The 119,886-nt window shown below is 32.9% G+C and overlaps 1 protein-coding gene across 1 annotated transcript; it reads right to left on the bottom strand.

Annotated features, from left to right (window-relative positions):
* Positions 1–15,449: 15,449 nt before the first annotated feature.
* LOC126748989 (zinc finger protein 521) lies at positions 15,450–96,087 on the bottom strand. The gene is made up of 2 exons (XM_050458562.1): positions 96,018–96,087; positions 15,450–19,256 (listed from the first exon to the last, which is right to left on the bottom strand). The coding sequence occupies exons 1-2, from the start codon at positions 96,025–96,027 to the stop codon at positions 15,964–15,966; spliced, it is 3,303 nt and encodes a 1,100-aa protein (XP_050314519.1). The 5' UTR covers positions 96,028–96,087; the 3' UTR covers positions 15,450–15,963.
* Between the last annotated feature and the right edge of the window lie 23,799 nt (positions 96,088–119,886).

Below are 119,886 nucleotides of genomic sequence, written 5' to 3'. Positions count from 1 at the left end.
GATTTTATTCCTAGAAAATGAACAACACGGAAGGAAGATACACCAACTGAGATAGTGGATGTGAGAAGACCAATAGAATATTAAAAATTTTCCAATCTGTAGGAATAACCTTTATGGAACCATTGGGCTTGCTGGAGGCATTACATCATATTCCAGGCTAAGAAAATTTTGTGAAGAAATGAGACAGAAAATTGAGAAAAGAAGAAAAAGAAAATGTAATATGTATCAAGTAGCATGCAAATGCTTCCTGGGACAAATTTTAGTTCCGCCAACAGTTGGAATACTTTCTATTAGTTTTTCAAGTTTAAAAGTATTAAGAAAACGCCTGTGTACTGTCTACCAGAAGGCACCTTCGGCCAATCAAGGAAAATTTTAATCTTTTGACTCGAATTTGCTCTAATGATTCCACCAAGAAATTTCTTAATATTATCCAAGGCGTGAGTGTTCTAGTCCTAAAGGCATATTGCTGTGAATTTCTTCTATGGGATTAGAAGCATTTGTGACAGCTCTAAAAATATTTATTTTCAAAAAACCAATATCCTTAGGTTGGCTTCTCCGTTGACTAAAAAAAATAAATAAATGTATACCGAATACGTATTCCTCATATAAAATGGTACTGGACTAATTTCCTTAGGCGTTCTAATCAAATTCACTTTTGGTATATTCAATTACAACCATGTGTACTTAAAAAATCCTAAAATTTTATAGAAGTAATTTTCATTTTCAATAATTGTTAAAGGACGCCTTTAATACTAGTTATTTAATAATAATATTAGTTATTCTTCATGACTGCTGTTATCCCTTACTATGTAAAAATAAAGCATTGCGTTAAGTAACACTCTGTGGGACTTATAAGGAACACAATTTTGCTACATAATTTTCACACCCTTCAAAGTAAATTATTATGTAAATAACTTTTTCCAAAAATTCACATATACTCTGACATATTCACATACGTAATTTATTTGCATGTATTGTTACAGAAACTCCAATTGTACAATACCGTGTGCATATTAATTTTTTTGTTGCACTCGCCCCTCGAAAAATCCACGGGATATGGTTCAAAATTGATTTTATCCCAGAATTCGCTCTTTTTCGTTATATTCAGGGGTGACTTTCTATGGGGAGTGAAAAATTTGCATAATATGCTAAGCAATAATGATTATCGATCTAGAATACTTTAATTTTATTTGATTTTCGAGACGTATAATCTCGATGAAAAAAAAGCCTTTAAAGAAAAAAATTGTTTTTAACATTAGTAGGCATATGGTATTTAAAAAACTTAATATGGTACTTAAAAATAAAAAAAAATATGAGGGAATCTTGGAACCATTCAGCTGCCATAAATAAATCTTCCAGAATATTTAAATTTAGCTCCAATCTCAAACTGTCAAACTCAATCATAGAAGAAATTTATACAGAGGCTTTCATGATCAATACGGTGGATTTTATGAGTTTTATGATTTTTATGAGTTTTTGGATCTTGGACTCATTGACGTCACTCCAATATCCAGATTTTATTTGTAATAAGTACTTGAAAACCTAAAACTGCTTGCTTAACAGATGTGTTACATTCAGCCTACTATTTCTTGACTATAGATGCCGAAGCAACTAAGAAAATGCTAAATATTTTAGATTGTTCTTGTCTGACTGGCATAAAGACAGCTAAGATAAAATATAATCTTAGGATAAAATTGGCTTAATTCGTTTATATCTAAGTAAAGATTATCCACTTTTAGTGTGTTTTTAAAACTTATAATAAAAAAGCTAAATACTGTTGTTTAGGGGTCAGTCAAGTGTCGTAATTGAAACTGAGAAAATTATGATCTAAGCAAAGGATAGGTTTTTCAGTAAAACTCTTATGGTAAGATTAAGAGCACCTATCCATAACAAAATAACTCTTGCATCTTTCATGACCTCCCTACTACCTAGCCAGACTTTATTCTAGAAAATATGTATTTCCACGGAATCTCTATTGATATTTCAAAAATCAGGATGTGTACTATAGGGAGGATAAAGTGAAGGAAACGAACTGTGACCTTAACTGTTTCCAGAATTTTCTTGACCCCTTAGAAAATGTTATCTAGTTTGTCATATAATCTTTGAGTATCTTCTGTTTTGCGTATTGGATAAACCGAAGCCTGTTGGACTAACTAACGGATCAAACCTATTAAAAAAGCTATTTTCCAAGCAAAAATAATCAATTATCCCGATAGAACCAAGACAACACACTAAAATAAATGGCTTGCTGACTGATTCAGGAAAAGCAAAGACTTTTTCGACATTTGGCTTGGTTTGCCTAAAATGCTGGCTAGCAAGCTTTAAGCAGGCAAAATATTTCAAATCCTATTTTCTAGATACAAATCATATTTACCATGTGATTTAAATATCTTAGGACCAGACCACAGGAAGTTCTAGTTGCATTTGGCATAAACATCTCAGGGTGTTACTGTTTGTTTCTCATATACTTCCCTTAAGACTCTCTTTAGATATGTTGAGAGAACTGAAACGTTATGCTACTCCTCTTATTGTCTTACAGCTAACATATTTGTTCAACTAGAGATAAAAAGAAATAATCGGTTGTTTTTGTCCATCTCTTAAGTAGTACAATTGTCATTTCTTTTGCTGTATATATGTCAAGAGTTATAGGTAATTTAACCAAATTCTATAAAAAAGGAAAAAGCCAAAATACTAAATGATGTCATCAAACCAATATTGGGACAAGGAAGAATAATTTAAAAAAAGGTGAACTGTTTATAAAGATATAAGAAGAATGATTAGACTAAAAATAATTCTCAATATGCTTTTATAAAAATGACGATCTCTACTATTAGTGCTATGCTAAAATAATATTTCGGGATACAATGGACGAAATGCACAATACAGGAGAAAAGGCTGTAGTCCAGGACAAATAATCATAGTTAAGTCTTAATAAAAAACTCAAAACATCAAAGGTATAACATACAAATTACTCTGAGTAGTATTGATAAGCTCGACGATAAAAAAATTTGGTATATAGACAAAAAGCCAAGTGAGATCCTCCATTAAGTATACATATTTAGTATGGACTGAGTATTCCTCATATGACTGTAAATATTCTCGATTCTATGGCAGCAAAATAAGTGTAGACTAGTAGTAATTATGACAACAATAAATACCAGCCATAAAATATTATTGTATAGATTTTTTTTTAATATAATAAAAATAGACCCAAATTGAACAAATTAAACTGCCTTTGTGGAGCCGAATCAATAATTCAACTGGAAAAATCGGATATAGACAAGCTATTATTTATTCCTTGTGCATTTTTGTAAAGTAACTAATTCAACGTAGAGAAAATGATGTTATCTCGCCACCAGGAAGATATCCCTATAGTGCACAGAAAAAAAATGTGTTTTGAAATAATAAGTGTGAGGTTATAGTCCAGTGTACTAAAAACTAAAATAAATTAGGGTCATTCAGCGATTCATAGTAATCTTATAGTGATTATGAATGCATTTAGGAAAAAAAATATTTTTAATTGTACTGGATAATCGACATTCCATATTTCCTCTATTGGAAAAGTCGGTTCATTAGCAGATTAGTACTAAATAACAGTGAAAATATTTAATTTTAGAAGAAATGTTATTGTTCTCTCAGAGGGTACATCAAGTGTAGCCATTGTAAGTTCAAAAGAATTCTTGTAAAAAAACTCTTTCATTCCTCTTAACTTCTTATTTTACAGTTGTGACTATAAAAGTTAAATATTATTTTTATTAAAAATGCAGCTGCAATCCAATAATTTTTGTTATATTATTTTATTAAATTATATAGAGGGCATTAAAACCTTAATATGCCGATTTCTACTTGTACTATTAGTAAGTTTATCAAGAATTAATTAATATTTTTGTGAAATTAACAATTTATTTAAAAAAATTCTTTTCATGAAATATAGATAAATGCAATGCCAACTTTAATTAAAAGTAAATTTAAAAAAACCTTGTGCATACTATTAAAAATAAGAAACGAACAGATGGAATCAGAGATCACTTTTTTTTGGGGCCTTTATGCAGAACGTGCCGATTTGGACAATGGGCATACGAAATGTGCATTTTTAACGAGGGTACATTCGACAGCTGTTTACAGAATTTAGGAAATAAAGGGCATTTAATGTAAGGGTACAAGAGAAGTGAAAAGAAACGGTTTTCATATTTTTGTATGCTTGATGCACAGTATAATACAAATGTCGGATCGGCGTGTGCTTTATTATGCATGCATATTTTTATCGTGAACTAGATGCGAACCAGTCATGTTTTTTTCGTTGACTTTTTTTTAAGTTTCAGGCATAGTCGTCAGTTGATGCGAAGTTGTAGGTTGTTTGGTGGCTACTCTTTAATGCGTGTTTTCATATAAGTTGTTGGGTCTTTCATGATTTTAAATGAAAGAAAATTGTCAGTTACGTATAGTACAATAAGTAGTGCAATTTTATAAATTTCCATTTGGCATTACCAATGATTAAGATACATTTAATCCAGCAATTTTTTTTGTTAAATTCAGATCTTACAAAACAACTGAAGCACATAAGACGCGTAATTTGATGTTAAGAAATGTGTTTTTCGACATTATTTCGTCCTTGTATTTACCATATAGCAAAATAAATTACTAAAAAAATTTTTTTAATGGCAACATTTGGGATTTGAAACTGATAATAAATTTCATTTTTTAGCGTCGATTATCAACATTTTTTATGGGCTATTATACCAAATTTAGATAGTCCCTTTATTGCACAAATTGCCTACCGAACACTCTCTTTCTCGTCTTATAAAAAATACCAGAAATTATTATTCAATATCGCTACAAGCTTCACACAAAACTTATATTTTTAAAACATAATGTATGATTGTACTGACTTAGGAAACTCATCAACTTCCATAGAAAAGTAATATGTGAGCTGATGAGTTTTTTCTAAACAAACATCCAACTATTTATTATTTCGGGTACTTTTCGTAACAACTTCATAAGAAATAGAAATATACATACAAAATGCTTTTAATATGCAACTGAAACTTTAATTAAAGAATCTATTTAAATCTAGACTAATTCGAAAGCCGTCCATAAGAAAAAAAGTTCAAGTTCAGATCACCATTAAAAAAATGACTACGAAAAAATCATTACTGGTTTAAATAATGTACAAAAAAATAAAAAAGTTTTCGTTTCGGTTTTCTTCGAGAATATAATTTTAAAACAACCACTTAGCCATCATTTAACCGACTATGAATCTTTACGATTTCCGAAATCCCAATAGTCATCATTGCATTTGGGGTATCCTGTACATCTGAAGTATCCGACTTGCCTAAAGTTTGATATTATAAATATTTAACTTGGCGTAAAACTGACAACGTCTACGTTACTTCAATGGAACACTTTATATTTTTTTTTGCAAGTTTTACGTGTCGGACGTAAAATAGAACATAAAAATGAAACACCAGTTCAGTATTTGAAATTGTGTACCACCTTCGGATATACACTTCTTTGACTTATACATCCGGGGTTTTAATAATCTTTTTAGTGATATTTAATGCTTTCTGTATACCTTTTTTCATATTGACTTTTATACAATAGTAAAAAAAAAAGTAAAAAATTAAGTAAAGTTCAATTTGTGGAAAAATGAAAATATATAATTAAACGGTGTTTCATATGTAATAACGAAGGCGTTGCCATTTGAATGCCGAATGACAGCACAACATTATTGAAAACATTTGACGATAATATTTTTTGTTATTCTACGAGATGGTTAAATTTGATGTTGCGTGTGTCATTCATGTCCAAACTTTAACGGGTACTTCTTTTAATGATTCTTAGACGAAAACCATACATAAATATATTCCTTCTTTCACAAGAGAATAAAAAGTGTTAAATTTTTTTCTAAGAATTACTAATATTCGTTAATCGGATTTTGTCTTCTGTATCATAGAAATTGGAAAAAACTTATATGCTTTTTATTAAATTTTAAATTAGATCGCCTTAAATAAATTACCCTATATTTATATAACGCTTGTGGTTTAGAATATCTTACTCACCACTTGGCCACGTAGTTAAATAACACCCTATATAGGAGGCGGTACAAGCACCGATTAAGAAAAAATACAACATAGAAGTAATGGCGGAGAATGGCGAAACTGAAATAAATAATTCGTTATGCGTATACAGCTCCTTGAAACAAAACAAAAAAGTTTCAGAGGGTGCTCAACTCATTTCAGACCAAAAAGTATCTCCGGTGTATTTTAGATAATTTGGAAATCTGGAAAAATCACGTGTTTTTTTCTTTGTAGGATCTGAGAATAAACTAATTTGTATTAATAGAAAATAAATAAATGCCGGAGCTTAAAATTATATTCCTGCAATAATTACTTTGCAAAAACTAGTTGTTTTAAATATACAAAGTATTCTAAATGAATTCGCACTCCTGCTAACTGTTTCTGTTTCTGCTGTCAATATGCTCCGAAGTTGGTTAAAACAATCGTTTAAAAAGATCATTTGATGAGTCTGGAAATCAAGATGCCTAAAAAGCGTAAATTCTATATTTCCATGAAAATGCAGTTCTTTTGAGAATAAATCCTGATCATGGAAACATTCTTTCAGTTTCTAAAACGTTTGTAGTCTAAATCCGTTCATAAATAATTTTAAGATAAGATCAATAAAGTACTGGCTGTGAGATAGAACAGCTGATAATTAAAACTTGACAATAGACAATCGATACAGAGGAAACATGGACTTAAAATTTTCATTTGTTATTGCTTTTTGAATTTCTGAAAAAGCAAATTTCAAGTTTTTTTTAGTAGTTACGAGTTCCTGTTTTAATAGAACTGTTTTTTTAGATTCTTAATTGGGATAATATCCCTATCATGAAAAAAAATTGATTTAATTTGCTTGGAAACATAAAAACTTACTACATTTACGTGAGAATTGAGTAAGTTCTAAAAATGGATTCGAATAATTGAATAAACTTAATTTTATCTTCTTGGTGACCGCGAGTTCATGTTGCTGCTGTATTTTTAGTTCTACTCATGGATACTACAACCGCTTATTTTTAGTTACCTTTCTTTGAAGTTTTTAACGCCAAATTTACTTTACCTCTGTTTTGATTAGCCGTTTATCAGAAATGGCAAATCGCTAAACTAGTTTTAAATTGATTTAAAAATTCATTGAAAACCAATCATGAGAACAGATGAAAATGAAATATTAATAATCGATTTCCTTCACCTGGAAACATAGATACATCCTACGATTATTACCGAGGATTAAGTCAATCTAGTTTTGACAATAGGTCCAAATAATGGAAACGTTTCAATTCGACTCTAATTTTTAGGGTTAGATCGATTTTATTTACGGAGATCTAATCATCTAAATCACGTTAGAACAGCTGAAAATCTGACGATCTGACTTTTCGAAGAAACCGATTTAAACACGCTTGTATTTAGTGGTTCTTGCTAAATATTTTTTTAAATTAATGGAACGAAATAAAAATCTTTAATAAGAAGAGCAAATATTGCAAATGGAAAAAAGCACACGCTTGCAATAGCATGAACGCTAATTTCATTTTGAATGAGCTATATTTTGTTCTATGCCCTGTAAAATTTTATTCCTAAGGTTGAAAATACTTATACTGAAACTTTTTACTCCATTCTAAGCAGTACTGGATCTAAGGTATTCATTTTAATAAAGCAACGTCATTTTTTTCGAATGCAGTTTACTTAATTATCAATTTATGGCTTCACTATGGTTATTTATACTGATGAAGTACCAGTTTTAAAAAATATTATGTTAACGACAGAATTATTTATATCTCTAACTACTATTATTCAGGAACTCGAGAAAAGGATTTATGGTCTGGTTAGGCGTTCAATTAGCCTTTTAGACCAATGTGACTGATTGTACTCGTTTCAGCTAACCCTGAGTTTGTAGTCCTAATTCTATAACTACGTTTATATCGAAAACCCGAAGCGCGCTTAAACTATAATACCACGTGCTTCAATGCGAAGTTTGAAAGCCTTTTTTTTCAGTTTTCTGAAATTGCATTGCACATACAAAAATTAGAGACATGATTTTTTGAGAAAACGCTCGGACCCGTCGATTTTTATTTTAAGTTGCGCATTATTTCATATAAATTTTTGTATACAGGGTGGAACAAAAAATATATCACGTAATCGGTCATTTTTTTAAATGGAATGCTATATTTTTTATTGCATTTATGAAATATAGGCGAAATTCCAAGCAAGTTTCGTAAAACACACCTTATCTCAAAACTCAACTGTTTCCGAAATATTTACATTTAAGTACGTCTATTTATAAATTAAGGTAAAATCGAGGATAAAAATAATGTTATAAACATTGCCAATTGTTTCTATTTCCATGGTTGCACTTGTAAAGAATCTCCATTTTCAAATGTCACTGTCAGTTCGAAAATAAATAGTTTTTATCAGAATAAATTATGGCTAATTTAACGGAAACCCAACGAATTGAAATTTTGATGATGCTAAGGTACGGAGATCGAGTACGCCCGCAAAAAGAAGTAAGTGAACTGTTTAATGCCAAATACCCAAAATATCCTATTTCTCAGTCAACAGTAGAATAGAGCACAATTTCAGTTAATAATATAGCCAGAACGTCAGTAAGAGGCATCTTAAAAGCAAATGAATACCACACGAATATATACATATAATACACGAATTAAATGAGGACGATCCTGATGGAAGAAACCAATTTTGCGAGCAAATTATGAACATTTGCAATAATAACCGTCAGTTTGTGTTACGAGTTTTGTTTTCGGATGAAGCAACTTTTTGTTTAAACGGTATCGTAAATCGGCAAAATTGTCGGTACTGGTCAGTGTCAAATCCACACTGGGCAACTGAGGCTGATACATAGTACCGTAAATCTATTAATGTTTGTAAGAAAATAAAGTAATAGGGCCATACTTTTTCGAAGAAAACTTAACAGGACAACGCTATTTGAATTTTCTTCAAGAAGATCTTATCCCTATTTCGGCTGCCCTATACCCAGACGAACAACACCCTCCTGTCCCGACAGATAATTTGTGGTTTCAGCAAGTCTACTTGGATACAGTTTTCCCAGGAAGATGGATAGGACGAAGAGGGCCAATAGAGTGGCCGGCCAGGTCACCAGACCTAAATCCCTGCGACTATTTTCTATGGGGGTATCTGAAAAGTAAAGTTTATATTGAGAAGCCAAACAACATAGAAGATTTGAAAAATAGAATTAGATATGAAATCACCCGAAATTATTGATAGTGTTTTACATGAGCTTGTAAACCGTCTTGCGTTCTGCCAAGAAGTAAATGGGGATCAGTTTGAACGAACACTTGATACATTAATAAGAGTTATCACAGTTTATAACATTTTATCTTAATTTATAAATAGACGTACTTACTTGCTTTCTTGTTGGTTAAATGTAAATATTTCTGAAACAGTTGAGTTTTGAGAAAAGGTGTGTTCTACGAAACTTGTTTGGAATTTCGCCTATATTTCACAAATGCAATAAAAAATATAGCATTCCATTTAAAAAAATGACCGATGACATCATATATTTTTTTTGTTCCACCCTGTATACAAAAATTTATGTGAAATAGTGCGCAACTTAAAATAAAAATCGACGGGTCCGAGCGTTTTCTCAAAAAATCATGTCTCTAATTTTTATCGAATTTATGCGGAATTTTAGGCGGTCACTGTATATGAGAAACCTCTATACTTGCCTATTTTCGACTGAATATGTCTCTTTGCAAAAAAAATATAAATGACCACTTCAACTCAACTTAGCGGCTTAGCCAAGTCAGGTCCAAATGGCCTGGGTTGAATCGCTCTTCAGGCCATCGATATAGACGTCGTCTATAAGTTATGTTTGGTTTAAAAATATATAACCAATATTGAAACATTTTAACAGTGTAGATATAAAATTTTTAATGTAAGTTTATTGTATGTGTTGTCCTAATTAGAATATTTCATTTGTATTTTTCATTCTCGACTAGAATCGAGAATACTGCTATAGCTATAATAAATGTGACATTTTTCTTAGCGATTATTTTAACTAGTAAGCAAATATTATATACAGGTTGAACAGATACTTTACGGATTAATTTTAAGGAGTCAATTAAAAGAAAAAAAATAAATAAAAGAAAAATAAAGCCCTTACCAACAATTTTTTATGCAGCTGGGAACATTCGGAGATCCGAAAAAATCCAAATATTACCTGTTATAATTTATCATGACCTCTTGTCATGTCTTATTTATATGTTGGAATGCTCAATTATTCATTTAATAAATTAAAATTATTAGGCAAGATAAAGATGTGCCTCTATTTTGAACTGTTCTGTAAATTTTTTTTTAAATTGTTGATAAATATTTTTTTATGTAGAAATCTATCCTTTACGTTTGGCCTGTATAGTTTCTGAACGCCCTGTATACCGGTCCACATTATCTATATATATTTATATTAATATTTTTTTTTATAAAAATAAAAGCGGATGAAGCTTTTATAATCCATTAAAATATTTTGCACTTCGTTTTAAACAAATTTTATATTATAAAAGTGTCATTTGCCATTGAACACAAAATTTTAATTAATAAGTTATTGAAATAAGTAAATCAAGAGTGTCACTACTTCTTGTATCATATGGCAAGAGCGCAATCAGCAACGAGTAGTAGGGAGTGCTTCTGACATCTTATCTGCATTGTCCGTATGTTAATCCTTGAAAATACGCTTGCTACAAGCGATGTTGCCATATGTTGAACGAGAAATGTGCATCCTAACTGTTGAATAATTCTCTTACTTTTATTACTAATTAGCAGTACTTTGCAATAAATACTCTTGTGTTTTTAATGCGCATTTTTATACTCTTTTAGAAAATAATTTTAAATATCAGATGCAATCCTCAAACCCAAACGTCGTACTAGAAAAATAATGGGGCATAAAGTCTATTCACAACCAAGAGGCTAGGTATAAAGAAATCTGCATCGATCAACGGTTAGTAAAATTCTTGTAGCTTAGAAAGCGTATACAGTTAGTTGAGAATGGATTATAAGGTACTTATTTAGTACCCTTCAACGCGCAAAAATTGGGAGGTCGAGTCGCAAGTCTAGTAATGAGACTTACTATGAACTATACGCAATATATTTCTTAAAATTCAAAAATGGTTCAGAAAAATTCAAAATTAATCAATTTTCTAAAATTTAATTGATAATATAATGCTTAAAACGAAACGTCATACAAAAATAACGATACGTTGAATACAACTTGACAGCCGTAAAGATAGCTAGTCAAAGCCCTCTTCAAATATGCATTTTATGATTGGACAGGCCGAGTCGCAAGCAAAGTCTGCTAATGTGACTTCTTCTATGAACTATACGCAATATATTTTTTTTAAAAATGGTTTAGAGACATTTGTCAACTAAACAATATTTGACAATTTTCAAAAATCCTAAAAACGAATCGTCATGCAAAAATAATTTTACATTGGGTACAACTGCCTCGTCGTGTCGCCATGTTCGCCTCATCTTCCTTTATTATTATTATTATTATTATTATTATTATTATTATTATTATTATTATTATTATTATTATTATTATTATTAAAATAAAAAATAGTATGTAGGTAGTTTGCACACAAACTATTTTAGCTTAGGCCGATTTCTCTTCTCTGTTCTTTTTTTTACTGGGAATTGTTAAAAATTAACTTTTTTTTTGTATGTTTACCTAAATTCCTATGTAAAAACAATTTTCTGTTACTTAATTTTTGAAACAAATTTGAATTTGAATTGAACGACGGTAAAAATAACTTGTGAAGCGCAACTGAAAATTGGACAGGCTGAGTTCAGAAATGCGGGCTTCTTCTGTAATGGATGCACAATATTTTTTTTTAAATTCCGAAAATTGCTTTAATTTATTTAAAAGAAACTCGTTAATTAAATGATATTTGTCTAGAGAGTCTTTGCAAGCTGCACATTATCAAACGATCGTCAGATTACTCGTCAAGGCTGGGCAAGCAGAGTCCTAAAACGAGTCCAGTAAACAGTCTCTAATTATATAAATAATTAACTCGTTAACTAAACCAAACTTTTCAATTTTTTAAAATTGAATTGATGGTGTAATCCTAAAAATGAAATGTCGTACTAAAACAACAATGGTACATTGGTTACTTGATAGAAAATAAACGACCATCAAAAATAACTCAATAACTCATCAAGGTCAACTCAAGACTTTGCTGGCGGAGGCCGTGTTTGTAATTTCTTCACTGACATTATTATTCTGAAAATGTTTCTATATAATAAAAAAAAATCTTAACATTCCTGGTCGATATTTTGTAAAATTAATTTTCTAAAAGAGTATAAACAGAAATTCACAAAACGATTTACAAAAAAACAATTTTAACAAATTTTACTGTATATGAGCCATTCGTTAGAAGCGGCTAAAAGCAATGTTGCTACATTAATTTCACTATGTAGGCAACCCACAATAAAGCCATCGTCATTGGGCCAACTTAACGCACAACCAACTCTCATTTTTCCAATGCTCTTTGAGAAAAAAGCGTAATACTAAAAAAAAATTTGCTCGATAGGTATTGAGGTCGAGTCCCTCAATGCGCTGAATATCAAATACGTGTGTCTTTTTTTAAATAATGATATTAATAAATAAATGTTCCACAGATAATTATGGAAACGGTGTGATATTAAAACCCGTGTTGACACGTATGTAAGCACGTGACCGGAACAAACAAATAAGAGTGCTGAATAATCATCATACAATTCCTTAAAGATCACCACGGAAAGATCCGATTAAACCACGTGACTACTACCAACCAGTAAGAAGCTGAATGGTCAGTTATCTCGCCCATCCATTTAAGTTTGGTTTATTTCAAATTCTCTTTTATTAGCTATTGATACTTTTATTTTTTTGTTGTTTTTCTTCGAACCAATAATTGTTTTACACTTTTAAATAGTTTTTTGGATGATTGCATTCAAATGGATGCATGCCAGGATATTCAACAAGGGCCCTGGAAATCAAAGTTAAAAGGAATATCTTTAGGACATGTTGAGAACATTTTGTGAACCTACTCATGTGATGGAATACTTTTAAACTAAAGATGAAAAAAAGTTACTAATAGGACAACTTATACAAGGATTGTGTAGTGTTTCTAAAATATCGACAACAATTTTAAAGATTTCTTGAAAATTTTACGCCAAGATTTTTATAAAGTGTTATGTGGGTTATATTCATACTTATATTGTGGGTTGCCTAATCAGTGTGATTGAACAATGCTGTTACATTTGCGCATGATTCAAATTTCATTATTTTCTATATTTCATGATTTACTATAATTGAAAAAAAAAAGTTCGAAGTTGTAGGCGATTATTTCTAAAGTATTTTTTTGAGTATAAACTGAATTCGGTCAGAATTGTTCGATGACGATACGATTTCGGGATATTTAACGTTAAAAACTCAAAAATTGAGTTTAACTATTTCTCAGTTGGTGAGGTTATGTCGATGATAAGTTTGAACATTCATTTGAACAACATTTGAATTTACACTCAGACGATAGGGGATTAAAAATGAATGAATCCGGCATCTTAAAAATGAAGATCAAAGTAAATGCAAATTTTCACGAAAAATTATCCAACACAAAAAGAACTTGAATTTTGATAATGGTCGTAAATTTGCAAGAAAAATCGATGATGACCATTTTAAAGGGAAAACAAGGTTGAATAATTTTGTTAAGTTATGGGTTAAATAACTTAAATAGTGGCTAAAAACGCAATTTTTGAAGTAGATAACATCAATTATCTAAAAAACTAATATTATGGACCATTTCTGAGTTCTCGGTTTAGATTCTACGTATAAAATAATTAGAGAAATGACATCTCGCTTTCCACAAACTAAACTTCGTTATTACTGCGGTAACAAAATTTGGTAAATAATACTTCTTACTCTAACGTAGCTTTTTTACATGTGTTCAAAGCAAAACCGCCGTTGCTCTTAAAAGAGATGTAAGTCTGCACATACATTTTAAATTAACTTCCCCGAATATCAAAACTCTCATTGTCATTAAGGAAATCGTATGGCTTATCATTCTTTTTTGCGTTTTACAGAAAAGCGTCAATGGAGAATGCATAATCTATGTACTTTTTGATATGTTAATAGTGACATTTATGTGTGGAAGGTATCAATTTTGTAATACTTCTTTCAGTTAATTATTTTTAAGGGGACTCAGGAATACTGGAAACAGGAGAACTAATTAAAGTCATTCATGTTGTTTCTAGATTTCTTGAGCGCATGTCATCATATAGTAATGTATTTTTATCATTAAATACTATTGGCCTAAATATTAATCTGATCGTTAGCTACGTCAGTCATTAGAATAAAAGTGTCCACTATTTAACTGACATTTGAGCAAGCTACAACTATAAACTTACATATACATAAGATATATGTATTTTTGAACTAATATATTAATCTTTTATCGAGATATAAAATAGGAACTTCATTAAACATCACCTAAAGCTTTCTATCGTACAAAACTGTTTTATCTCGATACACCTCGGTGAAAATTAACAGATCATACATATATAAAATTTCACTCAGTCTTTCTGTATTTGCATAAAAATAAGTACTTATAGGTTCCCCTTGTAAGAGGCATGACTTTGAAAATATAGGAATACGTTTAATGTAATATATTATATTATTATTATATTAGTATTTTAAATTACGTAAAAAATAATAAAAATCACAGGTGTTGTGGAATCGTCATCCATTAAGGTATGATATTAAAATTTCTCATCAAGTAAGATCTTTTACTAAAATAAAAAGGAAACCCTATCTATACAGGATGTCCAGGTAGTGTAATAACATTCCTTACCGTTATTCGTGACTTGCTCCTATTGATCTAATATTTTAAATTGTATTTTACTTAATGGATTTCTTGCGAGCTATAATGTATCGTCACAAGTAAATCCTTAGAAACAAAAGCATAAACCAACATGTGCAATATTCTCTTCGATGAACTCAGCGAGATAAAGATAAACAGAAGGCCCAAGAGAAAACAAAAAAGAGATGGGCTCTCCGGAGGCCTGGTAGTGTTCTTTGTGAGAAATTAGGCTAGTACCAATGATTTTTCTCATTAACTATCCTAGGTTTTCTACAGGTGATATTCAAAACTAAGCTTAATTGTAACTGGAACACCCTATACAAGTTTGACAAACTTACAAGTTAATGCGCGCCTATTTTACTGCAAAAAGAAATTGACCCATTGTGTATAATGTGCATTGAAAATATTGAGAGGCATATTAGGCATAGAGGTATTTCTAACATATATTCAATAAATTATCACAGATAGTAAAAATGTTATTACACCACAGAAAATGGCAATATGTTCTAGAAAAAATTAAGAAAGATCTATTACTTTAACTGAAATCGTTTTTAAAAACTGTCAGTATAATCACCGGTCATCCTGTAAGATAATTTGGTTTGATAATAAGCCATATTCCAGTTGTCAGCTCTAATGAGTTGTTGTAAATATCTGATTTGAAAGTTAATTTGTTTGTGCTTATATGAATACGCAACTAAAAGACGCGCCTATTTTAATACATATTTGGGTGCTTTAATAATACTAGGTTTGAATCATAAATATTTAAAAAAGCTAAAAAAATATGGTTTTCTTTGTTTTTTTGGTTTAACCTAACTGACCTCTGGATTATTCTTGCCATTTTAAATATAATTTAGGTCCTAAAACTAAATATTTATTTAGACAGTGTTTGTTCAGGTACTTTATAGTATGATTATTTTAAATGGTAGGTACTTTAGACTATTAGATTATAAAAATTCAATTTATTTACTGGGCTATTAAATAAAGTAGTAAATAAATCTTAAGAAAAAATCTTATTTGATTAGAAAAACAACAAAAAGAATGGATTTTGTTTAGGCAGGGGTTAATGTAAAAGTAACTGTTAAAGGAGCAGGTTGTTTTTGAAGTACAGGTAAAAAAACAACAGATGGCACTATTGTACGATCTGAAGCAGAATCTTCTAATAAAAAAGGTTGCATAACATACCCCGGAGAATCAGAAGTACTTTCGTCTTGTGGTAAATCGTTGACTTTGTGAGGTAGCGCGTACAGTGCCGGCAGCTGGACCTTTTTCGCTAAATCCTTAAGAGACTGGCTGATTTCCATTGGTAGATTGGCGACACTGATCCTGGGGGGTGACTTGCTAGATGATTCTTCGAATGCTTTATTGTGTTCATTACTCATTTCTATTTTAACATCCTGAGAAGAGTTAGCCTCTTCTTCTAAACTCTCTTGAGGTTGCGTTTTTTTATTTATATCTGTCTGCTCTTCAAAGACGGGAGGTGAAGGAAAAAATGGATGATGACTATAAATGTGACGTTGAAACAATTCTCTTTCTAAGAACGACTGTGGACAAACTGGACACTTAAGAGGAACATTTTCATTGATGGTATGTATCCTTTCGTGAATAAATAATAAAGGTAGTAGCGGTGAAGTAAATGGACAATAGGAACACTGATAAGATTTAACAGCTGCATCTTCAGGACCAAACACTGAGGATAACACATTGTTAATGGCAAAATTTCTGGACGATGAATCTTGATTTCCATTTGGTATTTTTAAACCTGGACTAGCCCTTTCTGTTTTTATTGGTTTAGACTTTGAATGTTGCTGAAGAGTCTGTTGGAGTTGCTGATCTAACTCGGCCCACTTTTCTACTCCAGCTTGACCATGATCGCTTACTAAATGGGCTTTTAACCATTTCGTGCTTCTAAACCTTCGGCTGCAAATTGGACATACTTCAGTGAAATGTGTAAAATACCTATGGCTTAAATCAGCCAAGTCGCTCGGCTTTAAGGCAGATTCAGATTCGGGAGTCAATACTGAAGGCTGTGAACTTGGTTCGCTTTCAGATTTTCTGCTTGATTGCAGAAGACTAGCACCATACTCTACAATTCCATGCGTATTATGTTTATGCACTCTTAAAAAATATTTACTGCATAATTCCTTGTTGCAAATGTCACAAACCACTCCACCTATTTGAGCTCCATTTTCAATCTCAATTCCGTGCATCCTCTGCATATGTGTTTTCATAAAATATTTATTACAAAGTTCTTTGTTGCATATTTCACAATAGCTACTTGTTGGAGTGACATTAACTGATAGTCGTCTTTCTGGTGCGTTACCTCCTGACATAAAAATTCTATTTGACGACATTTTATCTGATGTCGTATTTTCGTTACTATATTCGTCCTTACTACTTTCTATAGCACTACTATGAATATTGGAATGTGTTTCAATGATGTGTTTTTTCATATCTTCTGCATTTGGTAAGTCCTTACCACATATATCGCATAATGTGTTATTATTGCTATTTTCTGACTCGCCATTTTTTTCTATATCACTGTTCTCCTCCATTAGCATGCCGTGATCTGTTACCATATGTGCATGTAAGTAGAAGCGATTTTCAAATTCCCTATTACAATAATTACAAATATTCGAAGATTTTGTCATGTCAAGATCATTTAGTTGAAGAATCATGGTCTGAAGCTTCTGCAGATCTTCACTTATGTTTTCCGTACTATTTGATTTTTCGTTATTCGATATTTTCGAGATCTGGTGACCTTGTTTCGAGTCTTCGCCTGCTGGTTCAAAATTAATTTCGGAATTATCATCATCTTTAGTAATTTTACCATGAACAGTATAATTATGAAGTTGAGCCAAATTTGTATTCTGAAACTTAATCCCACATAACTCGCAGCTGATATCATTAGGTGATGTAGTTTTACGATCAAATACAGTCGAAGAACTTTCAGTAACAATAAGATTTAAAGGACTAGTTTGTACTGTTGAAGGCCACGGACTATTAATCGATCCATCTATTTTAGGGTCTCTATCATCAGGAATATAAATACCATGACGTTTCATTTTATGCGTACGTAAAAAATACTTATTACAATATTCTTTATTACAAATTTCACAGAAAGCTTTAGGATTCATTACACCTATTCTTCTTAATCGATTAGAAAGATCAAGTTCCCGACTAGACTGACTTGGAGACATTTTTATAGACTCGTCAAAAGTTGCATTTCTGTCAGATTCATTTTTAGCTGAGGTAGATTCGGTTGGTAAGTTTGTAGAAGTAGAACATTCATCAACTTGGTCTTCTGATATATATTTATCACTTTCATTAGAAGATGGACCATTACAGGTACGTAGCGATACCGAGCACTGAATATTATTTAGCTCGTTATTTTGTAAAACAGGTCGAGTAACTTTAGATAGTTTGTTCGAAAATGAACTTGAAAATGGAATGTTATATGGATTAATTACATTTGTTGGTGTTTTGGTATCATTTCTTATTAAATTATCGACGCTTGGCACTGAAGTTGGTAACTTTAAATTTAAGCTTGTACCATAGGATGAGACATTAGTTCCACTCGGCAACTGCGGTTCACTAGACGTCGTATCCGTGTAGATGCCATGTTTGTTGGCCTTGTGAGTTTTTAAAAAGTATTTATTACAGAACTCTTTATTACACATCTCACAATAAGCATCCGGATTAAATATTCTAGCTGGTTTCATTTGAATATTATCAGGTTGATTAAACTGAGACATAGCCATAAATACTGGATTTGATGAATTGTATACATTCGGTATGTTAGTATTTGCCCAGTCTTTATTCGGCAATTCAGTACCCCATTGCATCTCCGGTCGGCCAATTGTGAGACAAAGTGGAGCATCCACAAATACCGCAGATGGTGGATTAGCTGCAGTTTCATCATCGGGATCCTTTTTTATTTCGAGCTGCTGATGTTCGCAGGCAACGTGACTTTGTAACTGGCTGTCAGATCCCAGCTTAAGTTGGCACACATTACATTTATGTTTTTCATCATCGTAACATTCTGTTACTTTTACGTTTGTACTCGCTAGTGCGGAACTGACTCCGTCATCTTTAATTTCTGGTTCTGAATTATAAATCCTAATGGGAGTGGATTGTTTTCTACGCTTTTTACAGGAGTCTGATGGAGTTTGTGGCAAGCAAAGGGATCGTTTTGAGTTTCTGGATGATTCAAACTCAGGTTCGCTACTTGATAGTTCTTCCAGTACCGAAGGGTAACCGCCATGTAATGGACCAGTGCTTGTAGGTATTGTGACGGATGTCATAGTATGTCTTTGTAGGCGACATGCAATATCCGTATGGGTCCCTGAAAATAAAAAATAAGATGTAAAAAATAAATTAATATACTTTATATGTTTGTTTAATTATATAAAAATTAATAAAATTACATTAATAGATAATGTTGACAGCTGTCATAAGATCTCTGGTAGGATTTGGGATGATTTGGGACATGTGCTGGGAAAAGCAGCTGCCGAACGCATAATTGTTAAATATCGTTTTTATTGAATTTTTATTAAAACACAGCAATTTTAACATGCAAAGCTAAAAAGAAAACCAAATTAATAGCCAATCTACAATACTTAAACTTGTTACTTAAAAATTACTTTGCGGAATGCAAAATTCTATAAAAAGTCTGTAAAAAATATACAATTGATAATGTGAGTTATATATTTTTAAATAAATTAAATCAATCAAAACTAAGTAACGAATACAATAGCAAAGAGCATATGCACATAAATAAATTGAAACATAAGTGTCTATGACAACGTAGGCGGAATAATCATAATTATTATACCTAATATGATATGAAATCGTGTGTTAAGATATGGGATGCCCTGGTACCTAATTGTAGTGTGGATGCGACAGAGAATAGAAATATATATCGGGTCTAAGCTTGTGTATCTGAGTAATTTGTGGTTAAATATGAACTGCATACAATAACAAGTACAATCATTATCCTGCGAAAGTTTATCTAATTAATGTTTCCTCATAAATTATAGAAGTGATATTATAATTCAATGATGAAGAATACAAAAATATTAAATGGAACGTGTTGGTTAAGTTAGCTTGATTGGTTATAGAGTAGAACTCGCGTTGGCATGATCAAAGGCATGGCCTGAGTTCACGTCTTGTTCCCATCTGATGCCGTCCGATATGGATAAGTGCGCAGTCTGTCAATTTTATTTATTTATTTAGTTATTAATGGAGTGAATGCCCAATTGGAAAGTTCAAATAAAATATAACAGTTTTAACCTCTGCTATTAAAAAAATTTGTTCGATCAGTTATGGTAACATAATTCTGATATAATAGCCTACATAATTTATTTTGGTCACCTATCAAAGGACTGACTGCCAATGTGAATAGCAGGTGGCAACGTAGTTGTGACAGGTATGAAGCAGTAGTTTTGAGAGGCGTCTAACATTAGTTATATGTCTGGTGGCGAATAGAGCAGTCCGCCTCCAAATGTTTCTATTGTATTATGGTATATTGTATTTAAAATTTTATTTAAACCAAACTGGAAACTTTCTCGCTAAACACTTCAAGGGAATAAAAATATCAATTATAAGATATACTTATGTAAAATAGGATCTGATTTGTTTGTCTTTGGCTCATATCTTATTGATCCTTGACTATACTCACTGTTCAAGACATATCATTACGAAAGAGAATTCATTTTTGAGTTTATATGAAAGTAGTATATTTTTTGAGAAGTGTGGAATAAACAAATTCTACTCGAGTAGTGAGGTTTGTCTTTATTGCTTTAAGAATGCAGAATTTTGAAATTCATACATGTTATAACCTATAATTTTTGTATGACTAATATTATAGTTTTTTAAAACAATATTTGCTTAAATACTTTACATTTTCGGCTTCAGATACCTTAATTTGTATTTTAAAGCATGACCATTCGACAGCGTCACGGTATAAAAGTGAAAACCGACATAATATTTATTTGAACAGTTTACCTTCTCAGATGTAATGACATTTAGACGGCGCCGCTGCAACGGTGAGAATGCATGCAGGCACTAATTACGGAATTAAGCTATTACTTTATCAAAAACTACATCAGAATGCATATATTTTGTAATGGTCGTATAAAACAATAATTCGAAAGCTGGAAAGAAAATTCACTTTCAAATTAATTTTGTAAATCTTTTTTTTGAGCGTTGACACGTTGAGCCCCGCGTGCCCACCGGTGGGCATTTGGATTTTACTTCCAGGGACCAAATTTTCATTCTGGATATTTTTTGTTAATAGTTATTTTTTGCAGTTTATGTTGTTTGTGGATCAATACTCTGTCGACTTTTGGCTGTTTTTGTAATTTTTTTGCGGTGAGCCACGGGTGGGCACGTGGTCCCAGAATGCTATTTTACATTTTGGGACCGAATGCCCACCCGTGAACACTAGCTTTAATGTGTTTTTTTGTTTCAGAGTTAAGCAAATATGGCTAAGAAATATCTATCGGATCAGGAGTTGGCAAAGGAGCTGGAGAATCTGTCCGACGAGGAGTCAAGAGATATAATAAAAGACGAAATTACCGGATTTTCAGATGATTCGCTCGTAGATAAAGATTTTATTCCTGTTGAAAGTGATCTATCATCCGATAACGATTCATCCGGTAATAATTCAGATAATTCTGCCATATTATTATCCGAAGACGAAGATCTAGACGATAACGTACCTCTAGCGACTTTAACTACTAAGCAAAAATGGGATCACGTTCAAGGAGACCGACTGTCTTTCAGTGAAAGCCCTCAGAATGTTGGTGTTGTTCCAGCTGTTAGTGCAGACTTTGCAGGGAAAGAACTAACTGAATTCTTTAACTATTTTATAGACGATGAGATGATTAATCGATTTGTGACTGAAACCAATAGGTTTGCTTCACAGCGAATTGCTGCGGCAATAACAGATCCAAACCGGAAGGCCAAGGTGCCAAAATGGGTGGATACCAATCCCGTGGAAATGCGAAAATTTTTTGGCATTATATTATGGATGGGCCTTCTTCCAATGCCTCAGTTACGGGATTATTGGTCAACCAAATCGTTGTACCAAAATCGCATACCCACAATTATGAGTAGAAACAGATTTGAAGGTATTTTGGGCATGTTCCATGTAAGTGATAATGAGAAGGACAGACTCTCTGATGACCGACTTTACAAAATATCCGAATTTCTTGACATGCTGCAAAAGAAATTTAAGTCCTCCTACATGCCCGAAAAAGACATTTGTATCGACGAAAGTAACGTCCCGTTTCGAGGACGCATTTATTTCAGACAATATATACCCAATAAGCGACACCGCTACAGTATAAACCTTTTCAAGTTGTGTGTATCTGTAGGATACACCTGGGATTTCAAAGTATATGCCGGCAGAGAAAAATCAAGTGAATTTGCAGTTTCTGAAAAGGTAGTCATGGAATTGATGGAAGGTCTTTTGGACAGTGGCCGCACACTTTACACTCTAACTGGTACACGAGCGTATCATTAGCCAAAAGACTGATTGACATTTAGTTGGTACAATTAGAGCAAACCGCAAATGTAATCCTCAAGAAGTAATAAAGGAAAAGTTGAATCGAGGTGGAATTGTAGCTCGGCAAAATAATGACAAAACTGTAGTCCTGAAGTGGAAGGATAAGAGAGACGTCATCATGTTAAGCACCAAATACGATGATTCTACCGTTACTTTAGCAAAGATAGGAAAGGAAGTTATTAAACCGAAAGTAATTGTTGACTATAATCAGGGTAAGGCCTTTATCGACTTGTCGGATCAAATGTCAGCATACGCGCCTTTTCTAAGGCGAACTTCAAAATGGTACAAACGCCTAGTGTTTCATCTCATTACTGCTACAACAATAGTAAACGCGTTACATCTTTACAATAAAATAAACAAGAAAAAATCAGCATCACCACTTTCAAAGAAGAGGTAGTTTCAGGTCTCATTTTAAACGACGAAAAACTTAATACTGTTGACGAAGACTGACGGAAGTGGAAGGCCAAAAACGAGTTACTCGAAAGAGATGCACTGAATGCTACAGCACCATGTCAATGGCTCACAATGCTGCGTACGCCCGAAAAAATGTGAAAAAGGTCAATACAATTTGCGTACTGTGTAATATTCCCCTTTGTATTACTTGCTTCCAAAAACATTTGGCTTAAAACTTTAGTGTCAGCAGTTTCTTTGTGGTAGTGTGTATTTCGTCAAACGTTAGATCGTTTTAGTAAGTTTGATTATATTTAGGTTAGTCATTTTAATGGTATTTTAAGTTTTGGTTACATAAGAAAACAACTGTTTTTTTATGACAATTTATTTTTAAGTTTTAAGAGTATTTTTTCTGTTTTAAGGTAATATAACATGGTATATTAACTCAAATGTTGTTTTTTTACTAATATCTAATCTAATGTTTTAAACTATCCAAACTGCCCAACCCAATATATTTTTTGGCTCATCCTGGGACCAGACCGTCGTTTGGTATAGGCAGAATCAATGTAATCCATGCTCACGGGTGAGCACGCGGTCCCTGAATAAGCGATGCGTTGTGCCCACCGGTGGGCACGCGGAGCTCAATGTTTTAAGAAGTAAAAGAATCTAATTCTTAAAATGTCTATTATATTATTAGTCAAAATGTTGTAACATTATTTTCATATTCCAAAAATGTTTCATTGGTACAGCTGCAAATTTAGAAGTTCAAAAGATATCATTTAAATCCTGAAGAGCTGGTGTAAAACAGAAACAGGGATAAGCTATTCCGCCAACTTTTTTCCAAAATATCTTATAACTTAAATAACCTTTAATAGAACTTAAATATTTTAGACGTAGAAGTATAAAAGTATCGTTGTTTGTAACAAAGACTTTCGTAAAATGGGATGTAAAGTTTCTGTTTGAGTTTTAAAGATTAGCCCTATAAACATATTGTTAAGTTAATTTTCAATAATTTTCTTATTGTCCACATCAACGTTCTTTCTTCCCTTTTCAATAAATCCAAAATTATTGATTATTTTGCATAGATATGATACTGCTTTAAAATATTTGAAATGGAACTATTAGGAAGTAATGAACACATATTTAAATAAACGATGTTTTTAAAACTTTGTTAAAGTTATTATCTAAAAAAAAATCCGCAAATCTGCTGAAAAATTCAACAATTCAATGTCAAGCAGGGTTGATCAATCCCATATTATTCCATGCTCTCGACAAGCAATAGACCTTTCAGACGAAAACATAAAGGAAACGTCTAGTTAATGGCAAAATCATTAAATATTTGTACTCGTGAACTATCGCAAAGAAGTATGATTCATACATCGTATCGAGGGTTGCTTTATTTTTGGAATACATTCGCCATAGATATTGACGAAATAGGGGAAGTGACCAAAGCAAATAGTGCCCACGTTTGGACATTAAACAGTTTTTGCATTTTTGGGTATCTAATCTAAGTAAGTAACTTTTGTTTGAGGTAATTTAATACGACACGACCATTGTAATCGTACACCCGTCATGATGGTCTGATGAAAAGATGGACACAGATATATAGCAAACATTTTTCGCAGTAACTTAATCCTAGTTATTTAATATCTTTTTTATAGGTACACAAAAATATTTATGGATGATACTATCACTGCTATTATGAAAATAGTCTAGAAATTCTATTTAATTTAACGATATATGGTATTTTTTTATCTAGATTATATTAACTGTATTATGTATCGTTCACCTGATCAGCGATGACTTAGTTATGGTTTTAATTTTCGACGTTTTTCCTGAAGTACTTAAAAAGCATATAATTACTTCTTTTACAAGTAGATCAATAGTAACTAATTATATTCCCTACAGACAAACAGGCAAAGTTTAGAATTGGAGTCTGAGCTAATAGATTGTACAAAGAAAGGACAGCTGAAAGGAATTGAAAAAAAAATTAAAAGTGTTACAAATACAGAACACACCACGCAGAAAAAAAGCAAAAACGGCTTAATGAAGGAACTACTGTGAGAAACAGGAAAATGCTCCTCAATATACCAATAATAATAAGTGCTCTACAACTAGCCTTGAAGTAAACCAAAATCTAACTGAAACCAATTAAGCTTATAGATGTCGCTAAGCAGACCACGCAAAGGCCAAATTCTTCAGAATAATTAGTTTTATATTCTTAATTTATTCTAAAGACCCGAAAAACATGGAACATTATAGCTATATTAGAGATGAAGCCTAAAGAATAGCCTCTCTATCCTTGTGTGCATACGACCAATCTGCATTAATAGTTAAAAAGTCAACAGAAATAACACCTCTAGAGTCTTTTAAGAAGGAAAACAGAATGATACTGGTCACCTCCTTAAATATAAAGGTCGTTGATAACGTTGATTAACATTATTTAGTCAATTATAAAGCCTACAACATTTTTGAATCGGCCTAGGTATTTGACTGGGTGCGCAAAAGCAGATTCGTAAGCATTTAAAACCTTAGAAGCTTGGATGTAATACCAGGATGTACAACTGTATTGCTTGAGAAATTGAAATAGTTGTTTTCAGTTATCAGTTTTTCCAAATCAATACCTAATAGGGTAAAAGGATGGGAGATGGACCAGGAGGGTAGACGGTCCACTCAAAATATCCGGCAAGGTTTGGCAACAAGGCAAGACTAACCTGTCCCGTTCTGTTTCTTAGCGTCAGTTGCCTTTGAGACGGCGATTGGAACGCATAGTAACGCACCTTCGCGAATGTTATTTACGATAGTTGAAATCACCACGTGCAAAAATTTTATATCAGTTTTGAGAATCTATTTTTTTTTTTAATCAGGTAAGTTTAACCGATTTTTGTTGGATTAGTGTTTAGATACCATATACAAGGTGTACTAGAGAGCACCAATCGTAGCTCTAAACGGCATATTTTAGAAGCTAGGCACTGGTCCATATATCCTCCTATTTGAGGATAGATCCACTTAAGTGGAGGAGAGTTGGACCAGCCTATTTTGTTTTAGGATTATGCCCAATAAATATATCCGAAAACAAAACGCACCTAAAAGAGGTTCTTGAACGGCTAGAGCATTAGGTGATGCAGTTGATGCTGTGAAGAATGGCGGTATGAGCATTAACGAAGCTGCGAAAGCATTTGGGATCCCAAAAACAACTTTTAAGCGTAGATGAAAAGCAAATAACATCGATAGCTGTAATCGTCTGGGGCCAGATTGTTTTTTTGGCTCGAAAGTCGAAACAAAAATAGTCAGTCACATAAAAAAAACTGCAAAAGGCAGGCTTTGCACCCACCAGAACAGAAGTAAGAATCATGGCGTTTAATTTAGTTGAACGATTGGGGATTCCAAATAAATTTAATAAAAAAGAAGGTATATTTAAAAAAAAATAAAAATCACATTGCTAATTTATTTATTTTTGTCTTTTTTAGGTAAAGCTGGCCAAAAATGGTTAGAACTGTTTTTAAAGCGAAGACCTGAAATTTCAATCAGAAAATTCGAGAACACCTTAATTGCGCGAGCTTTGGGAATGTCAAGAGGAACCGTTAATAATTACTTTTCGGATCTACAGAGAATTATGACTGAACACAATTTTTATGATAAACCCAAGCATATATTCAATACAGACGAAACAGGATTACAGCTGAACACTAGGGCTGGTCAGATACTAGCCGAAAAAGGATCAAAATGTGTTCCAAGCGTAAGTCCCTGGGGAAAAGGGTGAGACAATTAGTGTTATAGCATGTTCTAGCGCAGAAGGCACTTTTATCCCCACATATTGTATTTTCAAAGGAAAAAATAGAAAAGAAGACTGGCATGAAGGTATGCCACCGGGTTCTAAAATTAGAATGTCAAAAAAATCTGCTTACGTTAATAGCGAGATTTTTTTATAATAGTTACGAACACATTTTCTACCAAGAAAGCCCTCGGATAAAACTTCACTAATACTAGATGGCCACACGTCCCATACGACCAACCTGGACCTACTAGAATTTGCTGAGAAAAAAGATATAATTTTGTTTTGTTTAACATCGCATACCACTCACTACCTGCAGCCTCTTGATCGCGCCTTCTTTAAATCTCTTAAAAGCAACTTCTACGCTGAATGCCGTTTTATGGTTCAAAATAACCCAAACAGGGTCCTTAATCGTCTTCAATTTGGTAAGCTGTTAGGTCGAGCATGGGGAAACTCAGCAACTGTTCAAAATGCGGCCTCTGCATTTAAATCCATTGAAATTTATCCATTTAATCCGTTAATTATCCCGGAATATGCTTTTTTAACACAGACACCCTTGAAAGTCACCCTTGATGGGTCCAGACGGAAACTTATCAGTTAGAGCTGAGTCTCCTCAACCAGGCCCCTCCGGAATTCAAGATCTAAAAGCCTTACCCATCAACTCTAACAAGTCATCAGTACCTGATGAAGATATAACTCCCGGAAAGGCTCTTGATAAAGTAACGCCTGTACCTGTTTTATCTGCAGCAGTGAAAAGAGTTCGTAAAAAAATATCCGGAGAGATAACAGCTAAGGAATCTATAAAAAATAAGAAAGATGCACAACTCAAAAACAAAAGAATGTAAACAAAACGTGTAACAAATGTAAACAAAAAGAACGTAAAACCTGTAAGAAAATTAAAAAGTAAGAGAAAGGTGAGTGAATCTTCAGTGTCTGAAGATGACGGTACTCTTGAAGTTCCAGTGGTGAAGAAAACTTTAGTGATTTAGAAAATTATGTGTCGGTTGCAAGGAGGACTATAACCAAACGTCTAAAAAAGACGAATGGCTGCAATGTATCATTTGTAAACGTTGGTTACATGAAACTTGTTCTTGCTTCGTTAACCTTTGCAATAAGTGTGGAAAGACTGTAGCCACCAAAAAAAAGAAAGTATAGCATGGTCCGTCTATCCTACCCCTAGTGGTCCATCTCAACTCCACAGAGCAGGATAGATGGACCAATGGCATACCTGTCATTATGTATATTTTTTAGTGCCTAGAATTAATATTTTTAATTCCTAATTATACCAAAAGAAATACCAATGTTATATTATGTTATATATATATTTTCCAATTTTGTTATTTTTTTTATTAAAGAAGCACGTTTAATTTTTTGAAATGTGATCCATCTCTCCTGCTTTTACCCTACCTCATTAAATAGCAATTAAAATGAAAAACCAATATAAGAAAGTGCAACACTCGAATCACCTTTTCAATCCACAAAGCCTGAACCAATTTTCGAGATGAGTATGAGGGAAATCTCTGACGACCTAAACAAATAAGCACAGAAGAAAACTAAGAAGCAAAGGAATTGGGTAACCTTTGTTAGGACGGCCAGCTTTTCTTTATTAAAAGCCTAGAAGAGATAAGTAAAAAAGCTTTTTAGGTCTACTAGTATTACTCTATTATTACTAACTGTTTCTACTAGATCGAGTCTAAACACCTCAACTTGCTCATGGATAGAAGATATCAAATCAAGGGCCACATCATTAATGCAGAACCTTTCGAATCTCATACTGTTATTTAATAGTTTGAGAAGAAGCTTGATTAGAATTAAAATTGTTGTTATCAATGAACCTAGCTTAACAGGGCATCCAATAATTTAAATTCGTGACGAGTGATGCCGGATCTTGTAACTCTATATTTGATTTACACGTTATAAATTTAAATTTACAATCAGAAAAATGATAATACCACAGAGATAGGAAACTTATGTACATCTTCCCATTTTAGAAATTACACTTTTATTTCTGATGGAAATTATATGTTTTTCTCAATAACACATCACAAGATATTGGCTTTTTTACTTTAATTGCTCTTTAACAAGGTATTAAATATCAACTTGGAACAACTGCTTATTAATTAGGAAGATTAAGCACTTTTCGAACGCCAAAATAACGCCAAAATTACTATGGATATTGGCGTATACAATTTCAACTTTGATAAAGCCTTTGAGAGAGACGATTCGGTGCTACAAGTCAAAAAAAGCTATTAGAGATATTAGAAATACATTGGCTGTTTAACATTAGTCGGTAAAATAATAGAGAAGTTTCGGTCTAATCCCACTTAATTTATTTATTCTTATATATGATAAAGGTAATTGGGTAAAATTTATCTGTTCATATCTTAGGATATTTTTGATGGAAGTTTACCAATAGTGTAACAAAAAATCGGAATAAAAAGAACCAATTTAATTACAATTTGTAAAACAGAAACACTAGAAGAAATTCATAAGCTTTTTCTACATCTACAGTGGAAAAAAGCCTAATTAGACAAGAGAAAGCGCTTTTTTATTAAACTGAAGATATAATCAATAATGTCTCTATTTTTGTAATCTTTTAATAGAGATTAACGCGGTTCGTAAAGGAACTGTTAACGAAGTTGAGCTCACGTCAAGAAAAGTTAATAAACATTAGCTCAGCTTGATATTAAAATTTCAGATATGATTTTATTGATGAAAATATTTGAAATTGCAGCAAAGAAATATTTCTTAATATGAAGCAGTAAGAGAAACTTACTAAACAGTATTTGATTTGAAACAGGTCAAAATACAGAAAAATCTATAATATTAATAAAAAATAATAATATTAATATAAAACCAATGCTTAGAGCTCGCACCGACAGAGAACGGTCACGCGTTCTGAGTTCCGCGTTCAGAGATCTGCTTGCCACCGTAGATCCAGATTATAATTTTATAATGACTAATGGTGGTAGCTATGGAAAAGAGCGATAGCATTATTTTTCAAAGGTCCCCGTTCTATAAAAAACTCGTTGACATCTAACTGGATATTCGAAGATCAAAGCCATTATCAGTTAAAGAACAAAAAACGCCACACATTTTTATGGTAGTTTCAAATTGAGTCATTCTTGATGAAACATTTTTTAAATAATGTTGCTATTTACAATGAAAGGAAACTAAAATAAAATAACAGGAATAATAAGATTCCAGATAAACGAAGAACAAAAAAATAATCGATTTATATCGACAAGCTAATGCCTTCAGAAATTTTCAGTAGCAGAAGTAATATGACAGTAAATTCAGTTCGAGAATAGTTTATTTCTTACGTTTAGGAATAATAATTAACATGATATCGATAAAGCATTAAAATAAATAAAAGAAAAACTTTATTGCTTTCTTCTGACAATGCATATAATCACTATTTCTTAAATCATATAGCAAATTAATTTTTCTGGTTCCGACGTGGTAGAGTTCACGTGTTCTCTGTGATTCTGTGACTGAACGAAAAAGTCTTTATTGACCTCCGCGGTCTTAGTGCCGGTAGTGCTGTTATTACTCAAGGAATTACATATTATATGGAATGCAGAACTCGAAACGCTCTCTGCCTGCGTGAATCAGCGTAAAAAAGATTCATGTTAATAGAAAAGTTAAGGTATGTACTCCTTAAACAATAATAATAATGATAAATCCCGAAAGTAAAGGGTGTTTTTTTTAGAGGCGAAGAACTTTAAATTGAAATTAAACACGAAATATGTTATTGATATGAACGAATTTACTTTTATATTAAAGAATTTTTTTTGGCATTAATATTTAAAAATGATTTCGGGCATGTGACCCCCACGGCTGGCGCGTACGTGGCTTAATTTAGAGGTTCAATTTTCACACACTCTTTCCAGTACTGTAGGCTGTATTTCGGCAATCACGCGTCGTATGTTGGCTTCCAAGTGCTTAAGTGTTTCGGGTTTATCAGCGTAGACATGCGACTTAACATAGCCCCAAAGAAAATAATCTAATGGCGTCAAGTCGCACGAACGAGCTGGCCAGTTTACAGGTCCATTCCTTGAAATTATTCGTTGCTGGAATGTTTCTTGCAGTAAATTAATTGTTTGGCGTGCTGTATGGCACGTGGCACCGTCCTGCTGAAACCACATTTCTGCAACGCCAAGAAAGAAAGAAACCAAGTAAATGTTAAATGCAAACATAGAAAGAAGTTATCTTGGTTGACGGGTAATTTATTAAGGTGTATACGAGAGAGAGGTTAAAAAAAATTAGCAATTAACCCAAATAATCTGAATGCCAAGCAATATTTTGTAAATTACAGAAAAATATTGACCAAAGTACTGAGTAAAGCTAAAGCTAGATATTTTGAAGCAAATTTTTGAAACTTGTAAACAAAATCCAAAAAAGTTGGAATAACAAGGGAGTCAGGTTTGATAACAACAGATTAAAAAATATCAGAAGAATTTAATAAATACTTTAATATGGTAGGGCAAAAATAGGCAATATCCGCTAAAATAAAAATAAAACTTCAAAACTCTATTATTAATCCTGAAAATAGGTAACTGTAAAAGTAGTTTTTTTCTTAAACCTATTTTGGAAAGTGAGCTTATTACTGTAAATGGATCTTTGGTAAATAGTGATTCAAATATTGATGATGGCATATCTAATAGTTTTATAAAGAAATATAACAGATACTTGATAGTACCTCTTTACCAGTTTATCATATTTATAAAAAATAACTTACTTAATGCAAATTAGTATGGTTTTAAGACAGGTATGGGAACTGAGTATGCTTGAATCAGGGTAACCAATGATATGATTAACACTAATTACGCAACCACCAATACAAAATGCATGACAATAATCCTAGACCTGGCTAAGGCCTTTAATACTGTGCAACACCGCATTTTACTGGAACGCTTAGAAGCTAAAGATATAAGAGGAATAACATTAAATTTATGAAAATCATTTATTGAAAATCGTTACCAGCAAGTTAAGATAGGCGAGGTTTACAGCAGCAAAATTTTGGTAGGATGTGGTGTTGTGCCACGAAGAACGGTCCTTGGTCCAATATTGTTGACTCTCTACCAGGTGGGGCGTCGTCGAGCGGAACACAGGAAAACATATGTAAATTTTAAGGGGTCAATTATTGGCTTCCCTATACATTTTATAGAAAAAATGTAAGATAACTTTTTGAAGAGACCAATCTGGCAAACCCTTGTGCAAAGTTTCAAAAAATGTTAATAAGCGAATCTTGAATTATTCAATTAAATGTAATTGCAATATTAGCAAATTTTTGGTTCAGGTAAAACCAAACGGGCACCAGTAAAATAAATATTCTCACTGACGTGAGGAAAAGTGTCAATAAATCAGTGACAGTCGATATTTGAAAAAAGTATGAATTATTTAATCGACGAAAAAATAGCCATAATTCAGTGGCAATATGCGGGAAACAGTTTTAGAGCACTGTTGAAATGTTTTCAGTTTATTTCCCCACCAAGCCCATTCCGTTCATTTCAACTATTAAACGTATTGTCAATAAGTCCAAAGGTACTGTAATAAATAATTGTAAATGTTCAACTCAGGATATCGAAAATAGAGCCGAAGAAAGACAGAACAGAGATCTTAATATTCTACTGAGTGTGGAGGAAAACAAGATGGTTAGTACGAGGGTTCTTGGGCAAGAGGTAAATAAACATCATATAACGGTATTGCGCACTTTAAAAAAACACAAATATTATTCGTATAAATTCGAAAAACATCAAGAGCTGCACGAAGGAGATGAAGAGCAAAGAATGGCATTTTGTTTTGAAATGATGGAAAGAGCAAATAATGATAGGAATTTTTTAAGAAATATTTGTTTTACCGATGAATGTACATCTACGCTCAACATTGAACCAAATGTTCAGAATTGCTGGTATTGGAGCCAAGAAAATGAACATCGCTTTGTTCATACTCGGACACAATATCCCCAAAAAAACAAATGTATTCGTGGGAATTATTGGACACCATATCATTGGACCCTTTTTTATGGACTATAACAGCTGAAACCTATTTGGACTTATTTCAAAATCATATTGGACCCGCCTTGGAAGAAGTTGTTCAGGAAGATCAAATGATCTGGTACCAAATGGATGGTTGCCCGGCCTATAGTGCCCGTATGGTTAGAGAGTGCTTGGAAAATGCTTTTAACGGCAATATTATTGGTCCACGGTACCGGATACTTTGGCCAGCCAGGTCACCTGATCTTTCACCGAATGACTTCTCTTTGTGGGTCATTTAAAAAGTGTAATTTATAAAAGTGTAAAATTTGAGAATCTAAACCAGTTACAAAACGCTATTTCGTTAGAATGTAATAAAATTTCCCAATATCAACTAAGTAACGTTAGAAATGAATTTTATGATCGGTTAGGATATTGTTTAGCTGTTAATGGGGGGTTGTTTGAACATTTGATTAATTGATATTTTTATGTAATTCTCTATTATTTAAAAAAAAATTATTGTATCTTATTTTTCCACACTTAGTAAAATATTAAGAGTTTTGTTCTCTCTTTTTTCGGATCTATTTTCGATCTTCTGAGTTAAACGTTTACAATTATTTATTGCAACGTCTTTGGACTCGAATTTACTAACAATAGGTTTAATGGTTGAAATGGACCAGATAGGCTTGATGGGAAAATAAATTGAAAATATTTCAGATACTGCTATTGGTTTAATTAAATTCTAAGTATGATAAAATTATTTTTTTAATAATCGATAATAATAATTGTTATTGGTTTAACATCGATTGAATCATTCAAGATTCGCTTATTAAAATTTTTTGAAACTTTGCACGAGGGTTTCTTAGATTGGTCTCTTCCTCCGGGCTGATGTATGCCCACTCAATATCAACTAGATTTGGACAAAATAAATCAATGATTCTATTATCTGCAGTGCATTATACCGCAGTTTAAAAAAGTATGGTCTTCTTAGCTCCCAAAATATATAATGGGTTGCCTCAGAAACTAAGAAATTTTTTTTTTAAATAAACGAAAAGTTAACTCGGGGCTACTAAACTTTCAAGAAGATATATTTCAAACAGTAATACAGGATAATTTACTATAATATATTGTTCTCTCATATATGTGCGTAGATTTTTCTCTTTTTTTGTTGTTCCGACTAACGACAAACAAAACGCATTTCCTGATTATATTTAATGACTGATGATTATATAGACACACGCACAACTTTTAAAAGTAATTGTGTCTCTAGTCTTAAGTAAATGTTATTTTGTATATTTTCGTGAAATAAAGAGATTATTTTTTTATTTATTTATTTAAGTTTAGACCAAGTTTAGATTTAAAATGACTAAATGGGAACTAAGATTCAATGTGATATCCGCAGTGTTTGATTAACAGTGTGTAACACAATAATTTCTATATATATGGTTTAATTTCAGCATCTTAGCACCTACCGCCGTAATTTCTATCTATTAAATCTTGTCAATATTCTGCTACTACTTTTGTTATTTATTCACTAAAGGATACGTACGATAAATAAAAATTTTCCAGTTTATTTACAGTCGTTTTTAGAAAAAGGCTTGTTTCAATGTAATATTTATAATCATCATACTTTTTCTCCTTCACCAGACAGAAATAAATAGGACGAAATCGTAGCCTCTAGAGAATATAGAAGGCCAACTTTTGTCAAGATGTTAGAATAAAAATAAGCAGTGATCAGAATAAGGAAATTAGCTGATCTCTTAAGGATTTAGTAAATAACGTCCAGCTACCAGAATTCTATGATCTACCTCACAAGGTCAACAATTTACCATAAGATCAGAGAGTACTTCTCATTCTCCGGAGCAATTTTCGCAAATAAATAGATATTTCCCGGTCTAAAACGTTTCTAAATCTATTCTAAGAACTACATTCATTGAATGTGAAAATGAATTCAAAGGAATTAACTAAAAAACAATAATAATAATAATATGGGCTTTTCAGAATTTCTATCCATATTACTTATAAATATGACAAGATGACCGCACAAAAATTCCCTTGTTCGCTTCGTCCACCATAGTATAGTAGAGAGTAGGCGTAAATAGTTGCACCGAAACAATTCGATAAAATGGACAGGGCAAATATATACGCGTTTACTGCGTTTATCCGTAGGGCGACGGACTTGCAGGGGTGAGAATAATAGAAACCTTTATTAACACCCGCATTTCTAATTAAAACCGTTTTATTAGTTTTCCTCGAAAATCGATACTTTTTAATTACGGAGCGTATATACGCCCCTATAAGACGCCGTCGGAATTGAGGGTTTCCTGGGTATATGTGAAACCGTAAAAGTTCTACAAAATTATTTTAAAATAAAAGTGCTCTTAGCTTTTGTCCAGGGATCTTATTTTTTGGAGGATATTGAATTGTCTGGAATGACAGTGCTACACTGCTGGTCTTGGCAGCTATGCCACTTTTTCAGTTTACTTTTTACATTTGCCGTTTTTTACATTAATTAGTTTAATTTAACTTTAATTATTATAACAAATTTTATTAACCTTAACATTTAACATAGAAAATATTTAATCTCAGCAATTGCACGAACCACGCCCAGATCGTTAGCAACTATTAACCATCGCCTTAGGCTTGCTTCTTATAACTCGTAGATATTATAAGATAGATAATTAACATTGCTTTAGTAGGACCAAGGCGCATTTAGATAAAGGTTCTGACTTTATCTACAATGTTATTTAGAGCAAATCCATATTTACGTGCGATCAAATGATGTTTTGAATGCAACGTTTTTTAAAACTTCTCATCATAGCGATTTTCGAAACTGCAAGGTATGGTTAAAGAATGAAATTTCCAATCATTTAATAGTTATTAGAATATTTAACCTAGATCTGAAACACGCAAGTAATATTGGATCTCAAAATAACTTGTCAGCAAAAACTCCCCCATGGAGTTAAAGAGTGGGTAATAACGCCCCTGCTTGACAATCGATAATGTCAATGACAGATATTATCGATTGTCGAGGTTCATTAGTTAATCTTATAGAAGTTTCCAGATCGGCTTAAAGCCAAGATTTTGTGCCAAAAGCAACATTGGAAAAAGAAGTTCCTAGAAGGTGTAAGTTACAGAAAGCCCCGAAACCTTGAGCAAGTCCAGTGTTCACGTTTGGTGTTACGTTTCATCATATGAAAATCTCTGCTTACGGGATACTATGACTTGGTTGAGCTATTTTTATAGCATAGTTGATTTCGCACATCACCAGCCAGCAAAATGAAAAGTAAAGTGGTATATACACGCGTATTCGGTCGGATATTTAAGTCCTTGGTGCGCTGGTGGCTAAAAAGGTGGTAAAACAAAAAATACATTAAAACCATTGAGGAATGCTACAGAGACAGGATTGCTAACCGAGCATATAAGGAAAAATTACATATATTCATATGCCATATGCAGCAGAGATCGGTTGACGCACATGATCTATACCATCTATGTTTCTTATAATATAAAGGGTGATTTAATAAGAGTCCAAAATTTTAGTGTTCAATAAAATGTTCTGTAGCAAAATATTAATATATTTATTCATTTAGAAAACATACATCTAGGAATCAGGTATGAAATAAAATATCTTGTAAATGGCCGCCATCCTTTTGACAAAATTGTCAATAACGTTATTCTATACATGTGGTGGTATTTTATTGATACAGCGTTCAATTTTGGCTTTCAATGCTTTGATGGTTGCAGGCTTATTTGCATAAACCTGTGACTTTTCAGATAACAGGAGCCAGAAGTCTGAAGGCGTTAAGGGTGCAAGAGCGTGGAGGCCAATTCTGGTCACCAAATCGGAAAATGACACGACCAGGAGCAAAATCGTGCAAGATAATCAATGTTTCACGGGCGTATGACATGTAGAACCATTCTGCTGAAACCACACGTCATCAATATCAATAGTTTTCAAATGACGCACAATAAATTATGTTATAATAGCACAAAGTTTGCCATTGACCGTCACTGCAATACCTTCTTCGTTTTCGACAAAAAACAGTTAAATTATTCCTCCAGACCATAATACACACCATTCAGTGACACATTCTGGATGCACATTTTCTAAGGCCCAAGTGTGACAGTTTTGCCTATTAACGAAGCCATCGAGGTGAAAATGGGCCTCATCACTGAAAATGATTTTGTTTGCAAAATCAGCAATCACCAGGTTGATCAAGGATTCAATTGGTGAATCCCCTTCGCAGTTCATGGTCTGCTCGCAGAAATTGTTGAGTAAGTTGGATTTTGTAGGCATGCAACTGTAAATCTTTAGTGAGAATTCGCTGAAGAGTGCCCGTTGAAATGTCCAATTCTTTTGCCCCATGACAACTTGACATCTCAGGCAATTCTGTCACACTTTCGCGAACCGCCGTGATGTTTTGTTCTAAACGACCTTTACGAGCTCGTATCGTGTGTTACCCATCACTAACCGAACCAGTATTTTGTATTTTTTGATTATGCTTTTTACAGTAGATGAATTAGAAACATTATTTCGACTGAATATTGGACGCACTTTATGAATAGTGGCTTAACACTGGCGTGCAATTAAAATCTTGCCTTCTTATTTGAAACACCCTTTGATTCTTGGTGCCACATGACAGTATTTTCTCATAATGGTGGCATATGCATGTTCTACTTTTACAGCTTGAAAAAGTAGCCTTATCGGTAAAGAATATAGGTGCGAGAAATCGAGGATTTTATTTTCGTGTTTTCTCCGATCTTAAAAAAAGTCACTCTTAAAAAAACAGCGAGTAAAATCCGTATCAGATGAAACAAAATAATTTCTTCTAGAACTTTCCTGCATGTTATACCAGATAAATAATGAGTCACTATTGCAGGATGCTTCATTATATGCAAAATCGCAATTTAATATTGCATATCTAATATTTAGTAAATAAATAACTAGATATTATGTAGTACGGAATGACATGATTACATGATTGATTGTACATGAAGAGTATTGCTCAATGACCAGTGGTGACGATAATGTTGTTTTTATTTCTGCAGATATTGTTCGAAAACACAATAATATAGTTAAAAAGGGCAATAAAATATATAGCTTTTGTCGTAAAAGAAATTCGTTCATTTAGCTTAAAGACTTACATAAAAATGAAAAAACAAAAGTGTCTCGTCCAAGTCTTAAAACTATTTCCCAATTTAAGAGGGGAATTTGGATCTAAAGCATCAAATGTCTTATTAAAAACACATCAGCGTTAAAACTGTGCTCACATTCGTTATTCAATTAAAAATAAAGATTCATGAACTAACTGCTTTATCGTTGGCCACCCAGTTTTATTTTCTTATTCTTATTAAAGCATCCTCTAAAGAAAATTTTAATTTATGTAAAAAATGTTATTCTACAAAGTTAGGAAATAAAATAATGTCCTTATAAAATTTAAGCGATATTAGCCATGCAGAAAAATGGTTTTCATTTTTTTATGCGAAAACCGTGCGTCATACGAAAGAAAACTTCCGCAAAAGACATTTTCTCTGGATTTCATAAATAAATTAATTTTAAGAAAAAAACAACGACGTATTATTTTTTCCAAGAAAAATGATAAATTTAAAGCTTACGCACAACGCTTGTAAAATATAAAAAATTAGCTGACATTTTTACATTAATGTCTAAAAGTGGTTATGTACAGAGAAAATAAAAATAACTTTACATTTTCCGAGCTTGGGAGTATTAAAAACGCTATATATCTAAAAAGAACACCTTTTTCAAAAACACCTACACACTTTTAAAGAATTGAGTTATCGATGAATGCTTACAATAGCAATTTTGTATGCCTAATATCAATAACTCAATTCTTAAAAATTTGGATATTTTTAGGCGTGATGATGCTATTAAAATTGTGAGGCTCTGAATTTGTTTTTGTCAAATATGTATATCTAAAGACAATGTTATTCTGTTACAAAGTGACTTCATAATATTAAGTTTTAGTAAGGTACCTAATATTAAGTTACCTTAAGCACTACGAAACGGAGGCCACAAATTTTAAATCTCCAATTTCATATGCTAAATCTTAAAAATTAATTATATAAAAAATTTAAAAAAAAACTTCATAACTACAGTATTAAAAAGCTTAAAGCTTAGCTAGCCAATCAGCTTAGCCATTTGCTTTGTGACATTTATATTGCATGCAGTGAAGTAAGTTACTATACAGGTAGCGTAACTTAAGAACTATAAGCATTAATTATTTTGGTGTAAAATAAAAAAATATTTACAACAAACATTGTCAATGAAATAATAGTTATTATCCAAATGCTTACATTATTACTGATTATACTTTAAAATAATTTATAAAAAAAAAATTTAACTTGAAATATAAAAGATTTCTAAAGGTTTCAAGTTAATAATACGGTACGGTTTTATTACATGCGTGCGAGCACTTATTTAATGTGTGCTAGTGCAATGCATATTTCTTTGGACATATTTTCTAAAGCCTAATGACATGGCCGTACTACAGGTCAGAAAATGGTACCATTGCAACATTTAATAATTAAACGATAATTTTATGCTCTTAATTTACGCCCTTTAAAATTTACACTAGTTTACCTAAAATAGCTCTACAAACGAGTTTCGCTGCTGTAGTTTATTTGTGGTCATAGCAAAAATGATGTATAAAATCCAATAATGTCACAAGTGTCTCACGGTTTTTTACAGTGAAATATTAAATTTTGTCTTTTTTGCCCTATTAGATAATAACAATCATTAGAAAATGTACAAATTAAACCTCTATGTCATTAAAACCCCACTATCTTACAATAAAATTTATACAGCGTCTCTCTGCACCTTCGTCCCTGCAAGGTGATCCGGGCGATGTGTGGCCAGGTGGGCTGTGTGCTACACCCAATCTGTCCCTAGTCACCAATATGTCAGATGACAGATTTTCTTTACAAATATTATTATCTTCGATTTACACTTATTTGTAAAGTTATACAATTTCTTATCGGCCCGCATGGGTTTTAAATAAAACCATTGATGTCGGTGTGTATTTGGTTTTCCGCACGTTACAACTTCTTTGTCTAAGATCACGCCTTAGGTAACTTTTTCTAAATTCAGACTAACATATGTAACCTATAATAATATAACCTATGCTCTCTTAACAACTGTAAATCTATTTGGCCATACTTGAATTTTATAACACACGCACACGTGGCAAACTAAATCGTTGCCACCCTTCAGTCCCCACAGGGTGCGGGGAAGCCTTGGGCAATATTTTAAAGTTGAAAGATTTTGATGTCCTACATTTACTTGCTTTTGATGTAATGCAAGGTCTACGAATGATATACTTAAATCGTAGCTAAAGAAGCTCGAAATGGAACAAATAAAAAACATGCATATTACTCCTAAAAGATTTTTGTAGAATTTAGATTTTTATTTTTCTCTTGAATAAATTGTTTAAACTTTAGCTATTCTTCCTTAACCTTATACAGGGTATTTCGGAAGGAAAGGGAAATATTTTGGGAACATATTTAGGTCAAAATAGGATAAATTACCCATATGTTTTAATCTGATTCTTAACCGTTTTGGAAATAATCAGCTCTAAAGTTTTTTTTGTAAATTTTTGGAATAATTACGTTCTCTGTATTTCTAACTCACGTTGCAGGTATTTCATCATTGTTTGTTAATACCTATTTTAATTGACTGGTAGTTTGGACAAGCATGGTTGTCAGTTTGATTGATTCTGAGCGTTACAATTCGAAAAGAGCAAAGTTTCCATTACGTAATGTCTCACACATTCACCCGTAGGGAGTATGCTGACATGATATTCGTGTATAGTCTCTGTAATGGTAGCGCATTACGTGCTCTTGAAGAATACCGACGTCCTCTTCCAAATCGAAGAATTCCTAATCAAAAAGTTTGTGCAAATGCTCAGGAAACAGGAATGTTTCCAAGCGTAAGAGTTAATTCTGAACGAGAGGCGGGACTAAATGTGGAAAATGAAGAAAATGTTCTGGATATGGCTGAAGAGAACCCGGGTGTTAGTACAAAGCGGATTACAAAAGAACTTCAATTAGCATCCCATGTCAATGTTTGGAAGACACTTAGGAAGAACGGTTTTAACAATTGCCATATACAACTGGTTCAACATCTTCAAGAGAGTGATTATGGCTTGAGGGTTTAATTTTGCGAATGGATTTAACAAAATCGAGGCCTACATAAATACATTTTATTTAGCGATGAAGCAATAGAACATCGGTGGTCAGATGAAAATCCTCATGCCACGTTTGAACGAAACTTTCAACATCGATTCAGTGTTAACGCGTGGTGTGGAATGCTGAACGACCAGTTGTTTGGTCCTTTTGTATTAGATGAGCGTCTTACTGGAGAAGGATGTTTACGCTTTTTGGAAGACCATTTAATACATGTTGGATGATGTTCCGCTAATTGTTCGACAACGAATGTATTTTCAACACGATAGAGCCCCGCCTCATTTTAGTCGCCGAGTGCGTAATTTCTTAGACAATCGTTTTCCTGATCGTTGGATTGGCAGAGGTTCAAAGGTCCTCCACCTTTGACCACCGAGGTCACCAGACTTAAATCCATTGGATTATTGATTCTGGGGGTCGATGAATGCTCTAGTGTACGCAACACCAGTAGAAACCGTAGGACTCCACAATCAAATTTTAAATCCTACAGGTATTATTAAAAGCAATCCCCAAGCAATTAAACGTGCAACACGAGCACTTAACAAACGTACTGCAGATTGCCTTGAAGTTGGTGGGGGTATTTTCAAAAACATTTTAATATAGTGGAATTTTGTTTTTTTACTAGTATTTGTTTGTGTTGCTTTTAAAATAAAAAATCTTACAAAAGACTTCAGAACCGATTATTTCAGAAACGGTTGAGAATCGGATTAAAACATACGGGTTAATTTTTCTTATTTTGACATTAACATGTTCCCAAAATATTTCCCTTTCCTCCCGAAACACCCTGTATAATTCCTTATATTCTGCATATAGCACATAATGAGTATAATTAAAAACTACTTCCCTAAAAGTTAGACAGTCCAACTAATTTTGGTGAGTTAAGATCTATTAGCATGCAACTATGCAAATTTCTTAATGAGAATATTTTACTACTCAAACAATCAGGGTTTAGAAAGAATTTGAAAGAAAAGACAGTTGCTCATATATTAAGAGCGTGTGATAACAATAATTATGGCGTTATCTGGATTACTCAAAGGCTTTTGATTTTGTGAGTCATAAAGTTTTAAATGTTTTAATAATTTTTCAGTTTGTCGGGTTTTCTAACGGTACCACGGATTTAATAAAGTCCTTCTTAGAAAATCGAACACAGCGCGTTAAAATAGATACTAGAATTGCTGATCCTTTAATAATCCAAAATGGATATTGAGTTCATTATTTTTCATCACATCCAGATTTTATTTTATTAAATAAAATCTAGAATAAAATAAATAATGATTGCTAGGTTAAGACTAAAATAATACTGATTTGATGTGCAGAAAAAATATTATACATTTCTTCTTAACATCTTTTAACGTTGAATCCATCCAAGTCCCTAAGTCCAGTGTCATATTTTTCGGAAATAAAAATTTCTGTTGTGGATAAATGCAGGAGTTTGCGTCTGTCAATTTATACTGAGCGACGTTTCAGGTTCCACGTGTCTGATATACTTAAGAAAGCTTATTTTTCTCTTAAATTAATATATCTATACAGGCATTGTCAACACCAACATATTAAAAAGCTATTGTGTGAGACCTTGGTGCTTTAACAGTGTAATTATTGTGATATAATTTATGGTTGGTGTTTGGATTGTAATGATTAAAACAGATTACAAAAACTTCAGAGCTTTTGTATATGTCTTATCTTTGGTATTCGCAGGGAAATTTCGTGACATATATGCTCTCAGCGCTTAGATGGCTTAATATGCAAAATTAAAGAATTCTCCATTCACGTATTTTCTACCATAAAATTCTCATGCACCGTTATCCACCATATCTTTACGAGAAAATAATATTCCGAACACACACCATTTAAATTATAGAAGAAACTATGTTTATATACCGAGACATAAAACTGAGATTTTAAGCAGTCTTTTTCGTCTAAACGCTTCTGAAAATTAATTCTATAGATCTCAGTCTTTTCTTTCGTCTAGTGATACTTTTCGTGAAACAATGACGTCAATTCTAATGAGCAGAGCAGTGAAATTTTAATTTTTTTTCGAAAGAATATTATTATCAATTTTTATAGTATTTATTTTTTATTTAATGGTTATATTATGTGTCTAATTTTTGCCCATTCACCCACACACATCTGGCATGTTTTGTTTTTAAAATAAATTTAGTAATATAAATGTATTCTTTTAGCTTGCGCAGGTTTAGTACATAGATGGTAGTACTTATGTCTTAATTTTTAAATATTATTCAAAAACATTATCCTAAATATAGAAACGTATCATCCATTTTTCTCTAAGAGACCAAACGAAAACAAAACAAAAGTAAGGACACAAAGTGTGATGTGGACAAATACGTGATTGTTGTTAGTTGTAATGTGATCTGTGTAGGTCTAGGCCTGATGATGCTTTGATAGAAGCGAAACACGTGTAGCTTTAAAACAAAAATTATATGGATTTGATGAGACCGTGACTTTGTGTCCTTACCTTTGTTTTATTATCCTAATTGTCTAATAGTTGTACTTATACAGTACAGCGTATTTTATACAGTGTTCCTTATTTGTTCGGGTCACAATTTTGAAGACCAGAATCTGAGTTTGTCGGCCTTTTATTTGCATATATAGTTTGGTATTTTCCTTATAAATATTTTATGTATTGTATTTTTTCAAATAAAAAAAACATTTATTATTATTATTTTTAATAAATTAATATTATTATCAATATTAATATTTTAAAATATTAATAAACCTATCAATACACTTTATTGCAATAGCTAATGTTCGTGCGTGATGCAGTATTACTTTTAGCGCCAAACCAGGGATGAATGCTATTGGAAAAACATGAGTAGTATTTAAATAGTTTTCCCAATTCAAAAGAGGTAAAGTATTAATTGTGGACAAACTTCGCTGTGTTTGCCCGAACCGATAAAAATGTTGCCAAAACTCGTGAAATCATCCTGGCAGCCTGACGACGAACTATTGAGTTGAGAAGAAGTTGTTATCTGTTTAGACTGATGTTTCACTTTAGTTCGGCATTTCATAATTTAATTTGGATCATGCTCCAAGATCTATACGATACTCTTAGACAAAACAACAATTAATGCAGTGGAAGACCCAAAAAAGTCATCAAGTCAGTCAAGTGAAAGCGTCAACACGTCAACCCGCTAACTAGTGTTTTTGATGGTTTTTTTAGAGAATGAGACGATTAAACAGGATTTATTAGGGATATAAAAAATATTTTGAAAAAAAATGGAATGATAAATAAAGTCTTACTGCAAAATCAAATTTACCATTTATTTTATTGTTGTGATCAATATTCTCCTACATATGATTTATTTTATTTATTTATTTATCAGTAACATACATTTTTACGTTCATTATATTCTTTATATTCTAAAAAGAAAGCAAATTCAAGAGAAGCTAACGAGATTGAACAAAAAGATAGAGCGTAATCGTTGGCAACACAGCCTGTATACTGATATTTCAGAAATAAACACGATGAGTGCAAAAAAGCGGTAGAAGCAGAACGTATGTGCATACATGCATTAGAACAATCAGAACGCTCTACTATTTGACGTTAACTAAATATATGTTATAAGCAGAACGTATAGGTGTAGATCATGGGTGTCGCCATTAAACATATCCCATTTTTCACGCATATGCCATATGAATGTACGTTTTGCTCTTATGCGTTCCAGTAGGTTTGGTGGTTAGTTAACAGGTTATACTATATTTTTTGAATTCTTTTATTTTATATCTTGAATTTTACTTGTCCTTTTTAGCATGTTCTTTACAGGTAGTCCACTCAAATCTTCTGTATAAAAATTAAAAAAAAAAAACTTTTAAATCATTTTACTTAACTACTGTTATGCTAGGTCACGAGCTGGCCTGCCTTAGTCATTGCGACAGGTTCGTACTTAAAGTACAAGTGACTTTATCGCCGTATTTCAAAGTAATTTAATTGGTTTTGAAAAAAAGTTTCTTTTCAGATGCAAATAAACTACCTCGACAAGAATTATTAAAAATATATCTGTGTAACAAATGCGCAACGTTTTTATTAGGTTTTATGCTAATGGGCCTGGGTTTTTTTTTACAAACCTCACACACCGTTCTTTCAGTCAATATATTCGAAAGATTGTCATTGTTCCCTTCAGCAAAAGGATTAGAGGCTATCTAAGCTGAATATTTTGAATATGTTCTTTATTGCTGACAGACGTTTTTTTGTCACTGGTTAGGGAATAAATAGGGCTCGATTGAATATGAGTAATATAGTATAAAATATGAGTGACAGATTATTTTGTCTTTTCGTGTATACGAGGTTAGGAACAAACTCGTAGTAGTAGCAAGACTATAGATCTAGTAATAATCGGGAGGAGAACTTAAGAGTATTTATGGTATTCCAGTATCAAATAAAAAGCTTGAGTTTTCCGCTATTAACTTATTTGCGTGCAAATAGCCTTCATAAGTTTACAGGCCAGAAGTTTATACTTTTCTTTAAAAAAATGCGGGTATAGGATTAGTTTTTCTTAACCAATATTTATTGCAAGAATTCAACATTTAAGCCTCTAGGGTTGCAGCTTAATGGTAATCGGATACCAGTAAGATAACAGTTTGGGACACTTCATTTTTTCATTCAGGTCATGCGTACCAAAATTTTGGTTTCTGTTAACTATAAAGTGCGAAAAAAATGAAACATGTTAATTAGAAACTATCTGACGAATCCGAAATTTGCTAGAAAAATACATTTTAACCAACGTTATATTATTTCTTTTGAAAATGGACTTTTAAAGGTAATAACGAAGTATCATTTTTATCTCGTGTCAAGAAATATAACCTCTTTCACCCCTATAATACGTTTACTGGTATACAAATTCAAGAAATATGGAAAAGAAAACCATACAGACATACTATGGCAACCAATGAACAACAAAATGAATATCATATGAAAAAGAATGACGAGTTCAAAATGCATGTTCCTCTACTGAAAACAAATGTCACACATCCCGCAGGTAACTATTTAATGTACATGTTTGATGGACATTCTCAAAATAAGATTGAATATGCTGAAAAACTAAATTCTAATTAAACAATTATATCAGAGATTTAGAAGGAAGCAAAGAAAGACCTGGCAATAAGCACTGACGTATAGGAGTTAAAAGTTATATACAGAGGGATCGAATTTTATATATGTGTATATTTTTGATATCGATTCTCATTACTTCGTGATGTTACCTATTATAACTCTGCTTGTTTATATAATATATATTTTTTGATCATTTAGACATAAGTGTAGTATTTTTACTACAACAGTGCATGGTTAGAGTCGTAAGGTGTACAAGAGCTGATTGAAACAATCGATAAAGGAAGCCCTCTGTGCTTTTGAGATAACGTTGTGAAATCTGAGAGTTCTCCGTTGCTTTCTCGACTGCTATTTATACAGGGTGTTTCAGAACTATGGGATCAAACTTCTAGGGGTTGTTCAGTGCAACAGTAGAATCCATTTGAGTATAGGAACCCATATCCGGAAATGTCTCACTACGCCACTAAGGCCCTAAGACGCGTTTAAATTTAGAAAAAATATTAATTACCTAAATAGGATCTGCTGCATTTATTTTTACCTTTTGTATATGATACCATCACAACAATTGTTAAAAATGAATTCCTCCAACCTCAATACACCGATTTAAACGCCGCACGTGATTTCGGCGGACTACACTAAAAATTTGATCCTCGTTTTGAATGATTTGAAATGCTGCTGTTATTCGTCCAATTAAGTCTAGCTCTGATTCTACTGGAGTTTCGTAGACTTTACATGTCCCCACAAGAAAAAATCGAGCGACGTTAAATCGGGTGACCTAGGAGGCCAAGACACTGCTCCACCTCTGGCAATCCAACGGTACCCAAACCGCTGAGCCACATACTCGCGTACTTGTACAGCAAGGTGAGTCGGCGCTCCATCATACTGAAACCACATTTGCCGTCTAACGTTTAGTGGAACATTTTCAAGGAGTTCTGGGAGAATTTCCTCGAAGAAACGCAGATAAATAGGTCCTGTTAACCGTTCCGGTAGAAGGTATGGCCCAATAAAATAATCATGAACAATGCCTGCCCATACGTTGACAGACCCAACGATTCTGATGTTTTCTTGGAAAAAATGCATAAGGATTTTCTTCGTCCCAAACATGGCTATTCCTACTAATAAAAATACCGTCTCTTGTGAAAGAGGCTTCATCGGTCCACAAAACATATCGCAAAAAAAATTGGTTTTGCAATTATGTGATCCAGAAGCCATCGACAAAATTGAACTCTAGGATGATAATCGGCTGCAGTCATACCTTGAACTTTCTGGAAGTGGTAAAGATGGAGTTGTTGCTCGTGTAGTACCCGCCAGACAGAAGCGTTACTCGTATTCATATTCTTAGCGACGTCACGTGTGCTATTTGATGGTTCATCGGCAACTCGCTGAAGCACCTCTTCTTCAAATTCGACCGTTCTTACGGTTCGAGCAACACCAGTATCATGCATCTTGGTCTTAAACATACCTGTCTCAGCGAGCCGCCGATGAACCGCAATAAACTTTTTGTATCCAGGATACTGTCGCTCGGGCTAACATTCATGATACAACCGCGATGCTGCTCGTGCATTGCAGTTTGTTGCTCCGTATGCCAAATGCATATCCGCCAATTCTTGATTGGTAAAGTTTTCCATTACCAATAAATGTTTAAAAATTGTAAGCTATAAAATTTTTAATAATGACATTATGAATTGACATTGATAAGCGTTGATTTTAAACAATTGTTATTATGGTATTATGTACAAAAGGTAAAAATAAATGCAGCAGATCCTATTTAGGTAATTAATGTTTTTTATAAATTTTAACGCGCCTTAGGGCCGTAGTGGCGTAATGACGCATTTCCGGACATGGGTTCCTATACTCAAATGGATTCTTCTGTTGCACTGAACAACCCCCAGAAGTTCCCATAGTTCTGAAAAACCCTGTATTTTAATATATAATATATGTTATATCTTAGATATCTCAATGTATAAATATATATATATATCTAGAACTCTATACTTTGCTTAATATTTACTCTTTTATGGGAGTGAAGTGTTGAGAAATGGCCGAAACTATTTTAGGTGGCACTAGCTTTATCGAACGAAAAAAATTAATAATGATATGATTTTACCTCCATAATATCCAAAATAGTCTGGAAACAAGGAAAGAAAAGGAAAAGACCATTTTATTTTTAAACGAAAAAATTTGTTTCCAAGATAAATTATAATAATTCGATCATGTTAATTTATTCTTTTTAGTATTAAGTAAATAGTTTAGTTTTTCAAGGCGTATTCTGTAAACTGAAAAATTTATTTAGTTTAAAACATTCAATTTTTGGTGTCAGTGGAGTGAGAATTAGTTTCAATTGTGCGTGCAACATCAATATCCAAAGGCAACATTGGCAACATCCAACACAACTTGACCGTGAAAAACAGTTACCAGCTGTTGATGTGATAGAGGGTGGTATGAACATCCCCGACGTCGCAAAAGCTGTAAATTCTACCAAGAGCACTGTAGGACGGTTGTATCAGAGGTCTGAGGGGACTGGTGATGTAAGAGAACAACATACTGGTCTGACAAGAACAACAAACCTATACATGGTGGTTTATTCGGCTTCATTCATTACCAAACCCCAACAGCAGTACCAACTAGCTAAGAAGTGGGCTTCAAAAAGCTGACAGATACCAAGGCGGCACTTTGATGGTTTGTGCTAGAATTTCGTTAGGTTCTTGGATTAATCTGGTTCCCATTGAAGGATTTTTAACAGCAAACGAATATCGCTATCAAATTTCGTTCTATTGTTCCAGTTCCATTGTTCATCTATGCGCCACAAAATTTGGTGAATATTGTACTTATGTACGACAATGCACGTCCGCATGTGGCAAGAACCACTATAGAAACTTTTTGAAGCAACACAATATTCAGGCATGCTATGGCCTGTGTAATCGTCTAAATTTATCCTATCAAACACGTTTGGGATATGTTGAAAAGGCGCGTTTCAAATTAAGGAATAGTGTTCCGGAGAAGGGAAGAGTTGCTGAACTGTATGCAAGAGCAATGGCTACAAATTGAGCAAAACGAAATTAATAATTTAAAGCAAAAGGAGCATGCTGACCAGATGTGAGCTGTTGTAATAACAGGGACATACACTCGATTAATTAGTTTTTTTCCTATTTCTTTTAACTTTGTATTTTCTATTAACTTTTATTTAAATTTTGCTTTTAATAATACTAATCATCCAGTATACTATGATAAATTTTTCTGTTTTTGAGAAATAATTCAGCAGGGTTTTTAAAATAAATCCAGATGTGTTTTAATTTAAATATTTTACAAATTTTTATTAATACCTTAGTCTAGTTTAGTTTTTTATATGTTTGCCCCTGGACCATTTTAATGTGTATAGGGGCAAAGTAAGAGATTGTTTTCAAAGTTATAATTTATTTTAAAATTCGCTTTATGTTCATATACTTTAAACTCACCAAAAGGAGTTTATATACCAAAAAATCACCTATATTAAAGTTGCATAATAAAAGAGATAGTGAAACATTAACGATTTGAAAAAATGAGAATAAATATGTTAATGATAATAAACAGATGCGGTGTAAATTCTTACAGTTTGTTACTGTTTACTGCTCTTACCGTTTATCAAAATTTGTATAATTGTATGGTCTTTAGCACGAACGTTTGGTTCGATTAGTTGTATCAGCCTTTTGATAGTGAATATTTCATTTGTATCTCAGGATTTTGTGCGGAAAATGGCCCATGTTTACGAAAACAATAAAAGAACTACTAGTAGTGGTATAATACTTACCTATGGAGAGTGCACACAAAATGCAGCCGCAGCATACAGGTTGTATGCGGAAAGGTTTCCTTTAAGAAATCACCCCGCCCCACGTGTATGTTTGTAGATTTAGTTATTAGAAGACGACCCAACAATGAGTACCAGAGCCATACCAGCCCAAGTTGAAGTTTCTTATACTAAAGTGTGGAACATAACAAGACTAGAAGAGTTGCATTTTGCCAGTGGCTTTTAAAACAGTTCGGCAGAAATGAAAATTTTAAGAAATTAATTTTGTGTACAGATGGGGCCACATTTACCGCATGCTGTAAAAATATCCAATTTTTAACATAGATTTTCATTAAACGTTTAAGCTGGCGTGGTGCATCGCATGCTTATTGGACCTTATTTTTTTCCATCTCGACTGACCTTAAATTTATTTAGATTTTTTTGGACATAATTTGCCAAAATTATAACAATATGTTCCTCTAAATGTGAGACAGAATATGTGGTTCCTACATGATGCGGCTCCACCACATTTTAGACGAGAAGTTTATGAACATCTAAATAAGTTTTGAGTTTTCGAATAGATGGATAGGGTGCAATGGACCTATATCTTGACCTCCTCGCTCCCCAGACTTAACTTTTTTTATGTTAGGCTATTTAAAAGAGTTGCTGTATTTTGATGGAGCAGTAAATACTCAGGAAGAGCTTCCAGAACGCATTGAAAATTCTTGTGTTTTGTTAACCCATATTTTACATATTACAAAAATAAAAATGAAGAAAAGGTTAAAAAGAAAATAAAAGGACGACGAAGACAACAATAAAAAAAAGAAATAACTATTAATTATGGTTATGGTATCTAATGATATTAATCGATGGATTCAGTCTAAAAGCCTAAAGCCGTAAACAATAAAAATAATTTGTTAATCCCGGCCTATGGAAAAGTATGTCAAGTTTAAAAAAATAATTAGAAATTATATGAATATTCTCCAAGGTAATACTGCAAGAGTAAGGCATAACACAGAATAAGAGAGATACAACCTCATGAATAACAATAACATGATAAATTACATGTATGTAAAAGTAAAAAATCCCATATTTGCATTTTAATTCTGGTTATAAAGGAATGACGAATATGTGTATGGAATAAGTTATAAATTGTGCAATAGAAATGTGAACTGAACCAATTTCTAGTTTAATCTTATCTTTAAAACTCTCATGCAGTTATAAATTTTTATCAAGAATTTAAGTGATAATCTCTAGAAGTATCACAAATTACTAATGTTCTTAAACTACTGATAGATACGTATGGGATATCAAAAAATCATGACAGCTCTTTTGAATGGAAAAGAAATAAAAATTAAAACAATTGAAAAAATCTGCAAATAAAAAAAAAATGCACAAGATAATAAGAATAGCAAGTGACCAAAAAGGAGAAACAAGATTAAAAAGAAATGCACCACTTTGGGATATACTATATAAAATACACAACGCAATTTTACCCTAAAGAATATAAAGACTTGAATATATGTTCATAAACAGATTTTCTATATCAGATTGAGCAAGAAGTATAAATGTCAGATATGATTTTAGAAGACTTAATTACATGGTTTACTTATGGTGTACCAAAAATATATAAAATAAATATTCCCTTAAAATCTATAGTTAGTAACATAAATTCACCTACTTAACATCTTGCAAAATATCCTTTAATCATTTTATCTCCATACACTAATAATTATTCTGAAAAATAGGTACATTAATAACTCACAACACTTATTAAGGAACTTTCTGTAATTTCTTTCAACCCACATCATTTTTTGATGAGTTTTTATGTAAGTTTTTTGTATGTGCCAGACAAAACTTTTAATATTGTTAAGGAGAAATTAGAAAATAATGATAATTTGGTAAAACACACAACAAACGCACATAGATATTAGTACAATTATAGAACCTGTTATACAGGCTGGCCATTTGAAAACGAAACAGAGCCTATTTTGGGTCCCTCAGAACATTTGCGAAAAAATTCTCGGACCCGTCAATTTTTGATTCAAGGGGGAAACATTTTTTTGCTAGTTTCGCACCCCTGAGGGCAAAGCCCTAGCGGGGGTGACAAGGGCCCCCAACATTTTAAATGGAACGGGGGTCGAGTGATAATTACTTAACTAATTTTGAGTGATATTAACTTATTTTGAAGGTATTTTTATGTGGATTATAACCCTAAAGTTTTAAATCGTTACTATTTGCCTAGTCGATACAGGGGCTAATAAAAGTTACAAAAACACGTCAACATTTTTTATGAAAAAAAATGCTTGTAAATTTGGCAGTTAAATAAATACAAAAAATTTTGTTCTCCTACATTGTGAACCGTACTTTCTGTTTTTTTTTTTTAGTACCCGTAGGTAGCTATGCCAATTCTGCAAGGGAACTCTTGGTTATTGTTGAGACTGTTATTATAGCAACATTTTGAAGTTTAATAGTGGTTGTCAATTACTGCTGTCAGATTATAGTTCAAACAAATGTCAAACAAATAGCTCTTTAAAGTTAGTTAGTTACAACATTAAGTGTGATAATGGTTTATTCACTTGCTGAAAGAGTTGAAATAATTTCTATTTTCTTTGCGAACAATGAAAATGCTAATAGAACTGCCCAGCTCTTTAACACACTACAACACCCTAATCGACAGGTCCATCGCAAGTACATTTTGGAATTGGTTTAAAAATTTAGGGAAATTGGGTCTGTGGCTAATAAAAAGCGCGAAATGGATAATCCAGTGGTGAATGAAGCTTCAGAAGTAGCTATTTTAGGCCATATTGTGCAAGATCCTACACTGAGCACAAGGAAGTTATCAACCTTGTCTGGTATTAAGAGAAGCAGCATTCAGAAGATATTAAAAAAAACAAGTTTCATCCGTACAAAATGCATCTCGTACAAGAACAAAACGAAGACGATTTTGATAGGCGAGTACAATTTTGTGAAACTATATTTGAACAAGCCGCCAATGATCCACACTTTCTATTTAATCTATGTTTTTCTGACGAATGCTCCTTTTTTCTAAACGGTACTGTGAGTCGTCACAACTGTCGCTATTGGGCTGATTCAAATCCCAGAATATTTCGTGAGGTGCATACACAACATCCTGAAAAATTAAATGTTTGGACTGGCATTTTTGGTAAACATATCGTAGGCCCCTTTTTTTTACCTGGCAATTTAACAGGAGAGATGTACCTGGAGTTATTAGAAAATACAATTCATTCAGCATTAGTGGAGATACTAGAAAATAACAACGAGTACTTGGAAAATCGTCTAGTATTTCAGCAAGATGGGGCGCCACCCCACTATGCTGCAAGGGTTCGTCAATATTTGGACCAAACGTTTCCAGGACAATGGATTGGAAGAAAAGGAGCTATTGAATGGCCTCTTCGTTCCCCGGACTTAAGCTCGTTAGATTATTTTTATGGGGCCATTTAAAAACTAAAATTTATGCTAGTCAGCCAACATCGCTAGACCATTTGCGACAAAGAATAATTGATGAATGTCGTCAAATCACCCCAGAAATTTTGCAAAATGTACGGGAAAGGTTTGAACAAAACCTGTATTATTGTATGGAAGTCGAAGGCCAACATTTTGAACATTTACTTGATTGATTTTATCTTTAAGCCCTTTATTTAAAATTATACTTTTTATTATTTTTTTGTAACTTTTATTAGCCCCTGTATCGACTAGGCAAATAGTAACGATTTAAAACTTTAGGGTTATAATCCACATAAAAATACCTTCAAAATAAAATATCACTCGACCCCCCGTTCCATTTAAAATTTTGGGGGCCCTTGTCACCCCCACTAAGGCTTTGCCCTCAGGGGGGCGAAACTAGCAAAAAAATGTTTCCCCCTTGAATCAAAAATTGACGGGTCCGAGGATTTTTTCGCAAATGTTCTGAGGGACCCAAAATAGGCTCTGTTTCGTTTTGAAATGGCCACCCTGTAAATTAGTTATTGTTAATATATTTGTGGAAAAAATAAATATTAATATATTTGATAAAAAGCCTCTAATATTGTGGCTGATGATATTCTCTACGAAACGAAATAGACCTTAATGATTGTTTAAATTACATTAGCTCCAAAGAGTCGACTATAAAATTTACTCTTGAAAAGGAAACTGATGATCAGCTTCCTTTTCTTAATATTTTAATAAAAAAGATTAGCAAGATTCTGAAACTAAAATTTAACGTAAACCAACTCGTACTAATCTTCATTTTAATTCTAAATCATTCAATAATGGTAGAGAGAGGAGTGGTAAAAAGTTTATATGATCATAAAAAATTACTTGGAATAATCAAAATTAAACAAATTTTGTTAGAAATATCTTAATACAAAACAGATATTCAAAAATTTTTGGAAAATTGTTTATGGCGCGTATTATCAAACTGATAATCCACGTACTAAATCAAATTAACCACTTTTTGCCACAAATCTTATTTTACCATTTATTTCTGATTTTTCTATTTATAAGTTGCAAAATATATTACGATATCTGTTACGAACAAAAATTAAATTTAATGAAAATTAGTTTAATAGAAATGTAAAATATAAAATTCCTTGTGATTGTGCTAAATTTTACATAGGAGAAACCTGTAGACCATTACCAAAAAGAATTAACGAACATAAACCTTACATAAAACACTTTTTACTAAAAAGAGACCTATACGTATGTCGTGTTTTTTTGGAAGAATTACAGAAAAAGAAAAAACAAATGTAGTTTTTTATATTTAATTTCATTTACCTGGATAAAAATATTAGATTCAAGTATCGAAACGTTCAAGTTGAGATTTTTTTATTCAATAAATTAGTTTTTCTTCCTTTTCATAAAAAAATAGAATATTGAAAATAGGATAAATAAATTGGATAAATTATTAAAGTCGATAGACAAAGCTTTAAGTCCTGGAAATATAACAAAAATTATATATTATAGCCTCAAGTAAATTATTCTATGCAAGAAGATGGAATTTAATATACACATCAAAATGGTCTAAAAAACAAAGTTATTAAAAGACAATTAAATGAAAATTTGAAAAATATTTAAATTAAACACATCGGAATTCATTTTCAAAATACTGTAGTAGAACATTAATTTATCAGAAATATCAAGATTTATAGTATATCAAGGTATTAATAATTTATGACAATTTAGAGAAGTAAAATATCAAAAATTCGAAATAACTAAGATTAAAGAAATGATAATAGAAAAAAAAGATTCTCGTTCATAGTGTATGGACGAGACCACCTCTGCTGTTAATCTGTTTGGCATGCTCCTAATTAAATTGTCAATGCCGTTTTACTCAATTGTTACAATTACAGCAATTTGTTGCTCTTACATACAGTTCATTAGCTCTTCCCTTGTCTGATGTGTGTATAACTAAAGGGATCGTAAAAGGTTTAAGTTCATACTTCTTCTAAATACGTAAATAAGTCTATTTTCTTCTTCTGTTTAATAATCGTATGTACGGGATATCATTTTCTACTATGTGACGTAGGCTTGCTATTATTTTTGATGAAAAAAGATAAGTTTTTAATTTTTTTATTATAAAGAACTCACTTTCACGACTTTGAAAATTTGAAATCTTATTACACCTCATACAGAACAAAAAGGTTTAGGTAAGGTAATTTAGTTAATCATAAGACTTCGGAGCCTGGACTCATGTAATGCAATATATTGACTATTGAATTATTGAAAAAAGAAGAATGATCAACTTTATCATTTCAATCAAATTGTTATAAACAGTTTTAATTTTCGTCATAGGAATGCTCCAAATGTGTATTTTCTGTAAAATTAGGTTTGATCGTTTTTAAAATTTTATATATAGATTATCTGGTATCGTATTTAGTAATTAAGAATAAAATATCTTCAATATCTACCGTAATAAGTATTATTTTAAATTTTAAAGTCATTTTTAATTAAATTATTTTTAGAAATGTAATATACTTCTTAGGGTTTTCTAGGTTTGCAGAATAGCTTGTTATGTTTTCCAGGAATTGAAAATAAATGTCTTAATATACTTGAACCATTTTTACCTTTAAAACAATGTCTCCTACATATTAGAAAAAGCATTTGAGAATATTTTTGATCTTTTCCTGACAAACTTTTCATGACGTTCAGGCTTTTGGGAGTAAAAATATTTTTTTTGTTTTACAGGCGTTTAAAGTTCAATTTAAGCCTAATATTATTATCAGTAATAATAATAATAATAATAATAATAATAGTCATACATTTTCCAAAAAAAGAAAGATTCATAATTGGTATACAAGACCAAGTTATAGAAAGAAACTACCAGAAATATCGACTAAACGAAGAAATACCAATAAACAGATTTCGGAAATCGAACAAGAACCAAGAAACAATAGAGCAGATTATATCTAGCTGCCAAATTTTAACCGAAAGCAAGTACCTAGAGCGGTACAATAAAGTGGCTTTTAGCCGACCTAGAAATTTTAAAAAAATATTAAAGTTTAGCGATAAAAACAGTGTACCATATTACCCATACACCGGTAATAGAAAATGGTTAAAATGTATTGGAATGAAACCATCATGATTTATATTTATTTATTTATGCAATCTACAGACACAAAGTCCATTAAAGGACTACAATTGGTCCTTAATGACTAATAAGCACAGTAAGTAACCACTACATATTACAAAATAAAATAAAAATAGATTCTTTGCCCCCCAGATAACACATTAGGCAACTTAAAAAAAAAACCAAAAAGAAAAAAAACTTTAAAATATTCTACATTAGATATATTTTCTTTAAATTTCCCAAATGGTTCGTAAAATATGTCAATAAATATGAAATAGTAGGTAAATGAAATATTAGATTGGCGGCACTGGATATTCGAAAAATTGGCGACTTTTTACCTAAATTGGTATTTGTTTTTTTTTTAATAAAAAGTTCCTAAATTTCTATTGTTATGAATATTTACCGTTAACAGTAGTTTTTCGAGAAGAAATGAACAATCTATATTATTATGAAGGATCTTATGTCTAAACAACAAGCAGGCCACAGTTCTTCCGGCAGTAAGTTTTTTTAAATTAAATTCTGTCAAAAGGTTTTCATAAGATATATCCATCAGATACGCATCATGTTTTTTATAGTACAAATACCGCAAAAACCTTTTTTTAATTTTTTTCAACATTTGTTCGTAAACCGAATAGAATGGACACCAAACAATCGAGACATATTCCAATATGCTGCGAACATATACATTATACCTAGAGAGTAGTAATGGTCTTTAAATTAGTAAAGTTACAGGCATTAAGAATTATAAATCCTAAAATCTTAAATGCCTTATTAACAACTGTGTTAATATGAGCATCGAAATGCAACTTATTGTCGAAAACTGCTCCCAAGTCTTTTATTTCTGTTTTACATTTTAAGACATTAGTACCCATTTTATAATTGTAATTAATTGGCACTTTTTTCTAGTAAAATGTACTGTAATACACTTTTCAACATTAAAAGATAATTTGTTTTGTTTTGCCCAAAGTATTACTCTATTCAGGTCATGCTGGAGGAGTTCGCAGTCCTTAATACTATTAATTGCTCTATAAAATTTAAAATCATCGGTAAATATTTCACCATCACAATATTTTAAGCACAATGGTAGATCGTTGATAAGACATAAGAAAAGCAATGGCCCCAGGTTAGACCCCTGAGGCACCCCTAACAAAGCGACAAAACTTCGAGATGTACACCCTCTATATACTACATACTGTATCCTTGATTGCAAGAATGAAGCAAGCAACTGCAGAAAATCGTGCCAAAAGCCAAACCAATCTAGCTTTCTTAACAAAATGTCGTGGTTGACTCTATCAAACGCTTTAGAAAAATCGGTATATATAACATCTACCTGTCCGTTAGAGTCAACCACGCCATTCAGCTTCTGCAAAAAAGTGGTTAAATTTGTGACTGTTGACCTCTCATTCATAAAACCGTGCTGTTTTTTAGTGATAACACCGATTCGTATGATTATAAATTTTGTTATATAATATTGATTCAAAAATTTTGCTTGGACAACAAATTAATGCTACAGGTCTATGATTTGAAATATCAGCCTTTTAAATATAGGAGCTATTTTTTAAGTTTTCCAGAAATCTGAATACATTTTTTTTCCAATATTAGGTTAAATATTATTAATAGGGGCTTAGCATAATAGCCCAACGATCACAACAATCAACAAACAAACTAAAGAAGTTCTACTAATCGACATATCAATTCCAAACAACTCTAACACAGAAATCAAATATCTCAAAAAACTAAAAAAATACGAAGAGCTAAAAAGATAAGTAAAAGAGTTACGGAATCTTGAAGAGTGAAGGTTGGAGTGTTGTTCTCTCATGTATGAGACTAATTCCAAAGAAACTAGACCATTTACTAAAAGACGTAGATATTCCGGAAATAATTTACCGAGTAATGCAAAAGTATGTCAAGTATTATGCGATAAACATCTTTAGGCCATTTTTGAATAGTAACACTAAGGACAGTCTTGCCCTTGGGCCGACTACAAAAAAATAATAATAATAATTTGCTTTATTATACAATAGAATACAAAATATAATTATAGTATATAGTCGTAGTACAGTAGAAAAGAAAAAATCAAAAATGCAAATACATTATAAAGCTTTTAACTAATTCTGACCGTGGGGTTGGAAGATAAATATCATGGGAGGAAGAGTTAATATTTTTAATTTTTTTAAAAAATTTTGATATGTAGTCCTATTAATTAGTATTAGCAAATAACAAACAGCTTTTTTTTGTAGTTTCAAATTATGCTCAAATTAAGTCTGACAAGAAGTACCCCAGAATGGAAGGGCGAATCGGAGATGCGACTCAAAAAGGGCGTAATGAACTTATCTAGACGTTGCCAAGTTTAACTTCCTGGAAACCAATCTAAGTGCAAAACATGCAGAGCTTTTATCTGTGACTTGCAAGAGTGACTGTGTACATGTAAATAAATAGTAGACAATAATAAAATCCCATGTTAAGGACTTGTCCACAATAACTCACAAAAACTTAACAGATTCGATGACGGCTAAACTGGTGTTATGAAGTACAAGTGGTTCTAAACGAATTTTTAAATGTCAAGATTTTAGTTTTAGAAAGGTTAAGGCACAGATTTGAATTGCACCGGGTTGCTCTAGAAAAACGTGTATCGTCTACAAAGAGACAGATGTTACCGAAGATGTCCATACTAGCGATGTAAGTTATAAATAGTAGAAATAAAATAGGCCCTAAAACTTAATCTTGAGGTATCTACCCCTCATTCTATCCGCTGAACCCGTAGTACTGCATCTTAAACTGTAACTGGAACTGGAAGAAAATTGCAAACATTGCAATGTTCCCCCTTTCCCCCCGCGTACCCCTCTGACAAGAGGGGCACGCGGCTATTCAAATACAAGATCTAATAAAGTATAATAATAAAATTATAATATGGTCTCTACGACTGTATATACATTTGAGGATCGCAAATGTAGATAACGCGAATTATTAAATTTTGATCTACTTTGCTATTGCTTTAATAGAAATATAGCGTATTTTGGTGGTCAATTTAGATGATGAAACTAGTTTCTTTCCTTCACTAATTTATTTGCAGCTTTTAAAAATGCAGACCTAAAAGGCATCCATCCTTTTGGCTTAACTAAGGACGATCAAAAAATACATTAATGCAATGAGTTTTGGCAGCTTATGCAATGGCGGTACATAGTTTGTTTGATAATAGGATCAAAATAGACACAAAGATCATTTCTTAATTTTTCATGATTATAGTTTTCTGAATAAGTAATGCATAAAAAACTTTTTTAAGTAAACAAAATTATTCTCCTCTAGTCCAGAAGACACAGGCAAGTCGTTAGATTCTTATTTTCATTATATCTTATAACATTAATAACCTTTACAAGGCAAATATCTGCACTAGACTGTTTACGATAATGGGACTCACAGCTAAGAATGATATCATGAAAATCACAAAGTTCTATAATCTTATTGTAAATATTTCTGTTGTCTGGTAAATATTTCCTTCCAAAATTTTAGATACAACCGGTAAAATAGGCCTTAAATCTTTAAGCTCCTTAGGGTCGGAAACTAGTGACTTGATTTTCGTTTTTTTCTACGTCATGAAATGCGTTTTCCAAAATACACGTATTAATGGTATTTAAAAGCGTTTTTCGAAATAAAGTAAACATGAGGTTAAATCTTTTATAGAAAAATCACCTTCATCCACAGAGGAGTACTGAATAAACTTATTAGTTTTACTAGAGTTGATTCGACCATTAATCTAGCACTAACGTTATTATTAAGAACAGTGAAAAAATTTTTATAAACAAATATAAAGCTTTTATCTAATTTTTTTTCTCAGTCTTTAATTTATATTATTAACACATAGTTTTTTTTATCCAGACATAGAAATTCAAAACTTAAGTGTATACTGGCTCTTGTAATAATTATTATTTGATAGGGCACGTTAAATTTAGAAATTATACATTTTAAAAGACTAAAGAAGTTTATTATTTATATTATTTTCGAAAGATATTTAGTTGTAAAAAATACCCAAGTTTATTGCTTTTTAAACTATTGGAATTTTATTGTTATTAATAGAGGTTGGGCTAAATAATTACTCAATTTATACATTTTTTCTCGTTTTCGATTATTAGAATTGGTGCCTTGGTATTTGGATATACCTGTGATATTTAGCGTATGCAAATATTTCTGTAATATCCGAGGTAAGCCTTTCTTCAGATTCTATTATATGATATCTATTTACAGGAATTATAAGTTGAGAATCATCTGCATACGGTTTTATTTTACTATAAATTTTACGCAGTGACCAAATTTTTAAACAGATGGATAGCATAATCTAAAAAGCCAACCTAGTACAGAAGCTTGGCTAAAAGAAGTTTGTGATTTATAATGTCAAACGCCTTGCTAAAATGCAAGAGAGTCAAACATGTAGAATTTTTTTTATTTTTTATTTCTTCTCACATAATTCACAATTAACTAATGGAGTTACTGTATTAAAGTGTTTCCTAAATCTCGACTGACAGTTTGCTATTATCTTGTTTCTTTCAACAAAGCTTTCTATTTGATTATAAATACGCTTTTCAAAAAATTTCGATAAAACAGAAAGTCTACTAATGGGTCTTAAATCTTTTAATTTTCTGGTTTTCTTGATATTAAAAAGATAAAATACAAGAATTAATTTTATAACAAAGTATCCTTCAACTTTACATTAATAAACCATCTGCATTGGATTTTATATTAATTACAATTTTATTTAAATTGTCTTAATTCATTAATTTATTGATATTGGTGAATAATGATTATAGATGCAATAGCGTCGTGTGATACTGAGTTTGTTTTACTATCGATTTATAAAAAAATGTGAATATTGGATGCATTATTATTAATTTCTCGGGTAGAAGATTAAGCCTCATCAGACAAAGTTATAAGAATTTTTGCAGTAGATAAGTCGGGTTTGAAATGCCAAAAAAAAGAATTAAAAAGGTTTTTGAATTTTATGAAAAAATAAATGTAATTATTAATGATTTTTAAAAATTATAATTATTCAACTTGAAGCTTAATAAAAACGCCTTAGGGTGGCAAAAGTTTCCATTGAAATAAAAATGTGTGACAACAGAAAAGATCTATAGACGTTTTTAGTGTAAAATTTGTAAATGGCGCAAAGTTCTATCGATATCTTTTACTCCCTTTCATCCAATGATTTCTTTATTAAAATTATATTAAAAAAGCCTTACACATGATTAAAAGCTACGCACCACAAGGAATTCTATTTAATCCAAATTACAAAAAAAAAATTGTGCTTTGCCTCTGACCGCAAGAAGTTTCAAACTTTTTTTCAAACAAAACAAAAGAAAAAATGTGCTGGCCAAAGACCAGGCGAAAGTTCTATTAACATTCTTTACTCTTTACTTTCCAATATAAGTTTAAATCCATTTTTTTCTTTTGAAAGCTGACTTCATTTACAATAAAAACTGTCAATAACTCATTTTGGAAATTTTTTTATTTTTCCTAAGTTTGCTAATTTAGCAATCCTCGTATCACAGTTAGACACCAATATATTATCTATTACTACAGAAAAAAACAGTGTATGTTCCATTCGCTAGCTATAATATATATATTTTAAGTTTCATTTTTAAATAGGTTTGGCCTATTGAGTCTTCCGCAGTTTGGCTTTCGTGAGTCTGTGAACACAAATGATGCTATCTTTAGCTTTCTAGAGCACCTGTACAACCGACTGAATGTTGGTGAAGTTGCAGCAGCGGTATTCTGTGACTTGTCCAAGGCATTTGACTGCATGAGTCACAGAGTGCTGCTGATGAAACTGGAGCTCTATGGTTTCAGAGGAACTGCCCTTGAGTGGTTTCGTTCCTACTTATCAAATCGTATCCAGGCTGTCAAATTTAATGGTGGTATCTCTAAGAAACTTAATATAAATGTGGGTGTTCCTCAAGGATCAGTACTTGGTCCTTTACTTTTTCTCATTTATGTGAACGATCTGCCACAACTGCAGCTAACTGGCAAATTTACATTGTTTGCCGATAATACCGCCATCCTCTGGCACGACTCTGATGCTTCTTAAATGGAGGCTATTATATGTGCAGATTTGTTAAAAATAAAAGACTGGTGTGATGCAAATTTTTTGACATTTAATGTTTCCAAAACAAATATCCTTAATTTTAAATGTAATACAAATGATATATGTTTAAATAATGAAGCCATCACCATGCGATCGTTCAGTAAGTTTTTGGGTCTTTCCATAAACAAGTTCCTTAAATTTAAAGACCATATTGTGAATGTACGTAGAAAAGTCTCATTAGGCTGCTACGCCCTAAGGGTTATTACCACCAGTCTTAATTTCGCCATCGCCAGATCTGCATACTTCGCGATTATCGAGTCGCACCTTCGATATGGAATTTGCTTTTGGGGTTCATGTTCAAATTCACTTTTTAGTTCAGTGTTTGTACTCATAATAAGTAAGTCATCGACTTTGTAAGTCATAATATTTTAACCCTGTGTTGTATTTTTATTTTGGAAATAGTTTGCTTAGTTTTTAGAAAATATAAACAGGACCTCCACTTAGGAAGCCACTATAATACGCGACAAAATTATTTGTTGAGGCTACCCATTCCTCATTTTGAACTTGTCCGTAGCTCTATCATATATGGAGGTAAAAAGCTGTTTAATAAACTTCCACTAGAAATAAGACAACTTAAGACTGAAAAAAGCCTACGTACAAGGACGAAAATATTTCTTGCTAGTAAAGCGTACTATAGTTTAGGTGAATTTTTTAATGATTAGCATTTAAGTATTTTTCAAAGTTTTATATAATTTTATTTTATTTTAAATTAGTTTCTCGTTTTTATTCCTTTAATGTACAGTCTATTGGCTTTGTCTACAACTTCTATGTTTATATTGACAATAAAACATTTTTGAGTTTGAGTTTATGTTACGGCCTCCCATCTAATACCCAAGTTACTGGTAATCTTGAATGTAGGAATAAACCAGTAATAATCAAAAGTGTTAATTCAACTAATTACCTGGGAATAGAAATAGACTCTCATCTGAAGTGGGATAAGCACGTTCAATAGTGTACAAAAAAATTAAGATCTATATTATACTTGTTTAAGCAAATCACAAGAATACTGCCCTGCTAAGGCAAGTTGTCCTAACTGCAAAAAATGGTTTTTAAGGTTAAGACGGTTTTTGCACGGAAATGGCAATTATCTTTCGGCCTTCTAAACGAGAAAGTTCTATGTGTATTTGAAATACCCGAAAAAGTACTATTCATTTTGGCCTAACTGCAAAAACTGCAAGGATTCCTAAAGCGAATTGTCTTAAATAGATTTTAGAAAAAGTTTATGATTTTACTGATTTTAGAGACTCAGTTAAAAATGCCAATTCAAGAAAAGTTAATGTCTTGGAAATGACTGTAAATAATTTTTTTACTTTTACTTATTATACTTCAAAGCAGAAGCTACGGAAACTTAATGACCGCGTTGATTTAAAAAATATAATTCAAATAAATTTTGAAAGGGGTTGTACATTTTTATATTATAAAGAAAAATTTTCTGATGAACTTATGCAGTTGGACAATTTATTTTTGGCTAAGTTTTGCAAATATGAGCTAACCACGCCAAAACAAAGAAATGCTTCTAAGGGAATTAATTTAATTAGAAAAAACAATTTAATTAGTAAATTAAAGGATCATATAACACCAAAGAGGCTTTTATTTTGGGAAAATCTACCGATTTCATTAACTGATGATTCTGGTGACATGAACTGAAAATGAATAGTTTTAAAAATTACAAGGTGTTTGGTGCATCATTTGGCAAAATTAATTGGCTGAAAGAAGAGTTAAAAAATATCTTCTTCTTTCAGCGAATTCAATTTAGCAAATAATGAACCCAACACCCTATATATGCACCTTGTGATATATTTTTGTTTAAGTTTTTTTAGGCTCTACAGTTGCTATTATTTGTTTTTCACTTGTGACATTTGAGCTTAGAATTTTGTATTTTTCTGTAGTTTTAATTGTCCTAACTACAAATATTTTGGAGAATAAAGAGTGTTAATAAACCTAACCCTAAATTGACGTATAGTGTTTATTTTTTATAATATTTTTTTATCATTTATTTCAGAAAAAAAAAATCGGATTAAATAAGTAAAAAAAGTGCATACAAATACATTAAAATGAGAGATTTCTCAAAACTACTATTTAGCAGTTAGGACAACTTGGCTAAGCAGGGCAGAATAGTAAACTTTAATACAACAAAAACGGTGTACTATGAGCTCATATAGTCCATCTTATGATTGCTTAGGGTGGGGCATCTGATACCATAATAAGACTCTTAGCAATAGTATACAAAAAATCCTTAAGATCACCCGTAAATTTCCAATACCTTACAGTATAGATGAACTTTTTGATTATATAAGGGTGTTACAAATAAGACAAGTATACTGTATAGGTATAAAGGCGCACTGTTTTTCATTGCGAAAAATAAATTAACAACTCAACCTACACACAACTACAAAACAAGAGATATTTGCAACAAATTAAACTTTTACCCCAAGGACGTCTAAAAAAAAGGTATAAGACAAAAAATATTTAATAAACTACCACCGAAATTAAAACATACTCTACAAAAGAAAAACTTTAAAAAGAAAATAAACAAATGGATTATTGAAAATAATCTAAAGATTACAAAAAATAACAAGACTGCAAGTATTTGAATTAAATAAAAGAAATATTGTTAAAAGTAAATGAAAAAAAATCTTAAAAAAAATATTTATTATAATATTGTGTATGGGTAAAAGAGTTTCATTATTTTATTTATGTAATTTTAATTCTTATTTGTTTTTTAATTATAATTTATTAATTAGAATTATTAATATTTATCACTTAATATGTTATATTAAATAAAGCTGAAAACTACAAACAACTTTTTAACTTTGAGCCAATGAACTCGTTAGATACATTTATTGTAAGAAAATCTTTATATTTATTTATACTTACAGACCATCATTTATCATTATATTGTAAATATTAATATTATATAAATTAATAATATAAATTGCTTTATATATAATATTTGCTTTAAATATAAAGGCACAAAGCGGTTTGTAAAAATGTTAATAATATTTTAAATAATGACATTAAGAGCATCCCAAAAGTGTTTAAGCTTTTATAATTTTTTCTTTAAAAATATTATATATTTTTTTGAATAACTATTATTATTATAGCTATTAAAATTTATTATACATAAAAAATGTTTTCCAAAGTTTTAAATATAAAACTGGCACTAACCTTATAGAGCAGCCGTCACAAAACACCGCAAACTAAAACTGTCACTGGCTGTCTTTGAGAACACATATTATTTTCAAAACCAGAAAGCACAACACGAACACATATGACCGTTAGAGCGGTCAATATGCACGGTATCAGTAAAAGTGCCGAAAAATGGAATCCGAAAGCCTGAACTCCCCTACCCACATGAAACAGCGAAAAGGCCCAACTCCCCACTCCCTTTCAACCCCACTGCAATCACATCTTTATTTCTAACAAGGAAAGAGGAGGAGAGTGTCTTATTGGCTAGGGGTAGTTCTTAATTTTCATTGTCCGAAAAATACAAAGAAGTTGATGACTAGGACCTAAATAATTTACCAACAAATATACAGTATGTATCAGTCAAACTAGATAAATTCGATAACAAATAAATAGGAGCGTGTTCGAAAAAACGCTCGGACACGTCGTTTAATATTTTTAGTTGAGAGTATTATTAAAAAAATGTTTATACTGTGTGTGTCATGAAATAATCTTCGATTAAAAATGTTATTTATTTATTTGTTTTATTATATTGTTTTTAGAGTAAGAATTAACATTAGTAAAATTGGTTATGTAAATATACGCAGACACAAATGGAAGCTGCTCGCTAATTTTATTAAATATTTCCGAATTTGCCATCTCTCTCCTAGAGGACAATAAATAAAATAAAAAGCAGTTTCGCAAACTTGGACATGTAAGGCAGCTGCCAATGCAATCAGTGATAAAACCAGATTAGATATTATACTTGAGTTCTCGTCAAAAAGCGGCTCAATGTTCAATGTTAGCCATTAATCGACTATTTAAACATTAAAAGAAAATCAAATACATCTATATAAAATGACGCCAACTAATAAAGTATGATACTCAACCATGACCTCCTATCACGATTTTGATAGCAGAATGTTGAAATGAGAATATGGTTTTCTATGGATGGATCACCATGTCTAAATAGGTGGATAGGGAGGCTAGGATTGTTGGAATGACCAGCATTATCGTTGGTCAGAAATTATTGAAGATACGTAGACACCTGACCTAATAAGACGAATAGCACTTGACATAACGTCTTTGAGGTCTGAGATGCTTAATAACATCAGACGTTTTTATGTCTAAAGTTCATGAAAACATCTTGTCGAACTTGCATTGTCTTATTTATTTAATGTAACACGACGTTTCGGTTGGTAAGTGTCTCCAACCGTTATCAAGTGTAAACTGTATAAATAATAAATAAATAAGACAATGCAAGTTCGACAAGAAGTTTTCACTGTACCATTGTCTATCACCTTCAAAAACACTTTAAAGTTCATGTTGCTAAAAAGTTCGCGGCGAGTATCTTGAGGATCTAATAAACTGATTTTTTTTTAATAAATAATTGCACATAATTGTAATAAAGTAATAAAAAAAATAATTGCAACTAATAATAGATTGCACGTTTACACTTGGTTATGGTAATCGACAAAACTGTCTCGATGCAAGAAAAACCTACCCAATACCCTGAAAAGATTAATGTTTGATCAGAAATTGTTCGAGTTATTATAGATCCTTCGTTTATTGATGATAATTTGAATGGCGATTATTACTTACCATTGCCGCAAAATAATATCGTGACAACTTTCACAAACTCATAACTCTATCCAGCATACTCTTAAGATCCAGTGAATAACATATGATTTCAACATGAATGGAGAACCACCATTACCAAATTAATGTCTGGCTATACCTCAACCGAATATTTCCAAATAAGTGGATAGGGAGGTAATCTTGGATGGAATGACCAGCACGATCTTCTGATCTGACGCCATTACATTTGTGTGAGAAGTCCTATATATAAATTAAACCCCTCAACTTAGCTGATCTAATAAGATAAATAAAGCTTGACGTTAGATCGATCATGCCTGAGATGCTTAGTAACGTTAGCACACATTTTTGTGTTTAATGTTTAGGATGTTACTAAGACGTTCGCGCTAAGTGTTTTGAGGATCTACTACAGTTAAGCATGTTTCAAATCAAATAATTTCTTATTCATTCATTGAATATTCAAACATAAATAATACCAACTCAGGAGTTCATGGAAGGTGATTTGATACGAGAATAGATTTTTGTAAAGATATGATGGCAAAGTTGCATAGCAATGAAATCCAATTAGAATATGTTCTATTTTCTGATGATTGTATTTTTACTCCTCACGGTCCTCAATCGACAAAATTGTCGTTATTGATCTAGGGAAAATCCTTAATGGACGCGAGAATAAAACACGCAATAGCTTGAAAAGGTTAATGTTTGATCAGCAATTGTTGGAGATATTATAGGTCTTTTTTTGTGGATGAGAGTTTGAATGGCGGTAATTATTTAGCACTGTTGAAAAATAATATCGTGCCAACTTTGATAAACTCATATCCCGATCCAGCAAACTCACAAGATTCAGTAAATAAAATATGATTTTCCATGAATGGAGCACCATCATTACCAAATAGATGAATAGGGAGGCTAGGATTGATGGAATGGCCAGCATAATCTTCTAATCTGGCACCATTAGACTGTTTCTTATGTGAAAGGTCTTATATACAAAACCTCCTGTTAAATGCGAGAACAGTACTCACAATATCCTGAAAAGGTAAATGTTTGGACAGGAATTTTTGAAGATTCATAAATAGCTGAGCTAAGAAGACAATACTTGAAATCAGATTATCACGCTTAGTAAAGTTTTTTGTGTTTAAAATATATCACCAGACTGTCATTAATGTTTTTTTTTTTGTTAACTAATAATAAATCAACAATATTACTTATTTTTCAGCATGTTTCAAATCAGATTACCTCCTTTTTATTCATTAAATATTACAAGAAATATTTACAAGAAAACCAAGAAGATAAGCACCAGTATTTTTTGCTGGTCTAGCTACCAACTTAGGAATATGTGTCCTGTTATTTGGATATACTCTTATAGAATCTGTTATATTTTTATCCATAGAAGGTGCTCCATTCGTCCATTTGTACTGTTTTATTTAGTAGACTAATATTTTTTTAATTTAAGGAGGAAATAACTATCAGCACCAAATTTTAGCTACAACGTCCCTAGCGACACCTAGCAATGGTAAGAAATACTTGAACCAAACTGTAGAACTGAAGATGAGGAATGATATGGCGGGGACGAAGACCGTGCAGAATTTTGATTACTACCGAGGGGTTGAATATTTTGTATAAGGAGAATTGGACTATATTGGCTGCACAAGAAATAAATGGATAATAGAAAATAATGGAAGATGATTTAACAAAAAAAAAATATTTTTTTATGAAGAAATGATGGCAAGGTTGGATACCAAATAAGACTTTGGCCTAGACCAGCTTTCTAATTTTGTTTCAATGACTTTTTTATTTTACACGCTTAATTTTATTCATTAAATGGACCAACCTCTTGTTAATCCTACAAAAATTGTCAATTTTTCTACATATTGTTTTAAGGCTAAAATAAAAGTACAAATACTATAGGATTGATGTTTTTTAAAATATAATAAACTGACCAATATCTTGTTTATGAATTTATTATTACACGAGACAATGCCATTAAATGTATAATTCACGATTAATAAAGGTAGTGGATGGGTACAGGAAACAATACAATTTAATGAAAAAATTAGATTTTATACATAGTGTTTCTTTTTAAAAATATCTTACGTTAAGAAATGGGAAAAAATTACTGATAGGTTTCCTTATTGCAAGATCAATAAAAAGTTTGATTTATCGTTCTCTTGATTTACTGTTGTCTGATTTTAAATATATTTTAATTAAATATAAATTAGAAAAAAGTTGAATAGTATTTTATACCATATAAAGGGGGTATACTAATTAAACATAAGTTAATATGGCTTAGCAAAAGGGTTTCGTTTGTTTTTGAGACATTTATTGATAGCATAAATATCTCGGAATCTATTGGATAGATTAAAATGAAACAATAGAATCATATTTATTGCAATGTTCAATAAACATGTGAACTGCAATGCAATTGCAACTGCGATGCAATGACTTTTTTGATCTCCCTATACGGACATTTAATTTTATCCAAAAAAAGATATTTAATTTAATCTATTAGAAGACATAGACACTCTACTAGAAGACATATTATCTAAATCTTTTATTTCAGTTTTGCCTACAAATTATAATCCTTCTTGAGTCCTAATATAATTATTGAGCTTTTCCACAATCTTTTGGCACAATTCCTAATAATACATTTTTATAGATAAGTTTTATGTAGGCCCAGAAACAAAAATCTAAGGGGTTAAGATTGGGACTATGTATAGGCCACGGATATTCACTATCTGTACCAATCCATTTATGAGCATAAACAGCACCTAAGTGATTTCTCACTTCCCGTAAGTAATAGTACCGGTGCATCATGGTATACCGACTGTGAAGTCTTAATTATTCTATTCACTAGGTCCGTGGGTAACAAATTGTGGTATTTCCCGTAGAGTATGAATAATGTGAATAACTATATACTTCACTGTGTTCCTAATCACGATCTTACAGATACCACCTAGATTATGTGATTTCCAGTTATATAGTTAAATGATTCTCTTGAACCTTTTTGGTGGGTATGAAAATTTTTAAATTTTTAGGGTGGAATTATTCGAGTGAGAATTAAAAAGGTTACTGTTACATTTACGATTTGCGCTAAGTTTCACACCACAAGCTATCGGCGTAGCCCATATAAATTCCTTTGATCTTTACCGACATTAGATCATTAACAAAAAAAAAACATATTTCTAGTCTAGTGGCAAATAACGTCTTACCTTAAGGAATTAGAATTCTTGAAATAATTACTATTAAAAGTATGTAGAACCATAATTAAGTCCTTTTAAACTGGATATTGACGGTTGCAAATTGTGCTGTTGGAAGTGTTTTAGCTTAACTTTTTTCAATCTCTACAGAATGATCAGCAACATTCAGAAGTTGTAAATTTAGGTTGCTACTTCTCCCTTGATGTCTGAAATATCAGACTTTTTAGGGTGAAACATACGGATATCTGTAAAATTTATTGTTTATCTATAGGTTACATGTTAAGTTGGCGACTCTCTAAAATATTATACATAATCTTATACAGTCTAGTTAGTATCGTAGTCCTGACCATCTTAACTCAAGTTTCTGTAACCCATCTTAATTGAGCCTTGGATAAAGGAATATGAAGGATGGATAAAGAAGGAATTACTGTGCAATACTTCCAGACGAGATCAGGATAGTTTCTTATGGTTGGGTTGCTGTCATGTCCACCAGACGTTCAGGTCTGATCTGACGACTCCCTAACCACTTAGTAGTAGTAAACTCTTAGCAAAATTATTCGTCTACTTGTCTTATTTATATTGGATTTGTTACTATCTAAATTAGAAATAGTTTATTCGAAATGTAACATATGTTAACATAATGTTCATTTGAAAACTTTCCACCACGGATTTATCGAAAACTGTTTAAAAAAACGCCGAAATACGTCAAAAGGTTTGTCAAGGGGGACAACTTTCTAACCTAAAATTACTTCACCCCCTTTCACCCTCTGCTCCCCAGGGTCATCCCCTTAAAAATTTTAAATGGCAAGGAGTATGGAGTAATAGCTTGTTTAAAAGGTCTTTCAAAGTCTTTTATTTTGACGTTTAATTTTTTTAAATTGGTCAATTCGTTTTCGAGAAAATTAGAAAAATCTTTGTTTATCTTAATTTGTTCAGATAGAAAACAAAAACATGAAAATATCAGTTTTTATTTCAATAAGTGTTCAAAATGTTGCCCGTTAGAGTTTGCTAAATCTACAATTCGTTTATAATTTAAAACGGAAACTACCAACATAAACAGCAATTCCGAAGATTAGACGTGGAAAAAACTAAATAACAACCTGAATTTTTTTCCGCATTCTTTTCATCAACACAGATATCCTGGGCAAACTGTATTTATTGTTATATCTGCTTAGTTATTTATAGTTGCTAAGGAAAATAAAGAATTTATTTTGCCGTCAGTTACATTTGTGACAGTCTTGGAATGGCAAAAATTTATTTGTTGAATTGAAGATTTTACTTCTAAAATGGTTTACACACTAGCGGAAAGAGTGGAAATTATTCTAATTTATGGTGCCCAAAATCAATGTGCTCGGCAAACTGCCGTCACGTTTAACGCCAGATATCCGGAGAAGATTACTTCGCATAGGTATGTTTTGGACCTTGTTACTAAGTTTACTAAAACTGAATCTGTTGCAAATAAAAAACGTGATCATCGGCGAATTTTGGATGAAGCCGCTCAAGTTGAAGTTTTGGGTCATTTTGGAATAAATCCGAATTCATTATGCAAAATTGTTGCCTCCACTGGTATTTCATTAGGCTCTATTCACACAGTTACCAAACTTCATAAATTTCATCCATTCAAAATGAAAATATTGCAAGAGTTAACCGAAGACGATTTCGATAGGCGAGTTGAGTTTTGTGAAAAAATGACTGAAGCGATTAATGATAATACTATTCATGTAAAGAATATCTGCTTCAACGATTTTATCTAAATAGATTTGTTAATAAGCATAACTGTAGATATTGGAGCAATGAAAATCCTCATGCATTTGTAGAAGGGCATAGTACCCAGTACCCTCAAAAAATTAATGTATGGACAGGCATTTTAGGAAATAAAGTGATTGGGCCATTATTTATTAACGGAAATTTAAATGGAGACATTTATTTGGATATATTGGAAAATACCATCAATCCGCTTATTACTGAATCCATTGAAAACCAAATCGATGATGATGGAAACCCTATACTCGGCGCTCCTCCTCACCATGTTCTTCCCGTTCGGCAATGGCTAGACGACGAGTTTCTAGATAAATGGATAGGGCGAAGGGGGCCTATAGAATGGCCTGCTAGATCTCCTGATATAACGCCGTTAGACTTTTTTCTATGGGGTCATTTGAAATCTATTGTGTTTTCTCCCCAACCTGAAAGTTTGGATGAACTTCGTCAACGCATCATCGACAGCTGCCATGATATCCAACAACATGTTTTTGAAAATGTCCGTCAGGAATTTGAACATTGCCTGTATCATTGTTTGGCCAAAAACGAGCAACATTTTGAACACTTATTGAAATAAAAACTGATATTTTCATGTTTTTGTTTTCTATCTGAACCAATTAAGATAAACAAAGATTTTTCTAATTTTCTCGAAAACGAATCGACCGATTTAAAAAAATTAAACGTCAAAATAAAAGACTTCGAAAGACCTTTTAAACAAGCTCTTACTCGATACCCCTTGCCATTTAAAATTTTTAAGGGGATAACCCCGGGGGGCAATGAGTGAAAGGGGGTGAAGTAATTTTAGGTTAGAAAGTTGTCCCCCTTGACAAACCTTTTGACGTATTTCGGCGTTTTTTTTTAAACAGTGGTTATCGAAAACCACTGTTCCGTGGTGGGAAGTTATCAAATGAACACCCTGTATAATAACTAAGCAGAATGGATAATTCTGCCCTTATTGCCAATCCACAAATATAACAGATAATATTTTATTATTTTTATACATACATTTAAACAAACTAATCAATACCACAGGTTTTTGAAATTGCAGGTAAACAATATTATATGAAACCATATTTCATGTTATTTTAACACTTTGCGTTTGTTATAATTTTGATAAGATAAAAACGAAAATGTTTCATTTAAATAAACAAGAATAATGTAAGGGCTTAACTCGGCGGTAAATTAAAAAAAAGGCGACGTTTAGAATATTTTGTGTCATATATCAGTGAAGCCTAGAGTTATTAATTGCATTAATTAATTTTTTGATATCAAAACGAATGCAAGTTCTTTGGTTACTTTCATTGTATTATATCCTTTATAACAAAAATTGGTTTACTTTCTCTGTATGTTTTTACTTTCTCTGTATGCTTTAATACAAGGTCAATTGTGGAGAGCCTCAGTCTAGTTTCTTTTTACTCTAATTTATTGAATTCCTGATATAGGATTCTTCCTTCGCTTTACGCTTTAACACTATGGTCGAAGATCATCTTTATCAAAGGCTCGTTTGACAGACGAATTTGAAAAATAGATTTATTAGGTTAGTGCTTATGTTATAGTTTATAGATTGACTTCTCCATTAGCATTATATGTAAAGAGTTTAAAATATCCCTCCTCCCTTTGACTTGTCCAAAACAGAGCTTCAAATAAGAAAATGCCCTAAAAAAATCAGACACACAAACATTCCACTAAATACCAGAGGACCACTTAACTTCAAATCTTATCTATTGTGCTAAAAAACGGATTGCAGAAAAAGATACCAAAGGACAATTAAATAAAAAATACAAATCTCCATATTAATAAAAAATACCCAGTTAGGGCTAGCATTCCAATTCCCCTCATACAATAACCACCGAGCCTCAACTAAGCACTTCAACGAGCTAAACCTCGATTATCTTACAAATGTCCTTCCTGAGGGTATGACATATATCATAATTCTTGGTCTAGATAAAAACACCCGTAAAATATAAAAGTTCTTTATCTTCTTATAAAGATATAAAAGGAGTCTTTCGCCTAAAGGCTATAATCATGAAATCGGTTACTATCGCAAGAATGAAATTCACGTCTGCATGCTTAAGTCCTCAACATCAATTCAGCATAATATACGATATAAAGGCTCTCTGCTCTAAATAATATCACAAGAAGGCAACAAATGCGGCTAATGGAGTCTCATACTTCGAATCCATCACAAATCCACTAACTCCTCCCAATCTGCTAAGCTGTAACTGTGGAGGAAACCACACGGCCAGTTATTGATGCAGTCTCAAAAGCTTCAATTCAAAACCATACGACCAGTTTACAGGAAAGAAGCAGACTCCTCCAGCACCCAACTCAGCTCCCAAAACTTCAAAGGTCCTAATTGAAATTTTCAATAACCCTGATGAAGTGGCAACACGCTTCAATGACTTTATGGATTGTATGATAGGATAAAGTAAATAATCTGCAATCACCTAAAACGGCAACAAAATGTCAGCATAAAGCCAAAAAAATACTCTACAATAATATGAAAACAAGAGTAAGGCACCTCGCCAGCTCAATAGTACATAATCAGAGTTTCATCAGGTCATTATGAAGAGAAGCTAGTGTATTTTAACTGCTATCATTGTTTCTATCCGTTGTGTTCATTTCAGTACCTAGTTTCAGATGATCCCTGAATAAGACGATTTGGTGAAATGCTTATTGACTTTCTTGGACATTTTTTCTAAAAGCTTAGTAGCCTGTGAAACAAACAAATGATTTTTGCTTTATCCAATTTCATAGATTTTTATTTGCCTTAATGCCGTTACTCAGATACTCAATTTTTTTCAAGAATTCTGGTATCAGAAATTTCGACACAAGGTCAATCGAATCTGCAGCGAGATCGTTATTACGAAACATATTTGTAACTAGGACTGACAGACTATTTTGATGATCAGACAAGGAAACTAATAGAAATCCGTGAGACTTTAGACATATACAATAGCATTAGTCGTGATAAGTGAAAGGTCATTACAAGGAGAACTTGGTTTATTTCAGCTAATCTTTATTGTTTTTACCATTCTGTCCTTTAGTTTACTATGCGGCTCTGAAAAGCTAATTTGGTGAAATCTTGATGACATTTTGGAGAAATTTTTCTAAAAGCTTAGTAGCCTGTGAAACTTCATGTATCAACCAAATTCAATATACCATCTAAACTAACAAATTATTTTGAATTTATCTTTTAATCTGAATGATGGCACAAATTTGGGTCATCCATTTTAAATGTGATAATTAAACGGCTTTTAGTCTAAAACAAAATATAACGAGGATCCATAATGCTAACAGTGGAGCATGACGAAAAAAACTGTCCACCCACGCTTGACCGACTCTTCAAACCTAAAGAGAAAATATAAAGGAAAAGAAAAGCGCGTTAGGGAGGTAAAGTAAATTATAATTGATAAAATAGGCAGAGGCCCTCCCTAAAACATGTTCGAGTAGAAAAGAATAAAGAGAGGTTTTTTTAACTAATGCGAATCCCTATATAGATACAGGCCGACACAAAGCTAGTTAAAATACATTTTTTCTAAACTTGGGACTGAACAGGGTGTCCGAGATACAGTCAGTGGTCGATATAATTGTGACATTGTATACATATTACATGAAAATGATAAAGAATAATCAGTTATTGCTAATAACCGTCAAATTAAATATTTTATAGGGAAAACAGACGTGTTAAATCCAAACGATAAAAATAAAATCGATTTTTATTTTTAGTAATATTTAATAAATGAGATAAGGTTTATTTGTTACAAAACTACCACCTGTATTTTTTGGTTATCTAGAAAATTATAAAGGGGAATCAGTTCGAGCAGCAAAGGGGGGGTGGCCTTCGATACAACACGCACAAATTTAAAATAAAAATCCATAGGTGTATTTATTACAGGAAGTAACGAAAGTATTGATTATTTGATAATGCTTTATTATTCAAAATATTCTCCGTAATGACAATATAACGGGCATTAAAATCAAATAATAAATAGTTCTTATAAGCAAGGGCAACATTTAGGAAATTAAATTAATATTTTCTTTGCTAAAAGAATTTTATTTGAAATAATAGACTGGGCGTGTATAGCTTTTGTCATAGTATTTAAATAGGAGTTTTTGTAATAGTCCTTACTTGGTTTCTCTTTTCTTAAGACAGTACAATTCTTTTGGATTTTAACAACGTGAATATATTTTTTAGCTCTGCAATAATATATACATTATAATTTATGAAATACCCTAGAAGTCACTCAAGCTCTTTTCCACCCTGCTTATGCATAATTGGCCAATTCTTTGGGGTTACCGAAAAACACCTGCATGCAACAGAAGATCCAGTTGAAAGATCATTGCGACATTGCCTGGTTGCTAGAAGGGGAAATGTATTGGTGCGTGGTGAATATTGTTCACGACCCAACCCGGGATCAATCGGATGCTCCGATCGTACATTCCTGCCTCACAGTCCTCACTCAGCACTTTCCTTCTCTACGTTCAATTTGGATAGAACTCAAGTTAATAGAAAAAACGTCATCGTTCTCTTTTTAACTTGTAATTTAGATTTGTTATTGATTTTTGTAAAACATGAGACCTGTATACTTTAGGTAATGATGTTGTAGAATCTTTTCAAGTGCAAACGTGCCTCCATTTCCGATCTTTTGTCCTTACTTCCAAGCGCCGTTTTGTATAACTTATATAGGAGTCTTCACATTCACGGACAATCTAATAGATGTTTCTGTTGGACTTTTAGGTTTGGTTTTTAACATTGGGCCTCTGTATGAGGTCTTAGATCAGTATCGTTATTCCATAAAGCTGAAGCTCTCTCATAAAGTGAATTGTCTGAATTGTAAGTCAGTGAATATACGTCTGCTAATTGACCCGTCGTGTTCCACCGAGGGTTATCAGAGGCTAACAACCTTGAAAAGACCAATAAGACACTCTGGTTTGAAAGACTTAATGTCGCTGGGTCAATTGTAGGTGTTACCCACATATTTAAAAATAGCACGCGGGAGTGCTGAGTACTCCCCGACAACGTAGTTTATAGTTTCATCCTCCACCCAACACTAGCGGCATTCTGGGTTTACTGCAATACCAGTTAGTGTGAAGATAATGCCTTAAATGTCTGTGACTGGTTAAAGGACATATCACTACCCGAATTTCGACTCTCTTTAAGAGCAGTAGTTGCCTGGTGAAACAGGCAGAGGGCCCCCATCTATGTGTGCCTTAGCCTCATGATAGGTCCACTTGTTCACCAATATCTCTCTGATAGACTGTCCTAATGGCACTCACTTTGGCAGGATAGTTGGACTCGTAGTGAAGATACTGTCCTGTCTACCAATGTTCTTATGTTCCCTTTGACTTAAAATATAGACTAGGCTGAATAAGTTAGCTTGAAACAATCTCCAATTCTTAGTGGTGAATTTCAATGTAGGTGTGAATTTCACATAGTGGAATAACATTAGTAGGTAGCGTTAGAGTGGAGGTAGTGCCAGAAGTCGTTTCGAGCATTTGCGCCCTGATCCCTTATACAAATGATATCACTTACATACCGAAGCTATAAATTGAGTTTTACCTGAGCAGTTTGGATTGCATGTTCCTTAAATCAATCCACGTAACTATTTGCTACGACTAAAGACAAAGATGAATCTATTAAAAATCGTCTTTTACTTAAAAGTAAGAGTTACCAACACACAGCATAGGCACATCTCTAAAATTTTCATCACTCAGGCGTTATTCTTGTTTTGCTTGTCCCTGATAATATCTATAGGCAGATTTTTTACATCTATCATTAGATCTAATAATGTTTTAGTCGTTCCATTATTTCATGGGTGTGATATGATAAAAACATTATAACCTGGCAAGAAATAACTAGAATAAAAATATTAAAACACATCGATTTAAAAAAATATGTTTAATTAACTATTGGGTCCATTCAAATAAAGTACTAAACTAAAAAACTGAGTTCAAATTAAAATACGTATTTGATGCAAATCTTTTTGATGTATGGAGAAAAGCGACGAACTGATGGATAGCGTGGGTTGTATTTAAGAAAAATATTTATTTAATTTTTCTCAGGCGTACAGCCCACATCTATTAAAATTTGTAACAAATAAAAAGTATAATATATTTTTATCGATATCCAATATCTATCATCTGTTCTAAAGCATGGTTTTTAACGCTGGATCCGGAGAGTTGATGCTGGCAGGCAAAAATACCCAGGACAAGAAAAAGTCTGCAGTCTCGACGACCGGAAAATGACTTTGGCAGTGGATTAGGTTACAAGGAATGGCTTGAGAAACATGTCTAGTTTATCTGGATGACGTCGTTACACTGGCAAAAGCATTTTAAAACCAAGGTGGTGTTCCCACCTTTAGTGTAACAGTGGACAATTTGCCATCGATTTTACGATTTATTCACCAAATACTGTAAAACTCTTCGGTTCCTGAAGGTCACAATGTTGGACCATATGCACATTCTCTCAAGCGCTCCATGCTCGCCATTAACTGGGATACGTTTCACGCAACTTAAAGGCAGAAGCTGCAAAAAGGTAGTTCGGGAATCCTAAAGATAGTGATGGAGGCGATTCTGCGATAATGTTAAGGTTACTCCCTCCGGGGCATGCCTCTGCCAAGTACTGTCCAAGGACCCTGGTGCAAAAATATAATTTATTTCCTGAATCACCCCTCAGGTCACCTTCGAAATGTAAGATGTAGATGTAGAGATGTATAAAGTAGAATGCGCAATCGAGTCATTCCTCCCTTCTCTAAATCCCGGGCATGTATCCATGCCTCCTTCAATATGGGTTTACTTACTCGCCATATTATCAAATTATGCAAGACCTGCCTTTTCCAGGGCTACATCCCTAAGAAATGACGAAAGGTAAAATTGAAGTCTTTAATCCAAAACGTAGATGAAGCGACTATACTCAGCCTAAATCTCACCGACCGATCAGCAGTGAAAGGTGCTCTGGGTAAAGGAAAAACTTCTCGTCTTGCTTTACCCATCGTTTCCATCTTTAACCATTGTTCATCGCTTAATAACACTCCTTTCGCAGTTATAAGTCGGTCACTGAAAGGCCGTAGTTCAGAACCCTATCTGGTCAGATGGAGAGAGGCCATGCTTCCACAGCGCTATTTAGAGGCTGTCCTCAGGGAGGAGTTTTGTCGCGAAGTTTGTGGTCCCTACTAGACGATGGTCTAATCAATGATCTTAACAGGCCAGGCCTACGTTAACGACCCTGTGTATAGTGGATCAATGATGCCTCTTAAAGGAGCTAGGATAGTAGAGCTAGATTAGCCACAAAAACGCAGTGCTCTTTTTTTATAAGGAGACGTAAATTTGACACACCACCCATTGTGTCTGTGGGAAGAGTGCAGCTTAAGTATTCCAGGTCTTCTAGAAATTATATTGGATTCCAAACTCTCCTGGAATGATCAACTTCGCCAACTTTTTGCATAGTAGATATTTGTAGACCTTTTTGGTAGATATGAAAAAATTTGGTTAAAGGCCATACAGGAATGTCCTCTCCTCTTATTGGGAAATTACTATATGGCATCTGTGACAGTAGACTATAAGAGTTTCTTGACCCATATGGCACAAAGATTAGAGCGGTAAGACTATAAGGCCTGCATTACTAAACGGAAGACCATCTGCTGGATCTGAGACAAACTTGTCTGGTATGGTTGATCTTATTAAAATTAGTATTAAATAAAAATATATAAAGAGTAAATGAAGGATATTCAATATACATACTTTGTATATATATTCAAATAATATAATTACAATTTAAAATTTAATCTAAATTAATATTAATGACCCAATAAATTAAAATTAATTATTATAATTATATTCTAAGTCTAATCTTATCGCTTGGAACTTCATAAAATAAACGTGCTATGAAAATTACATAATACGGTTTAACACCTTCGAAGAAAATTCCGGCAACAGATTAACGCCTACACATATCATGTGTGGCAGAAGGGTTCGCAATTTCATAAAGAAGATATTAAGGAGTTTATCGTTTTTTTTATTTAGTTTTGGTATCCCGCACAAATTTGATTAAGAGAATTATATCATTTAGGGCCTACGTTTCATTAACCCAAGAATTTTTTAAGTTATTTGCTTCTTTTGATACAAAAAATACATTAAGAGCTTCCAAAACGTTGGTTTTTTATTATGAAAGTGGAAAATTATTGGAAGGATTTTTGGCACATTTTTTTATCAAAACTAAATAAATTTTTTATGGTAACTACATTTGATTGAAAACGCGATTTTGAAGAAAAACTGACTATTGCTTTTGTTAATCAGATCGAATATTCAACACAAATTAATTTTTCTAATAAAAAATGTGGATTATTCAGATGAATGGAACATAATAAGGCTGAAATCTTGCGTGATAGAAATCGGAATTAGAATTTTAGGATTGAAATTACAGAAACAACACTAAATATGATCATTAAGAAATATATTATAAGTAGTATGGAGCGTCCTATCGGAATATGTTCCAATAATTTTAAGTGTCCAGTAGCAGCATACTCTGTATAAAGGAGTGATGTAAAAATGAGCTGTATAAAATTGGAGGATACGATAGGGAAAAAATAATGTTGACCTTGAATTTGAATTTCAAAAACATTATGTTAAATTTAAGAATTCAAAAAGAGCGAAAAATTTTACATTCAAAATGGTATTTACCATTTTTTTGGGCACCTTGGCAATGTTAAATCAAGGTCATATGCTAATTATCTGTTAAATATAAAAACAAAATTAGCAAAAGTGGAAGAAAGGTTTTACTTGTTGAATAGTCATGAAGATGTTAAATGCTTATGCCGATAGTGTGAAAAATACTCATCAGCCAAGGGCTGAAGAACCCTGACTAGAGGGAAAATTATGCACTATTTGCTTAATACACCGTTGGAATGAATTACCGTCGACGTAGCAGGACATATGCTTTTTTTACCAAGAAGCAATCACAGTTGCTGAAGTGCTGTTTCATAGGATATGGCGATTTGTGTCCCCCGAGATATACATTCAGACCAAGGAAACTTTGAGTAACAAGTATTCCGGTTCTGGGAATTAATAAGACCCGTATAATCCCCCTACACTTTCAGTCTGATGGAAAGGTTGAAAGATTTAATCTCTTTTCTATCGGTTTTAGTTCTAGAGACAGAGTCTGGTTATATGATCCGCGGAGGACGAAGCGCAAATCACCAAAGCTCCATTAGGATTGGGAAGGTTTATTTCATGTGGTCACTAAAATCAAGGACCTAGTGTACTGGATCCATTGACAACCGAGAACTAAGATGAAAATTGGAAGCATCATCTGACTAGCGCCTTAGGGGTGCTATAGATGACCCCATCTTTGACTCTGGAGGTAATTATTGATCGGAACGATAAAACCCAAGGCGAGTAGTGTTAAAATATAAATACGTATATATGTGGCTGTTATTTTGTAGTGTTGGTTGATTAGTTAAGTTTATTTGGTGTTTTACTAACATTTAATTTAATACTTTCATCTATAGGGTAGACTTTTTACTAGCCACATTTGAGCCCCAATTTAAGTTAATTATGTCTGATAGTTTCAATTTTATGTAATTGCTTGCTTTGACTGTCAGTGTTCTCTTTAAATTATTGGTCTCCATTGGCAGAAACAGTGTAAAAACTTGTAATGTAGCATTTCTAAATTGTTCCATGGATCTTTAAATGAGACAATATTTCTTGACATTTTAATCACTCTCGTTTATCTTCTTGAAAATAATAAAGGGCAAACAATAAAATGTCAACGTGAGTCAGGTGAAAGTTTTGTAAACTGATGTTAACAATAAAAAGAGTGTGTTCCTGAGTCCGTTACAATATGTTCCTGAAAAAAGATTTCTCGATTAGACATAATAGGTCCTCATGTGGAGAAATATCTAAAAGTAGCGTGTTCGTAATTGAAACTTTTTTCAGTGACGATACGACTTCAGAACTGACTAGAAATCGTCTGGATCTTTTTTATGGTTTTTGTTGTTGGACCAAATAAGGCGAATTACGAACGAAGCTATCAGTTTTCCCGTTATGTAGCTTCAAGACCGGTACACGCTATTTTGCATGGGAATATGTTGCACATTATATGATGCTGATGTTTGGATTCAGAGAGATATTGTGGTACTGATAGCTCCCTTTTTATGAAAGGGGTAGAACTCTTCGAAGTTCCTGGTAGGGTCCATCTGAAAGTATATCTTGAATTTTGCTCATATACTAGTCCATCGTTACATTGCCCTTATCATCTTTTAAAATAACTAAATCATTGTTAGATTTAAGAGATTTTAACTCTAACGTAAATCCTCTTTCTAGGCAGGTAGCTCCGGGAGCTTTGGCTTATATAAGAATCCTTACAGAATTAAAACGAATTCCCGACTTTGTTTAACATGAAAAACCATATCTTCCTGAAGTATCCTCCAAGGAGAGAAGACGAAAGGAGCATGGGCTAACAGATTTTTTTGCCTTCATTGTGTTGGGTAGTGATTGGTTTCGTCGCTTGAAGAAAGTAAAGTAAACTTACATTTTTAAATAAGTCGGTGTTGAATGACAGTTTTTCTGTCGGTAATGCTGTCTAAGGATTTTGATTAAAACTTTGTTCTGTAGGATTCCACGTTTTGGCATTTTTTTTAATCGGTAATATCTATTCTTTTAAGCAATCTTATAGAAGTACAGAAGTGTAAATAAAATAAATATCTCTTTATGAGGACACAAAAAAGAAATAAGGAAAACTTGAACTTCCTTCGAGCAATATGCAAAGATTTATACATTTAATAAATTCCTTCAAATATTTCAAAGTTAGATATAGAAACGCCTAGCTTTGAAAGTATTCTTTGACTCTTGTAATTAATTCATGACCGTTTTTAACAAAAAATTTCTTATAACACAATAATCTTTGAACAGTTTCGAAGTTATCCTTATTTCCGGCTTTCAAGCAAAAGAAGTGTTTTTGCCACCTCAATCCTTCCACAAAACCTTCTCAAGAACATAGAAGCTGACGTAGGTCATCGTGCAAACCTAGCAGGTTCATTGCAGGCAAAACTAGCAAGACAAGAACGTAAATAATTATTTTATCGCAAATATTATAAAACGTTAGCGAATCATTGAGCGACTTTTAAGTCGCAACAAATAGCAGGAAATAAATAAAGTATAAATAAATATTTCTAGTAGTGTAAACGTCCGTAATAAATTAATTGACTATTTTTGTGCATCAAGTGTTTCAATTTATATCTTAATAACTTGTAAAAACAATCAATTAACTATATGAAACTAGACTTTTATCAACAAATAATATAAACTAAACTCTATAATACTAATTTTCTTGGGGTTTCAGCTAAGCTCATTTGCAATATTTACGAGATCAGGGGAAGTGAGTGTGGAGCTTAGACTTTGTTTTAAAAAGATCGTGACAAATAAAACTCCAAACCTAAATTGTGTTCCTCACATACCTGATGAAGATTGAATATGACAAGTTTGATATTTGATGAATACAAAATGGAATAGTAATGTCGTATAAAAATTAAGATCTGTCACAAAATTTGTATGTCGGTGAGATCTGTTTGTTTCTGAATCCCAAGTCATCATTTTCATGTTTAGAATATGCAACTTTTGAAGAATATAATAGAAAATTTGGTATCCTAATACAATACCTTGATCAGTATTTATGAATGTTCTATCCATTGGCAATTTTAAAGAAGGAATTATTGCAGCTATATCTATGAATGGTAGTAAATTTTTTTCATTTGATCCATTAGAACAATTTATAAAATATTTAGCCGTAGAAGAAAAGAAAAAACCTCAAGTTCATTCAAGTTCTTCGCAAATGAAATTATATTGAAATAATCATTTATATAACAAATGTGTAAAATGATAATTCGTACATTACGCCAGTTCGAACCGGCACCAAATTGATGCAAGATGAGTAAGAGGAAGAAAGACTAATCAGTCTTTCAAGCGGGATGTTTGCCATTCTAGAGGTTGCTACAAAGGAAGAAGTTAAAACGGGTCTGGAAAAGGATATTACATATCTACTCTGATGGCTACTCTTAAAGCTCACCCAGGCACCTAAAACTAGCACCAAATTTGTGCAACATGAGTAAAAGGACACAGCAAAACTCAAGTCATCTCTTCCACTGATCGGTCCCGAGCTTTACCTTGAACTGAGTAAAAGACATGTTCCTTATGTACTAGATAACTGGGCAAGGGTAAAGACTAAGGAAAATTACACAAGGAACTGCTATCAAATCCAATGCAACCTAAAGCAGCTGGACTCTCCGCATAGGGGAACGATAACAGACCTATAGTAAGAGTTCTTACAGGTCACTATAGACTCAACAGGTACCTACATCTCTTTGGTTCCAAGTCGCATGGCGAAGGAAACGGCTTATCATGTTTTAGGTGAGTATGAGAGATGGGCTAGGCTAAGAGAAGAAACTATCAGTGCTCCCTTTCTGCCACGTAATGAATTAAAAAGCCGAGACTGGGAAGGATATTCTATCCTATTCTTTATTAGGGGCGCCTAGTCGGGGTAAGAGAGAACGATCAGCAGTAACGACGGGGGTTCCTGGGGTTGGTAGAAATGGACTCGCTGGACACTGGTCTCTCTGGGTTTTTAATATACTCTTAAATACATTCTAAATAAGGGCCTAAGATTTTCTAACGTATATAGGAAATGAATTTAAATAATTTTATGTAGAAAAATATTACCAAATATCTTTCCTAATCCAACAAACATGGGCAAAAAAATAAAAATGTATATAGAGCGGATTTGAACCTGGAATCCTGTGCATACAAATCGGATACCAACAACTACACCACGGATACGGCCAAGCCGATTTTTAGAACAGGGATAATTGTATCGTAACTATTCCTCGTTACTTAAGCGCCCCTCACACGGTCAGTATTACTGACAGTATTACAAAATACTGTCAGTAATACTGTGATCATGTGAGGGCAAATACTGATAGACTGACAGTCGTGAATGAATGACTGGATCCCGAAAATCACGTCAGTCATTGGGGGCGGAGCTAAAAGATTGATAAAAATACTGACCGTGTGAGGGCGAGACTGTCAATCATTCCAACAATCGTCAGTGAATTGCATCGTGCACCATGCAGAGACAGAGGCAGAGATAAGTTGAGTACCGTACACAATGGAAGAAACTCAGGAAACGACCGCTCTGAACTCGATAGCTTCACCTGATCGGGGTCTGTGTCTTTAATAAAATTTAGTAAATTCAGTTGGGTATATTTTTCACGTTGACTAATCCATTGCTTAATTCAGCGTCTCTTTTGCTTATTACGTTTAGCACTTGTTAAATGTAAAATTATAATAGCAGCGCAAGCTTTCTTTTTATAATCCATAGCAAAATAACTAACAGATAAATGACGCGAACGAACACGCTTTAACTGCTTCAAGCAGCAGAGGATTGGAGCAAATCAGCAGACTGGTGACTGAACACACTTCAAGAGACGATTCGAGGAGACTGATGACTGATAGAAAATACTGATCGTGTAAGGGGCGCTTTACACAACGATCGAAGCAAAATAAATGTATTATGAGTGTGTAATTTTTTGGCCCACAATGAAATTAAAGTTAATTTCATGTCGCTTATTATTGTGACAAATTATAAAATAAATATCAAATAACTGTAAAATATAAGTACTTTACCTACGGTAGTAAAAATAATTTAATAAATCCAGTTAGGTATGGAAATACTTGAAAATATGTCAAAAGATCGTGTCGTTCGGTTAGCCAGCTTTCAAACAAAAATATTCTTTTTATCGTCTCTATTCTTGTAATCCTCGTAACACAAGCGAAAAAAAAGGATTAGAAGATGCTCAATAGATAATTCAACAACATCAACTCTTTCAGTATGTTCTTTCCATCTGAAGCAAGATTAATAGACGCATGTATTGCTTAACTAAGTGAACTTTGATGTTGAACAAATTCAGAACTCAAAAATCTGAATTATATGTAGAAAATACAGACATCTTACCATAACTGACCAACATAAGGCAACTCATTAACTGTGTGAAAAATAAATGACGAGTAGCTCTGAAAGAAGTAAAACACTGGTCGGGTTTGTATGTTTGTTTTCTGAACTGGAAGAAAACATAAGTTTTAATTAATTTTTTGTTATTTATGGAACTAAACCAGTATTTAACAGTGTTACAATGTATAGCTGCAATGGCTCTACTAAATACAACTGGTCTACTCGTATATCAAGCTAATCAGTCTAAGCTGTAAAATATCTAGGAATTATTCTATACACTATTTATATTTTAAACTTCACGCAAAGGCTCTAGCATTCAAATTGAGAAAATTTAATCTTATTTGTGAAAATTGGAACCCAGCGCCATTTGTATGCAAACCGGATGCCATGACAACTACGCCATGGATATTGGCAAGCAAATATTTAGAGTAGGGCTAATTGTATGATATTTCTATTTTTCCCAATTAAGCCGCTAATGTTCTGTACGGTTTAAAGCTGTTTAATTTGATTTTATAGGGACATTGTGGAAGTTGTTGACAAGTGAGGCCAGGAGAAGATCAAGAAAGTTGAAGAAGCTTGGTATTTGTTACAATTAACTAAACCTATTTGGATCCTATTTTAAATACACTGTCTAGATGGTGATTAATAATAGGTATTACCCAAAGGTTTTTAAGTCAACATTTAGGGTTCTCCATGAATACAACCTTGGGCTCTCTGTTATTTTTAATTTTCATAAATTATATTTCTGACGATATTATCTGCTGAACACTTTTAGTTGCCGACGATCTGACGACTCTTCTGTTTATAGTAACCATCACACATACAAATTTGCAAATGCGTTTAAATAACTTAAAATAATGGTGCAAAACAAATATTTAATAATTTTATTTTACTATGCAATTTCTAATGTTGTTTTGTAATCAGTGAGGTTAAAAACTTAGGAATTTATTTGACGTAAAGTAAGATTTTTCGCGCCCATATATAATAGGATAAAAGTAGCGTCAAGCAATTAAGGCTTCATTATTCCAAAATGTAATTATTTCTCCAATCAAACTGCCTTAAAATTTCCTCTTTTATTCCATGCTTAGGTGAAACCTTGAATATTGCAGTTTTTTTATCTACAGAGCAAATTCCAGATATATGGAAAAAATTCCCAACTACAGACCAATTTCTATCCTCTGCAATTTTTCAAAAACATTTGAAATTATATTGAATATATCTTTGTTCGGCTTTATCACAGGTCTTATTCCATCGATCATCATGTTTTTCTCAGAGGCCGATTTTGTATTTACTAATTTGTCTTGGCTTTCTAGGCATATTTATCCGTAAATGCCCAGTCTCAGGTTGATTGATCATTATTTTTGTTAAATAAATTTAGTTGCTATGGTTTTTTATCTAGGCTAATTAATTTGTTTCATTAGTCTCTACTTGGTAGATCGCAGTTTGAGTATGAGGGCTCTAGATTCAAATTCTTTAATACTACCTCGATTGTGCCTCAAGATTTAAGCCTAAGTCCGTTATTATTTGTTGTGTTCATCCACGATTTGATTAGCTCACTCAACTGGCATAGACTAGCTTTTGCCGATGAATTAAAGCTATTCTTTAACATAGACAGTACTAATAATTGCTTATTTCTTCAGAATTCTCTGGATTTTTGGGAGACTTAGTGTGCTGATAACAGACTGGGGCTTAATGCGGCAAAGTGTAGGTTGGTCTGTTATTCAAGATCAAGGATCCCCATTACTTACAACAATTCCACAACAATATAATCTTGAGCAGACTTCAGATTACGATATTGGTATCACCTTCCGAATTTACCTTTATACCACATTTTAATAGTGTTGTGATATCAGCAATAAAGAAACTTGCGTTTATAATAAGAAACTCTCAGAGCTTTACTGCGGAGCCTACATCTAAACTGCTTTTTAGAGGCTTTGTCAGGTCAAAATTAGAATATGGATGTTTGCTAGGTACTCAGCCTTTAAATTTGATGGTATATATCCTGTAAGAAATTTTGACCACCGCCAACTATTAGGCCGCTTTAATCTACATCCATTTCTTCTGAAAAGAAGTACCCTTTTCGTTAAGTTTTTATATGGGTTAATTAATGGTTTAATGGACAGTCCTGTTCTTTTCTCTTGTATTGTATACATATAATGCTGATATAATATAAACATAATAACATAATATATATATATATATATATATATATATATATATATATATATATACACTATATATATATAGAGTTCTATATATATATATAGAGTTTCCTCATATTCCAATTTAATAAATGTAACAATCACTCCTTCCAATAAATGTGAGTGTTGGTGCTATAATCAGGCGTTTTTTCTTTCGTTTTAATTTTTATTTCGATTAAGTTTAGTTTAATTATTTTTATCAGTTAGCATGTAACCGATTTGTCAAATATTTCCTATTATTGGGAAAGTTGCCTGTTGGAAATAAAGGCTTAAATAAAATCAATAAATACATTTAAGCTACTTTATTGCTCTCCGAACATTAAATTATATTGTTCAATATGCTTCTTGCTTACTGATTGTTCTCTATTTACAGCTGATTTTTTGTTCAATATATAGATAGGTACTTAAAGTTCATGCACTTTCTTGCAGGATTGGATAAAAATTGTTAAATATACCAGGTTAGTTTTTTAAAGCGTTACGTTGGTGATATTATAAGTATATAGGGTACACATTTTATGATATTTTTAACTTTTGTTCCTTCCCTCTAAGAAGAGGGACGAGTCGTTCTTATTTTAAAAATCGAATCTACGTTAAATGTGAAGTCTGTTTACAAAAAATATTTAAAATTGCTATGCTGTTTACGGAATTATGATTAAAATACTAAAATTAAATTAAAAAACAATTCGAATATCTTAACCATTTTAAAAGCCGTTGTCATTAAAATCTTAGTCTTTATTTATGTCACATACAGATTTTGACGTCTTATTAACGACTAAATTGTGCTTACAAAAGGAAAAACATATAAGCGAATTTCTATGTAAAAGTTGCTTAGTTGTTAATTTTTAAGGTAGTGCAGAAAATTTTGTTGGAGGCTGCAGTAGTGTAGCAGAGAGGTTTCCGAATATTCCAAAATCTTATATGGCCTTTAAAAATTGGAGACCAGAAATCCTATGACTGGTAGTCTAAAAAACAAACCATGAGATAAAAACTCAAACAAATGAAAATAAGTTGGTATTTTAAGAGCGCAGCGGTAGCTATTAATCCTCAAACGAGTACCAAACGGCTTGCTTCAGATGCTGGAATTAGTCAAACATCAATTATAGCAACTCTGCATAGGAACAAGTTTAATCCTTAGTAAACTAAACTTCATCAAGAGCTTTAGGGACATGACTGAAGAGAGCCTTGAGAGTTGAGAATCGCATTAATTTCTGCACTTCGGTTTTAAGAAAAATGCATAAAAATAACCATTTTTTGAGAATAACATTTTTATAACATTTACTGGTGAAGATTCTTTTAATAATTGTCGGAAAGTAAGATTCAATCTCTTTTAATCAGTATTTGTTGTTTGATTTTCTAAAAGGTAAATAGATACAATATATGTACATTACTGGGCTAATAATCCTCACTGGATGAGAACTGTACCAAATTAACATCCCTGGTCTATTAACGAATGGTGTGGTATTTTCGAGGATAGAGTTATTGGCCCGCATTTTTTCAAAGTATATAGCGTGTATAAGCGAGGGGTGGTTAAAACCAAAAGTCAATACCGGTTCATACGAGCGATATTTGGTATTTACCGAGAAACGTCAAATGACGTCACCGGTTTAACCGCCAGTAACCCTGCTTAGGAGGAAAGTTATAGCGGTTGACAGCTGTAAACTGTCAAATCACAAGTGGGTTTTGTTCAAACTCCATCCAAAAGAATAATGAAGTTTTAAGAACAGCATCCATGTACACAATACAGCGCCACAGAACATACATTTAAACAAATAACCCATCGACCGCAATATTAAAACATCCCCATCTAAGCGATAGCCTTAACCGTGACGTCAGTTGACATTTTTGACAGTAACCGTTGGTTTTTACCAGACTAACGCTTGGACAGGCTATATGAATATAAAACGTGACGTATGGTTTGAGCAGGACGGAGCTCCACCCTATTATGCCATACAGGGCGGTAATTATTTAAATGAAATTTTTGAAAACAGGTGTATTAGTCAATGAGGTCCTGTCAACTAGCCTGCTCATTCACCAGATTTGACTACCCTTAATTTTTTATAGGGATTTATAAAGGATGTAGTAATGGCTACTCCATACCTCCAGAGAACATGAAAAACAGAGGTGGTTATTATAGTGACATGTGTTATACAGTCCATCCCAAAAGTTATGTCTAAATTCATTTAAAATTCAGGGGTGTGTTCGAAAAAACGCTCGGACCCGTCGATTTTTATTTCAAGTTGCGCATTTTTGTACGTGAAGTTTGTATATACAGGGTTGCTCAAAAATAAATTACGACCATCAACTTAATTTTTTCAAATGAAAGCACCTTTTTTTATTTCATTTTTGAATTTCGCGTGGAATTCTACGTATCATATCCTATACCTAAAGTCAACAGTTATCGAAAAAAAGACGACCAAACATTATTATTGAAGTTCACCTTACGAGTCACCTTATCTCTGAGAATTTTTATACAGAGCAAAATTCCATTCATTCGTGTTTTTTTATTGTTGGCTGGTGACCGTGTATTTTCATAGAAACTGTATGACAGTTGTACGCCAAACAGATATTGTCAAGTGTGAAGTGTACGAGCAAAGTTGCGGTTTTCACAATGGTAAAGTTAACGGAACGAGAAAAATAGAAATTCTGTGCATGGTTGGGTTTGGTGATAGAACACGTACTCAAAGAGAAGCTGCTCAATTATTTAATAAAATCCATCTTGATCGTCCTCCGATATGTCAAAAGGTGGTGAGTAGAATAGAGGCTAAATTTAGAGAATTCGGTCATGTTAGAGATCTGCCGAAATCTGGTCGTCCTGCTCGAGATGAAAATGAACAACTTGACGTTTTGCTTTCTTTGGAAGAAAATCCATGCACTCCTCTGTCGCAGATTGGGGCAAATTTACACATGGCGAAATCTATAGTTCACCGAATAGTTAAAAAGCACAAATATCACCCCTACAAAGTTATTGCTGTGCAAGAGTTATTTGATGACGATTTCGATAGGCGAAATGAGTTTTGTGAACGCTTACAAAACATGTGCAATTTAAATAATAATTTAGTAACAAATATTATTTTTTCCGATGAAGCCATGTTCTGTTTGAATGGTAGTGTAAACAGACAAAATTGTCGATATTGGGCAACAGAAAATCCTTTTGGATGATGAAGGTAAACACCCAGTACCCTCAAAAACTAAATGTGTGGTGTGGAATAGTGCGCGGAAGAGTAATAGGTCCCTTTTTTCTTTGAGCAGACTTTAACGGGACAAGTGTATCTCGATTTTCTCCAATTTAAATTAGTTCCAGCATTACTAGCTTTATTTCCAAATTCATTGGACCCAGACTATTCTGACGAAGAACTAATTTTCCAGCAAGATGGCGTTCCTCCGCACTATGCTGCCACTGTGCATACATTTTTGGATGAAACCTTTCCCAATCGGTGGATAGGAAGGAGAGGACCCATCGAATGGCCTGCTAGGTCGCCTGACCTAACACCAATGGACTTTCTTTTGTGGGGATACCTCAAGTCGAAGGTATTTGTTAACAGGCCAAATAATCTAGACGACTTGAAAGAGAGAATTCGCAGAGAAGTGCGCGCCTTACCTCCGGAAATGATTGAAAATGTGCAACGAGACTTTATTGATCGCCTTGGATATTGTCAAGCTGTGAATGGCAACCATTTTGAACATTTAACTTAATTTTTGTTCTTTTCTTATTTGTTGCATGAATCGTCTTTTTTTCGATAACTGTTAACTTTAGGTATAGGACATGATGCATGAAACATACGTAGAATTCCACGCAAAATTCAAAAATGAAATAAAAAAAGGTGCTTTCATTTGAAAAAATTAAGTTGATGGTCGTAATTTATTTTTGAGCAACCATGTATATACAAACTTCACGTACAAAAATGCGCAACTGGAAATAAAAATCGACGGGTCCGAGCGTTTTTTTTTCGAACACTCCCCTGAATTTTAAATGAATTTAGACATAACTTCTGGGATGCTCTGTATAATAACACCAACAATGTTACAGCGAGTACGAAACTCATTTCAAGAAAAAATAAGAAAGTGTTTGGAAGTCGATTACGGCCTTTTTATGTGAGGTAATTTAACAGTCCGTAAAAAGTCATGAAAAATATTATATAGGATTACGAATATCATTATCTTATATATATATCTATAATTATATTATCTATAATTATAGGACCAATGGATCTTTATGCAACTTAACTTGGTGATAATTTGTCTTTAGGCTTGGACAAATTTACAGAATTTTTAGGGATAATAATCTATATGGGATTTCATTATGTTCCTTCTTATAAATTATATTGGTTAGTGGACGAAAATTTCCATTGTGAGAGAATAGCGAGAGTTATGACACTAAAACAATTTTTGAAGATATTAAGATTTTTACATCTTGCAAAAAATAGAAAAATACCAACAAGAAGTACTTCAGAGTTTGACAAATTATACAAAATTCGACTTTTGCTTGCTAAAATCTAAACCAGTTTTGATTTTATCTTCAATGCATAATCCTTTAAAAAACTATGTACATAGAACTAATAAAAAAAGGGAGAAAGAAGAGGTGCCATATCCTGAGGCAGGTGATTACTATAAATACATGGGCGGTGTGAACAAGTTAGACGAAATATTAGAAAGCTAATCTGCTGTTACAAATGTCCGACTTGTAATGTTGCTCTTTATAAAGTTTGTTTTGCAGCTTTTCACAAAAGCAATTGATCCAAATTTACAATTGACTTTTATATTATTTTTTATAGCAATCAGCACCTTCTTCTGTAATAATTGTTGTTTTTCTTTTATCTTTTTTTCATTTTTACTTCAATGTCATTTCTCCAAACAATTAGTATTAAAATTTTTTTTTTAATGTTTTTAAATATGTTATCTTTTAAGTTTATGGTTGTGAATTTAACGTTGACTGAATAAATATAATAATAAAACATTTTTTTTTACACTTTAAAAATACTAAACTTTTGCAGGCACATAAGATCCTTTAGGTTAATTATTTCTCACCAGTATTTCTAACAAAATTCAGCATTTTAGAAAAACAGTCAGTATTTTCAGCTGAAACAAGTATGCATAAGCTTAAAATGATTTGCACTTTAGTATAAAAAAATCAGCAATAAGCAAAATTCAATAAATATATACTAATATTTTTAAAAAGCCACTCTGTATAAGCGCGTGATTTAATTATGTATTAGGGTATGACCGCTACCGTGTGTAATTTTTTCGTCCATAATGAAATTAAAGTGAGTTTTATTCGGCGATAATTTTGGTAAAATCATAAATTAAGTATAAGAATTACTTTACGCACTAAATTAAAAAGGTAAAGTTTATAAACCCTGGAGTAAAATGACTTTACGCACGGTCGTAGAAAAAGTGATTTGGGATATGCAAAGTTTATTCATATGTTGGTCAATGAAAGTCCTATCCTTATATTTAAATGAGGTATGTTTTTCCTGTAAATTGATGTTTAACCATAGCTACATAGTTTTAATATTCAATTTAGGTCTGATGATGCTCTAAGGCGAAACGCGTAACTCAACAATTAAACGCTGCATTTATAAGATTTTGACTTAAAGTTGCATTTTTCTCCTTGTTATACATCTTCTTAATTGTTAACAAGTCTTCTTAAAGTAATGGATGAATACTTAGAGAAACGACGTCAAAAGAAACTCATAGAATTTAATCGCTCAGTTAAGTTACTGTTTCTCTTTAACAGAGCCATTTTAAGAGTCAAAAAGATGCTGAATGGATGATGATTCACCGATTACAACTTCTTTCAGGATATTTTTTGCACCTGAAGGAACTTCTGAGTACCAAGTTAATGGCAATGTTATGTGAAACTCTTGTACTTTCCTACTTTAACTATGCTGCCCATTGTCTTCGTGAAGAGAAACAATATCGTATTTAAAAGGTGCAGAATAGATGTATTCGTCTAATTTTTAATTTAAGAAAATCAGATCACGTATCACATAAAATTAATGAGTTGAACTGGTTAAATTTTTCTAACCGTAGAACTCAACATTTGGGTGTTTTTAGGCATGGTTTAATTACTAATTCAAAATTCATATCTAAATCTCTAAAAAATACATTTAAAACCAATTTGAACGTTCATGATATAAATACCAGAAATAAATACAAAAAGTATTTTACTTGCAATGCGATTTAAACATATAATTCCTTGCCAAACAATGATTTACTACTTTAGAATTTAACTAAGTTTAAGTGAGGATTTAGGTTGTATTTGTTTCGAGAACAGTTGAGCTCCTATTTTTTAACTCACTAGTATGACGTGCTCCAAGGGAAATACGTTGGTTGCATACAAAGGTATTTGTTTGTGTGCAGTCTGGTTTTGGTGCAGGTTGTAAGTTTTATTTCTCCCCTTTTCTTTATATTATTTGTCTTATTATTATTATTATATATGGTTACCGAAAATTATTTATTATTTATTAGGGTTAAGTTTGAATAAGTAGCCTTAGGCTAGACTTTTGTTTCTCGCCCTTTGTTTTGTTTCTTTTTAAATTTGTAATATTTGTCTATTTGTTTTTTTTTTTAAATAGAAGACGATTATTATTAATAATATTATTATTATATAATGTATTTAAAAGTAAACTCGGATATCCATCAATAAAAAAAACTTATTGAATAAAAAAACAACTGATAAAATAGTTCTTAACATGTAAAATAAATTAAACTAGGACGGCGCCGCTGCGAGAGTCTTATTGCTTCACTGACCACGATTTTCATAAGGGGGAAAACTAACGGAGCGACCTGCTGCCATATAGGCATCAGCATCGTAGGCCTTTTGTAAGTATAGTACGTATATGTGTGTGAGTGCGTGTGTTTCTATCAGCATGGTCAAATGGATCAATAATCCTCCTACTCTGGCAAGACCACTGGTCAGAAAAATGGCCAGTCGCGCAACCTTCGTTTTAACAGGAGTGAAAGACATGAGACACGCCTAGCCAAAATACTAATTTTTTCATTCTCCGTTGCCTTAGCGATTAATTAGATTTTCCCCGCTATACCTTCCTCCCCCATCCGTTTCTTTTGCCCCTTATCCCCTTCATATATAACGGGATATTTGAAAAATGTCTCCGATTTCCTCATCATTTCTTATAAAAATAGCATTTTCGATCGATTCATATTTACACTTTTACTTATTAAAGTTCTAACACGTTAAAGCTAAATATTACATCACTGTAACACGTAACGTAAATTATATAAATTTGCTTAAAATAATTAAAATCATAAATGTGGGAAAAAAAGATGTAAACATGAATGAATGAAAGTGTCTGTTTTGGCAAAAAACAGGTAAAACACGTGCAACGGTTCATGCATAAATAATGCCCTATCTCGAATACCGATTCTGCTCAATGCAGCCGCCGTATTTACATAGCGAAACTTTCCCTTTCTAGCAGGAATTTCCTCCACACATACGGCAAAATAAAAACAATAAACATTTCAATTAAAAACTAACTTTTAACTTTAAAATAGATGCTAATACTACAACAATAAGACTCATGCACACTCAAATAAATTTTCCCTTTCAACAACTATGCCAAGGCAGTTAACCTAAAAATCTGGGATTGACAAAAGCTTTCACCGCCGCTGTGTTATGAATGTATAAGCTCACTCGTAGATTATCCGCGCGTATGGGGGTGAATAACCAAAAGCAATTATACGCACGGACGTTGAAACAAAATAATAAAAGTGTTGTCAACTTACCAAAGACCATTGGCCAAGTTTTAGAAAATTGTCATCCTGGCACACTGGCACCTATACGACACTAGCGAGGTGTACCTACTGATAAATTAAAGGGACAGTCTGGAAAAACGAATCTGGTGCGCAACTCCATGAAATTTAGATGACAAAAAGCCGCTATTTGTTATAGAAGTGCGTCGATGTTATAATTCTACTTATGGCATTTTTTAGCGGTAACGATTTTTATACTCAGCGGAAATGCTTGTTTTTTTTTATTGCTTATACATGTACAGTATGTCCATAACTTTCGCGAAATATAATAAATTTTAACATAAAATTAATTGACAAATAGTACAACATGTTAACAGAATTTTGTAGTTGGGGGTGGCCCATGGTAAAGGGAACACTATATTTCATTGCTTTTTAAGCAAAACAAATTAAATTTGATATGTAGGTATGTTACGTAAATGCTAATTTTTAGACGCATATTTTTACTTTTTTTTTTTAAGAAAATAATATCTTAAAAACAAACTTTCATGTAACATAAAAAAATTTACAGTTATGGCCAAAAAATAAGAGTAAAGTAAGTTTTTCATGTATAATTTAAAAAAATACTTATTACTGTTTTAATTTATTTACTTACTTACAGTTATTTTGTTGAAAGACAGGAAGAGTCCTTCTACAAAGAAAATATTTTACATTTTATAAGATAATCATTAGTAGGTATTTAGTAGCATGACGCTTGTTATTCAAAACGGGAGTACACCTTCTAGGCATCGTGTCACTTAACTTACGGCAATCTTCTACGGTGGTTTTTATATTTCTTTTCATAAAACCTTTTTGTTTGAAGTTTTCTTGCCCGCAACTCGATTTTTTAGTTCCCTCCGAAGGTTCTCAATCGGATTTAAGTCGGGCGATTGAGCTGGTCAATTTAAAATGTGACATTTTTAATGGTAAGCCACTGCTTTAAGATCTTTGCAGGATGCTTAGGGTCAATTGGTCTTCTTGGTAAACCCATATGAGAAGCATATTTTTTTCTTCAAAAGGTATCATGACTGTCTCTAAAATGTCTAGGGACATTTTTTTCGTCATGGTTTCCTTTATATGAAAAATTGGATCCGCACCATTATCAGAAAAACAGCCGTAAATTTTTATACGTCCGCCACTATGCTTCACAGTATGGTATGTCTGGAATGGTATTTTGAATTTTTACCCCATCTTACAAACAGTTTTCCATCTGATCCAAATAAATTTATTTTGGTTTGATCCGAAAAAAGAATGTTTTCCAGTTAGCATGATCGACATTTTCTCTAGCAAATGTTATTCTTTGTTGAACATTTTTTTGCTCAAAAAGGATACTCTTCTTGCAACCCTCCCATGAAGATTTATTGCGTCTTCTCATGGTTCTCGTACTAGTATCTAATTTCAAATTTCTTTTTATTGCACAAGATGTCAAAAATGGATCTGTGTATCTCACGTGCAATGATCTTATTAGGTTTTTTGGTAGATTTTATTTGGTAGTTTTTCATGGACAACCTTGAGTTTCTGGCGATTTGTTTATTACATGTTATAATTATATAAAAGTTTAGAAATCAAGCAAGGTGATCTTTTTAGAGCCTTACAAATAAACGCGAAACTTTTATTTTCACTGCGTAACTGAATTATTAAGCGCCTTTCTTAAAGAGTACAATATTTTGCGCGAATCATTGGTAAAATTGTATGCCGTTAATTTAAAAAAAGATCTGATCACAAAAAGAAGTTGAAGCCACCTGATAAAACATAAGGATGCAACAGGATGTTTCAAATAAATTTTTTGGTATTCTCGGCGAATGCCGTGTTAATTCTTACCATTTATCAAGATTTGTGTGTATATATTGTATGGTTTTCAGTACAAATCTTTAGTTCGATCAGTAGAATCAGTCTTTTAATATTGCGTATTTTGTTTGATTCTTTGGTTCGAAAAAATGGCTCATGTTTACCAAAAAAATGAACTAGTGGACATAACATTTACCTAAGGAGAGCGCGAACCAAATGCAGCCGCAGCGTGCAGGTTTTATGCTAAAAGGTTCCATTTAAGAAATCATCCGGCTCCACGTTAGTTTGTAATTTTAGTTATTAGACTTCGTAGTATATAAAATACCCCGATTTAAACGAACAAGGAGGAGGAGTTGTTCTTCTAGAAGAGCTTCTTCACCTGAATTTGTACAAGGCAATTTTTTTCACAAATTGAGGAAGACATTTTAGAAATGGTCGAAGAAAACAAACAATGATTACTAGAGCCATAGCAGCTTATAGTTGGCAGTAGAATAATCAAAAAATCATATTTGGGCAGTAGAAAATCTGCATGATGTAAAAAGATCTAATTAATCTATTTACATAGATTTTCATTAAATGTTTGAGCTGACGTGGACTGACCGATGAAATTTATTTAGATTGTCTTTGACACAATCTGCCACAATTATTAGAAGATGTTCCTCTAAATGTGAGACAGAATATGTGGTTCCTACATGACGGATATTTACATTTTAGACGAGAAGTTCATGAACATCTAAATAGTAATGAGTTTCTGAATAGATGGATGAGGCTTGGTCCCCAGATTTAATGCGTTGCGATTTTTTCGGTGGTCGTATTTGGAAGAGTTGGGGGACTGAGCAGTTAACACTCCGTGTACCACGATGGCGGAGTAAAGAAGACTACCCGACGAATTTCAAGCGCGCATTGAAAATGCTTGTGATTTAGTTCGTGGACGCCAGGATTTTATTCTCGAAGCTTGTAAACTCGTGAATTCGCCGAGCAAGCATTGTGCGTTAATCGAACAAATGGGGTCAATTTTGAACAATTTTTGTAAAAACCGGTAATCAATTAACTTAATAAAAATGTTAAAAAAATAATTTTCAATACTGTAAGGTAACTCTCTTATTATGCAATTTTTATACAGGGTGTTCAAACTATTCACACACGATTTTTTTCGCCCCTGTATATTATATGAAAAAAAGTTAAGATAAACAGTGTTTGTTTGGAAATACTCTTTTTGTTAAATGTACAAAGTTTTCATTGTCAAGTAGATTTAGTCAAATAGAAGTTTTTTTAAAATGAAACACCCTATATTTTTTACCAAATTTTACACTATTTAATTCTACATTAGAAATGTATAATACACTATACGTCAAATATTGATGCCTTTCTCGAGATGCAAGACGGCTGTATCAAGAACGTTTTTCAGAACGCCCAACGCTATCGTACAGAATATTCGAGAATGTGGAAAAAATGCAAACCGGTTATTTTTCAAATCCGAATAATTTAAATCATGCTCGACTCGTAAGAAATGAAGCGAACGCAATAAATGTCCTTGCAATCGTGCAAGCACCGGTAGTGAATTCAGATACAGTGTGTCCCACTTAAGGGTTAGCCACCCCTCTAAAATTTTTGTTTCTTGACCAATTTTTAAAAACTTTTTTTTGTTGGATAGATGGTCAAAAATGGCACTTAAGGGCCAAGTTCGACATTTAGAGAAAGCAGGTCATGGCCTACTGTATTTAAGTTTGAAGTGCGAAAAATCGAGAAGTAGTATTTGCGATATTTATTTTTGAAAAATGGTACTGGATTATTGTTCAGGACCACTTAAAACAGTCCTGCATTAATTCTTATACATTTTTCTATGCGTCTTCTGTTGTTTACTACCATCCTTCTTAACTGTACCCTGCTTTTATAAAAGGTAAAAAACACGAAATCTACAGCATCACAAATACATTTAATAAAATAACGAAGGTTACATGTTTCGCTCGATTAGAGCATCATCAGACCTAAACAATAATTAAAATTATGTAACCCCAAAAAAAGGAGATTTCAACAAAAACTTACCATAACATACACAAAACACCTAACATATAAGTAAACAAAGATTACAATAAAGTGGCACTACCTATGTACAAAGAACTCAACTAAACAATCAAATCACTTTATACATTTTAGAAATCTAACCATCATTTAAGAGTCTAGAACTACTTGAGGTTATTAAAAACTAGGTGGCCATCAAAATCAAACATTTCATTAACACAGGACAGATCTGGGCTTTTAAAAGCTTTACTAATCTCCATTGTCTCCAACAAGTCTAGTTTTTTACTTTTGTTGCATTGATGCAGTATTTTTATATTTTGGCTGTCAGGAAAATCATGTTTGGAGTCGAGAAGGTGATTAGCAAAAGCTGATCTGGTCACTGTGATTTCGGTATTTTTAAATCTATTGTATTGGGCCTTGTGTTCACTAATCCTAGTAGAAATCTTCCTACCAGACTGGCCGACGTACACTGCAGGACACTCTTTACACCTAATCTCATAAACTCCTGGAGAAGATAGCGGGGGTAGTTTATCTTTAATTTTAATTAGATGTCTTTTTAAGGTATTATTGGTTTTAAAAGCTGGGGTTATGCCAAAGGGAGAAAAAAGCGGGATAGTTGTGACGAAATTGGTCCAAAATATAGTTTGTTTGTTGTCTGATAAAATTAAATGATAATTTATACTTGTTCACATACTGAAAATACATTTTATATATAGGTTTAAGAGGGAAAAAGTTACTGACTGCTAGTTGTTTAATGGTAAGGAATTCTTTTTTAAAAGCTTCACGAGAAAGTGGGATGTTAAAAAGTCTGTAAAATAAAGAATGGAAAGCAGCAAATTCTGTTCCCGTTCGATTGTGAACTCAATTTTAGAGTGAAGAGAGTTGACATAATTATGGAAATTTGTAAGCTCTACCTCACTTCCATTCCAAATCAAACATATATCATCCACATACCGTTTATAAAAGATGATGTTATTTTTAAAATTACTGCTCATTATTTTTGTTTCTAAGTTGCTAAGAAATACTTCACTAAGAAATGGCGATAAACATAATGAAATAACTCTGCTTATTTCATTACACTCTTGTCTAATGCGCTCACAAAGATCATGTAGAGTTTGCGGTCTTGATTTGTACACTTTGTTTTTAAGGATTCCCCAAGAACAAAATATAAGGGAGAAAGGTCGGGAGAACGTGCTGGCCACTGAATTAATGGACTGTTTCGTCCTATCCATCGATTCGGATAATTCTGATTTAGCCAATTCCGCACTACCACTGCATTGTAGATAGGCGCACCGTCAAATTGTATGTGTAAGTTTCTTGTTTTGGCTAACGGCAAATCATCGATTACGTCACTAAAATCACCTTCCAGGAATCGAAGAAAATTAAGTCCATTTAGATTTTCATTTAAGAAAAACGGCCCGATTATACGTTCGTTTAAGATACCGCACCATACGTTAATTTTCTGCGAATACTGCCTTTTACATTGTATCACCCAATGGGGATTTACGTTACTCCATATTCTAATATTTTGAGATGACACAATGCCGTTTGTAGTAAATGTTGCCTCATCGGTGTATAAAATATTTTTCAAAAATGTAGGGTTAGCCAAATACTCGCCTTGTAACCACAAACAATATTCCATCCTGCGTTCTTCATCCCCGTGTTCCAAAGTCTGAAGGAATAAAGACTTGAAAGGCTTCTTGTTATTTTTCTTGAAACACCTCCATATGCAATTTTTGGAAATATTTAAACTGGCACTAGCAACTCTAATGCTAGATTGCGGATTAGCATTAAAGTATTCCAGAATTATTTGGTTATTATTATTTGCTCGATTACGATGTAAATGAGGACGTACTCCGCCTACTGAACCAGACTGATCAAACCCGTAGTTAATTCTGGCTATTGTTGAATAGTGGATGTTTTTACCAGGATGGAAATGTTCTAACTCCATCGCCAACTAGCCACACTACTTCAACTCTTTCGTTTAAATTATAATCACCCATAATTGTTCGACAAGCAGTCAAAATTAACTAAATGCATGAAAACTTTGACAAACTGTCAAGAACATTTTCTTTCATAGCATACTTGGGTAAAATTCCCACAAAATAATTTTTAACTAGACACAATCATATCTTTGGAATTTAACAAACAAACTCATAAAAAAACAAACAAATTGAGCCCAAAATAGTATGATAATATGATCGATTGTTGTTTATTGAAGGATATTTCCAACCTTTGTGTTCTCAAGACGCATGCCATTAGCCAAAAATTTTTAAAAAATTCGTATTTGATTAAGAATGTTATTGCGCCTTTTAAAAATTTGACTCCAATGTATTTCAACACCCTGTATACTATCAAAACCAAATTTGGTACACTTATGTTTTAAGTGGTCCTGAACAATAATCCAGTACCATTTTTCAAAAATAAATATCGTTAATACTACTTCTCGATTTTTCGCACTTCAAACTAGTATACAGTAGGCCATGACCTGCTTTCTCTAAATGTCGAACTTGGCTCATAAGTGCCATTTTTGTCCATCTATCCAACAAAAAAAAGTTTTTGAAAATTGGTCAAGAAACAAAAATTTTAGAGGGGTGGCTAACCCTTAAGTGGGACACACTGTATGTAAGTAAGTGGCATCTCAGAAAAGATGAATATACCCAAAAGTTCAGTGCAGCGAATTCTGGCTGACCACGGATACTACCCTTTCAAAATTCACTTGGTGCAACATTTACAGCCAAGGACTACCAAGGAAGATTAGAATTTATAGCCTTTGTATCAACAAGTTATCAGCGGTATCACAATGTGGAGCGACGAATCACGATTTCACTATAATGGAATCGTAAGTCGTCATAATAGTCATTATTGGTCTACAGAAAACCCACATTGGGTCCAAGAACCTCACTTTGAACCTCAGAATATTTAGGAAATAAATGTGTGAGCACAGATATAACTAGCTAACGCAGCGCAGATATAACTAGCTAATGCAACGCTTGCGTTAGCTAGTTATATCTGTGGTGTGAGTTAGACTTTTTAATGGTCGAATAATTTGACATCACAAAAATATCGAAATTAACTCTTATTTTTTGTCCAGATATTGAAAAAAAGAACTTATGAAATAAGAAAATGGTAGAAATTCCGATTACGGTAAAAATAAGTCCTTGGGTTATTGTGAATATATTATTAACACCACTGTACAGATTCTTAAACATTTTTAGCAATTATTCTAATACTCTTATTTTTTTGACCACCTCTGAGGACACTTTTTTACACGTGGATTTTTTCCGAATATATTGTTGTCAACAAAATGTCATTAGGACATTCTTTTTTTAACGATTAATTTCTTGTTTCTATTTTATTTTTCCAATGAAAAAATATTGGAAATGATTGCAAGTGAGTTTGAGATTTACCTTATTGGCTGCTCATATCTATCCTCCCACTTGATTCAGCTATTTTTTTTGTCAAATTAACTTAAAAAAAAGAAAATAACTAAATCATATATGAGCATTTTATTACTTTAAATGTCAAACTTAATGCAGGCTAAAAGGATGAAATGCTGAATTGACAAACTGTCTTTTTGAACGCTCTTCAATCGTTTTTTGTCAGTTCCGATTGAACTAGAAATTACCTTCCCAATACATTTTTACTTTTTTTGGTAGACAATTGTATTCTGCAAATTTGTCCTTTCTAAAACGTAAAGTCAAAAAAAAAGTGTTATGAATTAGTTAACGTAACTGTTATGTTATAAATACTATCCCGGCAAGACTATCCGGTTTACAGGGGCTATTTCTAGGGAGTTGAGTTTGTTCGACAGTCTTGGTTTAAGAGTTCTAAACAACAAGAACAACTCCCTAGATCTGATAGGTTCCAGAAACCCTGTTAAATTTAAAAGATGGAACAAAAAAAAAGAACCTATCAGGCCGGCTTCGTGGGTTCTCTGTATGGTCAGTTGCCTCAGTCACACTCACTCACTCAGTAGTAAAACACCTTAATTTAATTTAAATAGGGTGTTTATTAAAGTCTTCATACTCAATAGCTTAATTTATCAGAAACAAGGAGTTAAAGCTACATGGTAAGTAAATATAAGTAAATATACAAGATGGTCTTAAAAAGGTAAACAAAAATAAATAAAAAAAAAATATATATATACAAGTTTCTAACCCAAAGGTAGATACCTGAATTCGTCAGTGATCACTTCGGAAGCATTACATAATAAGGCGTAACATTGAATTGTTTTAATTTAGATAATTATACTATAAATATAGTTACTTAAGTTTTAAATATTAAAATGAGAAAGTGATAATAAATTCATGTTAAATCATACAAAAAAAAAAATCAAAAGAAGAATATGGTTAAGATTAAAAGAATGTGCTTACGGGTCAAGTTCCATGGTGTTCTTCTTTCGGGGGCGAGAGCCCGCGATGGGCAATTTTTCACCACATAGGGCTTACGGCATGATGTGTGTTGACGGGGCTAAGGGCGGCGAAATTATTTTTCAGGCTTCAGGGCGAAATCCTCATTACTGCTGGGTCACGGCTGGCGGTTTACACTGTCATATTTAAGGAGCCGAAGTTTCGAGAGGCATCAAACTACTAAAACCCATCCTGCTTCAAAAATATTTCGTTAAAACTGAAGAAACACTAATGCATTTTAGTTTTAGATGTTATTTTAACAAAAAAGGTGCTGGCGGAGAGAGATGATAATAGATTTATTTCAAACCTCTCTCCGTCACAGCGGGCAGCACGGTTCACTCTTGACGGACGCAGGAGCTGGAAAGACCCCCAGATGCGTCGCGGAACTGCTTAAGTAGTAGTCCAAAAGACGTCTGGGCGCAAGACCGGAGATTGAGGAACTTCACTCGTTACTTTATGGGCTTAGCCGCTATGGGCCCAACCAAAACCCATACATAGGTCACTAATAAGCAACCCATAGAGTGCCTAGTGGAAAGTACAATTACGGGCCAAATCGTAATAATTCGACACGCGGCGCCACTGGCGTCCGCTTTAGTAAACCGGTTGACCGATTCAATTGCCGTGAAATCTTCTCCATGCACAGCATATTGTAAACAATAACAAAGAATTAAAATGGTGATAATATTGATAGTGGTTTAATGAAAAATATTGGCGAATTCCATTAAGAGTCGAAGGCAATTGTAATTATGGTGGGTGTCTCAGTTTTGAAAGAAAAATTTAGAATAAAGTCATTTTTAAATATTTTAACCAAATGAATAAAAGTTAGGATTCTCCAGATCCCGTCTAAAGCGTAATTAATCCTGCAACAACTCCCCCTCTTCCCCCAAGAGAATTACCAGAAAAGTAATTCTCATGCGAAGAGAAGTAAGCATCCAACTGGGAAGGGAAGTAAAGAATGTGCGAACAATCTAATTATTTGAAAATGCTATTCAAGCATTAAAATAAGTCAGAAAAATTAAAACTTCAAATTGATTGACTCATGAAATAATAATACTATAATAACCAACGAAATACCAAATAACACAAAATTAACACAGGGCCAACACTGTTTCCGTTGCGGTCGGGAAAATGTGACTACCCGTTCATGTCCAAATTGTAGTAGGTCGGGAAACCCAAGGGCGAACTGTTAGTTAGTCGAGAGATCAGTTCGATTCCTAAGGTCTCGACTAGTAACCCCAGCTACCCTATTCTAGATTACGCCTTCGCACAGTGCAAGGGTGATGATCGTCCTCATCTCGAAGTCTCGATATTTGGTATGAAATTTGTTGGCTTATTGGATTCTGGAGCAAATGTTACTGCTATTGGTTTAAGCATATGGAATATATTACAACGTTCAGACATACAATTGTTATCATCACCTTTTTCTCAGTGCAATTTTGGAAATCATAGTTCTAGTAAAGTGATTGGCGCAATTAACTTACCTATTGTTTTGTATGATAAGGTAGCGGTTTGCAGTGTTTTGGTAGTGGAGAAATTGAGTTGTCCATTGATATTGGGTACCGATTTTTGGAAAACTGTTGGTGTCGTTCCTGATTTGCAAAATGGCACTGAAGCCATTATTCCTCAGGAAACTTTAACCCCAGAACAGCGATCCGCCTTGGATAAATTGACTTCAAAATACTTTTATTTAATGGGTGGTAAGCTTGGTCAAACAGATTTAGTGAAGCATCAGATTAATACTGGTAATGCCCAACCCATTCGTTTGCGCCCTTATAGATACTCACCCGCCACTCTAAAGATTATCGATGAGGAGGTTGATAACATGCTGCAACTCGATATTATCGAGCCATCACAATCTGCCTGGTCTTTCCCTGCCTTAGTAGTACCGAAAGGTAATGGTAAATGGAGATTTTGCGTGGACTATCGAAAACTAAATTCTGTTACGGCTAAGGATGCTTATCCGATCCCTTTTATTGATAGTATTTTGGACAAATTAAGAAATGCAAAGTATCTTACTTCGTTAGATGTTAACTCTGCATATTGGCAAATCGAGGTTGATGAACATTCACGTGATAAAACTAGTTTTTCTGTCCCTGGTCGGGGACTTTATCGATTTAAGAGAATGCCATTTGGGTTGACGAATGCCCCTGCAACTTGGCAGCGATTGGTAGATACCTTATTGGGAGCTGATTTGGAGCCACATGTCTTTGTTTATTTAGATGACGTAATCTGTATTTCTGAGACTTTTCAGCAACATTTAGAGGTTTTGGAAGAGATTTTCCAGAGATTTCATAGAGCCGGTATAACACTCTCTCAGGATAAGTGTAAATTCTGTCGATCCGAACTTAAGTATTTAGGATATGTTGTCGATAAAGATGGACTTCATGTCGACCCGGATAAAGTGACAGCCGTATTGAACATTCCGACTCCAAAGAACACCACCGAAGTCCGACGTGTCATCGGTATGGCGTCCTGGTACAGGCGTTTTATTCCTCAGTTCTCAACCGTTATTTCTCCCCTTACCGCTCTTCTTTGTAAACACAAAAAGTGGAACTGGACCCCAGAATGTCAAAATTCGTTTCAGAACATCAAAAATTCGTTAGTTTCCGCTCCTGTACTTACTTGTCCTGATTTCTCGAAACCCTTTTTGGTTCAGACTGATGCCTCAGCGTATGGGATCGGTGCTGTATTATCTCAAGAGTTTGATGATGGTGAACATGTTATCTGTTACATATCTCGATCTCTGTCTAAAGCAGAGAGGAATTTTTCCACCACAGAGAGAGAACTGTTGGCCATTATTTATGCTTGCGAGAAATTACGACCCTACTTAGAGGGATACTCCTTTAAAGTGATAACAGATCATCATAGTCTGAAATGGATTCATAGTCTGAAGGAACCAACAGGACGGCTTGCCAGATGGGTTTTGCGGTTGCAACAATTCGATTTTGAGGTTATTCATAGAAAGGGCCAAGATCATGTTGTGCCGGATGTTCTCAGTAGAGCTGTGCCAGAGATTGCTAAATTGAGTGTATACCAGGAACCAGAAGTTGCAGATAAGTGGTATCGAAGAGTTTTCAATCAGGTCGTAGAGAATCCTATTAATTATCCCCAATGGCGAATTGAAGGAAATTTACTTTACAAGTATGTGAAATGTTCTTACCCGTCTCTTCGAGATGATGAAGATTTCTGGAAGGAAGTAGTACCCAAGGATCGAAGACGTATGATTTTGGAAGAAAATCATGATCATCCTTTGGCTGGTCATGGTGGTGTCATGAAGACATACGAACGATTGAAGCGTCGTTATTATTGGCCAAAAATGAGAGCTGATGTCCTCCGATATGTTAGGCATTGCGCCAAATGTATTTCGCAAAAGCCCCTCCGGGAGCGACACGGATTAATGGGACAACAAACTCAAGTTTTGAAGCCATGGAACACGATTAGCGTCGATCTCTTTGGGCCCTTGCCTCGTTCTACTCAGGGATACAAATACGTATTGGTCGTCTTGGATACCTTCACTAAATTTCCTTTGTTCTTCCCTCTTTGCTCAGCTAAGGCCCCTATGATTTGTCGTCTTATAGAGGAACAAGTTTTTCTCATTTTTGGTGTTCCCCAATTTCTTATTTGCGATAATGGTGCTCAATTTCGAGGTGAACTTTTTTCCAAACTGTGTGAGCAGTATAAGGTCAATATCCGATATACTCCGGCTTATCATCCCCAGGCCAACCCCGTGGAGCGTGTGAATCAAGTCCTTAAAACCATGTTAAGTTGTTATATTGAGGATAATCATAAGAATTGGGATCGACTTCTACCTAAGGTTGGTTCTGCCATAAGATCTTCGGTGCATGAAGCCACCGGGCTCACTCCCTATTTTATGAATTTTTCCAGAGAATATATGCCCTCGGGCGACCAACACAATATTAGGGATGTTCCCAGTATCACGGTTGGCGACTTTATGGCACGTTCACGTGAATTAAGTAAAGTATATAGGGACGTTGAGGAAAGACTGAAAGCGGCGCATCAGAGATCAAAGAATCGTTATAATCTTCGACGAAGACCAATTAGTTTTGAGATCGGTGAGCGAGTTTATCGCAAAAATTACGATCTTTCTGATGCTAGTAAAAACTTTACCGCCAAACTCGCACCAAAATTTTTGGGCCCCTTTACAATAAAGAAGAAGTTATCTCCGGTAGTCTATGAACTGATTGACGAAAAGCGCAAGTTTAAGGGTGCTTGGCATGTTAAAGATTTGAAAAAGATCCCAAAAGAAGAGCTACTCGTTGATTCCGATTCCGATTAGACTTTATCGATTTTGCTTACTGGTCGGGACGTATGTTTTTTTTTGTGTTTTACTTATTAGTTCTTTTGATTTTTCAATTCAAATATAATTTCTTTTTCTCCAGTTTCTTTCCTCAAAGCTGTGCGGACTGGGTATTTTGATGTTTTTGCGGTTATTGGATAGTAGCTACCTTGTTTGTTTTTCTCTTTCTAGTGAAGTTTCTTGTGGTGAAGGCCTACCACTTGAAGCATTTTAGATTTCCGATTAGGAATTCTATCAGAAATTACTAGAAATTTACTAGAAAATTACTAGAAATTTCTGATAGAATTCCTAATCGGAAATCTAAAATGCTTCAAGTGGTAGGCCTTCACCACAAGAAACTTCACTAGAAAGAGAAAAACAAACAAGGTAGCTACTATCCAATAACCGCAAAAACATCAAAATACCCAGTCCGCACAGCTTTGAGGAAAGAAACTGGAGAAAAAGAAATTATATTTGAATTGAAAAATCAAAAGAACTAATAAGTAAAACACAAAAAAAAACATACGTCCCGACCAGTAAGCAAAATCGATAAAGTCTAATCGGAATCGGAATCAACGAGTAGCTCTTCTTTTGGGATCTTTTTCAAATCTATAACATGCCAAGCACCCTTAAACTTGCGCTTTTCGTCAATCAGTTCATAGACTACCGGAGATAACTTCTTCTTTATTGTAAAGGGGCCCAAAAATTTTGGTGCGAGTTTGGCGGTAAAGTTTTTACTAGCATCAGAAAGATCGTAATTTTTGCGATAAACTCGCTCACCGATCTCAAAACTAATTGGTCTTCGTCGAAGATTATAACGATTCTTTGATCTCTGATGCGCCGCTTTCAGTCTTTCCTCAACGTCCCTATATACTTTACTTAATTCACGTGAACGTGCCATAAAGTCGCCAACCGTGATACTGGGAACATCCCTAATATTGTGTTGGTCGCCCGAGGGCATATATTCTCTGGAAAAATTCATAAAATAGGGAGTGAGCCCGGTGGCTTCATGCACCGAAGATCTTATGGCAGAACCAACCTTAGGTAGAAGTCGATCCCAATTCTTATGATTATCCTCAATATAACAACTTAACATGGTTTTAAGGACTTGATTCACACGCTCCACGGGGTTGGCCTGGGGATGATAAGCCGGAGTATATCGGATATTGACCTTATACTGCTCACACAGTTTGGAAAAAAGTTCACCTCGAAATTGAGCACCATTATCGCAAATAAGAAATTGGGGAACACCAAAAATGAGAAAAACTTGTTCCTCTATAAGACGACAAATCATAGGGGCCTTAGCTGAGCAAAGAGGGAAGAACAAAGGAAATTTAGTGAAGGTATCCAAGACGACCAATACGTATTTGTATCCCTGAGTAGAACGAGGCAAGGGCCCAAAGAGATCGACGCTAATCGTGTTCCATGGCTTCAAAACTTGAGTTTGTTGTCACATTAATCCGTGTCGCTCCCGGAGGGGCTTTTGCGAAATACATTTGGCGCAATGCCTAACATATCGGAGGACATCAGCTCTCATTTTTGGCCAATAATAACGACGCTTCAATCGTTCGTATGTCTTCATGACACCACCATGACCAGCCAAAGGATGATCATGATTTTCTTCCAAAATCATACGTCTTCGATCCTTGGGTACTACTTCCTTCCAGAAATCTTCATCATCTCGAAGAGACGGGTAAGAACATTTCACATACTTGTAAAGTAAATTTCCTTCAATTCGCCATTGGGGATAATTAATAGGATTCTCTACGACCTGATTGAAAACTCTTCGATACCACTTATCTGCAACTTCTGGTTCCTGGTATACACTCAATTTAGCAATCTCTGGCACAGCTCTACTGAGAACATCCGGCACAACATGATCTTGAATAAAGTCATTTTTAAATATTTTAACCAAATGAATAAAAGTTAGGATTCTCCAGATCCCGTCTAAAGCGTAATTAATCCTGCAACATAACGTCAAAAAAAAAATTTTTAATTTTGATGTAGTTTTACGAATATAAAAGGCATGGAATGCTGATTTAACCAAACAACATTTTTGGACGCATTCAACAAATTTTCTGTCACTTTCGGTTTAATTGGAAATTACCTTAATTTTTTAATTTTAAATAAGATGCCCTATACATTTTAACATATCTTGATAGACAATTGAGGAGCAACATATCAAAGCGCATTGTGTACACTTGAGGACAAAATTCAGTTTCTTTCGGTTTTGGATTTTTTTACCTCTTCTATACATGTATTAACTTAGAACCAATCAAATGGCATTATATCCTTGTCTAATTTGCTTGCAAAACCTGATGGTTACAAATTGTCCCATACTTAATATCGTTACTCATTAAAGATTAACTCAGAATCAATCAAATAGCATTATATCCTTGTCTAATGTGCGTGCAAAACCTGATGGTTACATCGAAACGCATTATGTCCGCCAGATCTTATACATCAAAACGCATTGGCCAATAGGAGGCGACAAATTCGGATGACAATATCGTGTAAATCATCTGATTTTTTAAAATTTTGACATACTTTTTATTTTTACTCATTAAACTTTAGCTGTTGATGTATTAACGTGTTGATTTGTTGATATTTAATAAAATTGTTATTTTTGACAACGAATCAAAAATGTCAATGTCATTAGTGTGCAAGCGTGCGCAGAATCTAAAAAATATACAAGAGGGATCTGACGTCCTACTTGTAAATTTAATCAACGAATATAACAAAAAAATATGTTAAAAAATTGCTCCCAGCTAGATTTGGGGTCGACCGGGAAGATAAAATTCCGTTAGCATCTTCAGCTTCCTTTAACAATGCCTTAAGTATTGCGCCACAAATTCCAGAAAAAGCTCAAGACAATGAAGAGGAAGAGAACTTAAAAGAAGACCAAGTAGACCATATTTAATTTATAAATTTTTCTATTAAAATTATTTCTCGTATATTGGTTTTATGTGTTTTATTTTATATTAAGTGAAAAAACTGCTCAGCTGGGTTATATTTTTTTTATTCCCTATTTAATTTTAACAACATAGAACATTATGTCCCATATCGGCCACAATAAAACGCATTATATCCACAGTAATCGATCAAAAAGCTTTATTTCTAACTGTTTACTAAATTTTTCTCCCAATCTTTGTTAATTTTGATTTCAATAAGCCCTTTTTACAGAAGTATTGACCAGTATCTATGAAAATACCTTACTACGCAGGTTTAAAATGAAAGGAAACAAGGAATATTTGTTTTTTACTGTTGGTGAAAAAAAGTTTTGATGGACAAATCGTTTTAAAAAGTTACTCCTCAATTATATTCTATAAACTTGTTATTTTTGACAAGTAACGATAGAAGAAATAAATTTTGACATAAAGTGTTATGAATAAGTTAAAAATCTTAAAATTTGTCTCATGTAAAAGAAGATGAAGAGAAGTGGAAAACATTTTAAGCAATTTAATTAGCTTTATTAGTTTTTTAATACTGGATCTTGGATCAACTTAGATCTTGAAAATATATATTTGTAAAAACACTTTTAATTTAGTAAAATGTAAAATTCACTGTTCATCTAAACTTTTTAATTTTTACTTTTCATGGATGAGGTGAAAGCCGTTATTTGTTATAATTTTACTTATCGCATTATTTAGCGGTAACAATTTTTGTACTCAGCGGAAATGCTTGCTTTTTTTACTACTTACATATGCATGATTTTTCCTAACCGCAAAATTATTAAATTTTTTTTTTAAGTCAATGAAGGCTTTAATTTTTTAACAATTACCTTAGATGTTATGGGCAAAGCAATAAAATAATGTATATAAAGTGATATCCGAACTTAAAACTAGAAAATACTTAGAATGTAATAGATAAATATTATTAATTATACTTTAAATGCAAATTGTATATACAGGTTGGGGAATCGATCATTATAGGTAATGATCGAGAGGTACTTAAAGGCGCAATATGGCAACGCACACGCATTCATTTCGTGTCATGGGTATGGCGGGGCGGAATAGTCTAGCACCCCTAGATGGTCGACTGATTCTAATAAGGCTGATCGTCTAATTTTTGACGTACATCAAAAATGACAATAATTAGATTTTAACTGTCGTATTTGACGACTCGGCTGTCTTTTTTTATGTTCCCCTTGAGTGGAAAATGAGCCAATCCTCATGATTTTTTTCATGAATTTTTAAGTAATTTTATAGCTTTTTGTATATTTTTTTTTTGATTTGACAGCTTGCAAACATCCAATCATTATTCAACTACATAGAGCAAATTTTTCAAGACACATCTAAGAGTTTTCTAATAATGTTGAGGTGAATTTTTGAAATACATATTTTCAAAGGTCTAATTACAGATTCAATCCTATTTTGTACATATCTATGTCACAGTTTTCAATTTTTACAACTCGATTCTAATTCTTAGACCTCCACGATCAAAATGTCGGGAATTTAAATTTCCTTGTTGTCATATACGTTAAGATATTCATGCAAATATGATTTATGCACTAGTTTGCATATTAGTAATTGCCCAGACAGTCACAGAAATCATTGATTTTGTATATTTCTGTCGAATACATCCTTACAAAAATCTTAGAGGCAGATCTGTCATGTAAGTCCTAGTGAAAATATCACCAATTTCCGAATTTACTCCAATAATAGAGGATAATATGAAAGACCCTTAATGCAAAAAAGGTCCTATTTGCAATTCAGTGCCAAAGTGTGTCTTAAAATGTATTAATTGATGTTGCCCAAATTGAGAGAGAACATTTTAGTAGAATCACTTAGTTAATAAAGAAGCTTTAAGAACATAAATCTTAAAATAAACTTACTAGAAAAAACAGTTGGTTTGGTTAAAATCATGCTGTTTAATGGTAGGTTCCAGTTTACCGAGAATGCATTTTAATGAGTTCTTCTAGTTGTACATGGTCTAGTAAGGATAAATAAATAGCTTTCCTCCTCTCCTTTTTAAATGTAGTCCCAGATCGTCCCAGTACAAGTATTTCAGACATTTTTTTCAATTACCTACACCTCGAACTCTGCAATCCTTACTTTCCAATATTTGAATATGGACACATTACGCTTATTCTTGAACATCTTCATTTACAAGCAGAGTGTATGTGAGTGATTTAAACCGCTGCTGTACTGTCATGTTTGATGAAATTTCTTTAATTTCTGGGCCTTTTTATAAAAAATCTAAGTAAAAAATCTCTGATTTTGCGGATTTGCGTGAGCTTGGCAGGACTTAAGAAAACCTTACAAGAGTCCTGTTTCTAATTTTTTACAAACAACACTAATATAACTTATATTATTTTGAATAAAAGATTTACAAACAAAAACAAAGGTAAGGACACAAAGTCACGGTCTCATCCAATCTATATAATTTCTTAAAAAAGCTTAAAAGCTACACGTGTTTCGCTCCTGTCGGAGCATCATCAGGCCTAGACCTACACAGATCACATTACAACTCTCAGACAGGAGCGAAACACGTGTAGCTTTTAAGCTTTTTTAAGAAATTATATAGATTGGATGAGACCGTGACTTTGTGTCCTTACCTTTGTTTTTGTTTTCGTTTGGTCTCTTAGAGAAAAATGGATGATACGTTTCTAAAGATTTACAATCCATTGGTATGAAAGTATGCACAAACACTTGTGATCAGGGTATCCCATTTGTTTAAAGAAAAACATTAATATGATTTTTATATTATTGTATACATTGTTAAATTATGTCATGGATTAAGTTAAGTTTTTTATTAAAATTTATATTTTGTTTTTATTAGCTGATATTAAAAAAAAATTGAAAACATGCATATTAATTTATACATATGTATTTGTGTATAATTAGTCATTACTAATTAATTTATTCATAATGAGGAGGCAGATTTATTTTAAGAAATAGGTACAATTTCTGTTTTTATTATAAGAGTCTATATTTTGCTTTTCATAATATGTTTTTTTTAATTACACAATAGTAAAATCTGAAGTAAAATCTTTTTAGAATCATATTTTTTATTTAGTTGTCTGTTACATGTTTTTTATAATCTTTTTAACTCTTATAAAAATAAAAAAAGAAAACAGTAAATTTTGTCTGAAAAAAATATGCTTTATACCTACAATTCCGGATTTATACATAAAATATCTTATGAATACCATACAGACAGCTGTCAGTATTTAATTAAGAATGTATTACAGCTATTTATATGTGTTTTTAAGCCTTTTGTTAAATTTGTTTCAATTCATCTTAAAGGAAAATATTAAAAAGACCAACTAGTTTAATTTTTTTTATTTAAAATTTGCACCCATATCTATGGTGCCAATTTATAATTATTGGTAAGTATCTATGTCTAAATATTTTCAAAGTCCAGATTTAAATGTCCTAAATAAGCAATTTCTTGAGAACTAAATCAAAATCAAATAATATTTTAGTTAATGTGTTAATTCTTAAAGAAAGTGATAAGGAATCTCTGAGATATGCAATATTAACTTTTATTTTTCTTTCAAATTCAAAATTATCAATTTTAATAAAATGTGGGTATTTTTAAATTGACATTCTTGGGTATTTTTAAAGTGGTGGCTTTGATATAACGGGTTAAAGAGGGTGGACTTTTCTCGACAAATGAATTCTTTAATCATTTGTGGAGAAAAATCTTCCCGCCCTCCTTAACCCGCTATATTCTGTAGTGACTTCAAATTTAAATATCGCGCAATAGATCAGGTTTAAATTTCCCGCCATATGGCACCCAATATTACCGCCCGCGTCCTTACCAACAACGTCAATAGAGCTGTCAATGGAATTTCTGTCTGATTATTAGACAGCACGCTTTTCTCTACATTTGTGTTCTATGTTTCGTGCGCTCTACTACTCGCTTGCTACGTCCTGGGTTTTCTGTACAACGTTAGTACACGTCTGATTTTGATGGTAACTGAGGGTGTCAGAAGCCAAGGGAAATCCAAGTAACAAATTAAGAGTTTTGAGAATATTTGATTTAAAGTTTTAGATCATTAAAAAATATTCGGTGATATTTAATATTTCTGTTTTTATTAAATGTTGTAATTTTAATGTTTCAAAATGCATTTCATAAATTCTAGACATCATTTTTTGGTTTATGTAAAGCTTTTTTGCGAAATAAAACTCATAGGCCAGTCACTTAAACCTCTTTGCTTTAAAAATAAAATACATAACAATTTACCAAAATAAAGAAATGTTTATTCTAATGGAGAAATTAACATGAACTCAATATAAAGAAAGACATATTAATCATCATCGGATTCAAAATTTCTATAAGTGTCTGTACCCTCTTCTTGGGTGACACTAATTTGTTGTTGTTGAAGCCTTGAGGTTTTTCGTTTATATAACAGATCCTTGTAAAATTTATGATGGACTGGCGGAACAAAAGGTAGTAGCTGCAAGAGATTCTGATACTTGGCCAGTTTGATTTTTGGTGGGGTAACATGCAAATTTGGCAATGCTATACAGTGGTTGGCTGATTCCTTGGGCGTCCAGTAGTATTTTTTTGTTTTAGGTCCATTATATTAAATGCGATTTCTTGGTTGTAGACTTCTTTATAAAACATCTTGTAAGGTTCAACTTTTTCAAAATGCAACCATTGCATCTTACTAAGGCCTACAATGTTTGGTTTCATGTAGCTATCCATTGCAAATATTGACTTAAAGTCCTGAGGCTGCAATTTAACCACAATAAATTTGCGACTAACGCCTCCCACAAAATGGATCCAATCATCAGGAGTAAATATGTTTGTAAGCTTCCTTTTTGATTTTTCTATAAGGGCAACATCCTGGTCGCACTCCATAAACGAATGGCCCGAGACAAGAAATTGATGATCTACGCTTTTGATGTGGGTATATTGCACAATATAGGTCCAGAATTTCACTATATTTTTATTTTGTCCGCCGCAGTTGTCACTAAAAGCGTCTATATGGGTAATAGTTGGTGGCAGACATTCAATATATTTGATTAAACATGATAAAATCTCCTGAGACCCTTTCGCTGCCATTCCCTCATGCCACATATACATGTTGCCAGTACCAGTAGCTAGATCATGTATTCCAATGTTGTATGTCCAAAGTTGACGTAAATAGTACACTTTGCTGCATGTAACAAATGGAGTGGGTAAATTTTTTTGTGGGTAGATTCTTTAGCTAAGGTAGTGGCCTGATTCTTCAAGGATTTAACAGAAGGCACTTTTCTTAAATGAATCTCCTGGTCGCGGAGTAAGGCTTTCTTTTCTACAGAACCTGGATCTAGGGCATCCATTTTGATTTTTAAAATATCGCAGGTTGAGCAAGTGTCGGTGTAAGGCCAGTGAAAACTAAAGTTGAACTGAGTGTTAAAAATATCACGGTATTTGCTGATTTTTACAGGATCTGTTCGTCGTTGTAAACAAAAGTCTTTATACAAACTGTACATTTTTGAAATATTTAATTCTGGAGATTTACGCTTTGGGTTATCCTTTCTTGTATAATGGCTAATAAACTTAGGAAAGGAATTTATATGCTCTTTAACTAAATTGATAGTGCCCTCGCTTAGTTTATTTCCAGGAGTATAACGGCCTCTTTGATCTGTATGGGCGATTCCTGTTTCTTTATGTTTACTGACAGCGTTATAGAACCTCTTCTGAGAAATATCCAACGTACACAAAAAAAACTGAGTGCTGACGTTTTTTTGAGAAACTGCAAGTCGATTGGGTCGTTTAGGAATATGCTTAGAAACACATGAAACAATGAATGAACTTTGCAAGTCCCAACCATTTTGTTTCTTTCCGAGATTCCAGAAGTCTGAAAATATAGACATGCGCACTTCTTCGGTAAAATGTTTATTACATTTGTATCTACAAATGTGATTGTACGGTTTAACTGATTTTGCTTCATGAACTTCACCCCGCCGTCCAACGTACCTTTGGCCAGAGTTACGCTTGAGTTTTGCTTCGGATCGCTTCCACTGTGCTATTTTTCGTGTTCGTTTCTTGGATGTACTTGCTTAAGGTTCTCTTTCTGCTATGCTAAGCTCTGAATCTGAAGAAGACTGTGTTCAGACTATATCAACATCGGAATTATTACTAAACGGATCTAAAATTTAAAAAAAAAATCGCATATTTCAACAAATTATATAGCACTTTGAGAACTTACCATTTTGGTCTTCATCAGAAGTAACCATTTTGACTTAAAAAAAACTTCAAAACAACTTAAAAACTGTAAAAACTTGCAAAACTTGACCTCTTGCACTTCGCGCGTAATCTACTAAATAACTGATGCTTGAGTGGCAAAGGGATTCAAGCGCACTTAGTTCCTAATGCCAATTAACAAGGGCGACTGAATCTGCTGATTGTCTCAACAGTTCATAGAGAGCAGCACTAGTATTGAAACGCACTTAGTTCTCTTTGCCATAATATAAAATAATGTTTCACCATTCAGTTTTTACACTTCCTCTCCAACACTTATTTGATCGTGTTGAATGCACTTCTAAGGCAGTAGAAATCATTTTTTCAGTTCTTCTTCAGGTTGGCGTTCAAATAATAGCGCTTTAAAATTCAACAGTACAGCATGCAGTCACACAACAAAATGATGCATGCCGACATTATTATTATTATTGTTCTGAAAAAATAAAAACAGCAAATACCTATTAGGCGACTAGAGGCGGCGGCGCATGGACCAGAGGAAATGAGCAAACGAGGCAACGAGAAAATATAACGTTTTCTTGTTTTAACACGTCTTACAGAAAAATTTAAAGTTTTTGTTTGATATTGTCGCTATAGAGGACATAAATTTATAGGGGGCATAAATTCATAATTGAAATATCAATAAAACATTTCTTTTTTTCGTGTTAGTGAAATATAGTTTCATTAAAAATTAGCATTATTTTAATATTATTTTTATTTTAATTATGTTTAACTGTTGAATTGTTGAGACAAAACAATTTTGACAAGTCTCTTTGCAAGGTTGGTATTTTTTGATAAAAAAGCTTAATTAAATTATACTTCTTTAAATCTTCGAAAACATTCTTTTTTCGGAGCGTCATAGTTGATGAGCGTCATCGATTTTGTTTTTCTTTTTTTATTGGAAAGAAGCGTGAAACACTCAAAACGTTTTTAATCTCAACATCCCTTAACAAACTATTAATGTTAGGGTCTTGGCTTCTTGTCCAGCGTCGGCTCTTTCTTCCCCCGACGGGATTGGCACTGCCCCACTGCATGTATGGTTTTGAGAGTTAATTATTCTGTAACCATAGTTTTTAATTATTAGTGAACAAATTATTGTTTCTAGTTCTCAGGTGTAAAAACAGATAGATTTTCTCTTATTTAAGTTTTTAAAATTGTACCAGGGTTGTTTTATCTGTACCATGTGTTTACAGGCGTACCTGTAAACGTGACTAACGATTTGGTTTATAATTGAGGGTCACTACTATTTGCCATAGTATGTACTATCAAAATTAAAATTGTTGTAAAATTTGGAACACTAAATGCATTTGACTTACATGAGACACCATTAAGTTCCCAAGCCCGCGTTGTAAATAATATCATGCAGACTGACATAAGAGTGGGTCAATAGCGGGAAACAAATTCAAATTCAAAACCTTTTATTTTACCATAAATGTACATACAGACTACTTGGATTGTAATTTAATTCACATATGGACAAAATAAGGTTCTTTCACGATAATTAATAGATCAATTTGATCTATAAAACGTAAAGCTATTTAAAATATTTTTGTCCATCGACAAAATTATTCTTGCACCCTTGCGGCATATACCCTTGGAACAGCAGGAAAACGAAAACCTACAGCAACAAGAAATAGTAAGTCAAGAACCGGAAGCTGAAGATCTTCTCTACCAACTTAATGAGAAACTTGGTTGCAAAATCCGGAAGGAAATTAGCAGAAAATTGATAGAGTTGGACGGCAGCTCCTAGAGTAAATTCCTACCCGAGCCCCTACATGGCCCGATGTTCGGGTTAAGAAACTGTGGTTAACACACCAGCAAACTGTCCTTAAATTAATGTTATTAAATTAACTGGTATCAAATTATGTTCTTTTAGATCCTCATAAAATGCCCGAGTTTTTATCTGTTATCAGAATACAGCCTTAATACCCAAAATGCATTAAATTACCAACCAATAACTTGGCTACTTATGCTGTATACAGAGAGGCCAATATTGATGGTGTGTCACATCAGTGGCTTATCAATATACTTAGGCTATACAGGGTAGATAACCGCATCATTTCCTTCTTAGAATCCACTATGGCAAATTGGCGGACATCGATTAACCTCCAGCTCCTGACTGATACCAAACTAGCAGTATTCCAATTCGCAGCATATATATCAGGGGGAT

The sequence above is a fragment of the Anthonomus grandis genome, chromosome 22, assembly GCF_022605725.1.
Source record: "Anthonomus grandis grandis chromosome 22, icAntGran1.3, whole genome shotgun sequence".
NCBI lineage: Eukaryota > Metazoa > Arthropoda > Insecta > Coleoptera > Curculionidae > Anthonomus > Anthonomus grandis.
The sequence above is the reverse complement of the archived record's forward strand: the minus strand, read 5'-3'. Positions and strand labels throughout refer to the sequence as shown.